The 144,179-nt window shown below is 37.7% G+C and overlaps 10 protein-coding genes, 1 long non-coding RNA gene and 2 pseudogenes across 16 annotated transcripts; 8 read left to right on the forward strand and 5 right to left on the reverse strand.

Moving 5' to 3' along the window:
* Positions 1–1,911: 1,911 nt before the first annotated feature.
* Positions 1,912–5,586, reverse strand: LOC116108561 (tRNA A64-2'-O-ribosylphosphate transferase-like). 3 transcript variants are annotated; one of them, XM_031394801.1, is made up of 7 exons: positions 5,251–5,586; positions 4,994–5,151; positions 4,042–4,741; positions 3,300–3,400; positions 3,108–3,216; positions 2,686–2,745; positions 1,912–2,258 (listed from the first exon to the last, which is right to left on the reverse strand). In XM_031394801.1, the coding sequence occupies exons 1-7, from the start codon at positions 5,531–5,533 to the stop codon at positions 2,092–2,094; spliced, it is 1,578 nt and encodes a 525-aa protein (XP_031250661.1). In that variant the 5' UTR covers positions 5,534–5,586; the 3' UTR covers positions 1,912–2,091. The 3 variants fall into 3 exon arrangements, with proteins under 3 accessions (XP_031250661.1, XP_031250660.1, XP_031250662.1); XM_031394800.1 differs by having other exon boundaries at positions 4,042–4,744; XM_031394802.1 differs by having other exon boundaries at positions 4,042–4,744; positions 4,994–5,146; positions 5,251–5,317.
* A 1,460-nt stretch (positions 5,587–7,046) lies between these two features.
* On the reverse strand, positions 7,047–8,886 carry LOC116108520 (senescence/dehydration-associated protein At4g35985, chloroplastic-like). The gene is made up of 5 exons (XM_031394757.1): positions 8,311–8,886; positions 7,810–7,940; positions 7,544–7,710; positions 7,359–7,443; positions 7,047–7,254 (listed from the first exon to the last, which is right to left on the reverse strand). Exons 1-5 carry the CDS (start codon positions 8,884–8,886, stop codon positions 7,077–7,079), a joined length of 1,137 nt encoding a protein of 378 aa, XP_031250617.1. The 3' UTR covers positions 7,047–7,076.
* Positions 8,887–26,824: 17,938 nt separating this feature from the next.
* LOC116108571 lies at positions 26,825–34,045 on the forward strand. 2 transcript variants are annotated; one of them, XM_031394811.1, is made up of 14 exons: positions 26,825–27,191; positions 28,764–28,819; positions 28,970–29,144; positions 29,688–29,789; positions 30,042–30,113; positions 30,450–30,566; positions 30,743–30,820; positions 31,383–31,445; positions 31,525–31,621; positions 31,752–31,830; positions 31,904–32,115; positions 32,663–32,808; positions 33,283–33,405; positions 33,793–34,045. In XM_031394811.1, the coding sequence occupies exons 1-14, from the start codon at positions 27,105–27,107 to the stop codon at positions 33,943–33,945; spliced, it is 1,560 nt and encodes a 519-aa protein (XP_031250671.1). In that variant the 5' UTR covers positions 26,825–27,104; the 3' UTR covers positions 33,946–34,045. The 2 variants fall into 2 exon arrangements, with proteins under 2 accessions (XP_031250671.1, XP_031250672.1); XM_031394812.1 differs by having other exon boundaries at positions 29,067–29,144.
* A 259-nt stretch (positions 34,046–34,304) lies between these two features.
* On the reverse strand, positions 34,305–36,704 carry LOC116108572 (cytochrome B5-like protein). Of its 2 annotated transcripts, none has more exons than XM_031394814.1 (6): positions 36,541–36,697; positions 36,259–36,361; positions 36,124–36,164; positions 35,707–35,784; positions 35,505–35,596; positions 34,305–34,765 (listed from the first exon to the last, which is right to left on the reverse strand). In XM_031394814.1, the coding sequence occupies exons 2-6, from the start codon at positions 36,335–36,337 to the stop codon at positions 34,699–34,701; spliced, it is 357 nt and encodes a 118-aa protein (XP_031250674.1). In that variant the 5' UTR covers positions 36,338–36,361; positions 36,541–36,697; the 3' UTR covers positions 34,305–34,698. The 2 variants fall into 2 exon arrangements, with proteins under 2 accessions (XP_031250674.1, XP_031250673.1); XM_031394813.1 differs by having other exon boundaries at positions 34,311–34,765; positions 36,259–36,359; positions 36,556–36,704.
* A 972-nt stretch (positions 36,705–37,676) lies between these two features.
* On the reverse strand, positions 37,677–40,147 carry LOC116108539. Of its 2 annotated transcripts, XR_004124646.1 has the most exons (3): positions 38,209–40,147; positions 38,009–38,089; positions 37,677–37,856 (listed from the first exon to the last, which is right to left on the reverse strand). XR_004124646.1 is itself a non-coding variant. In XM_031394779.1 (2 exons), exon 1 carries the CDS (start codon positions 39,974–39,976, stop codon positions 38,210–38,212), a length of 1,767 nt encoding a protein of 588 aa, XP_031250639.1. In that variant the 5' UTR covers positions 39,977–40,147; the 3' UTR covers positions 37,677–37,856; position 38,209. The 2 variants fall into 2 exon arrangements, 1 of the variants encoding a protein (XP_031250639.1); XM_031394779.1 differs by lacking the exon at positions 38,009–38,089.
* An 830-nt stretch (positions 40,148–40,977) lies between these two features.
* On the forward strand, positions 40,978–41,773 carry LOC116108541 (mitochondrial import inner membrane translocase subunit TIM17-2-like). Its single transcript, XM_031394780.1, has one exon. It carries the CDS (start codon positions 41,049–41,051, stop codon positions 41,709–41,711), a length of 663 nt encoding a protein of 220 aa, XP_031250640.1. The 5' UTR covers positions 40,978–41,048; the 3' UTR covers positions 41,712–41,773.
* A 3,519-nt stretch (positions 41,774–45,292) lies between these two features.
* Positions 45,293–50,020, forward strand: LOC116108540 (annotated as a pseudogene).
* Positions 50,021–51,055: 1,035 nt separating this feature from the next.
* Positions 51,056–54,554, forward strand: LOC116108538 (receptor-like protein kinase HSL1). The gene is made up of 2 exons (XM_031394777.1): positions 51,056–53,854; positions 53,968–54,554. Exons 1-2 carry the CDS (start codon positions 51,226–51,228, stop codon positions 54,327–54,329), a joined length of 2,991 nt encoding a protein of 996 aa, XP_031250637.1. The 5' UTR covers positions 51,056–51,225; the 3' UTR covers positions 54,330–54,554.
* A 10,008-nt stretch (positions 54,555–64,562) lies between these two features.
* LOC116108542 lies at positions 64,563–66,414 on the forward strand. Its single transcript, XR_004124647.1, has 2 exons — positions 64,563–64,862; positions 66,216–66,414. It is a non-coding gene; the product is annotated as an uncharacterized LOC116108542 (long non-coding RNA).
* A 29,103-nt stretch (positions 66,415–95,517) lies between these two features.
* LOC116108522 (MAP7 domain-containing protein 1-like) lies at positions 95,518–99,513 on the forward strand. The gene is made up of 4 exons (XM_031394758.1): positions 95,518–95,626; positions 98,370–98,531; positions 98,597–98,943; positions 99,163–99,513. The coding sequence occupies exons 1-4, from the start codon at positions 95,518–95,520 to the stop codon at positions 99,511–99,513; spliced, it is 969 nt and encodes a 322-aa protein (XP_031250618.1).
* An 8,135-nt stretch (positions 99,514–107,648) lies between these two features.
* On the forward strand, positions 107,649–110,719 carry LOC116108525 (receptor-like protein kinase 5). Its single transcript, XM_031394762.1, is given in 4 exon segments — positions 107,649–109,086; positions 109,089–110,177; positions 110,306–110,508; positions 110,510–110,719. Coding segments are annotated over 4 exon segments (2,940 nt in total).
* Positions 110,720–113,461: 2,742 nt separating this feature from the next.
* On the reverse strand, positions 113,462–117,541 carry LOC116108526 (hexokinase-2). Its single transcript, XM_031394763.1, is given in 8 exon segments — positions 113,462–113,528; positions 113,530–113,748; positions 113,920–114,063; positions 114,722–114,852; positions 115,549–115,647; positions 115,755–115,910; positions 116,046–116,120; positions 117,290–117,541. Coding segments are annotated over 8 exon segments (1,143 nt in total).
* Positions 117,542–122,984: 5,443 nt separating this feature from the next.
* Positions 122,985–140,158, forward strand: LOC116108527 (annotated as a pseudogene).
* Positions 140,159–144,179: the final 4,021 nt, after the last annotated feature.

Raw genomic sequence — 144,179 nt, forward strand, 5'->3', positions numbered from 1 at the left:
TAGCCAGTATTATTCTGATATTTGATGGGACATCACCAACGGAATAGATAATTAATTAAAAGAATGAAACGACGGTGAGCTTTGGCTTCACACTATGCACACATCACTCAACTGTATAACGATGACCTGAGAAAACATAATTAAATAATAAGTCTCTAGAAAAAAAAGGCGGTTTCTTTCTTTATAGATATTTTTATATGTTTGTTTGATAGAAGCAGTTTCTAAAGAAAGTTTTAAGCGATGGAGCAATCCGCCAATTATAGGGCAAAACTACTTTATTATTGTAAGTTGTTTCTTATTATGGGCATCACAAAAGGTTGAATTGAAAACGAAATGCCCAAATGGTGATTGATCAACCACCCACTGGGGCCTAAACTGGTGGGCTGCCATTGCCGATACCACCACCAAACCCCACCATCTTTTATTTTCTGGGTCTTGTGCGTAATGTAATCATCTCACTTATGCATTTATCTTACGTTATCATCTCTCTACTTTTCTTTTTCTTTTTAAAGCCTATTTCACTTCTTTTCCTTTTTTTTTTTTTTTTTTTTGTTTTATCTATCTATCAACTAGGAAAGTAAACATTCATTGATTACATAATATGAAAGCCTTATCTAAAAAGAACCCACCCTGTGACTTAAAGTTTTTTTTTTTTTTTTTATATTCTACAATCATGCAAAACGTTTTCAAAGGATATTCTCTATATGTTGATAAAATTGCCAATATAATTTTTTTTTTTTTTTTTTTTTTTTTTTGTATTCGAGGTTGTTAGACTAGTTTACACACACCTCAACTAGTCCCTTAACTCTAAGGCCCTGAAGATAAACTTTTAGTGGTTATCCATTATTAGTAGTCGTGGAAATTCAAACTCATGACTTCTAAATAATATATCAAGAATCCCAAAAAAACTACCAAACTACGTAGAGATAGTTTTGGCACTATACTTCACTATTGTCTAGTGATTTATGGTTTTTTTTTTTTTCAAAAATCTACTGTTTTTATTTTTTATTAAAAAAAAAAAACTTCTCATAAAGCACTTCAAAACCACCCCTTTGAATCTGGAGCTACTAGCTCCAACTCCAGATCCCAACACATGAGGAGAAAAAAAAAAAAAAAAAAAAATCAGTTAACAAATAATCGATTAAACCATTGAGGAGACTAATGGGCAAACAAGAAAAATTTCACCATGTACAAACGGATTTTCATTTTGTATAACTTAACAGGGGTTTTTTACTTTCGTGTTTCTTGGGGGGAGAATAATATTTTTTCACCAAGGTTTAGCGAAATGACACTTTCTCACCCCTCACTAAGTGAGGTTATATTTTCCGTTAATTTTTATTGAAAATACAAAAATACCTTTAAATATTTTACTTTAAAATTTTTTTATATTTTTTAATTAGCCAAAAAGTCAAATATTAAAAAGTCAAAAAAGAAAAATAGTTAACCCTACCTAAAAACTTAAGAGTAATACTATAAAATTGTTTAAAGTTAAATAACTTAATATTTATTATAATGTCATCAATTCCCATCACTATTATTTATAATGTTTTTCATTTTTACTAATAACATAAAAAATCAATATTCTAATTAATTAAATAACAAAAAAAAAATGTATCTTTACATTTGAGTTTGAACTAATAAATAATCAAATAAAAGACTTTGACTTAACTAAATTTTAATTATAATAAACTATTTAAGGGTATTTTCGCTTTTTAATCAAATATAATAAAAAACACTAACAAAACCTAACGAATGGTGGGAAAATGTCATTTTGAAACTTCACAGGTGGGAAAGTGACGTTGCATCAATCTTGGGTGCAAAAATGTCGTTCTCCCTTTCTTGGGTTGAGTGGATGGGCCAAGCCACAGGGCCAAAGAGGCCCTAAAGTAAGGCTATCATCAGTTCACCTCCAAGAAACTTCATCCAGTTTCCAAGAGCGGCCACCTGATTCTGAACAAAGATGCAAAACATCCAATGGAGATGGTCCAATTTCCCTATCTAGGAGACAAACTTCTCCTGTAAGCCAAGTATTAAAAATTGTTTTCCCAGTTCTGCATCACCACGATGCCAAAGTATGACAAGATGGTATCATCAAATTGAATCCATTCTTCCACCGCTTAGAAAATTAAAAACTTGCTTCAGATTTCCTCTGGATGGTCGGGCATTTGTTGCAAATTTACAGATAAATATAAGTCGGCGCCGCATCTCCAATTTAGTGATGGGCGTCTCCGAGAATGATTTCCCATTGTCAAAAAGTCCTAATAAAAAAGATTATTAGCAAGAACAGAAATCACTCCAGACACAGAAAGCAAATTGTTTAATGAATCTTGAGCTACGAATTACTAGAATTTTAATCCTAACAGCATAATGAAAACAGAAGCTGCATTAGTTCCAAACAACTAATGTGAGTTCTCTGTATGGCAAAGATCATGCTTCAGGCAGTCTTGAAAGAGGGTCCTAACAACCTACAGACTGATTGCAAAATGGTGCACAGCTACCTTACACAACAAGTGGAACAAACATTCAAGCAAACAAAAATAAATATCCACTGATACGGAATAGTGAATACTGGGGAAGGGATAAAAATATATGCATCTTACACTATATGATCTGATTGCATCCAAATAAAAGAAGTTGCAAATGTAAATATCTTTAACTCTTTATGCAATACAGGTAACTAGTTACCTTCTCCATTGAATAATGATATAAGTATTGCCAGACAAATGCAGACACTAATGTCTTCTCCTGAAAATAGAATTATACAGATATACATTAGTTGACACTGAATGCTTGCATAAAATAAAATAAATGAAAAATTACATTTTAGTTTCTACATATCTTAGAATGTACAGGTGCAAGTGCAACCATTGTTTCAGCCAGTCATTGAAACGAAAAAAAGTAAATGTATGAGTATGCACAATATTCAAAACTAAGTAATTACAGAACAAGATAATATGGAGTTCGAACCAAATAAGTGAAAAAAATAACAATGGATGATGCCCTAAAAGTTCAAATTAGTGCTATACATAAGAAGAAGCAGACACAACAGTGTATAGCATGTTCAAAAATGCAAATCCGCACACAAGGAGGCAAGTAAAAGTCCTTACCACTATGACAGCAAATTAGAAGTCTGTTCCCTTTGCCAATGTTCAACTTTGCAAAGTTAACCGCAGATGGAAGATTCCTTAATAATGAAAACCGATCCAATTTTGAGTTCTGGGCGACAAAAGACAAACAGGTGATTAGGTAGCAAAATTCCAAGGACAAAGTTAACCATTCAATTCATTTTTTATACACACCACCACGGGAAGATGCATATATGCATCAGCATCTGGAAGGCAGACAGTGATAGACTCTTGATCACAATTCAGAATGCAATCGACAGTACACACCTTTGCAACTGCATCAAACATAGTGAACTCAACAATGAGCCAAGTGGAAGTGGAGACTGCATGGTTTATGATTCAACCAATGTTACTGACAAACATTCACACACAAGATAAACGAGAACAAAACTAATAACAAGTGCAGCAGCAATGATAGATGAGCACACAACAAATATATTGCCTATAATCAGGGGATTATAGAAGTCGTTCATGACCTATTGCAACATTATCAACCAACCTTTACCTCAACCTGTGGCACCACTGGAGCCTCCACCAAATCAACAAAATTCAACATCTTCATCAAAATAACAATACATGTGTCTAAGCAATCTGGAACTCATGCATTTTGTCTGACACATAGATGGCCTCTTTATAAAATAATGATCAAGCTTTTAATAATACATAAAAGAGAATTTGCACTCAATCGTTCAGTGATATCATAGAAGGGAGCAGGGATTTGAAACAAACTATTAAGAAGTTTCAACAAGGGTACATATAGCATTTGTACCTTGTACTAAACGTTCAATTTTAAGGACAGAGAACTTTATTTCATTTTCATCAAGATTTCCTTAAAGAATAAGCTAATTTCTAACCAAAGACTCTTACTAAAGCAAACTGAACAAGGAAAGAGCACTCAACATTTCATAACAGTTACCATTTTGTGATGTTCCCACTGCAAGATTTGTTGACCCCAGCCAAGATATTGCATATCCTTCATCTGAAGACTTCAAATCAATTTTAAAGTTTGAAAGATCTGAACATATAGAAGCATTTACATCAGAAAGATCAGTTGAGTTCCCCAACAACTTTGGGTGCTTTGCAGTGACCTGGGGAGCAATCTGTCCCCTTTGAGCACGATATACTCTATCCTTTTCAACTATATCAGCTACCTTCTGGTTACAGACATCAGGACCTGAGTTAATAAGATCATAGACATGATTCCAGAAAAGATTAGGCGATAAACCCCTCGCCCAGCTTTCCTCATCATCTCCAGCTCCTGGTATGTAATTCCAGCTATACTCTGAGGTAGACCTTTGCTGAATTACTCCACTCGGGGAAGAGGCAGAAACGAGGATGATTGGTGTGAAGTCCCAAGAATCATGGTCAGGCACTTCATTTAACCAAATGACAGATTTTTGCGATATCCACAGAGGTCGTAATGGTTTTTTTAAGCATGATGCGAGAGAGGCAATATCAGCCCCACTTGCATCCAACTCTTTCACCCATTCATCTAAGCGATCATTTACAGCAGCCTTCTCCATGTCTGAAACCCAGAGAGGAAGATGCAAGGAACAATCCCAATCTACCGGAACCTGCCTTGTGTTATCCCCGTTTGCTTCAGAAGCATTTGACTCCTGCTAAATTGCAATGCAACATATTAAAATTTTTAGATACAAATTCATCAGAATTTGGGACAATATATGCACAAAATGAGATATTAAACAAATGAATGACTTGAAACATTATGTTAAATTAGCATTAAGCCTGTAAACGCCTCTCTCCATTTACAGAAGTTAATAGAATCATTACTTGTTCCAATTACTGTAAATTAAGACGAGAATCAATAAGAACAAAAACGACAATGAATGAACAATACCAGAACTCACCCCCTCCATAAGTAAACCATTACTACACATTCTGTAACGATAATTATAAACAGAACGGTTCAAAACACAGGTCCAAATTGGTATCGTTTTGGACATACTATCCGGAAACCGCTTTCCTTTCCTTGTGGAATCAACTATCATACACCCTTCCTTCTGTCCTAACCATTCAAAAACAAAATTGAATCATTAAAGTGTTTCTCTCTTCTTCTTTTTTCATTTTTAAGTTCGTAATAAATAAGATTGAGCAGTTGAAATACCAGCGAGAAGGGCGACGTGGAGGTTGAGGCGGGAGGTGTTGAAGGACCAATTGTTGGTGTGACCGTCGGTGGATTTAAAGTAACAAGTGGAGTGGAAATTGGGAGAGTACCAGAGACCGCAACGAAGGTTGACGAGAAGGGGAATTTGGGGCCATAAATGGGAGATTTCGCCAACAAAAACTGAGTCCTCGTATATTGATCTTAAAGCATTGTACAGTGAATTTTGTCTTCGCTTTATGCTCCTTGCAGCTCTGTATATGCTTAGCTTTGCTTCGTTCTCCATTCAGCAGCTTGTGATTTTCGCTAGTTTTTAGCAGGCAAGGCAAGGAAGCCCCGGCGTCCATTTGTATTTTATTGTGGGCAAAGTTACGTTTAGTTCTCTATTTGATTGTTTTTAGAATGGTAAAAAATAACAATAAAATTGAGTTGAGTTGAGTTATTTTTCCAAAAAAAATATAATTATTAGTGTTTTGAATTGAATAAAGTAGAATTAGATTTTGAGAACATTGGAATAAATGTATTTTTGGATTTTTAGGATAAAATAGTAGAATAAGATAGGATAAAAATAATGAACCAAAGGAACCCTAATCTTAAAAAAAATCATTAATCAAATCATTCCATATTCATACATTAACATTTCAATTATATGGATAAGACTATATTGTAAACTTATTTTTAGAAATGTTTTGTATTTGTTCTAGCCAAAATCTTTGTAATCACTTGTCTCTCGAGAAAAGAATAAGTGAGTTAGGCTTGATTCCTTACTTGGCTTAAGAGCATCTCCAAATAACTCTTTATACGACTCAAGAGACCAATAGACTCTTTATCTTTAAAATATAAATTAGAGAAAACTTCATTCTCTATCCTAATTTTAAATAATAAACTACAAGTTCCTATACATTTTATTTATTAATTCTCTCTCCCATTAAGTCTCTTTTTTTTTAAATAAAGTACATCTTCATTAAATGCAAAGAGTCTATTAGATTTGAATAAAAATTGTGTTCTTTATAGTTTAAAATTAATAAAGATGCTCTTTATTTATACGAAAGATGTTCTTCAAAATAAAGAGTATTATTGGAGATGCTCTAACCACTTTCAAAAACTCGACTCTCCAATTATTATCATTTGTTAATATCGCCTTCGACTTCGATCTCTCGTTCCAATGATTCGCACTCGTCTTTGTTGATTTCCCAAGATCACGCACCCATCCTACTTGGTTCCTCCCGTGGTCAATCAAGTATCTGCGATTGACGCGTGTTCACGTCTTGACATTTGTATTCCATTCATCACCGCTCTATCTATTATTTATTTATTTTTATTTTTATTTTGGTGACTGAAGGTGTTTGGATCAGTTTATATGTACTTCAACTAATCTCTTAGGGCCCTGAAGTTGACAATCGGGTAAATCCCCTTAGTTGCTATCCCTATTAGCAACCCAGGTTAATCGAACTCAGAACCTCTTGAATAATATATTCAAAAATCCTAGTTAACTATTAGACCACGCAGTGGTGGTTAAAGCTTTATTTGTTATTGTTAAAAGCTTTTAAAAGAGTATTTTTCTAATTTATGTTTTGTTTGATTCATTAAAAAATTATTACTGATTTTCAAATCTTAATCACACCATTAATAACTCCCACAGTCGGACAATTGGATAATATACATATCGTCAAACACCAGAGTAGAGGATCTTCTAATTAGGACAGCAAATCCTTTAATTTGCAACGCACAAGTATCTTACATTCAATGTGGTTGTTTTCTGGAATGCATACATGATACAACTTGATAACATGGAAACATTCGTTTTAACTTTAAATAAATAAATCCCCTCAATATCGTCCATTTCCATTTCTCCTGATTTGGTCTGTACTCTTGAGTACTCCAGTGGTAACAGATGATGCTGGATTGATGGCTTTTCTTATCTTGAAAATATTCCAAGCAGCGCAAGCACAGTGCCCTGCAGTTGCCAGCACATCTCCAGTTGCCTCCCCTGCACTTTCACCGTACCTGTAGAGAGAACAAACATGTAATTAATTAACGTATTTGGCAATGGAAATAGCCAGCTTTTGAATATGCCAAAGTAATCGAATATGGAACTTGGTTAATTATACCTCTCACTGACTGCTCTGGTTGTAGCATGGGTGGTTGCAGATAGAGCTTGTTTTTCGGCAACTTCAGCTGCATCCAGAACCTTATCTGTATGTATTGAGAGAACTCATATTTAGTTACCACATTTCTGAGCTCAAATGATTAATGTCACTAAGCACCCAGCATACATAATTCAGGCTTTACTTACTGACAGCATCAAGTGAAGCCAAGATGACCTCTCCTGGAACCGAGGCTAAAATGGCCTTGCCTGCCTGCGACTTTACCAATGGTGTCATCACTGATCCAGCGGCCACACCAACAACGTCGAGCATAGATTTGCTTAACTTTTCTGTCATCTTTGACAGCTTTCTCACACTACGCAGAAAACATACATCAATTATTTTGTTTGACTTTATGGGAAAATTGGTGCTATTTACATGATTTTATAATGACAATGTTCTTATCTTAGGATACCGTTTTAAGCTTTTGTTGACTCCGCTCTTGTTTTTGGCCCCATTGCTTCTGTTGCTACTACTTTCTCTGGCTTTGACCCCCTTTTTCTCCTCTGTAGCACGAGCTAGTATCATTTCTCCTCCTTTATGAACCTGCTTTTAACTTAAGTCTTTAGACTAAAAACTAAACCAATCTATAAAGCATATTTATTAGGACTTCTTTTCCTTTTAGCATATTATTAAGCAAAGATTTTCTGCTTCATGATGATTAGATATCTGATTTTATCCAACGAAAGAACATTTATAAATAGAGAAATTTATCTCACACACACACACACACACACACACACACACACACACATATATATATATATATATATATAAGCGCTCTAGTTACCTGTAATAAGACAGTATCATCACGTGGATATAGTTTAAATTTTGGTTAGCCGCAGATTTATTGAAGAAAAAGTATAATAAGCTGAAACGTCAATGATTATTTCATAAAATTACTTTGAAAACAAACCTGGTTAGTGTAGGCGTTGCTACATTTGAAAATCCCTTTAATAATCTGACCAGTCCCTCCCGCAATTGCCTTGGCCAAGACATTATCGTAGTCATCAATTCTGGGAGCAAACTCTTTCCAATCAACATCATTTTTCCGGGTAGATGCTGTGCTAGAAAAGCAAGAGTGCTCACTTAAAAATGAATCCAGCAACCCCAAACTGCTTCCGTACTGCTCCATAAATGTTACACCATAGCTCAGTGGATCATCATCTTTCATTGGCAACGAGAACAAATAGTGAAGAAAGTCAAGCTTCACAACCGGCTCATCTTTTGTCAAAGGCCACTGAAGATCATCACCAACTTTTATGATGGTAGCGAGAGAAACATTTTCATCCAAGATTTTGACAAGAGTGAACTCACCCTTGCCAAGTTCTATAGCTTCTCCTTCATCCATGAGATGAACTGTGCATCCTGGAATCCTCAGCAAAACCTCTTGCTTGAGGTTTCTGGGTGCTGAGTTTTGTTGTTGAGAGGGGAAGGAAGATGAAGTATTCATGTGAGAAGTAGTCTTGGAACGAGGTCTGAAACAACCCATTTTCAGTTGTTGGAGCTATCTTTGTTAGGAAGAGAAGTGATTGGGATGTTAAAAGGATAGGGAATAGAATGGTATGAAAAGGAAACTGGGTTACAAAAAGTCTTGTGATTGATTCGCTGTTTCTAACTTTATGTATTCCTAGTGAATATATCCTATCAAAAGGCACTATTGCTTTCGGTGGACGTGAAATCACTCATATATCTTATTGTACAGCTTGTTGAGATTTACCTGATATTTCCTTAATATATTATAATCTTCTAATTTTGTTAGTTTTAGGATACTCATAATTATTTGATATTTCATAATCTCCTAATTATGTCAGTATATTGTAATTGACATAATTAGAAGATTACGTAGATTGTATTCTACCTATAAATACCTGTAACTATGAGTGTAAATCAATTAATTGAATTATCCAATTCTTCCCATCAAACATGGTATCAGAGCAGACCCGATCCGTCTTTCGATATCTCATCAAATGCCCACGTAGGGGCATCTACGTGTGATTGTAGGTTCACACGAGAGTGAGGTAGACGGGTAGGCAGGAGGCCCCACCTGTGACAAGGGCATCACAAGATTGGATGCGGCAGAATGTAACGAATCCCACATCTGAAACGTATTAGGGAGGTCATAGGCTTATAAATAGGGGAAGTCTCTCCACCTAATAGGTTAGCCTTTTGGATGTGAAATTCCTAGCCTGTGACAAATAGTATCAGAGCCTTTTGGGTTTGTTTAATGAAATCTAAAGGAGAGGTCAATGTGGTATTTCAGAGATTTCACCAAATGGTTCGTACGCAATATAATGCACCAGTTCAGGTTCTTCGAAGTGACAATGGAGGAGAATATCAAAGTTCGAACCTTTAGCAATACTTGACAGCACATGGTATTATTCATCAAACTACTTGTCCCAACACACCCTAATAGAATGGTGTTGTTGAGCGTAAAAATCGGTACTTATTAGAGGTTGTTCATGCTTCCTTAATAGAAGCTCACATGCCATTGTTTTTTTGGGGAGAAGCACTCACTTCTGCAGCCTACCTAATCAATCGAATCCCTTCTAGCTCAATTGAGTTCCAAACACCATTCCAGGCTCTTAGTAAAACAGTGAATGCTCAAACAGTAACGAACTTACTCCCTCATGTTTTTGGTTGTGTCGCATTTGTACATTTCCATAAACATCAATGCAACAAGTTCTCTCCTAGAGCATTAAAATGTGTTTTCGTTAGGTATGGTGTTCGTCAAAAGGGGTATCATTGTTACCATCCTCCAACTCAAAAAATGTTTGTAACCATGGATGTTGTGTTCCATGAAAAAAAGTTGTATTTTTCTTCTGAGTCTGGACTTCAGGGGGATTATTGTCAGGAAGAAATCCAGACTCTTGACTATGCTGTTCAAGATGTGGTTCAAGATATTGGAGACTGTAAAGCATAAACTAGACCTGTTGATCGACAAGACGATGGAGTGGATAATGAAAATGTCAATGAAGTGGATAATGAAAGTGTCGATGTGGTATCTCCTGTTAGTGTATGCCCTAGGAACCAACTGTGTTGTCAGTTTCAGGACATTATATCTTGTAAATGTATTATGAATAAAAGAAAGTGTTCTTATTTCACATGTTGATTTACTGCTTCGTTTATATTATATTTAATATTGCATGTGAAATGTCAGGATAACCTGAATCTTCAAAAGATCAAATTATCAAAGAATTCCCTACTCAAGTAATGTTAATTGGGCAATAACATTACATAGTAGGCATGCTGAATGTCTCCATTGAATATCATGTGATGGTATTAGTGTGGGTGATTATAAGAGGTATGTCACTAAGGCATTAACATGGATAAACGGTTAGTGAACTGTTTATCGAATACAACCGATTACGATGAATCACATAGATGTGGTCAATGATGCATCGTAAGATCGTGCTAGTGTATCACTGATCCTTAGACCTGAGATATCACAGTTGGAATCAACATAAGATGCATATGGTTCATATGGTGTATAAGCACAAGACTAGTCATGTCTTGTCTAATAAGCCAGTTTGGTAATATGTTATTCATGTGCGAGGACAAGTGATATCAAGATGAGATCTGTTAACTCAAAATAGTCCAATCTCGAGTTCCCAGACGAATGTCAATAAACATTGGAAAAGGAAAATCTTTGGCCAGAGTACAATGAATGTGAGATGAAAAGTAGTTTCATGTTGATGAGTTCTATTGTATTGATTGACAATTCGATTAAGGGTTAAGTTAAAGGTTTTGACATACCATGAACCATTCTTAATCGGGATTAGATGACGGAGGGATTTTACTACACGATATGTACGATCAGAAATGGTTCATTGGAGTTTACACTTCATTGTGATTTAGGGGTTATGGAATATTTCTAGACGTCTACCATAATAATCAGTGGGAGTTTTGATTATAAAGAGTTATAACGAAACATATCAAAATCCGATATTGGGCCCACGGCTAGATCACAGTGAACCAAAATGGTCGCACATAAAACCAAGCTCAAAAAGAGAGAGAAATACATATCATTAATCAGATTAATGATGTTCGGACGTAAACAGTTGCATCCAAATTAATGTATTGATGAGAAATGATTTTTTATGGATAGCTAGCACTAACCAAGGGTAATAATGATTTATTAAATATTATTATTTAATCGGATTCAATAATGGGAACAAAGGTGCACTGGTTTTATTCTAAAGAGTTAGAATATTTAATGGGATTAAAATTTGAGCTAATTATGAATTAACCATAAAACCAGGGACTTGACATAAATGCTCTATTCCAAGATTAATTTTAAATTGTTTGAGGACTTCCCAAGATAATTTAAAATTACACTTTGGGCCCATGGTATATAAACCAAGTGTTATACCATTTTCAAATAATTGAAAGAAATCGAAACAAAAGCACTCTCTCGGCTCTCTCTCATCTTTGGCTTGTGTGGATCACATTTTGAGGTTCTTCAAGTTCACTTGAAGAACTAAGACTCCAAAAAAGAAGATTCAAGTGTTGAATAGCAAAGGAGTAGGTAATATTCCATCATTTCCTTGAAATTTTTTGGGCTTATGTGTTATGTTTGTGTTCTACCATGCGTCCATCGTCTTGTCCATCATTTCTACACCTTTTTCATGTCCAAAAGGCATGAATCCCAACATCTCCGTCAGAAGAAACTTCATCTTAGTCCGAGTCTCTCATTCCTGGTATGTCACAACTATTATTTGAAAATATTCTTGATTTAGAGTCTAAACCAATTAGGAAACAATTACCACCACGGAGTGTAAGAGGGATTCCTAAACCAACATACAAACATGAGCTATCTAGTAAGGTCAAATACCCCATGAGTCATTATCTGTCTAACCATAGTCTGTTAGAATCAAATTTATCATTTGTGAATCAATTATCAATTATATATTTATTCCTAACAGTGTGCAGGAAACCTTATCTGCTCCAAAATGGAAAGCTGCTATGAATGAAGAGATGAAATCATTATAGAAGAATGAGACTTGGGAACTTGTTGATCATCCACCAGGAAAGAAAACTGTTGGATGTCGATGGGTTTACACTGTGAAGTACAAAGCTGATGGTACGATCGAACGATTTAAAGCAAGACTGGTCGCAAAAGGGTACACCCAAACTCATGGGATAGACTATACAAAGACATTTGCACCCATAGCCAAAATCAATATAGTACGTGTCTTGTTATCTTTGGCTGCAAACCTAGATTAGCCGTTACAACAGTTCGATGTGAAGAACGCTTTCCTACATAGAGAATTGTCTGAAAAGATCTATATGGATCCTCCACCAGGGTGTATTTTACCAGGGAAGCATAGCCAAAAGGTATGTAAGTTAAAGAAGTCATTGTATGGGTTAAGACAATCTCTAAGGGCATGGTTTGGGAGTTCACCAAGGCTATGAAGGTTTTTGGTTACCATCAAAGCAATTCATATCACACATTGTTACTTAAAAAATAGCAAGGAAAGATCACTACACTTATTGTATATGTGGATGATATGGTGGTGACAGGAAATGATCCAGAAGAAATGAAGGCTCTGCAAAGGTACTTGTCAGAAGAATTCGAGATGAAAGACCTAGGTTCTTTGAAATATTTTTCTCGGAATTGAAGTGTCTTGATCTAATAAAGGCATATTTCTATCACAAAGAAAGTATGCCTTGGATGTATTGCAGGCAGGGCGGATCCAACCCCTTTGAGGGTAGGCCTCAAGTTTAAAAAAAAAAAATTATTAATATATAGACCCACAAAAATTGCTATTAATATATATACCCAGGCTCACCCTCGGATTTTTAAAAAATGAGAATTATGATACATATATCTAGGCCTACATAAAACTTGCTATTAATATATATATTCCAAGTCCACATTATATTAAAAATTTAATATTCTCTCCACTCTTCTTCTCTATGGCTTCACTTATTTTTTATGATTTTATCCTCAAAATTCTTTACTCTCTCATTCTCTTTTTCCCTTCCTCATGCTATTCGATCTTAAAACTTTTGAAGATTGAAATTGTTGAAGCTTTCACTACTCAAGGTGTCATAATTAGCTTTGTTTTCTGTTTTATCAGTTTTAAGTATGTGTATTGCTCATTTCAATTTAGTTTGTTTTAAGGTTGAATCTTTTTTTTTTTTTTTTTGTGGAGGTTTTTTATTCTAATTTGAGAGGAAAAGATATAAATTTTGTGAGTTTACTTTGTGTTTTGTGTCTAGGAATGAACTTGCCTTCCCAAATTAAAACCTTAACTATATTTTAAAGGACATTATTCTTCACCTTTCACCCACAATTTTCCTACATTTCAAACGTCATTGTTTTGTTACTCAAAATAATTAAAAAAATTTGAGTTACTATCTATGTTTATATCAAGAAATTTTTTTTTTTTTTTATTAATTCATATTAAAAGTCAATGCAACGTTGACTTGATTTAAATTTTGGTTGACTTTATTAGGTCTGGTCAAAGTCATTAAATTAATATTATAATCTTTGGAAGCCAAAAAAAAAAAAAAAAAGTAGGTTTTGCTCAAGGTTTACTTGACACATTTACTCAAAATTTTGCTTCTCATAGATTTATTCAAGTAAGAAAGTGTTGCGTTATTGCATTCTTTTCTCTCATGTTTTTTATATTGTATTATTTTATTTGCTTAAGATTTGGTGATTTTTTTTAAGTTTTTACTAGTTGTTTAGCAAACAATGATGGAGCTGTAGAGGGATGATGGAGCTGCAGAGGACCCCCTCGATAAAAATCCTAGATCCGCCACTGACTACAGGAGACTGGTATGTCAGCATGTCAACCAACTGATACACCAATTGAAGAAGGTTTGAAATTAGGAGTCGAAATTGATCAAATACCAATTGAAAAAGGGAGATACCAAAGACTTGTGGGAAGACTGATGTACTTATCTCACACTAGGTCAAATCTTGCTTATGCATTAAGTGTGATTAGTCAATTCATGCACAATCCTGGAGAACAACATATGAATGTAGTCACGCATATCTTGAGGTATTTAAAACATGCTTCTGGAAAGGGAATCCTATTTACAAAAAACAAGGACTACTAAAATGTGAATGCATATACTGATGTTGATTGGGCTGGAGCAGTGGATGACAGGCAGTCTACTTCTAGTTATTTCACTTTTGTAGGTGGTAATCTAGTCATGTGGAGAAGCAAAAAACAAAATGTTGTGGCACGCTCTAGCACCGAAGCAGAATTTAGAGGAATGGCACTTAGGATTTGTGAAAATTTGTGGCTAAGATTTCTCCTGCAAGATTTGGGTTATCAACCTAATCAACCAATCTAGTTATATTGTGACAATAAAACAGCATATTATATTGCTCACAATCCAGTTCAACATGATCGTACGAAGCATGTTAAAATAGATAGATTTTTCATCAAAAAAAAAAATTTGGATGAAAAGATTATTGAATTGCCCAAGATTCGATCAGAGAATCAGTTGACCGATATTCTTACCAAGGCTATCTCCAAACGTATTTTCTCACAAGTGTTATACAAGTTCGGCATGTGTGACACCTATGCACCAACTTGAGAGGGAGTGTTAAGATTTACCGAATATTTTCTGAATATATTGTAATCTCTTAATTTTGTTAGTTTTAGGATACTCATAATTATTTGATATCCTATAATCTCCTAATTATGTCGGTATATTGTAATTGACATACTTAGGAGATTACATAGATTGTATTCTACTTATAAATACTAGTAACTATGAGTGTAAATCAATGAATTGAATTATCCCATTCTTCCCATCAAACACAGCTATATATGCTACTGTTATACTTTTGTGGATACAAATTAGCTTAAGATGAGTAAACTATGACAATTGGCCCAGTTCTGTTTGGATAATCAGTCCATGTCAATAATGGAACTCGAGAGACCAGATTGACAAGTTGCAATTACTAGCCTAAAGTGAAAGATCTTGTTCTTTCTTCCGTTTCAAATTTATATATGATGCAATCTGAATCTATCAAAACAAAAATGTTAACTCACTTTGTTCGGTTATTCTTGAACTTATTTTCCATTTTTACATATTCTCTGGCTATCTCCACCTGGTTGATGACTTCTACATTGGAGATCGATCGATTTACAGCATGCATCAATTTGATACAGCCCAAATGGTTGATTGTAAACTTAATAAGAATAAATTATTCTACTCCAAAAAATCATATTGTTTGTTTTCTACCACATCCGATAAGAGTAACCATGTTTTAATATCTCATATCCATCTATTACCTTTTTCAAGACACGACTGAGTTTTTCTAAAGGTCCTTCTATTCAACTATGATTACACGATATCATTTGCCTGAGGCAGCATCATAGCTTCTCCTTTGAGATGATTGAAGAGAAAAGCTTAAGTGCTTTCCTTTGTGGGAAAATAAACAAGAACACAAATGGCCGTACCGTAACATTGTAATCATGCTTGTGCATTCACAAAATCAATGCCACTGTATAATCAAACTCTTTTAAGTTGGGTTGTCTTGTCAGGGATGGAAACAGAGTCAGCCAGTCAGGATGGGTAATTGGATCGGCTTTCGGTACATTAAAAGGTTAACTATGGGCCGGTGTCCTTAAAAATGAGTGTTGATGTATTAAAAGAGGCGGTCCAACTCATTCCTCTTGATTGTATGGGTGTGCTAAGAGAAGTGTAAAAGAGCATAACCACCTTAACTCAGCTGGGCAATTTGGGCTACATTCCTGGAGCCGGTATACTCTCCCACCCCACTTAATGAGGTGAGCTCGTATTGGAAATTTGGAATTACTCAGCAGAGCTCATACAATGGGAAGGTATAGTTGTAGTAGTAACGGACAGAAGCAATAAGTGATTCGCCAGAAAGAGCTGTTTTTCAACCAGTCCATGGCCGTCATCATCAACCTTGATATTTAATGGGACAGTCTTGTTAGAATTACTGAAAGTTTGTAATATTTGTGATAATTTATAAACTGAAATATTGAGAACCACCATGACTCTATTCTTTTGATTATAAATGTTAGAGAAATACTAGCCTTACAAAGAGAAATACAAAGAGAGGCAAACAAAGACAAATCCTACCCTTAAAAGAAGGAAAAAAGAGAGAGACACATACACACACAATCATGAAGATTAAAGGTAGGATTTGTCTTTGTATGCTTCTCTTTGTATTTCTCTTTATAACGCTAGCATTTCTCTAAATGTTATACATAAACTAGTGACGTTATAAATAATAATCAGTTATAGTATTATTACATCGTTTACTTTTAGTTTTGATTTTTGATGCGTTAACGCCATGCATTTTTCTTAATTGGCTCTCTTGATGAAGCTAAAAAGTTTATCACTTGGGACATTGTGTTTTCATTACTAAATTCATTAATGGTTTTTCAGATATCCTTTAAATTCATCAACTTGTACTCATATAACAGCATTAAATACCTAAATTCTGCTGTTTGATGATGAAAATAGTAATGGGTGATGAAATTCCAAGTCTAAAGGTTGAATTAAAAATAAGAGTAAACGACATGTTCCCACCTAAGGTTTCGTGAAATTCAAGCTTGGTACCTTTGGTTTCATAAATTTCAGATTCCCACCTGTAAATGGACGTTATTAGTGACAGATGAGTTTAGACACAATAGCAACATATGTTTTTACCAAATTGCCTTTGGACCCTCTTCTTCTTCATCTTCCCTTCTAAGTGGCTCATTTAGCAAATCACATGGGGGCAGAAGTGATAATAGAAAAAGGTTTAGGGACTTATATATAATAGGCCAAAATGTTAGTTTGCCCCACATTGCTTGGGACTGAAAAGTTGGAAACTTTTGGGGCCTATATATAAGGACCTAAATCATTGTTAGTTGTATCCCAAGATGTAATTCCATTATACTTCTTTTGTTTAGGGTTCTTTCTTTAAGGACCCTTTAGTTTGCAAGTTTTGTTGTATCTCCCCTTTGTTTTGGGTATTTGTTGTATTGCCCAAAAGTTTGTAATATTGTTTGGAGATAGTGGAGTTTTCTTTTGCAGCGCCCGAGGACGTAGGTTTCAATACCGAACCTCGTTAATTCCTGGTATTCTTTATTTTTGGCATTTTATTTTGGTTATTTATTATGTTTACTACTTGTTATTATTTATTCAATAAGCTAGCGTTAGAGTTTTTGTTTCTGTTGTATAACAGTGGTATCAGAGCCTAGGTTTAGGACAGTGAGTACTATTTGTTATGTTTATGCATGTCAGGAAATTCTTCAAAAGACGAAAAAGTCTAAGGAGACTGGATTTTAAGTGACCATTTGTGACCCCTCCATTGTTTCCTAGGAATTTCCTGGTGCGTATTTATCATTTCAGCACTTACTATACCTAGGGCTATTGTTGATTTGTTGGTTAGCTATTGAATATAATAATTTGTGGAGCTTGGTTATTGGGAACTTTGTTTACCAAGCCAGTTGAGTAAGGCATAAATGGCGTCATTGTCCGAGGATTCATCATCCGAGGCATCACCGTTCGCGGCACCACCATCCGTGCCAGTAAAGATGATAACGGTTTCAAATCAAATTGATGTTGAAAATTTGATGGCCAAAATAATTTTGGCTTGTGGTGGTGAGGTAATGGATACTTGTATCAGGATCTAGATATTATTCTGGAGGAGGAAAAACCAGAAGATATCTATGAGAAATACTGGGTGAGGTTGAATGTAAAATTCTAGAATGATTCCTCATGTCTTTGTAGAGAGCAGAAATATCCATTCATGAAATAGACTTCTACCAATAAGTTATGGAAGGCGCTGGAAAACAAATACATGAATGAGAGAAGAGGAAATCTCGTTCGAAGGGAAAACTCAATAGGGATCAATGTGCCTTTTGTCGTGAGAAGGGGCATTGGAAGAAAGATTGCTGAAGTTGAAAAGAAAGAGGGCAAAGCTGCTTCTAATGCATGCGTTGTTGAGTGTGAAGAGGATGAGTCAGATTTCGTCTAGTTAGTCTAACATCCACCTCTGGATCAATGAGTGGATTATGATTCAGTAGTACCTATCATATGTGTCCTCACCAGGACTGTTTTTATTTTGAAGAACGTGATGGAGTTGTTTATATGGGCAATGATGATGCTTGTAAAACAACTGGGATAGGTTCAATTTGGTTGAAATTGCAAGTTGTGAAATGGTTTCTACAGTATATTTATGTACTATAGATATTGGTTTGTTTTGTGTAGGATTATATTGAAATGGGAAAATGATTTTCCAGAAGATTGGCACAGAGATAATCCTACAGACATGTTGACTTCAGTGTGACGAGAGTCAAGTTCATTTATTATTTGAACTTGATCACATCCTGCGAGCTTGACTGTGTCTTTGGTGCATTGAAGGTGTTGCAAAATTTGACAGAAGAATACAAAACTTTGAAGGTTTGCTAATTCGCCAAGGTGAGATTTGTGGAAAGTGGCTCATTTAGCAAATCACATGAGGGTAGAATGATAATAAAAAAAGTTTAGGGACCTATATGTAATAGGCCAAAATGTTGTTTGTCCCACATTGCTTGGGAATGAAAAGTGGGAAACTTTTGGAGCCTATATATAAGGACCTAAATCATTGTTATTTGTATCCCAAGAGTAATTACATTATACTTCTTTTGTTAGGGTTCTTTCTTTAAGGACCCTTTAGTTTGCAAGTTTTGTTGTATCTCCCATTTGTTTTGGGTATTTGTTGTATTGCCCAAAAGTTTGTAATATTGTTTGGAGATAGTGAAGTTTTCTTTTGCAGCGCCCGAGGACGTAGGTTCAATACCGAACCTCATTAATTCCTGGTATTCTTATTTTTGCATTTAATTTTGGTTATTATTTTTTTCTTTACTACTTTATTATTATTTCAATAGCAGCGTTAGAGTTTTTGTTTCCGTTGCATAAAACCCTTCTCTTCTTCATTATTGCTGCCCTTTTGTGTAATTTTGGTGGTTGTTTGTTTCTTGATTGGAGATTGATGGTTGGGGTTATGTTTGGAGGTTGGTTGGATTTTTTTTTGGACTGTTGTTTGTCGATTTTCTGGGTTTTGGACGAATTGGAAAGATTGATTTTTTTCAGCGGCTGGCACAAGCCCACCACCCATTCGACAAATTTCTTAAGAGAACGCCTTGCCATTTGTGCACGCGCTCCGTCCAACGCTGTCCCCATTGGGCAAACTTCCAACCAGTTGCAGCCCTACCCTGACATATCCATTCCTCCCTAGCTTTTAGCTGCCACTCCCTCTTGCCCACAGTCAACAAGCACCCCCGATTCCACCATTAGCCTCACCGAAGTCCCCCCTCCAAAACCCCCAAACTCCTCCACCACAATTGCACGTTGACCGACGCCGCCAACCCCTTAGGGTTTTGCCCAATTATCGCGCTTTCCCAACAAAATTATGGTTCCTTCCTTCATTGAAAATGCGCCCCACCACCGACGTCCCAAGTCCCAGTCACCCGCCATTTGCCGGCCTCCTCTTCCCTTAGGTTTTCACGATTTTTGGTGTTCTAGATTTGATTGGTGTTTGTTTTAGAGATTTTTGAAAGGAAATTTAGATTAAAGGTTGTTTGGAAGTTGTTGTGATTGATTTATAAGTGTTTGATGCCAGAGTGGCGCCAGATCGGCGACGGCGCCGACTAGGTGAGAGAATGTTTTTTAGAAATGAAAATGTTAAATGAAATTTTAACCTTCACGGTTAAAAGAAATGAAATGCCATCCTTTAAGGCGGGAATCTGGAAACTATAACCAAGGATACCAATCTTGGATTTCGCAAAACCTTGGGTAGAACATGTTGTTTACCTAAAAATAAATAAAAAGTAAAAATAGGGCTGTCTTATTCCACGCAACCAATATAGCATAGAAAATCCCGTAAAAATATAATTGGGATAAGAAATGGGTTGTACAAATAATTGAGAATCTGAAAGTGACTGGTTTGGTTTCAAACTAGGTTAAGAATCTAAAAATATTACATTTGTGCTATAGTAGGGCATCAGCATCCAACGGATATTCTCACTCTCTCAACTCAAGTCACTATTAAATTTCAATATGAAATAGAGACCAAAGGGGGAGTAAAAATCAATGACTGGTAGTTACAAACTTGAAATTCTAACTGATTTGAAATAAATCATCCCACTGCCTTCATATGAAACCTTCCAGATGGACCTTACTATCATTTTCATATGTCTTTAGCACACAAGACAATTACCAAACAAATCAAAATCTTTGATTGTTTCCATACATATATTATACAAATTTATTAAAATTGGTTCTGTTTATATGTTATAGATAGCGTGTGGTGCATTTGGTTTATTTTTTTGATATGATTTTGGAGATAGTATTGAATAGTTGATAGGGTTATGATTACAAGATAAGATTTGTAAAATATGTGTTTGGTAGAGTATTTAACTTAAGTTATATTTAATAATCTAAATATTTTATGGTAATTTTGTCACCCGTAGATATTAAAAAACAAAAACTCATATAAGTTCAAGTACTAATCCAACTGTTTAAAAATATCACATTAATACATATATGACAAAAGTACTAATTATCAACCCTTACAATTATTATTACACGTATACTCTATTAACAACTACGATATGATCAATTGTATTACCTATAATGCTTCGTTATATTATCCCATATAGTTTCATTTGTCTATAATACCTTGTTATGGTTGACTAATCAAATCAATATTTACAAACAACCTTACCGTATAAACGTGAAAAAGGCCCTAAAAAAAAAAAAAAAAAAAAAAAAGAGGGGTGAAGAAGCGTGAAAGAAGAAAAGAGGACGCGTTAAAAAGGAAGACTGAAAAAAAAATCAAACGGTCATAAAGCTGTCAGAAAAGTATCATAATAGAGTTTTCAAGATTCTATTGTCTAAATAATGAATCAAACATTATACGAAAATCTGTCTCAAAATATGGATAAAAATAACATCCAATATTATTACTGACAGGATTGGTCTAGGTTAAGCAAAAGCTGCCTTTCAAAATGCAACTCTTTCAAATTCCATTGTATAAATGTCAAAGTCAAACTAAACCAGCCCACTGAGTCACTGACAGCCCATTGATTGCCGAAATCCTCCTTCTACATATATTTCTTGTATGGATGATCATGACAACTGGCGCTATTGACAGGTTTCAAAACAATATTCATTAATATTATAAGTCACGTTTGACTTATTATTTTGGATAAAATTAGATAATTAGATAGAGTTATAATTATAAGAATAAAATTTATAAAATATGTATTTGATTGAGTATTTTAATCTTGATATTTATGTTAAATATTTAATTAATATTTTTTTTATAAATAATTTATTAATATAATATTTTATTAAATTTTGTTGAAATAATGTATTATTATATATATAACTTATCAAGTTATATTTTAATAATACTAAATATTTTATTGATAATTTTGACACCCATAGATATTAAAAAACAAAAACTTATATTAATTTCAAGTACTAATCCAACTATTTAAAAACATCACATTAATACATATATAATAAAAGTATTAACTATTAACCCTTATAATCATTATTACACGTATACTCCATTAACAACTACGATATGGTTTACTGTATTGTCTATAGTGCATTCGTTATGTTATCCCATATAGTCGTCATGGTGAAGTAGTGACGAAAAGTGAAGAAAAATGATGAAGAATGCAGTGAAGAAAATGGTTTAATTTTCTCAGTCAGATGCAGCGCAGAAAATGGTGAAGCAGTCACGAAAAGTGAAGAAAAATGGTGCAGAAAATGGTTCACGCAGTGCAGAAAAATGAATAAAAATAAATTGAAACGGTCAAAACCTGAGAAAGCTGTGAAGATGCAGACAATTCAAACTTGTGTCAGGATTATGTTTTGGGGATAAAGTTTTGAAAAAAATGAACCAAACATTATTTTAATAATACGATCCAGAATAGGAATAAAACAATATACAGGTTGTACTTTTTCTTTTTCCGGTTTTAAGAAAAAAAAAAAAAAACAAGAAACTTGGGACCATAAGTCGAAATGGCGATGGACTATCAATCCATCATCATATAACGTATATACCCTCTACCACTCTACTGTTTCACTCATCACAAAAGAACGAGTCCCACATCTTAGATGCTGAAAAAAAGACAACTCATGCTCATCGCACATGTTCGTGCATTTATGTTCCTACACCGCAATTAACTTTGTATTTAAAATATTAAAATTAAGGTTTCAAAACCCGATCCATGGAGTGACCCAATCAGATTATCGGATTGGCCAATTAAATCGGTTCAACCATTGGGTCAAACCGTTATGTCATTATGTTGATGTCAGCGTAATAACGTTATTCAGACATATAAAAGAATATAAAAATGCAGTTTAACCATTAGGTCGAACCAGTTGGACCGACAGTTCGTAATAAAAAATCTGGTTCAATCGCGGTTCCAAATTGGGTTATTTAATATTTTCGATTTTTAATCGAACCGACCCGACTCGATCACCGACTCCCAATTTAACCAATTGAACCGGTCGGACAGGTTGAGTTTTAAAACCATGATTTAAACTACTTTTAATTAACTAGATTTAAGGTGAGAGGGAATAATGGATATCGTGTATATACTTGTTACGCCTGAGAAATCAAGGGCTGACGTGAGAAATCACGTGATGGGGTGTGACCTGCTCCCGTCAAAACGGTAAGCACACGTCAGGCCTGTCAGACGCTATGGAGCTCCAACGTGTCCATTTCCCTGCTCCAAATCGTGTGGAATCAGCTTGGAAGGTGGGCAATGTGACGTAAAGCCGGATTTAGTCCTGACATTCACACTAACCCATGGATTTAATGATGATTACTTCTACTCATCTCACTATAAAAAGAGGAAGACCCCTTCATTAAGGGTATCCGACTATTTTATACTCTGAACTAGCTTTCTCTCTCTCTTTCTTGTATGTTTGTATTTATATTTTCCTAATCATTTATAAGTCAGTCCGCTATTGCGACCTGACCCACAATACTAATACAAATTAGTGGACGTAGGACTTGCTATCTTAGCATCCGAACCACTTTAAAAAGCTCTAATTGCATCTACTCTACATTTCATCCATAATCACGTGTGTCTCTTGACCAATTAACATTATGCATATGTCAATTAGTTGGTATCAAAAATCACGCATCAATAATACTTGCTGTAATTCTTATTTTGCTTCTTGTTAAATAAAGTGAAGTGATGATATATTTGAGAAGATTTAAAAATTTCCAGATCGGGTATGTAATGTTGCATTGGCCAAAAAACAAGGTCACGACCACGTCACATATATGTGGCTGAATGAGGCTGAGCTAGGCTACAACAACGTCACATGAGGCCTCGCCAAGCCACAATGACATCACTTCTAGCTTGTGGCCACTTTTTTTTTTGTGCTTTTATTTATTATTTTTCGATCGGCGTGTGAGGTCAACTTACTTATACTTTATACTAATTCCATGTGGAATTAGGTACCTCAACTAATTCCACATGACTTTATACTTTTACTTTTGTTTTCTTGTATCTATCAATTTTTTTTTTACTATTATATTATTATTATTTTGTTTAGGTCAAAATTTTGTAAAAAATAAAAAGTTAAAAACAATAATCTCCCTCAAGCGTAATCAAATAGCAAAAATCTCTTTATGGTTAGAAAAATAACAAAAATTCCCCTATCATTATTTTGTTTGTGTTAAACTAAATGATATAGGGGTAATTAAGTAAATATTCATTCAACTATCAATCTATCATGTTATAAACCCTAAACAATACACTAACAGCAAAATTTTTTTTTTTTTGGTTATTTTTGAAATATCAAGTGGACTTTTTTCATTTTATTAAACCTCAGGGGTTGGGGAAAAACCCTCAAGAAAAAAGTATTTTAATCTTTAGACAGAATATTATTTGCTAGATGCCAATCCCATTAATAGCTGCTGTTAATTTCAATGGGATTTATGAGAGTTTTTGAAACTGTAAGACTTGAATGGTGGACCAAAAACAAGAGGGTTTAATAGAGTTCTAATCGTAGAAAGAGTAAAAAGATAGGAGGTACGGAGTTTTTTTTTTAATTTAATTTTTTTTCATATTATAATTATCTTTTTAACCTTGATATTAACGGAAAAAGTTTTAACATTTGGTAACAACAAAAATTGTAGGGTATATTGGAAAACTAATGTGGTCTAAAAGAATTAAGTTATAAATTTGAGTAAACGAAATTTTCACACCTAAGGTTTGCCTTAATGACACTTTCCCACCCAAAAAGCTTCAAAATACCACTTTTCAACCCAAAGTTAATATTCCATTACTACCCAAAGTCAATTTCAGTCGATTCTAGCAATAAAAATTTTCTTCGTCACCACCATTTGAACTTCTAGTATTCTTTCTACAAAATCTCTCTTACCTCTCTTACTCTGGCACCTGATTTCTTATCGATTATCAGCCATCGTAAAATTAGGGTTTCATGTTTTTAACTGATTTTCGACTGATTCCGATGATGAATATTCAATCGGTCACCACCATTCAATCCACCGGCCTTCACTCTACAAAACTCTTTTTATTTTAGCTTCTAGTAACTGGATGAACATCAATTGAGAAAATGAAGTATAAACATTGGGTGGATAAGTAGTATTTTGAAACTTTTGACAGTGACAAGGCAAACCTTTGGTGGGAAAAAGTCGTTTACTCTTATAAATTTTCCCTTCTAAGAAATATAAACTAAAACTTGATTGGTCCACTTTGGTGAAGTGGTCTGAGCTTGACATGACTGTTTTGAGCGGTCTCCTAATCTTAAATTTAAATGTGGTGGGATGGTTGTTATGTTAAGTACCTATAAAACAAATATTTGTTTTATATTTATTTCCCACGATTATCATGCATAGCATTACCCTTGTTTCGCTTTTCCAACCAATCATTGCCTATTGTCGCATATTTACTGCTAATTAATTTTTTTTTTTTAAATATTGATGCCAGTATTCAGCATTAACACAAACATTTTTATTCTTGCCTTGTCTAAAAATCATCACTCACTTTCTATATGACAAGGTGAATCTTTCTCAAAGGTTTAAGATTAGAGAGAGTGTTGTGTATTAAAAGAGAAGATTCCAGCATAATCCGAAGATCCACATGACCCAAATTAACATACGTAATATCAAATATTTTTTTTATATTTGTTTTCGTGCCTAATCCACAATTGATTTCTTAACCCAACGTCTAATGTTTCTTTCTTCCAAGCGTGACACACTTATATTATTGACTAATTTATACCTAAACCAAATTAATTCCTGTACACGTAACGTGGGTGATTCCTCATCTGTCTTTATCCCATGTTAATTACGTAAGCATTGTCCACTAAATATCTACTAATGCCACTCTTATTAGTTACTTTCCATGGGAGAATTCGTTTACCCAATTAAATAAGTTGTATTTAAATTATTTCGATAGTGTTGAGGCGTAATTTTGACACCAATGACGTGTAAAATGTCAAATTGTTTTTAAAAATTACACGTGAATGATTCATGAGAAATGTTTATGGTGCTGAGATGATATATATTTGATGAAACATAAATAAAAGATGGACAAAATGGATTTTTATTGTGGTTCGGATGCTTAAAGCGAATCCTATATCTACTGTTATTTTATTATTCTTTGGCTATTTTTATGATATTACATGTAAGGTGTACAAAAACGGAGAAATACTTTGTTTACAGAGAAAAATAATGAAACTTAAATCTATGTCCAACTCTCATATGTCTAACCTCTCTTTTTCATGAAGAGATGTGCCAATTTATTCTTTTAAGTTCAATGTAACGAATGTTTTTGTAAATAATCTTAATATGGACCATTCCTTAATTTTTATCTTAAAATGGGATAGGATTGATATAAAATATCTTTTAGAGACCGTTTAAGTTTTTAAGAGTTAATACCATCTTATCTTTTAAGTGTTTGTTGAACTTTGATTGATGATGTTGATATTAGTGTGTATTTTTGACACAGCAGATAATCACAGATCTTTTTTGATGTTGTTAAATATTTCTTATAAAATTTATCAAAAGCTTCTTCCCCTTGCCACAAGTAATAATTCTCCAATAAAATTTCAAACTCTGGGTTAAAGCTGCAATTCTACCTCCCAAAATAGAATTGGCGTGGCAGTAGCAATTAGACTGCCAAAAGCCCAAAACAATGGCCACCGTCCAGAAAGTACATGCATTTGAATGAAGATGATTGAAAAAAAACGCTTTAAAGGCGACAGCGAACGAAGATTCGGTTCGTAAAGTAGCATCTTCCTTCCTGACTCTTAAAAAGAGCAGAGCGAGAGTGACCAGTAAAACACCCGCACGTGCCTACCACCTCACACGCCTCCAAAATCCACTCCGTCTCCTTCTCTCTTCTTTTACCTATATATATATAACCACCCATCCAACGGTCTCTCCCTCTTCTATCTTTCTTCAATACACACAGTACCACTCTCAACAGGTCAATTTCCCCCAATCAAAAAAAATAAAAAAATTATAATAAATATAATTACGCAATCTCTCGCACTTGCCCTCTTGTCTCTTTCTCTCTCATCCTGCCTCTCTGTTTCTGTTTTTTCGGTTGCTCTAGTTCACCGTTGATGGCGATTTGTTAAATACGGCGCACAGTCTGCTTATTTTTTTTATTATTTCATCTGTCCTTAGCTAGAGGTGATCGATTAGATACCGAGGGGGAGAGAGCAAGAAGAACGATGCCTGCATTGGACTCTATCGATTCGCTTCTCTTCTCTCTCGCCAAAGCTTTTTGTAGTCCTTTTGCTATTTTCATTCAGATCCAGGTAAGTCACTTGCTACGTTTTTGTTTTCTTTTACTGTAATATAGATCCAGTTCTGTTTGGCTGCCGTAAATACGCTATAATTTTTTACTGCTTCAGCTTACCTTTTAGTTTCTGGAATTTAAATTTCATAAGGTTGCAAATTTTGATTTGGTTTGATGTATTTTCGTAGCATCTTTTCTTTTTGTTTATTGTGAATCCTTTTTTTTTTTTTTTTTTTTAAAATTTCGAATTCCCCATTTTCACGTCATTACAACTCTTTTTGGATCTAAGTTTCGAAGTTGATTGAAATGGCTACACATGAATGCTTAGAATTTTCTTCTAAATAGTTTCTGTTAACGTTTGCGGTGATATTGGTATTTTCTGCGGCATAATGGAGGTTAAGTATTTGAATTTTGGCCACAATTTTGTTGCCTTGGCATGGAATGCAAATTTATGACACAGTTTCCTAAGAACAATTTCTTCATTTTATTTTTATATTTTAGATTGTTATTGTTTGTTTGTTCGTTTTTTTATTTTTTTTTTTATTTTTTGAAGTTTTGCTTTTAGTTATGATCATCATATGTAATTGTTGAACTACCTACTAGTATAAAATATTTTAACTAATACAAAATGGCTCAATGACAATTTTTAAGCTCTAAAATGTGTCACACTACTATAATTTTCAAAAGTTTCAGATGAAGGATGGTACCTAACGCTCCAAAACTCTTGTTTTATGAGCACAATGTTTCTTGATCGTGGAGATGACTTTCTGCTTATCTTAGTCTAATGAGTGCTTTTGTAAGTAAAATGTTACTTAGGTTAACAGAAGGTTTCATTCTGCTGCTATAATTGGGTTCTGAAATAAGAGAATTTAGTTCAGAAAGTGTTTATGTGAGAATTTAGTAAAATGTTTTGCAATTTTAAAGTTTCTTTTTTATTTTTTTTTATTTTTTGGGACAACTTGTTCACTATTTTGCTTCTCACTTAACCATTAATACAAAAGTTTCTGTTACTTGTCAAGGGAAAAAGGAGGGAGAGTCTAGGAAGATGAAGAAAACTGTGACAGAGTTGTAAAATTGTTTCTCTGTGTAGCCTTTAATTTGCCTTCTATAACGAGACTTAGGTCACTTAATTTTTACTGGTCTTAAAAATGTTATTAATAGTGCACAGGTGCACATTCTAATTGAAGTATGAAGCAGAAGAATTATACCTAATGGGATAGTTGACCTGTAATGTCTGATGATGTTTCAGCAGTTATTAAAGAGCTAACTTTATAGTTAATATAATGGTTTCAATTGTTTATGTGGTACCTTAGGAGCTCTAATTACTTTCAGAATCCCATTGTTATACATGAATGACCATTTTCGCTTTTCCTTTGTGTATTGGCTTTGTTATTTTATCATCATGTGATGTTGAAGAGAATCAGAAAACTTATATGAGCTGACCCTTGCTTTGTGGCCATCATATATTTGTTGTCATTGCCCTACACTACTTGCTTGCCATTTTATCTTGCAACTTGTTTGTTTCAAAACTTAGGTTGATTCTTTTCTGTTGTCATTGCTTATCAGTCTGAATCTCTTACATTTGGTGTAGGGATGTCTAATCTGCTTAATTCTTGCAATTGGTTGGGCTTTTGCTGCCTATGTCAGGTATTAAGATTTACTGTATAGAAATAATGGTGATAGGCCTCCAAGGCTTATCTCCTGCTATCATGTTGGTATTAAAGCTTCTTGCCACTTGAGGCACTTCTTATATATGAAGTCTTTCTTTCTTTATTTATTTATTTTTTGGTCTCTCAGGAATAGGGAGATCAAGCAAATGAAAGATAGCATGAGACATGGCAATAGCTTGGCATTTCTTTGTCATGATATTAATGAACTTGAGCACTCCAATCAGGTCAATTTGCCAAGGGTGTCTGTGGTCATGCCTCTAAAAGGTTTTGGAGAACACAATCTACACAATTGGAGAAGTCAGGTGAGTCTTTTTAGCATAGAAGTTCTGCTGAGCACTGACTCTGAAAGCTTTAAATTTTTTTTCTAGCTTGCTATTGAGAAATTTGTTAACCTTTTTTGTTTCTGCTTTTTTTGGGTTGTCATGACTGCTATCATCACTATTAGCAAGATGAAAGATTGTGTAGTTGGGGGTCTTAGTATGTATTAAGGCACATACATTATACCCCTGCATATAAACAGATGTACACCTTATTTACGAGGCAAAACCTTAAACAAGTCCAGTCTGTGTCTGTTTGATGTCCAAGTTAGCTTTGGGTTAGTTTCTAAAATATTTATTCCCAACTAGAAGTTAATAATGTTAAAGATACTTCTATTTCCCCAGTAGTAGATTTAACTAGATGAGGGCTTTCAACAGCTTGAAGCTAATACCTGGGCAGATTATTTTTATTGTAATGACTAGTGTTATAGTCGAAAATTTCAAGTTTAATATGCAAGCCTTTCTCTTAGTTGCCTGAATTAATAATGTTTTTGAGATGGTTTGATTTCTGTTCATTACTGTATGCAGATTACATCACTTTATGGTGGTCCTTTAGAATTTCTTTTTGTTTTGGAAAGTGCAGAAGACCCTGCTTACCATGCTGTATCTAGGTTATTGTCAGATTTTAAGGTACACATCTAATCCACTGAATGTGATTTGCTCTTGTCATCACATGTTCTTTGTAAGTTATGCATGTTATGATTGGAAGGATAATTATTTTCTTTCTTGCTTTCTCTAACCTTGATGCTGTGGAAGTATGGATGTTAAACCCGAGTACTTGACTTTAGCTATTGTTCATGGATGTGGCAGCTTGAGGGATCATTTTGGACTTCTGTACCATGGCTTCCCTTCCTGACTTATTTGCATTATTTGTGTCCACAGGATGATATCGATGCTAAAATTGTTATAGCTGGTTTCTCAACAACTTGTAGTCAGAAAATCCATAACCAGTTGGTATGTAACAAGTTTAGAATCTATTATATTTCCACTGTATATAAAAGATATTATTAATATCTTATGACTAGTTATTTGTATTCTTCTGCAAGAAATCAAGATGTGTTGGGGATGGCTATCTGAAACTTTACTTCTTAATTGAGATTAGATGTCTGATATAATCTTGCCCTTTTTATGAATATTACTTCTAGAAAGCCTAAGAGATGTGCTGAATGTACAAGCTTGTATGGAAATTGGAGCTCATTTAGATTCTTTGCCTAAGATTTTGTTAATTTGTCTCTGTTAGAAGCATGGTTCCAGTCACCGCTTAATCATAGATATGCTTCTTTTGTGAAGGTTGGGGTAGAGAACATGCATAAGGACAGCAAGTATGTATTGTTTTTGGATGATGATGTTAGGCTTCACCCTGGGACAATAGGCGCCCTCACTGCTGAGATGGAAAAAAATCCTGAGGTACTGCATCAGAGTCACCTATATGCCTACTGTTAAGGAAATTGTATTTGTTTCAGGATAATTATCTTTTCCTGTGCATTTTTTTCCTTCAGGTGTATCCTTCTTTTATGGTTATGAGCTTTGGTTCAAAACGGGATCCTCTTATGATTTTTAACTTTCTTTGCAATGGTGTGCAGATTTTTATTCAAACTGGATACCCTCTTGATTTACCTTCTGGAAGTTTAGGAAGTTACTGTATCTATGAATATCATATGGTATGGCGCCATCTATAACTTCCTTTCTTCTTTTTCTCATGCTTACAGTTTGTGTGCGTAATGCTAATATTGTCCTGTATTACTCATGTAATGTTCCATTGATCTCCTAATATGTGCAACTAAACTGTAGATGATAAACTCACAGCTTTGGTTTCTGTGAATTAGATAAGAGAAAAGAAAATTTGTGATGGTTAATCTATGCCAAGTATTGTGTCAGAAAGAAGTTGTATTCTCTCTTGAATTTCAAATAAGAGAACGGCATGATATGCTATCAATGCAAACATCAACTCCTATTTAATGTCAAAGGAACCTATTGTTTTATGGGTGATGGTTTCTCAGTGTAGTTATTCTGAAATTGTTTGCCAAGAGCTGATCCTTATTGATTTGGAAAAGCTTTTTCGTTGGAGTCAGTTGATTTAGTTGCAAAAAGTTCTGTAAATGAATGTGGAACTGTGCATTAGTGGGCTGATTTTGTTATATGACATTATATTGGAAACCTGCCATGTCCGTTATTTTTAAGCTTTTTCCATTTTCACTCACTAACTGCTGAATTTTCTTACAGCCTTGTTCGATGGGCTTTGCTACCGGTGGGAGAACATTTTTTCTATGGGGAGGGTGCATGATGGCAAGTAGCTATACCATCTTTTCTGGTGCTACATGTACCATCTTGCAGTTTTATTCTAATTGTTCTGTATTGTTTCCAGATGCATGCTGATGATTTTAGACTTGATCGCTATGGTGTGGTCTCTGGACTCAAAGATGGTGGATACTCTGATGATATGACTCTTGCAGCTATATCTGGTAATGTACTCACCGGTAATCTCTACAAGCTGACTAGAGTAGACTGGGAAGCAACCTGTCTACTGATGGTCACAGATCACAATTTTATATTAACAAGAGCTGTCAACCTTTTTCTTTTGTAACTTCTCAGGGGCTCACAAGAAGCTCATTACATCACCTCCAGTTGCTGTTTTTCCTCATCCCCTTGCCAGTGATCTTAATTTTGGAAGGTTTGAGATATTGATTCATTTGAACTTAAGTCTATAGGAGTCATTCCATGTTAACTTTTGTTTTGTTGTGTAGGTACTGGAATTACTTGAGGAAGCAAACGTTTGTTTTGGAATCATACATATCAACGGTTAATTGGATAATGAATCGTGCATTGTTTTCTTCCCACTGTTATCTATCATGGGGATTTGTGGCACCATACTTTATGGCTCTGATGCATATAGCAGCTGCCTTGCGGACCTATATCAAAGGGTATTCACCTGAGGAAACAAACATTACTTCTGGTGGTGAGCACACTAATTATTCTTGTTAGGTAGGTTAGTGCTAATTTAGATGAAATATATTATGCCGATGCCGGATGAAGTTGTGTCTAACTTATTCTATATGCCAAGACATGACAGTATGTAATGATACAGCTTTTGTATCTTAATGAGGGATATTTGTGATAGATTTATTATCTGTAGGATTGGTAGTCTATGTAATCACATAGAAGACCATAGTAAGTAAATTGTTGATTGTAGTTATGTTGATAATTATTGGTGTTGAATGTTACAGACAAATTAAAGTCCCTCCCTCCCTCTACCTCATGTAATGTGTGCTATTATCCATTGATATCAGGGCAGGAGTTTTTCAATCTAATTTATCCACTATAAATGTTAGTAACAGTCCTCACGTCCTGTTGAGTATATATTCTTCTCACTTTCACATTTGTAGGTTGCAATTATCTGCTGATGTTTTATATGTTAGGAATGAGAAGCTTATGCCAGAGCACTCCACTTTGTTTGTATGTAATAATTCTATGTTCTTATAGCTGGGCCAACTGCTTTTGAATAGGGTTGTTACTGGTAAGCTGCCTAGCTATTTGCACCTTCACAGAACTTTTATCAATGTGGAACTTGACAAGGATAGAAGTCCAGCTGTGCAACATGCTATCCCCTGAGGCACCAAGACTTTCACTTGCTACATATAACTGGGGCCTTGTAAGTATTTTTAGCTCTCTTCGTTTGGTGGACCTTCTTTATAGTGGTCAAAATAATATTCAGTTGCCTCTGTTTATGAAAGGTATTTTTATTTTATTTTATTTTAATAAACCCCTTGCGCTGATTTGCTTCAAATCCATCTTAAGCTTTATATGAATGAGCAGATGAATCTTTACCTTTGGTGTGAGGAAGCTGAGGTTAATTTTTTGGTTTCGAAAATAATTGTCTGTTTCTTAAATCTAAAAACACATAAAAAGAACAGTACTGGAGAATAGGAATTTCTAAACAAGAAATTCATTTACTACACTGGTGATGAACTCCACAAATGACTATGATTATATAGGATTTGAAAAACACACAAAATGCTTGATTTTTAAACTAACATCTGAACATTGTTTGATTAAGAGCTGGGGCATTATAAAGATGACTAACGAGTATACTCTAATGTAATTGACGTGACTTGCTACGGAGCAGGTATTCATTGCACTGGTGGTGGATAACTTTTTATACCCTCTATCAGCATTTCGTTCTCATTTTTCTCAGTCTATCAATTGGTCTGGTATCAGATATCACTTGAGGAATGGGAAGATAAACAAGGTATGTCCTTTAAGGCCAAAGTGTTAATTTTCTCCGCATGAAATTTCATCTTTAAATTTAATGCCAGGACTATTACCGGTGCTTGAATATGACTGAAAACAATATATTTTAAGGCTCAGTGTAACAATCTGTTTGATGGTCCAAGTAAATATGTTGCTTCTACAAGGCCGTTTAATATTATTTCCGCATCTTTTAAAGAAGGATGGACCTAATAAACATTTTTTGTCTTGTAGATGTCTACGAGTTGGTGGCATTTTGTTAACCAAATGCTTGACTTATTAGTTATGAATATATATACAAGATTAACAATTAGCAATTAAGCAAATATAATAAGTTTCAGTTTTGATCTGCAACTTTCCGTAACAGCAATATTTATGCATTCTGCAGATTGAACGAAGCAAGAATATGGGTCCAACTTTTACAGATTTGGGAGGAAAGCATTTGTATGGGAAGAAAGGAGCTCCACAAAAGATCTCATTTGTCAGCTCATTGGCCAGAAGTTTGGCACAGTGGCATCAGCCTAAGAAATTTGATATCTAGAATTAAGCTTCCTCATACAAATTATTGTAATCACTCTTCTTGCATGTCGTGATCTGATGGGTGGAAAGGGTTTCAGAAGTAAATTATCATTGTTTGATTATATATGGTCTATTGTATCACTAGGCAAATTCAAATTGGTTGGTGTTAGTGATTTAGCCACTAGGAAGTTTTGGCTCATTCTTTTTTTATCCCCCATTCAATCAATTTCATTCTTCAGCATCAACCCACTGTAGTCTGGGCTGATCTTGTAATTTGTATTGATTCTTGTTCTGTAATTCTACAGATTTGTTATACAGTTGAAACTCAAAATCTTAGACACTTTTGTGAATTCCCGATTTCTGCAATCTGACAGTATGATAAGTTGTTTTGCTGGATAAACAAAATTTCTTTTTTTCCTTATCCCACACTGTCCCTTCCAATTTGAAATCCAATTCCAGGCAACGTCATTAGAATTTACAAGGAAACAGTTTGACAAACGCTTTCAATATCTTTGCGTAGCCAAAGGCCGATGAGCTATGATGCACTGAGAAAAATTTGCAATTTGGAGATTGGGCAACATCAGTTCAAACCCCAAAAATTCACGGAAAAATAATAAAAAATACATAAATGAAAAGAACATAATCATGATCATGACTCCTTAAAGTAAAAGGTAACTGGCCATAATGTGGGGAAGAACTAGCGAATCCAATAGAAGAAAAAAGTTTTCCGAGTACATTTGTTGGTTGTTTTTACAAGCCACTGGCTATCAACAAATTACTGCTCCAGGTCTCCAATGTAGAAGTCTTCAATCATGTCAAAAACTCTGGTGGCATGCTGTGGTCTGCCCCATCGAACCAAAAAAAATAATTTTTTACAACATTTAATTCAGAACTTTAACTACCTGTGCTCATCTACATGCATATAAAATTAAAATCACCAGGAAAAGATAACGAAGAAGTCAAGAAATATTTAAGTTTGAAAAATTATCCATTAAAATTGAAAGTTCTGATGGTGGTCCTGTTTTGAGTTTCAGAGAATAGAGATTCAAGCATATTTCTGGAGTTGCGGCATACAAATCAGGAACTTTAACTATCGGGGGTATAATCTATACATCTTTCTGCAATTTTAAGCTTAAGTTAATATACAGGTGATATACAATTCGTGGTTTATGTCAACCACGGAGATTTTTGACACAATCTGGTAAAACCAAGGGTAACTTTTTGATATATTGCAGGAGAGGTTTCTAACGTATTCAGAAGTTTAGAGAAAATTGTCATTTAAAAAAGCAAACTTCTGTGATGCTTCACTACTATCATTCAAAGAGTAATAGAGCCAAGGAGAGGTTAATTACAATAGCTATTGACAATAATTATTTTTCTGATTAGTAATAAATTTATAAGAGAAAAAGAGGCATACCCTTAGTTCACAGGAAATATAAGAGAGATACTCAAGAAGACATTTTTCTATACTACATATTTTATTGGACAGAACTCAAAGATGGACAGAATCACCTAGTTTGAAATTGCTAAATGAGTGGTGAAAATAAACAGAAAGTGAGGAGTCAGTTGATAGAGGCATACCCATAAAATCCTTCAGTTGAATCATCACCAGCATGTGCTAGGATGGCATCACCACCTGGGTGTTCTTCTACATATGAGGTAACATCATACACCTGCAATAATTAGAAAAAAAAGGAACCACAAAAAATGTCCAATCACATTAACACCATTTAAATAGTTCCAAGTTTAAGATGGAGAATCAAGCCAAATACAGAGATAATACCTTGTTCTTGATGATTATCCAGCAATCAGTTCTCTTATTATGCAAAGAGACTTCAGTCTTACTATAGAGTTTGGATGCCTAAGAACACAAAAGAACATTTAAAATTATAATTAAGAGTTAAGTAGCCACATTTACTATGACATATGCAACTAAGCACAAAAAGAAATATCATTAGAAATACTCTCCTAATACTACATTGTATACAGCCGTTTAGGATCATTTTGGGCAATAAAGTATGATGAAGGTGTTCATATTCCATATTCTTCTGATCAGAAAAACATTCGAACTTTCTTATCTTCTAAAAGTTCCTCAGCATCAAAATAAAGTTATGCAGGTAAAACGCTACAGAATCAGCTTCAAAATCAAACGTGTAACAGTCCAAAGGATACTTTTTAAAGTTCCCAAGATCAAAAGTACCTTATTAGTGTTAACATTTGGGTGAACCGTTTTTGAATAAGCTGCATCGAACAAACATACACAAATTAAATATGGTTCGCATACAAAATCAAACACTTGAGTCTGTCAAAATAAAGAGAGAAATCTAAAGATTACCAGATTTACGGTCTCGTGGGATCAAAAGAAATACTCCCAAAATGACAGCTAAAATTAGTGCTCCCACAACTAAAACCATATCTCAAATCCAGCTCCTTACTCTGTTTCAACAGATTCACAAAAAAGAACAAAACTAAATGGAGCTCATTTCAGTTATTTGTAAAATGCTTTTATGCTAGTTAGTTTGCCCTTTGCTTTACGTCAACATTTTAAAGAAAAAAATAGAAATACATTTAAATCATTGTTTCTGAAGAGCAAAAGAAAAGAAAAACAAGTTAAGCTTTAAAAAATAATAACCTGTAAAAATGGAAGGAATTTGGATAAGCCGAGAGATCGCGCCGGAGAGATGAGTTATGATGACACTACCCTAGTAGTGACTCTTAATTGCCAGATATTAGAGTTGGAGGTCAGGTCAGGGATGTCTATGATATAATTTTAAAAGTCCAGGGTACAACAGATAATACACAACCTAAGGGTGGTTTGAAAAACTTTCCCATTGGGCTGTAATGGGCTACTTGTTTTTGTTGACATGGTTGTATGCTTTCTGACTTCCAGTTTCAGTTTCTTTCTAATGAAATTGCCGTATTATATTAATCCTTTTCATGTTTGTTGTCGTTGTTGCGTTATTCAAAATTTCAAATATTAACGAGGGTAATTTGAATCACTTCAAGGATGTTAACTAATGCTCATAGGCACTTATCGCCATTATAATAACCCAGTATTAACTTCCTCATAAACTACATAATAATTCATCAAATTTGTCTAATAATCTTTCCTTTCCTTCGTTATGATTTTGATAAGGATGAAATTTTTAAGAAAGATAACCATTGCAGATAAATTTCCGGATCTCACTTCCCTAGATGGTTCATCAAATATATATTACCATTGGCAGTGGTTAAAGTTTTTCAACTACATATGTCAGCCTAATTTACAGTAGGCACCCATTCAATTTAACATAGTAATCTAATTAATGGCAAAAGGTAAAAGTATTACTGGTATGTTTCCCATGCAGCTGCCAAAAGAGAACATTTCACCTTTTATTTTGGAACAATACTGGTGTTTTAACATGGCTTGTTGTTAGGGGGTTACCAGAATAATAATGATATCATAAATTATAGAATTCATTGATCCCGGTAATAATCATAGGATGTTTAGCATTTCCCTTCAAGTGGTCAGTCTGTTGGTGTTGGAACCAGAGAAAACACATTCGTGAAATTATCTTGTAATACAAAGTTGGGTAACTCCCATCCGTGCACACATAACACAAGCAGTGTCACATTCGATTTGTTAAAATAATAATAATAATAATAATAATAATAAAATCAGAGTTGAGCGCAAGCTGGCCGGCCACCCCATTTACCAAAAAAAAATCAGAGTTACATTGTACTGGTATCTTAGGGACATCCACAGGTGAAGAAAAGGAAATCATATACTCTCAAATTTGATATAAGAAACCCCGCTTCACACAAAAATACCTGTTACGTTGAATTCCAATCACAAATTACTAACCAATACTTGTGAGATTCATCATTGGTTTCTTCTGTCTCTTATGCATTTCTTACATTCATTATTGTGTTGATCTTTTTATTCATGCACACCTGCAATAGATATTATTGAGCCAACAGAACTTGTAAAGCTACTAGTTATAAATAAGAGTTACTTTCCTGATGATGATCAAAACTAGTGAAGTAAATTGGAAAAAAAATTGCAAGACGATCATAGTCATGAATTGAGGAAAAACTTCGATTACCAAAAAAAATCAATTTCCAGGGCAATATATTCCCATCCAAGCGTGTTGCTTCCCTTATCATCAAGCAACCATTTACATTGTATGAATTCGAGAACACCCCACAAAATGCACAAAATTTTTACCATCAGTATATGGTTCTAAGAAAGAAAAGGGGCAGTTAAAGTGTACAAGCATACTGAGGCAAAAGTTGGGCATGGTACCTTAATCATGTGTACTAGTTGAAATATCAGCAATGTGGCGGTTATCATTGGACTGGTGCCCAATTAAGTAGTGAAGAAGCACACCTGCAGCAACACTGACATTCAAGCTCTCGACAGCCATAAATGACCGAAATTGTTCGTCAGAGGCCATATCATCTACTCCAGCAGTTACATCCACCGGAATATTTCCAGGGATCTTAACCAAATGGGTACATGATCTCTCCACCAAAGGCCTCAATCCAGTACCCTCACTGCCCAAAACAAGTATAGTCGGTGGACCGGGGGGGATCTCATTCAAGGCAATTGCTTTTGAAGAAACTGAACCTCCAAGAACTCGCCAGCCATTTTCTGCAGAGGATATTAAGAACTGCATCATATTGTTGCAATACCTCAACTCCATTAATTCAAGTGAGCCTGCACTTGCCTTGCTCACAACACCACTTAATGGAGCTGAATTTTTTGCACATAACACCACTCCTGAAGCTCCAAAGAAGTAAGCAGACCTAATGATAGCTCCCATATTCTGAGGATCTGTGACCTCATCCAATGCTACCCAGAGAGACGTTTGGTCTTCCTCAATTGAAACAGGGTCCAATTCCTTTATCTTTACCATCTCCAATGGAGAAGCATCTAGCACAAGGCCCTGATGAGGGCGATTATCAGCAACCATATTGAGGTCATGCTTTGAGGTTTCCTTTATACTTATTCCGATATTTTCTGCCATTTTCAATACCTTCTCAAACCCTTTCTTGTCCTTCCTCTTCCGATTATTACTACTCAAAGACAATCCTTCTTGAACATACAATGCATAAAATTCTCTTCTTCCAGCTGACAAAGCAGCCAAAACAGGACCTACTCCATATAACCCTTCACCGACCATCTTAGGTACAGTTGATTCGGTAGGCTCTTTCCATGTCCTTCTTTCCATATTTTCCTGCTTATTCCAACTCCGGAATTCAGGTTTCTCAGACCACACTTTCCTGTCCCCTCTGAACATATTCTTCTTCCTATCCCATCTATGCTCTTCAACAACCTCCACATCTCCTTCTACTTCTACTTCTGCTTCTTTTTCTTCCTCCTCAACATTTCCATTGCTTTTGACATGACCATTTTGGTAATTCTTTGGCTTACCTACTATTAAATTTCTGTTTTCTATATTCTGAACAGAAGATTCAGGTAATCCCTCCCAAGACGAATGGCTAATTTTCGTAGTTGTCACTTTGTCCAACCTTTTGGCGGATTCTTCCCAAGAGGGATAGCTACTACTCCCTTTTTGCAATCTCTCTGCTGATTCCTCCCAAGATGAACGAATATTCATAGTGCTCCTCACTTTCTTGAACCCTTTTGCTTCCTTAGATTTGTTTAATTTTAACCAAGGACGTGACTTTCCAACTCTTAAATCACGACCACCTTCACCAACTCTCGATAAATATGAGCTTGAAAAACTCCTACCTCTAACCAAAGCACAACATTGTACAGCACTTTTCATCCCAAAGACACTTGAGATACTCCTTGCTTTACCTAAAGTGTTCATTCCCATTGACTTGGGACAAAATTCATTTGAAAAACTAGTGGGTTCCAAAGAGCTGAAACTTTTGTGACCATTCTTGGCGAAGTTGAAGACAATGGGGTTTAAGGGCGGTTTTGGCTGAGACAGAATTGGAAAATATTGTGATTTGGGGTGGAGATGTTTAAAAAATCTGATGGGTTGTGAGGAAACTCTGATTGCCAAGGGTAGTGCCTGGCTACTTGTTAAATTAGAATACATAGTGTGCAAAAGATATAATGATATGCTTTACTTGTAAACTAATATGAATGAATGAATGAAGTTGAAACAGCAGTTTGATGAAAAGAGGAATACCTGGATGGCTGTTTTATCAGGTAAAAAATATCAATATACTTAACCACAAACCCATTAATTCTTCAGCTCTGCTCTTTCTCTGTCAAATTATCTGGAGGGTTTAGGTTTTACGAGGCAGGAAATGGACTAGCTAGTTGAAAGTTATACGACGTCGTAGTGATAAAGGGTTTCTTTCTTGGGCCCAATCGCTGCCCACGGTGGGAAGGATCCGTTGCTCCTTGAAATTTGCTTGGGTATAGATCAGTGGGTCCGAAACAAGGAGTTTGTTAAGACCTTTTTCTTAGTTGGATTTTTTCTAAATATAGTTTTAGAATCAGTTCAAGACCTCCTTGTGCCATATTAACAATAGATTAAGTTATTAAAATCAATAAAGATTAGTTTACAATCCAATCTTACAAATTTTCTCTTACAATCTTGACGTAATAGTTCATAATTAGTCGGCTCACAATTAAACAAACGAGAGCTGACCAATTGTAATTTGTCATGTCAGGATTGTAAGAAAAAATTTATAAGATTGAGTTGTAAATATAATATTGTCTTATTAAAATACATATTTTTAATATAAATTCAATTCACTAATTTAAAAATTGATGATGCACTGGCATTAAAAATAATTAGTTTATGCTTCTTTTCAAATTCATTAGATTATATGGTTAATAATAGAAAACTTCCCTAGTACAAATTCATTAGATTATAAGGATTATATTTGTAAAATTTTATATATACATATTAAAAACCTGGTTTTGATTTGTAAAAAAAGAAAACGTCTCTATCCCTTGTTTTTCCAAGGACCTTTTCGTCAAATCACCCAAGCAACTTATGGGCCCAAACCCAAGCCCAAGTCCAAACCTTTGCCACACAAAAACCTAGAGAGCGTTGTACTTATTTGCTTGAGCCAGAAGTAATAAACGAGTTAAAACTTAAAACCCCCGAAAAATCTTGCCCGTCTCGGAAACAAGAGACAACAAACAGAGCTGGGATGGGAACTCCAGAGACGTCCAGAGAACCGTGTCCAGATCGCATCCTAGACGACATCGGTGGAGCCTTCGGGATGGGTGCTGTTGGCGGCTCCGCCTTCCACTTCCTTAAAGGTGTCTATAACTCCCCAAGTAGCTCCCGTCTCATCGGCGGCACCCAAGCCGTTCGTATGAACGCGCCCCGTGTAGGCGGAAGCTTCGCCGTGTGGGGTGGGCTTTTCTCGACTTTCGATTGCTCCATGGTCTACCTCCGTCAGAAAGAGGACCCCTGGAACTCCATCTTTGCTGGCGCCGCCGCAGGCGGGTTCCTCTCCATGCGCCAGGGGCTCGGCGCCTCGGCTCGCTCCGCTCTATTCGGCGGCGTTCTCTTGGCGCTAATCGAAGGAGCTGGGATCATGCTTAATAAAGCCCTCAGTGGCCCGCAAGTCATGCCGAATTTGGTGGAGGAGGTCCCCGCTATGGTTGGTGGGCCTGGGTTTCCTGCTGGCTTACCGGGTCAGCCCGGGCAAGGGTTGGAATCAAGTTCTTCTGAGTCGGATTCAGGTTGGTTTGGAGGGTTCTTTAGTGGAGGAAAGAAGAAAGAAACCCTGGCGGCCAGTGGAAGTAAGACCGAGATTTTGGAGAGTTTCGATGCGCCTCCGGTGCCCAATTTTGAGTACAAGTGAAAAATTAGGTCTTCGATTAAAGAGATTGAACTATTCAACTTTAACTGCAGTTTGTTTCGTGATCTTGATTATTTATGTCATAACTAATGGTAGTGAGCGAAAGCAGTGTTTTTTGTTGTTTCTTGAATGATTTATTAATATATAGTTAGCATTGTAGAATAATTCAGATAGAATCCGAAATTTAATGAATATGCATTATGGCATATTTTGTTTAGATAATCTGGTTTCTATTTATTTATTTTTAAGCTTCATGAGCTGTGGGTTTCAGATTTCTGACATATAAATTTTGGATCAATATTTCTTTTGCAAATAATGTCCGCATCACTTAAGCTATTTTTTCCCCTAAAACTTCTACTTCTTTAGTTTCTTTCTTCTCTTGGTTCATCAATTGGTGCCTGTTTTTTATATGACTCTTGCTGGCTTTTTGAAGATTATGGTGGTAAGTGGTAAAGCAGCATATAGATAATCAATGAAACACAATCTGGTTGTCTGGAAAATGGAGGAAATGAAGAGTTGTTGAAATAGAGTATTACTTATAGGAAGCGCTTGCTCTTAGATAACAGCTTATATGACCATGTTTGTGGCTGATATACAGCTTATATGACTATGTTTGTGGCAGGTATACAGATTAGATGACCATGTTTCTGGATGGCTGTTTTGTAAACAAATTAATGCTACTAAAATCAATGTGTTTCAACTCGGATGATTTTTATGTTCTGTTTGGTGTCAATCTGCCTGTATGTACTCTTGTGTTGTTTTCTTTTTCAGTTTTTTTAACTTCCTGTTACTCCACATTGTATCCCTTCTGCTTGTGGACAGTAAATAAGACCTCATTTGCATGCGGTGGGCTTATGCTGCATGTAATGTCTATAATTGCTCTCTCTTTTTTTTTTTTTTGCCTTCTTTTTAACGACTCAAATGATTTTTGTTTTAATCTAGATTACATTAATTCTGTTCTTTCGATAATGTATATGGTACTTTCAGTTAGCCATATGTGGCAATACTTCAATATTCTTCACTTTGTCGTATTTGAGAATTTGAATATTTGTCTACTTCATAAGCTTATCAGTCCTGGAACTATTTTGTGGCAATAAACCTGAAACATATTGACTTATTACTAATATTTGTCATAAAATTGACACTTCTGACAAATACTTTTCTTTGTGTGTATATACTGATAATTATCATTTATTTTGCTTGTGCTACCATTCAAGCTTAGAGAAGATATCAGGGATGGGGAACCGACCAAATGTATTATCTGTTCCTATATTAGCACACGCTTTTCTGGTTCCTAATTGACATTCACAATCTTTTCTTATCGAACAGGATCCAAGCAGTCTCTTTATGGCCATTTGATAACAACTTGCATTGTTTTACTCCTAGATTTCACTCTGTAGTTTCAACATACATAGAATCAATTATGGATCCAGTTAAATACACAGCATCAGGAACATGGATTGAACCTTGCAGTATCATCAATTTTATGATTGCAAAACTATTTAGTGGTTATGAACATGTTTATCTGCAAGGTCTGTTTGCCTTGACATTTCTGTGGTGTTGGGTTCACTAAAAACAATTTCATGGATTTAATTCATGTCTTTGTCCCAGTCTTTCTTAACATTTTTAAGTAGAAACAGAAGTCTCCCTTTAAAATTTTTAGAGTTTTTGCATTCCTTTTGTCTAAATATTTGAGTTTAATGATTTGATCTCTCAAATTAAAACTTTAGGGGTGAAAATGTTGAAATGGGAATTTTTTTTTCAGGTATTATGCTTACTCATCGAGATTTTGAATAATCATTCTTATAGCACTATTATGTTCTTCACCTATTGGATTCATTCAGTTTATTGGTTTGATTTACTTGGAATGGAACTCAATTGGTCTAATGCAATGCCCATTTTGGGCTGTGATAAAGCCATAACTGGGAAGAGTAAACGATTTTTTCACACCCAATGTTTGCCTTAATGATACTTTCCCACCTACAAAGTTTCAAAATACCCTTTCCCACCTAAAGTTTATATTCCATTAATATCCAAAATACACTTCAGTGTTTCACTCGGCGTTCAGCAAGTTATCAAGAGTTAAAGTAAGAAGGTTTTTGTAAAGTGAAGACTAGTGAATGAATGGTGGTAATCGATTGAATATTTGTCGTTGGAATCAATTGAAAATCAGTGAAGAACAAGAAATCTTAAATTTACGGTGGCTAACAATTGGCGAAAAATCAGGTGTCAGAGTGAGACGGGTTTTATAGAGAGGAGAGGTTCAAATGGTGGTGATGGAGAAAATTTTTGCTGTTAGAATCGACTTAAAGTAGTAACAGAATATTGGCTTCGTTTGGCTCACATTTTAGTATTTCCAATAAAGTTAAACAGTAAAATTGCAAAAACTCACAATATTATTCAACTTTTTTCAAACCCCTTAAATTTGTTAATTTAATTAAATACCCCTAAATATTTTTTTTTGAAATTGCAAAAACACCCCAACAACCCACATTTACCAGATTCCATCCACCACTGTCGGAAGATGGCCAAAATCTGGTATAATGGCGCACTACCGGCTGAATCTGGTATAATGGCGCACTACCGACTGAATCTGGTCGGTAGTGCGTCGACTAGTCTTTTCCGGCAAGATCCACGGTGGATCTGGCCGAAAAAGGCTAGATTTAAGGCCAACGATTTGGCCGTATCCAATCGTCAACGAAGGCCAACATATGGTCATCGTTGACCATCAACGACGGCCGTATCTTTGGCCGTCGTTGACTAGCAAGATCCAACCAGTCATGCGTCGATACGGCGACTCCAACCACCCTCCGGCGGTGGTGGCCGACTGTCCGTATTTGATGGGTGGGTTGGGGGTATTTTTGTTAACTTTTAATGTTTTATTATGGGGGTAAATAAACAAACATAGGAGATATTTTTATTAATTTCCAAATCCTACATCGTAATACTTGCCAAATTCAACTTTTTTTAACTTTTTTAAAAAGTGTTAAAAAGTGAACCAAACGGAGCCTTAATTTTGGGTGAAAAAGTAGGGCTCCGTTTGGTTGCCAATTGGGAATACTACTTTTAGTATTCCCAAAAAAGTTAAACAGTAAAATACCCAAAAACTCACAATATTATTCAACTTTATTCAACATTTTTTAAACCCCCTAAATTTGTTAATTCAATTAAATACCCCTAAATATTTTTAATGTTTTTTGTTACAGCAACTCCGGCCCCCTCCGGCGTAGTGGCCGGCTGTCCGTATTTGACATTGGGTTGGGGGTGTTTTTGTTAACTTTTAAGATTTTATTATGGGGTGTTTTGTAAAGAAACAAATATAGCGGGTATTTTATTAATTTATAAATCCTACATCGTAATACCCGCCCATTCAACTTTTTTTTTACTTTTTTCAAAAAACTTTTCCCAAAAACACCCAATTGTGAACCAAACGGAGCCTAGTATTTGAAATTTTTTTCGTTTTGGGTCGTTTACTCAACTTGGAATCGTGGAAACTTAAGAGGACCTCGTGGCCTTTCGTATGATGAGTGTTGTGTCTAAAAAGTCCCTAAAATTGAAGTAAAATTCACTTCCACCCAATCTGGATCATTTGGATATTGATAACCATGCCCCTGCCACCCCTCACTCTTCCTCTCACTACGCTCGCATTTTCTCAACCTCCATCTCACCCTAAACACCCTCCGCCGATCAATACTACCGCACCCGGTCACGGAGCTCATGAGTCCATCCACACTCGCGTAGGCTGGATTGGCACAGGCGTAATGGGCCGTTCTATGTGCGGTCACTTACTCAAAGCCGGCTACACAGTCACCATCTTCAACCGCACGTCGCCAAAGCTCAACCACTCCTCGACATGGGAGCTCACCTCGCTGATTCCCCCCACGCGTCGCCTCCCAATCCGACGTCGTTTTCTCCATCGTCGGATACCCTTCCGATGTTCGCCACGTCATCCTTCACCCAGCGTCCGGCGTCCTCTCTGGCTCCGTCCTGGTGGAATCATCGTGGACATGACCACATCTGAACCTTCACTCGCCTGCGAGATATCTGTCGCGGCCTCCTCCAAAAACTGCTCCGCAATCGACGCTCCTGTCTCTGGTGAGACCGCGGTGCCAAAAACGGGACGCTTGCGATATTTGCGGGAGGGGATAATCCGTTATAACAAAGTGAATCCCCTATTTTCCCGCTTGGGGAAAGTTAATTACATGGGTGCAGTGGGAAAGGCCAATTCGCGAAGCTAGCTAATCAATTACTATTGCTTCTACAATGTTGGGATTAGTAGAGGGAAGATTTATGCTCAACAGCAGGGCTAAGGTGGAATTGTTCTTAAACGCGTATCCACGGGAGCCGCGGGTCCAAGTCGTTGGACTTGTACGGTAGTAGAAGCTTAAAGAGAGATTTTGAGCCGGGCTTTTATGTGAATCATTTTGTAAAAGATTTAGGGATTTGTTTAAAGGAGTGTCAAAGTATGGGACTTGCTTTGCCTGGGCTGGCTCTGGCGCAGCAGCTTTATTTGTCGCTCAAGGCGCATGGAGAAGGCAATTTGGGTACTCAAGCATTAATTTTGTCTCTCGAGAGGCTTAATAACGTTTCTCTTCAATCTGTAGCTTCTTCTGAGCCGTCGGCTTAAATTGGTAAAAATGTTTCATATGTATGAGCTTGTATTTTCATCAATAGTATCAACATTTTACTGCGGTTTGTGTTAAATTCCTGTGGGGTTTGTAACTGTTGAAATGTGATTTTATCTTTGCGTTGATTTAAAGATGTTGAAGATATCAGTGAACATGAATGGAAATATTGTATGGTCTATGTCAAAGTAACGTAGAATGCTCAGTGTATCAAGCTTTCGTGTCTTATGTTGGTTGATGAATTGCTTCCTGGTTTTGAGGCAAAGGATCGCATTAGTATACACGGAGGTTTCTGTTTATTTGTGTTGGTAACAAGTTGTTTTTGGCAATAGTTACTCTTGCAGTCTCTTTTACTGATAACAGAGATTGAAGATTGCGATGCTATTTTATATGATTCATTATTTATATGTAATGTCTTTGTGTTCATAAGTGGCTTTTAGATTACCTGTATGCTGGCAAACAGAATTGGTTCGTGAAAGTTTTATGTTTAAGGATGTTTGTGAGATGGCATCAAATACAGACACGGTACTTTTAAGTATTCCTCTAGTGAGTATCATTGGCTTGCTCTAGGTGAAGAGCTTTAGATATGACTTGACCCATATCTTTACAATTCAGTGCTAGAAAATTCTATATAATATAGCTGAAAGGGTGACTGCATCTTGCATGAAGTTTAGTCCTCCATAATGAAGTTATTCATCTTTACAATTCAGTGCTAAAAAAATCCTATATCTTATGGCTGAAAGGGTGGCTGCTTCTTCCAAGAAGTTTAGTCCTCCATAATGAAGTCAAGAAAGAGCGGATTTAGGGATCAATTAATAAGAAGCTTAAGGAACCTTACCTAGTCAATTTGAAGTCAATTTAGACAATGTTTTACGTACTTTTAAAAAGTTTTGCTAGTTCAAGTATATTTTTATTCAAAAGTAATAGTAGATCTATGGTATCCATGATTGGAAAGTAGTGTTTTCGCATTTGGCATCACGCTACCATGGTTTTGGCTACTATCCCATGTCACTAACCATTAGAGGCTATGAGTGTTGGGTCAATTATGTTGCTTTGCAGTTTGCTTCTTTCAAAGATCAAATACGAAACATGTATGCTAGTTCATGAAATGTTGATATGTGCCACATAGATATATGCATCTGTTTTACAAAGATTCATGTTTTCTTTGACCCTTAGACGTAGCTGATTTTCCAGATCATAAAATTTGATGTCTAAATAAATTTAATAGTAAGTCTTTTGTTAGGTTTTTTCTTGAGTAGAAAGGTACAATGCATGGTATTTTCCGAAACTGAAGCTTACACAATACACCTGTCCCTTTTACAATAATACAAGCATGTTACATTATCAGTAATAGGTTTCCACTCCGGAATCTTTTAATGAATTTAGTTATAATAAAATCATGATATATTTAGTACGTTATTCACTTTCTATTTATTATTTCATCATTAGTTTCTAGTAAATATAAAGGAAAGGAGTTCAAATGTCACCTATGAAAAATGGGAGAGTAAATGTGATGTTAGTATTTTTAGGATATTATTGCAATTATTAGTGTCAGGATTAGGATTTTATTTGTAATTATATTTTTAGGATTAGAGTTATTAGAATTTATCTTTCATTAGTATTTGTTTTGCCAAGCTTATAAATACATCTTGTATTTGTTTTGTTAAGCCTATGAATATTTGTGGGAAATGTTAAGAGTGTATAGACTAATAAAATAGCGTTAAGAGTTGTTTTCAAGTTTCTTGCTATTTCTTCTTAACTTATCTTAATTTTCTCTGTCTCCCTATTTCTTGACTTATTTCTTGTAGCTAAACTTGTCTTCTTAATTACATCTATTTTACCCTATTTGTCTAATTATTTGTATTTAAACTTGTCTTATTCTTAATTATATATATTTTATATCTATTTGTATTTTGTTTTCTCCCTCTGCTTCAATTTGGTATCAGGGTAAGTTTTGTTTTTTTCTTTTCTTAAAAGCTTCTGTATAAAGGGGGTTTATGGCCTAAAAAATTATGAATGGGAATTTTAGGGTTTTTGTTGTGTCTAGTGTTTTTGTTAAGAAAATAACAAAAAACTTGAACTTGCTCTGAAATCAAATCGATTTAGAAGAGGAATAGACATATAGATTTAAATAGATATAGTCAAGAATAAGACATATTTAGATAGAAAATTAAGAAATAAGTCATCAAGAAATAGGGAGATGAAGAAAACTAAAACAGGTTAAGAGGAGAAATCAAAGAAGAGATAGTGAGGAACAGTAGAAGAGAAAAAATAAAACAGGTAGATTAAAATAGATGTAGTCAAGAATAAGACAAATTTAGATAGAAAATCAATAAATAAGCCATATCAAGAAATAGTGAGATGGAGAAAACTAAGGTAGGTTAAGAGGAGAAATCAAAGAAAAGATAGCAAAATCCTCAAAATCAACTCTCAAGTCTCAATGGTATTTTATTGGTCAATTCACCATAATGTTTCCCACAAATACAAGATGTATTTGTAGGCTTGACAGAACAAATACTAATGAAATTCAATAATTCTAATCCTAACAAATGAAATCCTAGATAAACAATGACACATTGAAATAAAAGGTACTCTTGAAATAACCATCAAAAAATGCTAATTCTCTATCAAAATGTGAGACTTAAAGAATGTTTCTAGTTGCATATGGAGGTATATGTTCAAGCTTCCTTGTCAACTAGATATTTCCAAAAGATGTGATTAGCAACTTAGATCATTTATATTTCTGTAGTCCAGAAGAGGAAATATATGTTCAAGCTTCCTTGTCAACTAGATATTCCCAAATGGCGTGGCTAGCAACTTAGATTTTTTTTTATATATCTGGGAAATGCTAAATCACAGAGACTTCTCACCTTTAGCCTAGTTTGTTCAAACTTCCTAGCCTTGGAGAAAAAAAATTGGAGTTAAAAATCAAGAATGTCGGTGAGTTTATTGTGGCATATTCTGGGGAAGAGATTTTCTTACCTAATATCTGTATTGTTCATGAGTTTTTTCCTGTTTGCCATTGCTTAGAAGTTCCTGCTTAAAAGTACCTGCAAATCTTTCTTCAGGGACTTTCATTCAGCACTCAACTTTTGAGTGCATTAGGGTAAGTCTCTTTATTTCAGATTTGCCTCGAAGTAAACTTCCATCTCAGTCCTTTGCACATGTATTGTTAGTACATGTATAACTTGGTGATGTTCCTACCAGTTTCCGTTTTATATTTTTTGGCCATTACTCAGCTCTATTTTACTTGCAGAATAGACTCAGGGAATTGATAGCTGTTATCAAGTAACAAGTTTGGGCATTGAAAGCATAGGAAGGCCAGCCAGTAAATGTGTTTTGTATAGTTCTAAGTATTTTTTACTATTATAATTGGGAAGATATGGACGTGGCTCTAATCTGACAGCATAAAAAGATGGAATTTTGAACCCCGGAGCCTGATATAGCTTGGATTTGGATCTTCAGAAAGGACCCAAATGAGCCAGATTGAACCTCCTGGAGGTTGTCTTAACCCATATATTGTCATTATCATTAATCATGGTAGTTATGTTTCAAAATTAGCATCTTTGATGATAGATGATAAATCTGTTTTAAAACCAGTTTGCAATATGGTTATGTATGAACCGCTTGCTCCAATCTGAAATCTTGTGTGGTTCTGTTATAAGTAGGGAATAAGAATAATTTTATGAGGCCACTTCATTTTTTGAACTAGTACCATTTCAAATCTTTCTTCGATATGTAAATAAAATTTAAAAGCGTAAAGGGAGAGAAACATGTACATAGAGACCTGTTTTACAAACAAAACAACTGTTCAAACATTCGTAAGATTATAACATAAGTCTAGGAGGTTGGTCAACTAGAACTACCGAGTGGTTGCTGAGAATTTGCAAATATGAAATATGTTTCTCCAAGGGCCCAAAGCATCATCTTTGATGTCAGTAGTGACCGAGAAAGAAATGAAGGATAATGTCTCTTCGGGCTTGGATCACGTTTTATTTTATTTTATTTTTTTTTTCCTTTGGATGGAGTGAATGTTGAAAGTTCAAATTTGTTTGCAAATTGCTTTCCTTTGTTTGGCACACCAAATCTCATATTGGAGCCTGCTATGCATTTGATTGGTATTGGGTGTTTGGGTCAGTTTATGTGCACCTTAACAAACACTCTAAAAATTCAAAAGATTAGGTAAGTCATAATGTAGTTGTAATAGGTAGTCTGAACTCAAAAACTTAAAAAAGGGAATAAACTTTCTTGACCATTAGGCTAATACTTTGGATTCCTTAATCCTCTCTTCCAAAAAATAATAGTAGAAGAAAGGGGAGAAAAACGAGAATAGAGTTCCGTAAAGACCAGTTTAACTCCAGTTATGAGCAACTATTCTTCCGTGTGGAATACGAATGTAGAACTTAACGTTAAAACCTGTTGACTGCCTGTGGAATTGTTTGTATTTAAGATTTTTATAGTCTTCCATTCGAACACTTAATAAGTCGTCGTTCAACAAAGGCCTCCCTTCACTCTGAAGTCTCTTTCCTTGAAGCTTCACGGGGCCACATCAAAGCTGTCTTTCCAAACTTTTGCTTTTATTCCACGTTATACACAAAGGTGTCATGACTTCAGCCATAGAATCACAATCTTATTTTGGTTTAAAGTAAAAGTTCTTGTTTCATTGGCCAATTATTTTCGTTGCTGGAGCTTTTTTCTTTTTATAATTATTTTCTGGGGTATGGGTTGACCAACCTTTTCTCGATTTGCGAAAACCGTTACAATCCAAGTCAATATTTGTAGTCCAAAAACACGCCATTGATTTCATTGTGAATATGTGATCACACATTGCCTAAGAACAAACTGGATATTGCAGCTCCATTAACAATCTTCTGACAAAAAATTATACCAAAATGTTGAAAATCGCCACCTTCTCTCTCCCAATCCTTTTTTGCGCCCTTCTGTTCCGTGGCCATGCAGACTCCCAACTGTATGATGAAGAACATGAAGTGCTAATGAAACTGAAGCAACACTGGAGAAATCCACCATCCATCGCCCACTGGACACCATCAAACTCCTCGCACTGCAACTGGCTTGAGATCACCTGCACTAGCAATTCAATCACCGGCCTATCACTCATCAACATGAGCATCAGTGAAACTATCCCATCCTTCATTTGTGAGCTCAAGAATTTAACATATCTGGATCTACAATACAACAATATTCCGGGCAACTTTCCAATAATTCTTTACGACTGTTCTAAGCTTGAGTACCTAGACCTCTCTCAGAACTACTTTGTTGGTCCGATTCCTCAAGATATTGATAGCTTGTCTCAGCTCCGTTTCCTCAACCTAGGCGCCAATAACTTCACTGGGGACATTCCTGCAAGTGTTGGGAACTTAACGGAGCTTAAGGAGCTTCAGCTTTATCAGAATCAGTTCAATGGTTCTTTCCCACCAGAAATTGGCAATCTGCACAATCTTGAAATATTAGGATTGGCATATAATACAAACTTCATGCCATCAAAGTTGCCTTCAAATTTCTTGCAATTGAGAAACCTGAAGACTTTGTGGATGACTGAAGCAAATTTGATTGGTTCAATTCCCGAATCAATTGGCAATATGACTGCGCTTGAGACTCTGGATTTATCAAGGAATAGTTTGACTGGAATAATCCCCAGCAATTTGTTCAAGTTGAAACATTTGAGTGTTTTATATCTTTTTAAAAACACATTATATGGGGAAATTCCTCAGTTTGTTGAATCTTTAAACTTGACTGACATCGATCTCTCGTGGAACAAATTGACTGGGCCAATACCAAATGATTTTGGGAAGCTTGAGAAGTTGTCATCGTTGAGTTTAATGGTCAATCAATTATCCGGTGAAATCCCAGAAAGCATTGGACGGATTCCAACATTGAAAGATGTCAGATTGTTTACCAACAATTTATCGGGCGCTCTGCCTCCAGACTTTGGTCGATATGCAGCACTTGAAGGTTTCCAGGTTGCTTCCAATAACCTTAGAGGCAAGCTACCTGATTACTTATGTGCTGGAGGTAAGTTGGTCGGACTAGTAGCTTTTGATAACAATCTTAGTGGAGAATTACCTGAATCTCTTGGGAATTGTAACAGTTTGTTAATGATTAGCATTTACAACAATGGTTTTACTGGGAAAATTCCTGTGGGGTTATGGACGGCATCAAATTTGTCGTATGTGCAGATAAGTGATAATAAGTTTACAGGTGAGCTTCCTGATAAAATGTCAAGGGATCTCTCTCTTCTTGAGATCAGCAATAATAGGTTTTCTGGTAGAATTCCTGCTGGAGTGAGTTCTTGGACGAATCTGCAAAAATTTAAGGCCAGTCATAACCTTTTTAGTGGCACAATTCCAAGAGAATTAACAGCTCTTCCTGCTATAACTATTCTTTGGCTCGATCATAACCGACTCTCTGGCACCCTTCCATCAGATGTGATCTCGTGGAAGAGGCTTACTACTTTAAACCTTGGTGGAAATCAGCTCTCTGGAGAAATTCCAGAGGAAATCGGTTCTCTACCTGTCCTTAATGATTTGGACTTGTCAGAAAACCAATTTTCTGGACAAATTCCAAGTCAACTTGGCTTCTTGAAGCTCACCTCTCTCAACCTCTCTTCCAATCATCTCATTGGAGAAATCCCAAGTGAGTTTGGAAATGGTGCATATGCCAGCAGCTTCTTGAACAATCCTGGTCTGTGTACAAGGAGCTCATTGGTAAACCTCAAAATCTGCAGTTCTGATTCTTCTGTACCCCAAAAATCAAGCAAAATTTCATCCCAGAATCTTACTTCAATATTAAGTGCTGTCATAGCTTTCTTTCTGTTTGCCTTGCTTTGTTCATTCTTAATGTTTAGATTTTTCTTCAAGAGAAAACATGGACTGAATACAAGATTGGAGATCACCTCATTCCAAAGGTTGAATTTCACAGAAAATGACATTCTGACAAAATTGACAGAAACTAACGTGATTGGAAGCGGTGGGTCTGGAAAAGTATATCGTGTTCCTGTAAATCGTTCAGCTGACTTTGTAGCCGTGAAAAGGATTGGGAATAACAGAAAGTTAGACCAGAAGCACGAGAAACAATTTTTGGCAGAAGTTCAAGTATTAAGTAGAATCAGACATTTGAACATAGTAAAGTTGCTTTGCTGCATTTCCAATGACAATTTGAAACTTCTGGTTTACGAGTATGTGGAGAATCGTAGCCTGGATCTGTGGCTGCATAAAAGGAGTCGACCATCAATTATCTCCGGCTCAGGCTCAGTTCATCATTTTGTCCTGGACTGGCCCAAGAGGATGCAGATTGCGGTGGGGGCTGCCCAGGGACTCTGCTACATGCACCATGACTGCTCCCCACCCATTGTCCACCGCGATGTGAAATCAAGCAATATCCTGTTAGATTCGGAGTTCAATGCGAAAATAGCTGATTTTGGTCTGGCTAAAACCCTGGTCAAGAAGGGAGAACTCGAAACAATGTCATCTGTGGTTGGCTCCTTCGGGTATATTGCTCCAGGTGATACATCTTTCATATATGAAAATCACTTGTTTTTGGATCATGCCATTCATTCCCTCCTTTTCATTGAGCAAGGCTTTATCTGACTTTCTGTTGTTTACCTTGAAATGTAGAGTATGCTCATACAACGAAAGTGAATGAGAAGACAGACATCTATAGCTTTGGAGTGATCCTTTTGGAACTGACAACAGGAAGAGAAGCTAATCATGGTGACGAACATTCATGCCTCGCCAAATGGGCGTGGCGATATCTTCAAGATGACAGTCCTATAGTTGATGCTTTGGATGAGGAGATCAAGGAAGCGTGCTATTTGGATGAAATGAGTCGAGTATTCAAACTTGGGATCCTCTGTACCAGCACGCTACCTGCTAATAGGCCAAGCATGAAGTCAGTTCTGGAAATCTTAGTCAATCCCCGGGTTATTTCCCCAGACAAGAGTGCTGATGCGATTCCACTACTTGCGAATTCACGATAGGAGAGGATGTCAGATTGATGTTTAGTTTAATTTTACTTGCTTCATTTCCAGTAATTAGACAGATTGGTATTGCAGGGAAACGTTTTTCCATGTCAAGAATGGAGAGCAGTGAATGACGTATCCCATAGGCTTTACTTGTGTATAAAAATAAAAATGAAGCATTTCCACTATATACATCTGAACTGGAAAAATTGAATATTGAATGGAATCTATATACATTGTCGAGTCGTGGACGCTGGACCTGGCTTTGTCGTGCCTGGCCAAGAAATTCGGTCGCGATTTCACCCAACGACCAGCCACTTTTAAGAGCAACCCAACCACCGGTCACCTTTACAAACCATCCGACCAGCAGCACCTCCTACGAACGGATCACAACTACATACCTAACAAGCACCACATAAAACATAAAAACCAATTAATTTTGCTAGTTATATTATGAGAAAATCCCCTGTACAAGCCACCATGTTAGCTATTGTTTTCGCGTCGAGGGTTTTTGATGTGCAAAAGAGACGGGTGAAGTTTACTCTTAGTAGGGTTGTGCAAAAAAATCCGATATCCGATATTCAATCCTAATCCGCTCTGCTCCAAAAAAATCCGATATCCAAAAAATTCGGATCGGATATGGATCGTAATTTTAAAAAATCCGAATATTCGGATCGGATACCGGATCGGGATTGTTAAAAAATCAAATATCTGTATCTGATCCGGATTTTACTAAAGTACGTCGTTTTGAGTTTTAAAATAACCCTAACAGTCTAACACAATTAAGTCAACTCTCTCACTCTCTGTCTCTCTCGCTCGAACATGCACAACCTCTCACTCTCTCAGACCAGATCTCATCTCAGTCTCTCACTCAGTCTCTCTCGCTCAACTCTCTGACTCTTTCGGTCTCTCTCGCTCGAACACGCACAGACACAGACACACAGTTAGTCAGCCACTCAAACTCTCTCAGACTCAGATCTCTGTCTCTCTCGCTCAACTCTGTCGATCTCTCCCGCTCGAACACGCACATCGACACAGACACACAGTCACTCAAAACTCTCTCAGACTCAGATCCCAGTCTCTCTCGCTCAACTCTCTCGGTCTCTCACTCTCTCTCGCTCGAACACTCTCAGATCTCAGTCTCTCTCGCTCAACTCTCTCATATCTCAGTCTCTCTGACGATTGAAGCCCCAAATTGATTGTTGTCACAGCCTAGTGCGACTGCCGCCACACCGTAATAGCCTGGTGCGATTTCGTGGTGCTTATTTCTTTATTATTGTTGGTGATGGTTTGTTAATGGTACAATTTGATGGGTGTTTTTGTTTTGATATTGATTTGAGTTTGATGTTAATGGCACCGTAATATGGTGCCTTCTATCTTTGTCCTGGTTACAAACCTTCTATTGTTCATTAGTATTGATTTGCGTGTCGAACCTATTACAAGGTTGATGGAGGCTGGGTTTGATTCAAACTATGCCGATTGGGTTTGGTTTTATGTGTGTTTCCAAAGATTGTTGGTGGTTGGATTTGATTCAAACTTAGTGACTGGTTTATTTTGTTGTTAATCTTAAAAGTTGTTTATTGAAATGGTTTATTTGTTTTGTACAGTAAGATGATGACGAGTAGGAATTGGCAATGAAGATAGCATAGTCATTTAGGCTGTGACAGTGTTTAGACAACATAGGTTAAATGTTTTGTGCTGTTAATTTTTTTAGATACTTTTATCATGTAAGGGAATTATAATTTCAATTTTATTGCTTAGAATTATTTGATTTTAATAAGAAAATTTTAAAATTCGGATCAATTTAGGATATCCGATTATCTGATCCGAATAATTGGATATTCGTAAAACTGGATATCCACATGATTCGGATCAATATATAGCCTGATCCGAAAATTCAGATCGGATCAGGAAAAGCCCTATTTGGATCGGATATCCGGATTTGAACAGCCCTAACTCTCAGACGTTTAGGAAATTTAAACGGCATTAGGTATTTAGGTTAAGAGGTGGAGTTTTATTAATTTGCTTATATAAGAGGGTTTTGTAATACACAGAAAATTAAGTGCGTTTGTTTTTAATTTTATTCCCTATCATATTCCCAAAATACATGTTTGTTTAATTATTTGAGAAATATTGTTCTATTTTTTTTAATTACTTTTAAACTCCTTAAGTTTATTAATTTAATTAAACACCCTTAGAAAAAAAAGTTTAAAAATTAACAAAAACACCCCCATCCACCCATAGTTGCTAGATTCCGGAAAACACTATCGACGATTGCCGGAATCTATCACAACGGATTAGAAACAACTGGAATTGGCTGGTAATTCGTCGTTGATGGCCAAAGAAATGGCCTTCGTTGACGGTCAACGATGGCTAATACTAGATCTGGCCTTTTGTGGCATTTGATAGCCAGATCTGGCCCTAGATCTGCCCTTTTCCGGCTAGATCCATGGTGTATCTGGCTGGAAAATGCCATATCGACGCACGACCGGTCAGATCCGACCTGTTTGCGTCGTAATGCCATTTTCCGACTAAATTCTGGCGGTGGTGGTCAGAATCTGGCATTGTGGGTGGGTGGGGGTGTTTTTGTCATTTTACAAAATTTTTATATATTGGGGTGTTTAGTTAAATTAGCAAACCTAGGGGGTTTTTTTGGTTAAATTTTAAAATTTATCTCGTAATACTCACCCTATTCAACTACCCAATAGTATTCCCAAAATCTTATCCAAAATAACAAAACAAACACACCCAACATGTGATTCATAATTTTAGAAAGAGTAAACAACTTTTTCCCACCCAAGGTTTGCCTTAAAGATACCTAAAAAGTTTTAAAATATCACTTTTTCACCCAATATTTATATTCTGTTAATACCCAAAATACACTTCATTTTTTTAGTCGACATTCGGTGAGTTACCAGGAGTCAGGGTAAGAGGGTTTTTGTAGAGTAGAGGCCGGTGGATCGAATGGTGGTGAACGATTGAATATTTACGTTCGGAATCAGTCGGAGTCATCTAAGAACAAGAATCTCTAGCTTTGCAGTGGTCGACAATTAACAGGAAATCAGGTGCCAGGTTGAGAGGAGTTTTGGATAGAGGAAACCAAATGTTCAAATGGTGGTGACGAAGAGAATTTTCACAGTAAAAAACATTGGATAGTAACGAAGTATTAACTTTGGATGGGAAAGTGTCAATAAGGCAAACCTTGGGTGGGAAAAAGTCGTTTACTCTTTTTGAAAGACCTAGAAACTAAACCTTTTATTTCAATATAATGCTGTTATATTAAACCCCATCTCTAAATAAACCTCGTTAAAATTATCAAAATCATCTAAACATATAAATAAACCCTAAATATTTCCAAAGATGTCTTTTTAATTGGTATTTTAACTATAGGTATTTATCTCATATTTTATCAAATCTCACTTTTTTTTTTTTTTTTTTTTTGGTACTTCATGAGATTTTGTTTTGATATTTAATCACTTATAAGACAACATCAATCATTGAAAATTATTGTAACTAATTTGATAATGGAATGTTGTTGAATTTTTCTTATTTTTTATTTTTTTACTAATTAAAAATTGTTTTTCATTCAACACTAAATATGATTTCGGAGAAGTTTAACATAAATATTGGAGATTGAAATTGCCGCGGGTCATGAAATGTTGATCTATGATTTCAGATTATTCATTTTGCTAGTTTGTGTGATTTATTTTTAATGCGGCTGGGCTGTAATGGAGCTGGGCATTTGAGACCGGGTCCAAAAACCTAGTCCTAGGACCTAGGACCGGTCCTAGCAGGTCTGGTTCCAAAAACAGATCAGGCTTAAGGAGGAGGGCTTGGTCTCTCTAGTGGGCCCTCCTCCAAGGCCCAGGCCTAAGACCGGTCCCAAGCTTGGGTCCAAACCCTTTTGGTTTTTTTTTTTTTTTTTTTTTTGCCCCAGATAATTACATAAATCTTTATAAATTTGAAATAGACAGAAATTATAGGGGTTAAAATAAAATTTTACAAAATTTAAAGTTGCATTTAATAACTATTGGCTTAGCCATTGGGGCGAAGGGGGGGGGGGGGGGGGGGTGGGGGGGGGGGGGGGGGGGGGGGGGGGTGGGGGTGGGGGGGTGGGGGGGGGGGACCGCGCGTGGTTCAGGGCTCCCTAACGCTATACTATAAATATCCCCTAAATTTCTCATTTTTTCCGCACCACTCAATCCTCATTCTCTCAATCTGTCTGCTTTCAACTCCAAATTTCCAATCAAATTCTCACTCAATTTATATTTATAATTTATTCATATTATAATTAATTAATTTATATTATTCAATTTTTTCTATTTTTCAATATCATCTCTTATTCATATTATTATTTAATTTTTTTTCATTTTAATTATTTATTATTTTATTATAAATTCATAATGGATTTCTGAAATGATGCATTCGAAGGATCATCCCCAAATGAGTTTTACGTTCCATCTACCAAAAAAATGAAAGGGTTCAATCCATTTTCACCCTTTCCTCTAGAGGCAGCAATTGCAATTCAACCACCACATTCGGTCGGGACGAGGTGCATCCAAACACAAGCGAGCTACAACTCAATGAGCATAGGCATGACCCAACCACCCCCCACCCCCCCGACGACCGTCAAAGAGGGTCGTGTCCGATGTATGGCGACACTTCACCAAATCAAAACTGCCAAAGACAAATGGGGAGGGGGAGGAATCGTGTGGGGTATGTAATTTTTGTGGAACCATTATTAGTGTTGAGAAGGGGACTTCGACAATGCGACGACACTTGGAGAAGAAGCACCCCCAAATAATGCAGCTATCTGGTACATCTTCAACCGGATCAGGTAAGCAAATTCAAACTCAACTTAATTTTAATCCACAATCCTTAACTCTCTCAACATAGCAATACAATGCAATGTTGCACGAGAAGAAATAGCAAGATTCATAGTTACTACGGACTCTCTCATTTGTTTATCCAAAAATCCTTATTTTATTCACATGATTAAAACTATATTTTGTCCAGCATATACCCTTGTTAGTAGAATTACAAGTAGAAGAGATATACTAAAATTTTATAACAAAATAAATAATAAACTTAAAAACGAATTTCAAAATTTTAGGAATATATTTATTGCACTTACATCAGACATATGAGCTTGTAGATTAAAAACAGATTTTTTAACTATTACAATACGTTTCTTAGATCATAGTTAGGGTTTACAACAAAAATTGATAAGTTTCAAACCATTATATGAAAAACATAGTGTTGACATTGTTTATTTTATAATTCTTGAAGTTTTGCAAGAATATGTATTAATTGATAGAGTTGTAGCGCTAACGCTTGATAATGTAGCTGCTAACACCGTGACAATCTTTTTATTTGAAAAAAGATTGGATCTGCGTGGTGAAGACAATTTTTTTCACTAGAGATGTGCTTTCCATATCATCAATTTGATTGTTAAAGCATGTTTAGATGCTATACATTCGAAAATGGAGAGGGTGCGCGCAGCTATCAGATTTATCGTCGGCAGTAGCAACAAAAGATGACAGGAATACGTCAAATATTGTAGGCAAGAGGACCCACTGGTTTGACCTTTGAAGTTATGTACGGACATGCCTATCCGTTGGAACTCCAGATGTTGGAAAAAGCTTTGCGAAAGCCAACTGCCAATGATCCCATTTATGGCCTTTCTGAGCCTTCAGACGCAGGTAAAGCAACTCTAGCTGGCCTTGGAAGCTTAAAGCATTAACTAGACCAATAGAGGCGAGCTAAGGAGCCAATTCAGTGAATCAATAGCCTAAGCATCTCTTCTTTCCACCAGACTAAAAGCTTTGGAAGGAGCCAAGCTATCCATTGAAGGAAATGACTAGTAGCAACCACAAGACAAATTACAGATTTCGTCAATCGGAAGAACCATTCATAGGAAGTTGTCAGCTATGATGATTTGGCAGTTTGTGCACTTTTTTATTCACTTCTTAAAATTTTTTATGATTCCATTAATACATTAAGTGATATTTATTATCTGACTACTAATTTAGCGTTAGATATTTTACTTTAAATTTCTAAAACTTTTGCTAAATATAGATATAATGACGTTTTAATAGAAATTGTTTTAAAGATGCAAGAAAAATATGAGAAATATTGGTTAGATATTCCATTCTTATATGGATTAGGCCTTGTTGTAGATCCCAGGTTTAAATTACACATAGTTAAATGTATAATTACTGAGATATGCTAGCATTTAGGACATGATTATACGTTTCATTTAACTGACTTTAAGCAAAATTTGGAAAACTTTTTTTTTCTTTATATCAGAATATGTACAATGGAAGTGGAAGTGGAAATGGAATGTCCAAGAGAGACGATCAGAACCCTGATGAAGACCTCCATCAAGGATCGAGCATGTGGACTTATACGGAATATGGCCAAAGTAGGAACTCCAGCTCGTATATACATGGACCAAATGAGCTGAATCGCTACCTACAAATGGACATGTCCTACATGACGAAGAAGGAGAAATGTGAGATGGATGTGCTTCAATGGTGGAACCAACATCAAGGTCGATTCCCCATTGTAGCCCAAATGGCACGTGACATTTTATTTGTGTCAGTTTCTACAATTGCATCCGAGTCAGCATTTTCAACAAGTGGCCGGATTGTTGAAGACAGAAGATGCTCTTTAATCGATGAGATGATTGAAGTGATAACGTGTTTACAAGATTAGACTCATGTAGAGAGAAGACTATAACAATACCCTGAAGATCCCGAACTACTCGAACTCTTTAGAAACACATATTTTAATGATTTAAATATTGTTGACGATGAAGGTGAATAATTTAATAAAAAAAAATATTTAATTGTTTATCTGTGAAGTGTGAATGTTGATTGTGTGAATATCACATTTATGTTAAAATTAACCATTAATTAATTTATTATTTTTTAAAATTAATTAAACTTTTAAAAACTTACTAATCGACCCCTAAAATTTACATAAACCCCCCTACAGATTTCATTTCGCCCCTAAAATATAAAAAAAAAGATAGGGAAAAATGAAATTTTGCAAGCTCATAGGATCGGTCCTATGGGCCCAGGACCGGTCCTAAGGATCGTTTCGGGTCCTGAAATTGCTCATGGGTCAGGGATCGATCCCAAGCCCATAAGCAACTAGTCCTAAATGGGACCAATCCCAAAGGGGCCCAGGCTCGGGCCTGCTTGGGACTGGTCCTTGACCAGCTTTAGGCTGTAATTACTTGGTTTTGTGTTAATAGATGGGCTTGGTTGTCGCATATCTGAAATTTGTTGATAGGGGTAAGCAAATGGTAGAGTCGGTGGTAGGTCGTGCCGGCCAACGACATGACATGAAAAAAGCACGACATAAAAAAAAAGCACAACATAAAAAAAAGCACAATACGACACGGCACAAAAATATGTGGGCCGTGCCGTGAGCCTTAAAAAAGGCACGTGGGCCAGCAAAGCACAACACAACACGAAAAAAAAAAAAAAATTAAAGAATTTAGAAATTAATGAAAATGAATATGTATATTAATTCTTAATCCCAATTTCTAAGTTTGTATTTATAATTTATAATTATAACTTATAAGTAATAAAAATTGTTAAAATTCAATTAATATTTCAATGTCTCATTATTTTACTTTATTTCATAGTGATTATATATTTTTAATTAATATAAATACAAAATGTCACTAAATATAACATATAAAATATTTTTATAATAATTATTAATAATAAATCAAAATTACCATAATTTATAAATATTAAAATTAAATATTTTTACAAAACACATAGGCCGGCCTATGGCATGGCCTACGACACGAAATATTGCGGGCCATGTCGTGGTCCTTCAAATTTGGTGGGTCAACATGACACGAATTTTTGTGGGCCTTGACACGGCATGACTCACTACATGATTGACTTTGAATTTTTAGACATGGCTATGGTATGACACAACCCACCGCCACCTCTTGCAAATGGTAAGGAGACAAGTTTTGCTCAAGTCATATTTGATTATTATAAAATTTGTTCAAAGTCATTCATGTTAATTTACTTTGGAGAACGACCAAACATATGATCTCATACCTATTGTGTCAATTTTTTTTTTTTTTTTTCTCAAAAGCTTCCGAAATCCCAAGTTGATTAGACTTATGTGGCGCAAATGATTAAGGAGTTGATCAAGTTATAAAATGTTAATAATAAAAAAAACACATTATTTATGATTAAAATATGGGATACAACTTGATGTGTGACATTGTTATACGTTGTGACAAACCTAATCTCACGGATAAAATTAACGGTAAGAAAAATAGGGAAAAAATAATAACACACACAAAACATACGATAATTTACATGGTTCGACTTTTTAGCTTACGTCCACGGGCGAAGATAAAAGAAAAATTTCACTAACAAAATAAAGTATACAAAATTTGGTGAAATCTCAATCCTAAAACCCAAATATACCCAATATCTCTCACACTCTCACACACGATATATTTTTCTCTCTAACTCAAACTTTCCGTCTCTAGTGTTTGTGCTTGAGAAATGTATGTGTTGATTTTGCCCTCAAAATGCACCCATATTTATAGTGAAGGGAAGCCATTTCATTTCAAAATTTATGGGACAAAATAAGGGATTTGCAAAGACCTTGTAGCCGCCATATCGGTTTGAGAATGTTGACTTTATTTGAGAGACATAAGGCAAAAATTTTGCTTCCAATTTGTTGGTATTAAATGTCTCCATATGACCGCGACAAGTTGGTGTAACAATAAGGTTAACACTTGATTAAACCTTTAAAGTTGATAGACAATTCTCAAACACAGAAACTTAGGTCATAAAGTTTAGGTAAAATCTGAGCAATCATTGAATAATATCCAAAAATGAATAATAAGTTTATATAAGGTGACAACCAACTCTAATAAGAATCCCAATAAACAAGGATATAAAATCTAAATTAATTAAAAAAACAAAAATCCTAAATAAAATAGTGAAAAACGCATAAAAAACTAAAACGGCTCCAAAACACACCAAAAAGGTCCCCTACTAGGGAACTAGGTTGCCACGTCGTAGGCTCGGAATGAGCTTTTCGTTGATGTATTATGGGCTCCATAACTTTTCTTGGATAAAAAGTTATGACTATTTAAAGTTAACATGTCTGCGCTTGGGCTTTTAACGCTTGACCATATCCAAGAATTCATCTGCTAGACGTTTTACATCACCATAGTAGTCCAATTTGAAGTCTTTGAGCATGTGTGAATGTGAAAATATGTTCATGGCATTTATGAGCTATAGTCCAAAAACATGTGAACACAACTTTGCAATATTTAAGTCACTTTTCTACATTATATTACTTGGTCTTCTTACCAATATAAAGATTCGGGTAATACTACATGTATAAAGACCTTTACAAAGATTTATTATATAAAGCGATATGATAGAAGATGATTGAAAGAGTAAATATGATGAGTTTGACTTTTTATATTCTTTCATTCAACTCCAACCACCTCTTTTTGCATAAAAAATCTTTGTACGTCTAGTATTATTGATAAAGGCTCATGGGAAACCCTAGTTATTATTAGGCAAGTCCATGTGTTTTTACATTCTCTCATAAAATTTGTTGAAGTCTTTCATATGATTTAGACGCTCTTTACTGTTCTTGTCTAAAGTTTTTTTTTTTTTTTTTTTCCAAAATTTATGATAAATTTGTCTTTCAAACTTTTTGTGGTACTCGTTTTCAAAAAGCTTGATAGATTGTCTTTCAAACTTTTGTTTTGGGTTAAATTATTATAAAAGCTTCATAGACTTGTAATAGTACACATTCTAAGTAGTATTTCAATTTCAATAATAGTAAGGTAATGAAAATCTCTTACAAACCCCTCTCATTAACTCTATGTGAGAGTTTATGATTGGTTTGGTTAGATGAAATCTATTATTGGATAGACGAGATCCATGTAAATTGATAAATTGTGAACTAACATATGATGTTTGTGAGAAAAAATTAGTTAGAAGTGTTCGTGAGGGTGGTGTTACTCTTTTAATTTTTAATTTAAAAGTACAACAATGCTATCTTTACAAACGGGTTTTACTAGGGTTTTACTACTATTCGGATCGTGGCAGCTTACTACTATTCGGACGTGGCAGTTGACATGGCATAGTCTCCTCATCTGCCACGTTACCAACATATCACGTCACTTCCTACCACTTAAGGAAAAAAAAAAAAAAAATTCAAAATCCCAAAATTTGAAATCTTCCCTAAAACAAATCCTACGCATACATTTCCATTTTCAATTTCCCTACAATACAAACCCAAAAAAATTCTCTCCAAATTTCCTTTAAATTTTGAAAACCCTAGCCACCGCACTCTCCAATCACAGCCTGTTCCCACGGCAGCCACCACAGCCACACCAGGTTGCCTACGTCCACTCATCACTTTCTCCCATCTCAGCCGCACCACCACCACTAGCACCATCAATCTCAACGGCGCCCCAACCGACCACCACCCTAAACGGCCGTCACTTTCCTCCCGACTTTGACTTCTGCTTATCAGGTTTTCGTTTTTTTCTTTTTTTTTTACACATCTTGGAAATTCTCTCCTGGGTTTGTATTTTTTTTTTTTTTTGGGAAAAGATCGGAGCGAGAGAAAATATAGAGACTGCAATTTGGGGAAAACTAGCTTTTTCACCCAATACCATCTTCAATTCCAAACCAAGTTCTTCCAACGCTCTATATTTTTGGCTTTGATTTTTGTTGGATAAATTTATTGGCTCTGAGTTGATTTTAGTAACAGTTACTTTTAAGTCTGTTGTTATGTTGCATGTTCAATTTTGAGTTTAACAGGAAGGATTGTGTATGGCCAACTTGTTTTTAAGATGATGATGTGTTTTTATTAGAGTTTCGGGTTATTTTTGTGTTTTTTCATTTGCTGAAATGAATTTGGAGTAATTTAATATCTTGTTTTTGAGTGTTTACTTGTTAATCAAGCTGTAGTTGGTATTTGAATAGCATAGTAGTCTGTAGATTTTCTTAAATTGCCTTTTTTGAGAAAAAAAAAAAAATAGTTGATATTTTGAGAGAAATGGAAAGAGGTGATGTGAAGTGAAGTGAGGTGGGAGAAATTTTAGATTTTGTTTGGATACTTAAGTGAGAAGAGAAGAGGAGAGCAAAAGAAGATAAATAAATATTGGTAATTTCCCCTCGAAGTCCAGGCTAGATAGATAGATTTTAGAGAGACCTTTCAAAATACAGATTCCTAGTGTCTCTTATATTGATAAATGAAAGTATTAAGTTATCACTAATTATTGTGTCATTATCATGTTTCACTGACATAACTGCCAATTCAGCTAGCTACAATTGGTTTGGCTGCGAATGTGAACCCATTTGTAATATCTCAAAATTTTAGTACGAAGTAATATAGACTTATAGAACGTTTAGAGTGTAAATATGGTGCTGTTTTAGTAAATAAATGATGATAACCATGTAAGTATAACTCATCATTTGTGCTTAAAAATTATAGATCCTACTTGATTTTTAAAATTCTGTTACTTTTGGTTTTTATGAATTTGAAACTTCTATTAACTGCATGTTTCAATCTTTAAGTGCAGTTGTTTAATATTATCCCTTTACAAGTCTATAAAAATGAATCGAATGTAAGAATGTAATATGACTTATTTTGGAGAATTATATGAATAAAGTTATCTTTTACCACATAAGTTCATCTTTATGAAATTAGAAGCCAGAGACTTTATTTTCTTGGCTTCTAATTTCCAACAAATTTGTTTAAAGTCTTTCATGTTAGGCGCTCATTACTATTCTTTGTATAGTGTATTATTAAAAACATGAAAAACTCAGAGTCAAATTAAGCTATCTTCTAATATATATTTTTGTGTTAAATTACTTCCAGGAGCAACCTAACATGTTATCTCTATTGGAGTTATCGACTATTTCAGCATTACTGGGTTACGCAGACGCATTCCGAGGTTTCGTTGTAGGATTTTTTTTAAGTCATTAATTCTTTATTAGGTTTGAGCTTAGGAATATGAATCCTTGTAAAACTTAGTTTTTGTCACTTTAAACCTAATATATAAACATATTTTTTCTCTTGTTATGAGGTTGATAGCAATCATAGGGCAATTCATTCACTGTAAACGAGAGAGGTGAGGAAGTATTGCAATAATATTGACTCAGCTGGACGTAGTATATATTGGATGAATCAGGGTAAATTGCGTGTGTTATTTTCTTTTTGTTTATTGTCTGTGATTTGTTTTATTGTTCTATTGGTTTCGTCTGGCAATATGACGCTTGAGATTTTGGATTTATCATGGAATAGTTTGACTGGAAAAATCCCCAGCAGTTTGTTCAAGTTGAAACATTTGAGTGTTTTATATCTTTACAATAACATGTTGTTGGGGGAGATTCCACAGGTTGTTCAGTCATTGAACTTGACTGTCATTGATCTCTCATACAACAATTTGACTGAGACAATACTAACTGATTTTGGGAAGCTTGGAAAAATTGTCAGGCTCGATTTTGATGTTCAATCAATTATCTGGTGAAATTCCAGAAAGCATTGGGCGGATTCCAACTTTGAAAGATGTCAGATTGTTTAAAAACAATTTATCAGGTGTTCTTCCTCCAGACTTTGGTCGATATTCAGCCCTTGAAGATTTCGAGGTTGCATCCAATAACCTTTCAGGCAAGCTGCCTGAACACTTACGTGCTGGAGGTAAGTTGGTCGGACTAGTTGCTTTTCATAACAATCTTAGCGCCTTAGCGGAGAATTACCCGAATCTCTTGGGAATTGTGATAGTCTGCTAATGATTAATATTTCCGGGAACGGTTTTACTGGGAGAATTCCTTATTTTATTGGCAAAATGACTGCGCCTGAGTATCTGGATTTATCAAATAATAGTTTGACTGGAAAATTTCCTTATTCTATTGGCAAAATGACTGCGCTTGAGTTTCTGGATTTATCAAGGAATAGTTTGACTGGAAAAATCCTCGGCAGTTTGCTCAAGTTGAAACATTTGCTTGTTTTACGTCTTCATAAAAACACATTATGTGGGGAATTTCCTTGGTTGATTGAATCTTTAAACTTTCCTGTCATCAATCTCTCGTGGAACAAATTCACTGCGCCAATACCATATCTTTGGGAAGCTTGAGAAGTTGTCATTGTGTTACGGGCCTTTAGCTGGTGGTTCTATTTATTTTAATTTTGTTATTATTTATTAAATAATTATATGCTATATTAGTTTGTTGGCGGCATAAGATCTTAATCATTAAGTCTAGTCTAGTGGGATATTTCCTTTATTTTAGTAGTGGGAGTAAGTGTAATTCCTTTCCTGTTACCTTGTTTATGAACGTTGTAAATGGGTTATTTAAGCCAAGTTCTGTTGGAATAAAGATATGGAATTATTCACCCAGTAACTCAGTTTTACTGTAAGGTTCCAGGCTCCTCAATCAGTATGTTATTTCCTTACGCTTTCTAACACTATAGGTTCCGGCAAGCAAAACAAAGGCAAGCCTCAGTGCTGGCCACATTGTTGAGTTTAATGTTCAGTAAATTATCCAGCGAAATCCAAAAGCATTGGACGGATTCCAACACTGAAAGATGTTAAACTGTTGCTCTGCCTCCAGACTTTGGTCGATATGCAGCACTTGAACGGTTGAGGTTGCTGCCAATAACCTTACAGGCAAGCTGCCTAAATACTTATGTGCTGGAGGTAAGTTGGTCGGTCTAGTAGCTTTTAATAACAATCTTAGTGGAGAATTACCTGAATCTCTTGGGAATTGTAACAGTTTGTTAATGATTAGCATTTACAACAATGGTTTTACTGGGAAAATTCCTGTGGGGTTATGGACGGCATCAAATTTGTCGTATGTGCAGATACGTGATAATAAGTTTACAGGTGAGCTTCCTGATAAAATTTCAAGGAATCTCTCTCTTTGTGAGATCAGCAACAATAGGTTTTCTGGTAGAATTCCTACTGGAGTGAGTTCTTGGAGGAATCTGCACAAATTTAAGGCCAGTTATAACCTCTTTAGTGGCACAGTTCAAAGAGAATTAACAGCTCTTCCTGCTTTAAGTACTCTTTGGCTCGATCAGAACCAACTCTCTGGCACCCCTCCATCAGATTTGATCTCATGAAAGAGGCTTACTACTTTAAACCTTAGAGGAAATCAGCTCTCTGGAGAAATTCCAGAGGAACTTGGATCTCTACCTGTCAATAATTTGGACTCGGCATAAAACCAATTTTGCGGACAAATCTTATTCGATCTTATTTCAGAGAAGAGAAGAGAACATCATTTTTGTTTAATTCAGCTCAGCAAAAAGTAAAGTTACAAACTATATAACACACTTATTACATTTCCAGTACCCATGGTAATTAACCATAGTTGATAGTAACTAACTCAACCAACTAAACTAAACTCTTAACTATACCCAGCTATATTAACTACAACCCAACTACTAACAAATACAAGCATTATACATCAAGAACAAAAAATAATAATAAACCAAGACCGATCAAAACCCAACACACACCCCCCACCCCCCCAAAACCCCAAGTTGGCGGGTAATGAATGTCAAGCACTCCAAACTTGGATAATAAATGGCGATGGAGAGGGCCAACAACAGCCTTAGTAAACAAATCAGCAGGCTATTCCTGAGTAGGAATGTGAATAGGATGTACCATGCCTTCCTTGATTTTAGTACGAACTATATGACATTCAATGTTGATATGTTTTGTACGCTCATGAAACATAGGATTCGAAGCAATATGGGTGACTGATTGACTGTCACAACTGAGAAAAATGGGCTGGTGAACTGGAATGCCAAGATCAGTCAAAAATTGAGCAAGCCATACAATCTCACAAACTGTAGAAGCCATGGCACGATATTCTACTTCAGAGGATGACCTGGAAACTATAACTTGACGCTTAGATTTTTATGATAGTAAAGAACCTCCCAAGAAGATGTAGAAACCAGTAATGGACTTACGCGTCATAAGGCAAGAAGCCCAATTAGAATCACAAAATGTTTAAAGATGGAAAGAACCATGTGCTAGGAAAACCAAGCCTAAACCAGGAGACCCTTTGATATATCTGACCACTTTAGGAGCTGCATTGAGATGGGACTGTTTTGGTTGATGCATAAACTGACTAAGCAGATTTACAAAATAACTCAAATCTTGTATGGTATGACACAAATACATCAACTTCCCAATCAATTTATGATAAACAGAGGGATCCTTTAAGGTAGGTTATGGTGCACCAGGAAATGAAGCATCATACTCCACTATTGTAAACTTTTACTGAGGATCAAGGGGTATCAATGCTGGTTTAGCAATAGCCAAACCTGAGGTGGCTGTCAACTCTAATGCATATTTCAGTTGGCACAAACTAGTGCCCTTGGATGATCTAGCAACTTCAAAACCTAAAAAATATCTAAGAGAATCAAGATCTTTTAACTTGAAGTTAGAGTGCAACAAATCTTTAATAGCTTGAATAAGAGAGTGAATCATTACCTGTGATAACCAAATCATCAACATATACAAGCAAAATCACAATATTAGAATTGTTTTTCTTAAAGAAGGAAGAATGATCGGAGGGTGATTGTTGGAAGCCACCCGATAATAACGCAACAGTAAGCTTTGTATTCCATGCCCTGGAAGCTTGCTTCAAACCATATAATGACTTATGGAGCTTACATACTAAGTAATTATCATGCTGTTTAGAGAAACCCTGTGGTATATTCATATAAATTTCCTCTTGGAGGTCCCCTTGCAAGAAGGCGTTATCAACATCTAAATGGTAAAGAGGTCAATCCTTCATAGATGCTATGACTAAGACTAATCTAACTGTTACCATCTTAACCATAGGAGAAAAGGTCTCCTCATAATCAACTCCAGCTTGTTGGGTAAATCCTTTGGCAACTATTCTTGCCTTATACCGTTCTAGAGTGTCATCTACCTTGTACTTGAGTTTATAAACCCATTTATACCCTATTGGAGATTTACCAGGTGGTAAGGGAACTAAAGACCATGTCCCATTTCTTTCCAAAGCCTGAATTTCCTATTGCATAGCCATAACCTAGTGGGGATCTTTGGATGCTTGGGTAAACGTAGTGGGTTCAGTAATTGCTGATATACTAGACAAACACGTTTGATAAGATGGTGAAAGATGTGTGTAGGAAATGTAATTCTGAATAGGATATTGGACAGTAGTTGTTAAATTAGTTTTGGGTAATGTAGGACATGTTAGGAAACGATCCATTGATGCAGCGGAAAACAAAAATTTAATAACAACACGGATCGTTCTATAGAGCCAAGATCAGGGCACAAATTTACAGTTTATATCAAAATAAGAATCTGCAGAAAATTAGTTTAGAGTTTAAGAAATCATACGCACGTTTGGAGACTCCTCCAACTTTGTCTCTGAATGTATTTTGCTATCGACCCAAGTGTAGGATCGAACCAATATAGTCCACACAAAGATAATCGCAAGGAACTAAAGAGGGATTTGCTAGATCCTCTTTAGCCTTAAGAACAAAGAAGAAATGAAGTGTATTTGATTTAAAACCAAAACCCAAATCTAGCGTGAGAGAATTTTCAGGGGGCTGTAGCTTTTTCTTTTCAATGAAATGAAAAATAATGAAAATATTTTTCTCTCTTAATTAAACCTTTTCTTTTATAGTGCAAGTTTAATTGCCCCGTTCCCTATTCCCTTATGGAATAGGCTTGGGCTCCAACCCAAACACCCCTTGTTTCCAAACACTCCCATTTAGATATCTTAATTTTGTTTATCATTATCTCAATTAAAATCAATTAATATATATTGAATATATTAACATTTAACAATAATGATAATTTATTTAAATATATGCGAACACATATTTAAACGTAATCTCACTTATTTAATTTTTTCTAACAAATTAAATAAAGGCTACGACCTCAGCAAATTTAATTGTATTGTGAAATTACCAAAATACCATTTCGCCTAAAAAGATGAAAACGCCCTTTTTTCTTTCTGGCTCTTAAATTATCTTCTATGTGTGTGACCCATAGGCTCCTCATCTTACCGGCAGTGTGTAGTATCGCGATTAACACCAATTAATTGTCTCACTAAACACAGACCAAAATTGGCCCCTAGCAAGGCATCATGGCCACTCTATAGATTCAGATTCAGCAAAGTATCTACTTGTTAATGATATGGTTACCGTACAATTCGATCATTTCATCATCCGTTATCTCGACGAGACCGAGGCATAGAAATAGTGTCAACCTTCGGTTACTCTCGATATTGTGTATTCAGTTACTGGACCAATGATCTGTATTATAAACTGGATAGAGCAATAACTCAATCCCACTGTGGCCACAGTTTTAGTGTCATTGCCATTTACTGAATTGCGTCGTGAGATAACTTCTCCCGTACGCGGGAGTGATGAATCCTCTGTCTATCCACCATAGTCTTGATACACTCCTTGATGCAACCAATCACCATCGTATTGACAACTCTAAATAGAACTGCGTTAGGCTAGTGTCAAACTACACTAATCGATGCACAAGGTGCTCCGATGATCTCAAGTCTAAGGATCACATGCACCACCATTCATTAGAGGATTTGTTCCATAGACACTGGGGTTACCATCCATATTGAATCCTCTGGTGGGTCAGTCCAGTGAGCTTGCCTACAGCAAGCACCCATGTGTTGCACCAGATTGTTACCAAACAACCTTGACAAGTGAGATCAGTCACTACCTTTCGATAGAGTCGTTCAACACTATGATAGCCTTACCGTATTATCTGTGCCCTTACTTCAGAATAATACTGGGGCTACTGACGTTTCTAGAATGACCACCATATGTGCTCATAGGGTTCTCACTATCAAGATTTGAAACACTTGATACCCTAGTCACGGTTCTACCATTCTAAGGACAAATATCAATACATACAATGATAATTTACGCGATATAGTATAAAACACCTTTTATTGATCAATGAACATTATTACAAAGAGTCAATTCTACAATAATTGATTGGCTTTAGGACATCTACTCTAACAGGACATATAAAATCAGTGGCCCAAATTGGTGGTTTAGTGACTCTACCAGATTTTCTAAGAGGGCCAGGTTGTTGTAAAGAGGTACTAGGCATATTAAGTGAAGTATGTGGAGCTGGAGAACTAGGGTCTGTTGGTTCTGTTTCATGAAGATCATTTGTATTTTCATGCAAATAAAAAATAATGGAAGATTCAGTCTCAAGGTCCTGTTCCAGAAATGTTTCTAGGAGAAAAAATGGTTGACTAGATTTATGCCAAGTAAAAGGAAAAATATATTCATGGAAAACCACATCATGCTTAATATGAGCAGATTTGGAATGTAAATCATACAAAATATAGTCCTTTTTTGTAGTAGAGTAACCAAGAAACACATAAGGAGTAGATCTAGGAGTGAACTTGTCATGGGGAATCAGATTGGTAGCATATGCCAGACATCCAAAAACTTTCAAGTGATTCAACTTAGGCTTATGACCAAAGAACTTCTCATAAGGTGAGAGACCATCCATGACTTTAGTGGGCAATCGATTAATGATGTAAACTGCAGTTTTGACTGCATAACCCCATAAATAGTCTAAAATATTTTATTGAAACTTAAGGGCTCTAGCTATGTTAAGTATATGCCTGTGCTTACACACTACAACTCCATTTTGTTGTGGAGTGTACACACATGTGCTTTGATGTATGATAGCCAAACCAACCAATAAGTCATGACATTGGTGATTGAAAAATTCTAAACTGTTGTCAGTTCTAATGCATTTAGGGGTCTGATTATACTAATTTTTGACCATGTGAAGGAAATCTTTCAAGTTTTGATACACATCAGATTTGTATTGTATAAGGAAAAGCCATGTAGTCCTAGAGAAGTCATCCACTATGGTAAGAAAAAACCTAGCATTTCCTTGGGTTGGGATCTTATAAGGTCCCCAAACATCTAAGTGTAACAACTCAAAAATATGTGATGTATTTGTTTCACTTAAGGCAAATGGTAACCTGGTTTGCTTTGCTAAAGGGCAAATGCTGCAGTGAAAATTAGAATGTGCAGGGAATTCATGATGTAATTTTTGTAGAACTGGTAAGGATGCATGACCTAATCTCTTATGCCAAAGTATAATGTCCTTACTACATAGTTCTGTGGACATTACTAAAGGCTCTTTTATTGATGCATAAGAGGTTACATCACAAGAATTACGAACATAATTCTTTATTCCTAAAACTGGAAGACAATGTTTTATTTGTGAAAAAGGTATAAAATGGTATAGCCCTTGATATTGCTTACCAATCCCCTTGAGTTTGCCACTCCAAAGATCCTAGATAACACAAAAATCTGGATAAAATGTGATGGAACAGTGACTTGATGCAGTTAATTTGGATACCGATATCAAATTATACTTAAAATCTGGTAAATGTAAAACATTTTCAAGAGACAAATTTTCTTGCAATCTTACAGAACCAACATGAGTAATTGGTGTTTTAGTTTCATTAGGAAGTCCTACATAACTTTTTATGGGTGGACTACTAGCTACAAAAGATTCAAGGTTTTGGAAATTATGAGTCATATGGTCAGTGGCCCCAGAATCTAGAATCCAATCAGAATTACTAAAATTTGAGTATAGAGACACGATTGTACTTACCAAATTAGCAAATGGTGTACCCATGTTCTCTTTCCCCAGTAATTGAAGCAGTTGTGCATACTACTCTGAAGTTAACACATTGCAGAGATTAGCTCCTCCTCTAGTATTGTCACCTACTGATTCAGAGTTCACCAACTAATCCTGACTCGAATAGACTTGATTAGCCTTAGCTTTTGTTCCTGACTTGCCCTTGGTGAACCCAAAATTAGCTGGATAACCCAAAATCAGCTGGATAACCGTGTAGTTTATAACATGTTTCCCTTTTATGCCCTAGAGCATGATAGTAGTCACACTCTACGTAGGGTTTCTTACCCTTGTATTTTGAGCTTTGATTCTAATTCCTCTGATTGCCTTGTGAATATAGTTCTGTAGTAACCTAAGTGTTTTGAACCAGTCAAGACCTTCTGGCTTTCATCTTGACTTAGTATGGAATACACTTGCTTGACTGAAGGCAGAGAGACCATCAACAAGATTTGACTCCTTACCAAGGCGTACGATTCATTAAGTCCCATTAGAAACTGCAAAAGCTTCTGCTGATTGAGATGAGCCAAATATGCCTTGGCCGAATCACTGTCTGGAGCTGGTAGACTCACCAACGAACTTAGTTCATCCCACAAAGTTTTCAATCTGTTATAATAAACTGCAACTGAACTCATACCTTGTACTAGATTAGCTATTTCCCTGTGAATCCAAAAAACTCTTGTACCATTCACATTATTGTACTGTTCTTGGAGATCCTGCCAAACTTGATATGCACTATTTGAATACACAATACTGTTGAAAATGTCTTTTGAAACAGTATTGAAAATCCACGTCAAAACCAGAGAATTGCAGCGTTCCCACTGTGCATGCAATCCTTGATTGAACTTCGATTTCTCACAAGATTTGTCGACAAATCCTAACTCATTTTTTGCCCTTAGCGAAACTGTCATGGCACGACTCCATATCCCATAGTTCTCAGTTCCGGTAAGTTGCTCCAAAATCAGAACTGAACCAGGGGTGTCCGATGGGTGAATATAAAGAGGGGAACCTGAATCTATGATATTCAACATCTGCCTTTAACGAAATCTGATTGATTTGGAACAAAATTAGCTTGATTCAGATAAAAAATAGTGAAGTAGGAAAAATCGATCTTGAAAGATTACTATTCGATCTTGAAAAATTTTAGACACAGCTTCGAACTTGAGCTTGATTCTTTAGTCAAAGTTGTTGATTTCGCAGCTTTAATCACTGCTCTAATACCATATTCGATCTTATTTCAGAGAAGAGAAGAGAACATCATTTTTGTTTAATTCAGCTCAACAAAAAGTAAAGTTACAAACTGTATAACACACTTATTACATTTCCAGTAACCATCGTTAATTAACCATAGTTGATAGTAACCATAGTAACTAACTCAACCAACTAAACTAAACTCTTAACTATACCCAACTATATTAACTACAACCCAACTACTAACAAATACACGCATTATACATCAAGAACAAAAAATAATAATAAACCAAGAAATCCCACGTCAATTTGGTCTATGTTGAAGAATGAACACGTTTTGGTAAATGCAAGTTATGCCACGACGGAGAAAAGAGAATGTCGCGGCATGAAGAAAAAAGACTTTAATTTCATAATTCCAGAGAGCTTAATGTCATCGCGGAGTTATGTTATTATGTGTTTAATTCTATGTGTGAATTTAGGATAATAAATCTTATAAGTGGTATCAAAACCAAACACACAATCAATTAAAAGCTTATTACTATTAATATAAATCAGCATGACATGATTTTGAGTTATTCTGATTTGGCTGTATGAACGACTGTGTTAATTGTAATTGATTATTTATTTCAATTTGCGCATTATGGCTGGCTGCATATTTGTTTCAGATTTGCGTGGCCGTCTTGAACTTCGACTATGATCTGGATTAGTGTTTGATTTTATCATAATGCCCATTGATTATTAATATTAGATGGCTTGAGTTGCTTTTCTTGGGTGGGTGCATGTTATTTAGTTTGTTGGGCTCATTACCTTGTGCTTAGTTGTGGGCGTGCGTTCTCTTAGAGAGTCTCATGGCTGCTGTTGTGCCTAACTGCCTATATGAAATATGATGATCATACGATTTAATTTTGAGATTATATTATACTTAATCATGCGACTATATTTGATCCATGATTCAATTTGAAATTTGTGGCTGTTATATGATCTTGACTATATTAACTTTTCAAAATTCTAAAGTCTTGATAAGAGTAGGATATCGTTAAAATTCTGAAGTCTTGATAGGGGTAGGATATTCGTTAGAATTCTTAAGTCTTGTCAGGGGTAAGCAAATGGTAGGGAGACAAGTTTTGCTCAAATCGTAGTTGATTATTATAAAATTTGTTTAAGTCTTTCATGTTAGGCCCTCATTACTATTCTTTGTATAGAGTATAATTAGAGAACATGAAAAACTCAGAATCAAAGCTATCTTTTAATATTTATTTATTTTTGTGTTAAATTACTTCCAAGAACAACCTAGCATGTTATCTCAAACTTTTTATACCCAATCCCATCTTCTAAATATAAGAGGGTTTCTAAAATACTTCTAAAAAACTAACCCTTTATTTGTTATAATATTTTGCAAGATGATAAAATCAGAAAATTAGAATAAATACTGCCATTTTCTATTTTCAAAGAAGGATTTTTTTTTTTTTTTTCGTGACTTGCCATTCAGATATAATACACCTGAAATATGTGTATCAAAATTCTTACGCCTTGACAGGGTAAGCAAATGGTATGTAGACGAATTTTACTCAAATCGTTTTTCACACTCTCAACAGAACCGTGTTTCACACTCTGAACAAAATGAAAAAGCCTTTGCTTTCAGTCTTTTAGAGCGTCTTGCACGGCGTCTTAAAGAACAAATTAACCTCATATTATTGCATCACCACTGTATTATAAATGCCAAAACAACATACGCCCCCACCAAAAATGTCAAAGGCCCCCACCAAAAATGTCAAAGTTTACCAGGATTTCACTAACAATCCTACTCTGCAACCTTCTCTTCCTCTTCCATGGCCATGTTAGACAATTTTCAACCACAAACACTAAACTAGTGTAACTTTCGCACCAAATTGGTGTAACTTTCTGTTATGCCTAAAAAATCAAGGCCTACGTAAGCTCACATCAGCAAACACTAATAAGAATTCAGGAAGACTTTGCGCCGTCCAAAGCCTACCACGTCGCCCAAGGATAGAGAGAATACGACTGTCACCAACCTAGCAGATTCAAGTTTTGTCTATAAGTGAATGGGGACCACACACATGTCTAAGCCCCAGATAATTTGAGGATATCTTTTAAGTTATCAACCAATGAGAGGCAAAAAAGAATTTGCACGATACCTACACACTTGCAGACCTGTAATCATTACCTTGAATTCATAGAGAACCCTCCCTCTCAAATTTGGGATCTTTACTTTCATAATATTCATTAGCAAAGACAACATACAAGAAAGAGACTGACTTGATATTCTCTCTGAATACTCAGTTATTGTACCTCTGCTGGCTATTCGCTACACGCGACCTCTTGTAACACTCAGTTATATAAAAGAAATAATGGATGTAAGATTCGCATTAAGTATCCGAACCATTATAAAAATCTTTATCTCTCTTATTTATTATACAGTCTTTGCATTCAATTGTGTTATTAACTTTGTCCTAAATCTAAAATTAATTAATCATGTATAACTTCTAATACCAACTTAGCACTTTGCACCTGTAGGGTCGTTGGTGTCAAAATCACGCATCAACATTTTCATACCATTTTACTGTTGCATCTTCAACCTATTGCATCAAATATAACACCAAAAAGAATATTCTTTAGAATATTCTTTTTTTAATTAATTCTTAACAATTAATTTATTTCACTAATTATTTTTGTATATATTAATTAAATATTGAGAATAATATTTTTATTAATTAATAATAATTTTGAAAATATACAAATTTAATCAAATTAAGCATTTATTAAATCAAATAAACTTTATATTTAATATAAAAAAACATTAAATCCAATATGAAATGCCACAAAAAATAAAAGAAAAAAAACACAAAAGTAAAATTCCGTATTGATAGTAATTTATTTTTTAATTATATAATTATAATCAATTTTATTATTATAAATATATATAAATAATAACCAAATTAATATAAATAAGATTAAAAAAAATTAAATAACAAAAAATAAGGAAATAAAATATGCTTTGTGGTGGATGAATAGTGTCACACCAAATTGGTGTGGATGAATAGTGTTGCACCAAATTTGAGGTGATACTATTCATCCACACCAATTTGGTGTGGTTTTTGGTGTATGGTTGGAGCAAAATTTGAACACCATTTTGGTGTTTTGCACCAAAATAGTGTCTCATTGGAGATGCCCTTAACTATTGTTTTTATGTCTAGGGTTTTTGATGTGCAAAGAGACGGGTGAGGGAGAAGCAAAAAAGAGAAAAGTAAGAAGTTTACTCTCGGACATTTAGGAAATTTAAACGGCATTAGGTTAAGAGGTGGAATTTGATTAATTTTCTTATATAAGAGGCTAAAATTAACATGTGATTCATGATTTTAGAAAGACTATTAAACTAAACACTTTATTTTAATATAGTACTGTTATATTAAACCCCATTTCTAGATAAACCTCGTTAAAATTATTAAAATTATCTAAATAAATATATATAAACCCTACAAATTTCCAAAGATATCTTTTTAATTTGTTTTTTTAACTATAGGTATTTATCTCATATTTTATCAAATCTCACATTTTTTTTTTGTACTTCATGAATTAGCTTTTGTTTTGATATTTAATCACTTATGAGACCAGGGCGGATCCAGCCCATGGCACACCCTCAATTTTTTTTTTTTTAAATACTGATATATATAATTTTTGGATTTTGGCCTACCCTAATAAAAATATTAATGGACAAAAATATTAATATGTAATTAGTTTTTATTTTGGTCCACCCTAAACAAATTTTTTGGATCCACTACTGTATGAGACAACTATCAATCATTAAAAATTATTGTAACTAATTTGATAATGGAATGTTGTTGAATTTCTTTTTACTTTTTTAGTAATTAAAAATTATTTTTCATCAAACACTACATATGATTTCGGAGAAGTTTAACATAAATATTGGACATTGAAATTGCCGCGGGTCATGAAATGTTGATCTATGATTTCAGATTATTCATTTTGGTAGACGGTTTTATTTGTGTGATTTATCTTTAATGCAGTTGGGCTGTAATTACTTGGTTTTGTGCTAATTGATAGGCCTGTTTCTCGCATATATGAAATATGTGTATCAAAATTCTTAAGTCTTGATAACGGTATGATATTCGTTAGAATTCTTAAGTCTTGATAGGGGTAAGCAAGTGGTAGGGAGACATGTTTTGCTCAAATCGTATTCAATTATCATAAAATTTGTTTAAGTCCTTCATGTTAATCTACTTTGGAGAACAACCAAACATATGCTTTCACACTTATGGTATTTTAAAAGTGTGACAGTGAGAAAGTGTCAATGAGCTATTTTTTGGGTGGAAAAAAGTTGTTAACTAAAAAAAACACACTATTTATGATTAAGATTTGGGATACAACTTGATGTGTGACATTGTTATATGTTGTGACAAAACCAATCCCACGGATAAAATTAACGACAAGAAAAATAGGGAAAAAATAATAACACACTATAATTTACGTAGTTCAAATTTTTAGTGTACGTCCACAGGCGTAGATAAAAGAAGAATTTCACTAACAAAATAGAGTATACAAAATTTGATGAAACTTTCAATCCCAAAACCCATATACACCCAATATCTCTCACACTCTCACAGACTCAGTATTTTGCTCTCTAACTACTTTCCGTCTCTAGTGTTTGTATTGCTTGAGAAATGTGTGTTGATTTTGCCCTCAAAATGCATTCATATTTATAGTGAAGGGAAGCCATTTCATGTCAAAATTTACGGGACAAAAGAGCTAAAATTTTGCTTCCAATTCAGTAGCATTAAATGTCTCCATAAGTGCTCCAATTTGAAATCTTTGAACATGTGTGAATGTGAGAAAAAATGTTCATGGCATTTATGAGCTATAGACCAAAAACATGTGAACACAACTTTGCAATATTAAAGCCACTTTTTCTGCATTATATGACTTCATCTTCTTACCGATATAAAGGCTCAAGTAAAACCCTTGTTATTATTAGGCAAGTCCATGTGTTTTTACTTTCTCTACATATTCATGACCCTTTTATCAATATTCTTGAATCTTGATAGAGAAAGGCAATAAAAGATTCTTGACTTCTGATGCGGGAAGAAATTCATCAAAATTCTTAAAATGTCTTGACCGGGATAGGCAAATGAGACAAGGCACAAATAAGCCTTTTCGTACGTTCTGGATGCCTCTTACGGGTCTTGTCTAAAGTTGTTTTTCCAAAATTTATGATGCAATTGTCTTTCAAACTTTTTGTGGTAATTTTTTTCAAAAGCTTGACAGACTGTCTTTCAAACTTTTGTTTTAATATTCTTTCCACAAACCTAATATACTCATAGCTATCTGTTATGTCTAAAAAGTTACACTTATGTTAGTTCAATAAATATCTTTTCGTACTAGCTGTTAAGCCTATATTTGCTTAAAGATATTCATACAAACCCTATCTCATTTCAAGAGATGAATGGACGAGAGTCTTGTATGTGTCATGACAACTTGCAAAATACTTATTACATTGAGTTCAAAGGTGTATAAATTGACACTTCTCTTCCTGAAAAGGGGGTTGGGCATATGAGAGCTAAACATAGATTTGAGCTCAATTCTTTATCTCTATAAACACTGTATTTCTTCATCTTTGTATGCCTTACGGGCAATATCATAAAAATAGTTAGAGATCAATAAAATAACAGTGGATGCAGAAGTCGCTTGTTTGAGCATCCGAACCACTATAAAAATCTCTCTTGTTAGCCTATTATTTATGTTTTTTTACAACATATATAACCTCAGTACTGTATTCAAATCTCATAGATCAATCACATGTAATTTTTAAGGCTCTCTTAGCACTTTGCACGTGCAAGTCGTTCACGTCTTAAATCAAGCGTCAAAACTATCTCTTATAACTTTCTAGGTTAAATTATTTATAAAAGCTTCACAGACTTGTAATAGTACACATTCTAAGTAGTATTTCAATTTTTAATTTAAAAGTACTATCTGAAATTGTGAGTAGGAAGTAATATAGACTTGTAGAACGTTTAGAGTGTAAATATGCTGCTGATTTAGTAAATAAATGATGATAATCATATAACATGAAAATGCCTTTAGAAACGGAGTAGGCCAGAACAACATTCGCAACTCTCCAAAAATGTCAAAATTTACGACGATTTCACTAGCAATCTTACTCTCCACCCATCTGTTCCACTTCCACGGCCATGCAGGCTCCCAACTGTATAATGAAGAACATGCAGTCAGGCCCGGCTTAACCCCTAGGCAGGTGAGGCCCCTGCCTAGGGCCCCCCAAAAAAGGGGTAAAAAAAAGGGCCTCAAATTATTTTTAAAAATATTTTTAATATATTTATAATTTTTTAATTCTCATCAATCCCATCAGACTCGCCTATCTGTCTTTACCCAAGATTATTTTTTTAAGAGTATTTTAATTTAATCATAATTTATCAATTCCTATCAATGTCACCATGTCCAATCAGCCATGCCTACTTAAAACACAATTGGCGGCTATTTTTCCGTTGAAAATTGATACAATTTCACGTAATCTTCAACTCTCAAATGCCAAATCACATCTCCTCTCTCCCCCAAATCTCTTATATAAACCTCATTTTACTTTAACGTTTTNTGAACTTAGTAAAGTTGCTTTGCTGCATTTCCAATGACAATTTGAAACTTCTGGTTTACGAGTATGTGGAGAATCGTAGCCTGGACCTGTGGCTGCATAAAAGGAGTCGACCATCAATTCTCTCCGGCTCAGGCTCAGTCCATCATTTTGTCCTGGACTGGCCCAAGAGGATGCAGATCGCGGTGGGGGCTGCCCAGGGACTCTGCTACATGCACCATGACTGTTCCCCACCCATTGCCCACCGCAATGTGAAATCAAGTAATATCCTGTTAGATTCGGAGTTCAATGCGAAAATAGCTGATTTTGGTCTGGCTAGAACCCTGGTCAAGAAGGGAGAACTCGAAAAAATGTCATCTGTAATTGGCTCCTTCGGGTACATTGCTCCAGGTGATACATCTTTCTTTTATGAAAATCACCTGTTTTTGGATCATGCCATTCGTTCCCTCCTTTTCATTGAGCAAGGCTTTATCTGACTTTTTGTTGTTTTGACTTGAAATGTAGAGTATGCTCGTACAACGAAAGTGAATGAGAAGACAGACATCTATAGCTTTGGAGTGATCCTTTTGGAACTGACAACAGGAAGAGAAGCTAATCATGGTGATGAACATACGTGCCTCGCCAAATGGGCGTGGCGATATCTTCAAGATGACGGTTCTATAGTTGATGCTTTGGATGAGGAGATCAAGGAAGCGTGCTATTTGGATGAAATGAGTCGAGTATTCAAACTTGGGATCCTTTGTAGCAGCACGCTACCTGCTAATAGGCCAAGCATGAAGTCAGTTCTGGAAATCTTAATCAATCCCCGGGTTATTTCCCCAGAGAAGAGTGCTGATGCGATTCCACTACTTGCGAATTCACGATGGGAGAGGATGTCAGAATGATGTTTAGTTTAATTTTACTTGCCTCATTTCTAGTAATTAGACAGATTGGTACTGCATGGAAACGTTTTTCCATGTCAAGAATGGAGAGCAGTTAATGACGTATTCCATAGGCTTTAATTATGTATAAAAATAAAAATGAAGCATTTCCACTTTATACATCTGATTCTGAAATGGTAAAATTGAATATTAAATGGAATCTATACGCATCGTCGAGTCGTGGACGCTGGGCCTGGCTGTGTCGCGCCTGGCCACGAAGTTCGGTCGCCACTTCACCCAACCACCGGTCACCTTTACAAACCATCCAGCCAGCGGCACCTCCTACCAAGTGATCACAATTACATACCTAACAAGCACCACATAAAACATAAAAAGCAATCAATTTTGCTAGTTCTATTATGAGAAAGTCCCCTGTACAAGCCTTCATGTTAGCTATTGTTTTTACGTCTAGGGTTGTTGATGGGCAAGGAGACGGGTGAGGGGCAAGAAAAGAGAGAGAAAAGTAAGAAGTTTACTCTTCAAACGTTTAGGAAATTTAAACGGCATTAGGTTAAGAGGTAGAATTTGATTAAATTTTCTTATATAAAAGGGTTTTGTAATACTCCTAAAATTAACATGTGATTCATAATTTTAGAAAGAGTAAGCGATTTTTCCCACCCAAGGTGCCTTAATGACGCTTTCCCACAAAAAAAAAAAAAAAAAAAAAAAATTCTAAAATACCACTTTTCCACTCAACATTTATATCCATTAATACCTAAAATATACTTTACTTTTTCAGCCGGCGTTCAGCGAGTTACAAAGAGTCAGGGTAAGAAGGTTTTTGTAAAATAGAGATCAGTGGATCGAATGATGGTGATCGATTGAATATTCAATATCAGAATCCGTCAGAGTTAGCTAAAAACAAGAAACCCTAACTTTGTAGTAGTCGACAATCGACGAGAAATCAAGTGTCGAAGTGAGAGTGATTTTATAAAGAGGAGACCGAAAGTTCAAATGGTGGTGATAGAGAAAATTTTCGCTAGCAAAATTGGCCGGAATCGGCTTTGGTTAGTAACAAAGTATTAACTTTGGATAGAAAAGTGGTATTTTGAAACTTTTTGGGTGAAAAAGTGTTAATAAGGCAAACCTTGGGTGGGCAAAAGTCGTTTACTCTTTTAGAAAGACAAAGAAATTAAACCTTTTATTTCCGTATAGTGCTCTTATATTAAACCCCATTTCTAAATAAACCTCGTTAAAATTATTAAAATCATCTAAATATATAAATAAACCCTATATATTTCCAAATATATATTTTTAATTGGTACTTTAACCAATGTTCATTTTCGGTTTTCACGGTTGGGCTGGTCCGTCCGGCAAGTCAGACCGATGATGTTAGCAAAAAAATGCCCAGATTTTATATTATGTAGAAACCATTAAGCCAACCCTGCAGCAATAATAAAACCATCAAAGTTTGATAGTTTTTAACAGTTAAAGTTTACAAATTCAATACTCAGGTTCAAAGTTTCAGAGTTCAAGCATCAGCAGCAGCCAACAACATACAAAATTATACAATATCAATCAATTCCACCAACCAAACCACCCTCCATCAACAGCAGCAAGCGAAAACCCAACCCAGCCACAAAAAAATTCAGAAGCAACTCATAGCAAGTGAAGGGGAAAAGGCCAAACCAAACAGTTGCCATCTGCCAGCAGCCATGGAACGCATCACCCACCACAACAGAAATAGAAAATAGACCCCAAAAAACCAAAACCACTTTTAGAATTTTAGAAATTCAATTGACAGATTCACTATGAGAAATCACTTTTAAGAGTTTCAAAAATTCAATTGACAGATTCACTTCACAATAATGCAATATTATGATATGAAATAGAAGAAAGAGAAAGATAGGATGACTCTTACAGTTTGTTACTTGGTCGACGCAGCTCGCAGATGGTAGCGGCAAGGCAGATGTGAAGGTTGAAGTTGAAGGAAGTCACAAATCTATGGCAAATCTTTAGAGGCAAAAGGCAAGGAAGAAGCAGATCTTTAAATGACGACGATTGAAGAAGTTGAAGTTGAAGACCTGAAGTTAAAGGATATCACGAATGGAGGAAGAGGAGGAGGCGGCAAATACAATCGCAAAAATGGGTTTAAAAATTCGGTTTAGGTTAGGGTTTTGTACTTTTGTTGGTGGACCGGATTTGGCTGTATAGTATTCCGGTCTAATAGCAGTTTAAAGTGGTCCAATGCTGAATTTCAGTTTTTTACCTTCTTTGAACTGGTAAGCTCAACAAAATCCGGTCAAACTGGTTCGACCACCCAACCGGTCTGGTTTTCAGAACATTGATTTTAATTATAGGTATTTATCTCGTATTTTATCAAATCTCACATTTATTTTTTAATTTTTTGTACTTCATGAGCTTTTGTTTTGATATTTAATCACTTATAAGACAACTATAAATCATTAGAAATTATTATAACTAATTAGAGCTGAATTTTTCTTATTTTTTTACTAATTAAATATTGTTTTTCATTCAACACTATATATGATTTCGGAGGAGTTTAACATATAAATATTGGAAATTGAAATTGCCGCGTGTCATGAAATGTTGATCTATGATTTCAGATTATTCATTTTGCTAGATTGTGTGATTTATTTTAAATTCGGTTGGGTTGTAATTACTTGGTTTTGTGTTAATTGATGGGCCTGGTTCCCGCATATCTGAAATATATGTATCAAAATTCTTAAGTCTTGATAAGGGTAGGTAGGAATAGGATATTCGTTAGAATTCTTCAAGTCTTGACTGGGGCAAGCAAATGGTAGGGAGACAGGTTTTGCTCAAATAGTATTCCATTATTAAAAAATTTGTTCAAGTCTTTTATGTTAATCTACTTTGGAGAACGACCGAACATGTGACCTCAAACCTATTGCGTCAATTTTTTTTTTTTTTTTCTCAAAAGCTTCCAAATCCCAAATTGATTAGACTTATGTGGCACCAAAGTGCAAATGATTAAGGAGTTGATCTAGTTATAAAATGTTAATGTCTTATAAAAAAATATATATATATTATTTATGATTAAAATTTGGGATACAACTTGATGTGTGATATTGTTATATGTTATGATAGACCCAATCTCACAAATAAAATTAACGGTAAAAATAATAATAATAATAATATATACAAAATACACATTTTAACTTATATCCACGGGCAAAGATAAAAGAAGAACTTCACTAACAAAACAGAATATACAAAATTTGGTAAAATTGTCAATCCCAAAACCTAATACACCCAATATCTTTCACACTCTCACACACTATATTTTTCTCTCTAACTCAATCTTTCAGTCTCTAGTGTTTGTATTGCTTGAGAAATGTGTGTTGATTTTGCCCTCAAAATCACCCATATTTATACTGAAAGGAAGCCATTTCATGTCAAAATTTACAGAACAAAATAGCTAAAATTTTGCTTCCAATTTGGTAGCATTAAATGTCTCCATAAGTACTCCAATTTGAAATCTTTGAACATGTGTGAATGTGAGAAAAAATGTTCATGACTTTTATGAGCTATAGACCAAAAACATGTGAACACAACTTTGTACGTTCTGGATGCCTTTTACGGGTCTTGTCTAAAGTTTTTTTTTCCAAAATTTATGATACAATTGTCTTTCAAACTTTTTGTGGTAATTTTTTTCAAAAGCTTGACAGACTTGTCTTTCAAACTTTTGTTTTAATATTCTTTCCACAAACCTAATATACTCATAGCTATCTCTCATAACTTTCTAGGTTAAATTATTTATAAAAGCTTCACAGACTTGTAATAGTACACATTCTAAGTAGTATTTCAATTTTTAATTTAATCTCAAATTGTGAGTACGAAGTAATATAGACTTGTAGAATGTTTAGAGTGTAAATATGCTGCTGATTTAGTAAATAAACTTTGATAATCATATAACATGAAAATGCCTTTAGAAACGGAGTAGGCCAGAACAACATTCGCAACTCTCCAAAAATGTCAAAATTTACGACGATTTCACAAGCAATCTTACTCTCCACCCATCTGTTCCACTGCCACGGCCATGCAGGCTCCCAACTGTATAATGAAGAACATGCAGATCAGCCCGGCTAACCCCTAGGCAGGTGAGGCCCCTGCCTAGGGCCCCCCAAAAAAGGGGTAAAAAAAAGGGCCTCAAATTATTTTAAAAATATTTTTAATATTTTATAATTTTTTAATTTCTCAATCCCATCAGACCGCCTATCTGTCTACCAAGTATTTTTTTAAGAGTATTTTAATTTAATCATAATTTATCAATTCCTATCAATGCACCATGTCCAATCAGCCATGCCTACTTAAACACATTGGCGGCTATTTTTCCGTTGAAAATTGATACAATTTCACGTAATCTTCAACTCTCAAATGCCAAATCACATCTCCTTCTCCCCCAAATCTCTTATATCCTCATTTTACTTAACGTTTTTTCATTTTTAACTCTCATTATTCTACTCTCTTGTCTCTCCTTTCTCATTTCTCTCTGTCTTTCCTTCCTCATCTCTTGTCTCTCATTTCTCAACTTTATAGGTAAATTTATCAAGTGAATGTGATTTACATTATTATTATTTTTATGCAAGGTAATATTAAGAGTTTTAAATCATTTTACTCTTAGCATTCTCAACTGATTTTACTTTATATTTGATCAAGTGAATAATTGATTTACATTATATTTTATGCAAGGTAATAATATAATTTTTGAGTATCAGCACAGCAAAAAGCAAAATCGGGAGCATAAATCAGGTGCTAAAGTTCTTTCTTAATTTTTATAATTATTTTTATTTAACAAAATAATATTAAGAGCTTTATTATTTATTCTTTGAATATAGATGTCTACTAGGAAGTATGAATCTGGATTTGAAAAACGTAAGAAAAAAAAAAGAATAGAAGAACTAATTCAATCCCAAAAGTGCACTTGATAAATTTGTTATTATACAAAACATCAAATGCTAGAAAAACCAAATGAAGATTTAAATGAAAAACAATTGAAAATTGTGACGAAATTTATAAAGATAAAAATTCAAATTCATCAATACTAGTGAAGAGTCTCATGAAAATTTAGAAGAAGAAATTTCATTTGACAAAAATGAAATATATAATAAAGATGAAACAACTATTAAAAATATTTATGACTGGTACACTGGAATAATTTAAGACACAAACTTATGTGATTTATTAGTTGAGAAAGGTCCAATTAGACAAGTTTTAGATTTTCCAAGAGATGAAAATTCTAGACATTTTTCTACAATTCATTACATTCGAAAATTACCAAATGGAGAAAAACATGATAGAAAATGGCTAATATATTCAAAAGAATTAAATAAAGTATTTTTTTTTTTGTTGTAAATTATTTAGTTTAAAAGCAAATACAATTCAATTAGCAAATGAAAGGTGTGGAGATTGGAAAAATCTTAGTGCCAAGCTTAAAAGTCATGAAACAAGCAATGAACATGCTATAAATATAACATTTTGTTGATGTTGAGATGAGATTGCTTAAAAACAAAAAAATTGATAAATATTTACAAGAGAAAATAAATAAAAGAAAGAGCATTGGAAGAATGTACTATTAAGAATTATAGCGGTTGTAAAAAAGTCTTTCAAAAAATAATTTGGCATTTCGTGGTACAAATGAGAAGATTTATCAAGAAAATAATGAAAATTTTTTGAGTTTAATTGAAATGATTGCTAAGTTTGATCCAATAATGCAAGAACACCTTAGACGTATTCAAAATGGAGAAATTCATACTCATTATCTTGGTCATAATATACAAAATGAGTTGATAAATATTTAGCATTAGAAATAAGAAATACCATTATTAAAAAAGTCAAAGAATCAAATATTTTTCAGTTATACTGTTGTACCCCAGATACAAGTTCATCAAGAACAAATGTCACTTTATTAAGATGTGTGTAATTTCAATAAGTCTAATAAAAATAGAAGAGTACTTTATAGATTTAAAAGTGGATGATATTCTGGTCAAGGCCTTTTTAATGTTCTCAAGTATATTAAAAAATCTTCAACTTGATGTAAATAATGTGAGAGGACAAGGATATAATAATGGTCTAATATGAAAGGTAAACATCAAGGTGTGCAAAAAAAGATTATTAGATATATTCTAGAGTATTTTATACACCATGTGGTTGTCACATCTTATTTAGTTCTTGTGATAGGCTAATTCATGTACTAATGCTTACATTTTTTGGAGTGACACAACGTATATACTCATTATTTTCTTCTTCTACAAAACGATGGAAAATTTGCAAGATCTGTTCTAATTTGACACTTAAGCCATTATCACAACATGTTGGGAAAGTCAGTGTTGAAAGTGTTAAAGCAATAAAATTTCAAGCTCCACAATAAGAGATGCTTATATCAATTAGCAGAAACTAGTGAAGATCCTAAAACAAAAAGTGAAGCTATTTCTTTAGTAACACATGAGATTGAAAATTTTGAATTTCTATTAGGCTGAATATTTGGTATGAAATGTTATTTGCTGTTAATACGGTTAGTAAATATTACAATCTGAAAATATGGACATTGTTGTGCAACAGATCAGTTGAAAGGTCTTGTTTCATTTTTAAAAAAATATAGAGAAAATGGGTTTACATCTTCTATGATTTCTACTAAAGATTGCAGAGCAAATAATATAAACCAAAATTTCATGAAAAACATATAATAAAGAGAAAAAACAATTTGACGAGGATGAAAACGAAGAGAAGAAATTGTCTGCTGAAGAATCTTTTAGAATAAATTATTTCACATATTAGTTGATCATGCCATTTCCTCACTTCAGTAGGTTTGAACAATTTGAAATATATAGTAATAATTTTGGTTTCATTTATAATATAGAAAAGTTAAATTGCTTGATGATGATAGTTTGCAGAAACATTGTTTAAATCTTGAAAACTTTTTAAAACATGACATGCTCTCTGATATTTATGGTTTAGATTTATATTCAGAATTAAAAATTTTAAAAGAAATTATAAACGTGGGAATAAAACACCACTTGAGATACTAGATTTTATAAAAAGGTGAATTCTTTTCCAGCATGGATAGCTTATGAATATCTGTTAACTATTCCTGTTCTGTAGCTTCAGCAGAAAGTAAGTTGTTTTTCAAAATTAAAGTTAATAAAATCTTATTTGCGTTCAACTATGTCACAAGAAAGATTAGGTAATTTGGCTATATTATCAATTGAAAAAGATTTGGTTTCTAAACTTGAATATAAAAATTTAATTAGTGATTTTGCATCTCAAAAGGCAAGAAAAATTATTTTTAAATAATTTTTTAATATATGCTTATATTATTAGAAGGCCCCTAAAATAAATCTTGCCTAGGGTCACAAATGTTCTGGAGATGGCCCTGCATGCAGTGCTGATGAAAATAAAGCAACATTGGCAAAATCCACCACCCATCACTCACTGGACCACATCCAACACCAATCACTGCTCCTGGCCTGAAATCACCTGCACCAGGAATTCCATCACCCGACTATCCCTCTACAACACCAGCATCTCCCAGACAGTCCCATCCTTCATTTGTGACTTTAAAAATCTAACCCAGCTGGACCTGCATTACAACTATATTTCGGGCCTATTTCCAAGAGTTCTCTAGAACTGTTCTAAGCTTCAGTGTCTAGACCTCTCTCAGAACTTCTTTGTTGGTCCCATTCCTGGAGATATTGATAGCTTGTCTCGGCTCTGTACCTCAGTCTGGGCTCGTAATGACTTTTCATTCGAAATTCCTGCAAGCAAGTGTTGGGAACTTAACGGAGCATAAGGTGAATATGCCAAATGAGTTTGAAAATGGTAAATATGCCAGTAGCTTCTTGAACAATCCTGGTCTCTGCATACAGAGCTCATTCGTACACCTTAAAATCTGCAGTTTTCAACCACGAAAATCAAGCGAAAGTTCTGACTACTATGATTTCGCTTTGAAACTAAGTGCATTCATTGGCGTCTTTTTTTGGTCTTGGTACTTGAATTCATCATTTCAGAGATTACTGTTATAGTTTTTTTCTGATATGGATGGCATATATTCAAGTTACGGGCTCTGTGATGGGTGGAGGGTATGTAAAAACTAGAGAAAAATGATAAGCAATCTACTGTGTAATATTTTGTGTGTCTATATTCAACAGGAATAGCACAAATATATACAGAGGTTGGTGTTCTGAAATAGGAAGATAAATATATTACAATCTTCTACCTATTATAAAGTAGGAAGATAAATATATTACACATAATGAGATTGATCACAAGAATATTTCTCAATACTCCCCCTCAAGTTGGTGAGTGAATATTATGAAGTCCCAACTTGCCACTTAAGTAATGGAATTGTTCACTTCCCAAAGGTTTGGTGAAGATGTCTGCAATTTGTGAACGTGATGAAACGTATGAAGGTGCTATTACTCTGTCTTGTATTTTCTCTCATACAATATGACAATCTATTTCAATAAGCTTTGTGCGTTCATGAAAAATGGGATTTTTGGCAATGTGAAGAGCTCCTTGGTTGTCGCAAAATAAAAAGGCTGGCAGATTTTGTGGTACTCTGAGATCTTGCAAGATATATCGTATCCACATAATTTCCAAACATGTTGCAGCCATAGCTTGACACTCTGCGTCAGCAAAAGATCGAGCTACATTAGGTTGTTTCTTTGATTTCCAAGAAATTAAGGAATTTCCTAGAAAGACACAAAATCCTGTAATAGAACGTCGAGTCTTCATACAACCAGCCCAATCTGAATCATAGTAAGCCCTTAATGTGAGATCATTAGAGGAAGGAAAAAAATAATCCTTGACCAGGATTAACTTTAACAAATCGTAAAACTCTCAGGGTAGCTTCCCAATGCGGTTTTCGTGGATTTTGCATGAATTGACTTAGGATCTGTACAAAATAAATTATAACTGGCCTTGTCATCGTGAGGTAAATCAATCGCCCTACCAACCTTCTATATTTGATGGGATCTTGCAATAAATCGCCTTCAACCAGATTTAATTTTAAATGCTCCTCCATTGGAAAAGAATTGGGACGAGATCCAAGTAATCTTGTATCTTTCAAAGTATCTAATGCATATTTTTGTTGAGAGACAAAAATTCCTTTTATGGATCGAGAAACTTCAATGCCAAGAAAGTATTTTAGATTACCAAGATCTTTGATACGGAATTGTTGCAAAAGATAATCCTTGAGGGACTTATTTGCTTTTTCATTGTTGCCTGTCACAATAATGTCATCTACATAAATAAGCACTGTAGTAAATGAGTTCCTTACGTATTTGGTGAATAAGGAGTAATTGGCCTTTGACTGGGTGAAACTTGCCTTTTGAATGGTGTGAGAGAATTTTGCGAACCAATTGCGGAAGCTTGCTTTAAACCATATAAGGATTTATTGAGCCGACATACCATATTCTCCCCCTGTCGGTGAAGACCAAGGGGAACCTCCATATAAACAACCTCATCAAGATCGTCGTGAAGAAAGACATTTTGAACATCCAGTTGATGGAGGAACTAATGACGTGAAGCGGCAATGGATATAAGAAAACGAACAGTGGTGATTTTGGCAGTAGGGGAAAAGGTTTCGAGATAATCAACTCCTTCAATCTGGGTGTAGCCCTTAGCAACAAGACGGGCTTTGTACCGCTCTATAGAACCGCCAGAATTATATTTAATTTTTTTAGACCCACTTGCATCCAATGGGCCTATGATTGGTAGGTAGAGGAACCAAGGTCCAAGTGTTATTGTGTATAAGGGCATCAAGTTCAGCTTGCATAGCATCTCTCCATTTGGGATCAAGGACTGTCTGAGAATAGTTAGTGGGCTCACAGAAACCAGAAATATTAGCAAGAAAAGAAAAATGAGAAGGGGAAAGACGTGAATAAGATAAAAAATGAGAAAGAGGGTGTCTTGTACCTTGAGTAGAACTAGACAACGGGGTTAATGAATGATTGGTGCCAGTGTGAGCAAAGTTCATATAGTAGTCAGCATGCCAGGCTAGGGGTTTATTAGGGCGTTGTGAACGGCGGGTAAGTGGAAGGGAACTATCTGATGGAAGTGGAGTTCTTGGTGGATTGGTGTTGACAATTAAGGGGTGTAAATCATGAGTGGAATTTGTGGGGGATAGAGTAGAAGTGGGATTGGGTTCGATGGATTTTGGTGGTGAGGAGGGTGTTGGTGATATGGATGGGGAGTTGTCAACAAAAGGGCTTTGGTTGTGAGATGGGTCTAATGTGGAAAAGTCAAAATCAGAGGCATTGGTGAGTGGAAGTTGTGGGGATACAGTTTCTAATGACTGGTGGGTGGGTATTGTACTATAAGGAAAAGTTTGTTCATGAAAGCACACATCTCGACTGACAAAAAATTTGCTGGTTTCTAAATCAAATAATTTGTATCCTTTTTGTCCTGTAGGATAGCCCAAAAAAAAAAAAAAAAAAATGCAATGACAAGCACGGGGGGTAAATTTGGGAATAGGATGAATAATAGTGACATAACACAAACAGCCAAAAACACGGAGATGATCATAAGATGGTGGATGATGGTATAACTGTTCAAAAGGTGTAATATTAGAAAGTAATGGTATGGGCAAACGGTTAATTAAATAAACCGTGGTTAATATACATTCACCCCAAAAACAAATTGGAACATTAGATTGAAAAAGTAAAGCACAGACGACCTGTAAAATGTGACGATGCTTGCGTTCAACAACTCCATTTTGTTGTGAAGTATAAACACAAGACCGTTGAAATTCGACTCTATTTTGAAAAAAAAAAAGAATGCAAAGAAAGAAATTCACCACCATTATCACTGCGAACAATTTTAATGCGAGAATGAAATTGAGTGGAAACAAAATTTAAAAAGGTCATGAGCAATTTTGGAGCATTAGATTTATGTGAAATAAGAAATTACCATGTGCAATGACTGAAATCATCAACGATGGTCAGGAAATAACGTGCAACTGAATGTGTTGTATGTTTATGAGGTCCCCAAATGTCGCAATGTATTAATTGAAATGGCAAAGTAGAAGAAATTGTACTAGATTGAAAAGGTAGACGAGTTTGTTTTGCTAGCAGACAAATATTACCATTATTTGAAAATTGATTGTCAGTAATAGAAACAAACTTAGAGATGGAGCGTAGCAAATAGGACATGGATGACCAAGACGATAGTGCCAGGTGGTATTGGTGGTGGTGGTAGAACATGTTGTAGGTGACTTGCGGGCTGGTGACATGAAATAAAGACCACCACTTTGCTTACCCCAACCAATCATCTTCCCCATAGCCAAGTCCTTCAAAACGCAAAAGTTAGGGAACAAAATCACACCACAATGTTTAGACTTGGTGATTTTACTGGCAGATAAAATGATTAGACGAAAAGAAGGCATATGAAGAACATCATGTAAAACAATATCTTTATTGAAAAGTATTGTGCCAGTAGAATCAATGGGACATTAGAATTGTTAGGTAAATTGACAACTGGTGTGTTAGGTGGATGTGAGTGGGCAAATGAGGTGGGGTCTGAAGTAATATGGTATGTGACACCACTATCTAAAATTCAACAATTTGAAAAAATAGAGTGAGTAGAAGGATGTTTGTGTAGACTTGCTATATTGGTATAATCATCAATATTACCCTTGGATATGTGTGCCATATTGGCCATGGCAATGGTCAATTGTTGGTATTGCTCGGTTGAAAGGCCTGGAACTATCTCCTGCAAATAAGTGTTGTTGGTGACATGGGAAGCAGGTGCATTCTGATTGTTGTGGAAAGATTTGTGAGAATTGGCATCAATGCTGACTTGAGACTTAGCTGGTGTGATAGATGCTGCATGTGCAGCGTGAAACTGGTTAGATTGTGAGCTTTGACAGCTGCTGGTCATTTGGTATGGTTGACGGATTTTAGGCTTGAAATGGTGATCATGGCATGGATGTCCATGTGGGAATCCATGTAATTTGTAGCATTCTGCAATGTTATGGTTGTCTTTCTTGCAATATCTGCAAAACAGTCCACTTGTGTTAACATTAGAAGAAGGGTGAGAAGTCGAGTTACCAGAGAATTTGTGGTTCTTGATATTTTGTACAACTATTGCGATCGAAAAATTTCCCATAAGAGAATTGTTTCCTATTTCTCTTTGTCTCTCTTCTTGAGTAACTAAGTTGTATGCTTCGTACACATTGGGAGGAAGCTTCATAAGAAGAAGTTGTCCTCAAACAGAATTGTATGAGTTATTGAGACCCATAAGGAATCGCATTAACCGATCTTGTTCTTTTTGTTTCTCTATCTCTTGCACATCTGGGTGTGTGCTACTTGAAGGAGGGCGATAAATAGAGAGTTCATCCCAATATGATTTTAATTTGGTGAAATGAACAACAATACTAGAAGTACCTTGCTCATGTGAGGCAATTGATTTTTGGATTTGATAAATTCTAGGTGCATTTCCTTGAGCAAAGCGCTGACGAAAATCTTCCCATACTTCATGGACTATGGATGCAAAGACAATGCTGCATGTAAGATCAGAGGCTACAGAGTGAGTGAGCCATGAGAGAATCATATCATTGCATTGTTCCCATAATTCATAGTCATTGGCCTGCTCAGTTGGTGACGGGCCTTGAATTTACCATTGATGAAACCAAGTTTTTTCTTGGCAATGACAGCTATTTTGACAAATCGACTCTAGGTAGCATAGTTTTCTCCATTGAGCAATTCAGTGACAAGAGATTGGTTGGGATTTTCTCCATGGTGGAGGAAATAATGACTATTGATAATGGCAGAGGAAGTGGGGATTGGTGTGGAAGAGTTTGATTCAGTTAAGGAGATCGGAGTTTCCACCATATTGAAGATGAAGGTGGATCAGGAGGATTTTTATTGGAAAGGTATGTGAAAAAATTGTTAGGCAATCAAGAGCTGGTGCTCTGATACCATGTAAAAACCAAAGAAAAATGATAAGCAATATGTTGTGTAATATTTTGTGTGTCTATATTCAACGGGAATAACACAAATATATACAGAGGTTGGTGTTCTAAAATAGGAAGATAAATATATTACAATATTCTACCTATTCTAAAGTAGGAAGATAAATATATTACACATTATGAGATTGATCACAAGAATATTTCTCAATAAAGCATTTAGTTTGTATTTAGTTTCTGATATGGATGGCATATTTTCACTTGACATTCCTGCAAGTCTAGGCTCCAATAATTTTACTACTAATTATTTAGTTTGTATTTGGTTTGTTGGGCTCATTACCTTGTGCTTAGTTCTGGGCGTGCGTTCTCTTAGAGAGTCTCATGGCTGCTGCTGTACCGATATGAAATATGATGATCGTACAATTTAATTTTGTGATAATATTATCTATCATGTTGTATTATATTGATCATGCGACTATATTTGATCCATGATTCAATTTGAAATTTGTGGCTGTTATATGATCTTGACTATATTAACTTTTCAAAATTCTTAAAGTCTTGACGAGGGTAGGATATCGATAAAATTTTGAAATCTTGATAGGGGTAGGATATTCGTTAGAATTCTTAAGTCCTGTTGGGGGTAAGCAAATGGTAGAGGTAGGTTTTGTTCAGATCGTAGTCGATTATTATAAAATTTGTTTCAAGTTGTTGATGCGTGATTTAGACACCAACTAATTGACATGTGCGCAGCGTTGATTGGGCTAGGAACACACGTGAATATGGATTGTCAATATGAAATAAATGCAATGAGAGTTTTTATAGTGGTTCGGATGCTAAGGTAGCAGATCCTACATCCACTGATTTGTATTAATATGGTGGGTCAGGTCACTAAAGCGGGCTGACTTACAAATGATTGAAAAGTAAATACAAAGCTTTGTTTAGTGAGAGAGAGAATACAAATGTAAAATGATCGAATCCCTTTAATGAAGGGGTCTTCCTCTTCTTATACCAAGCTAAATGTGTGTAATGATCATTAAATCCTTGGGTTGGTGTGTGTGTCAGGATGTAATCTGGCTTTACGTCCTATTACCCATTTTCCAAGCCGATTTCACGCGATTTGGAGCAGGTTAGCGGACACGTGGGAGCACCAGGGCGTTTGGCAGGCCTGACGTGTGCTTACCGTTCTGACGGGAGCAGGCCACGTTTCGTGACGCAACTCCACGTCAGCCTTTGATTTCTCAGGCATAACAGAAGCCCCCTAGTTTGTAAGGTTTGAGGGTCGAACCTTGGAAACTAAGTCATGCCGCGATTGGAGGTTTTGGTTGTTTCGACCTGAATGGAAGAAGATCGGGACACGCCCTTCGGCGAACACGACCTCGTACAATTCTCGCCCAAACGACCTGACAATCGTCATTTTAACGACCTGGATTCGTCGGGCACTCTTTTACGTGCCTTGGAGAGATTCAATGAACCTGCATCCATGCTGTCAGGCGCTCTGCACGCGCTGCAGTGTCTGCCAGAAGCATTAAATGCACTGTGCTGACTTGACATCGTTTTGACAGCTTTAACTGCACGACGCATTTGAAACGACGCATTTGAAATGACGACTCCTATCACGGCATTTAATGCGACGTGGGGCGCATTAAATGAGGGGAGAGAGAGAGAAGTCCGTCGTTTCGGTTCCGAGAGGTAGTAACCGTTGATTCGCAGTCCATATAAAAACTCACATTTTTCAGATAAGGTCACGAAAACCCCTTTTGCTTCGAGTGACAAGCCTTTGCAAACATAAATTATTCTTTTCCGATCGGCGCTTCTTAGGCAACTGAAACGAGTTTCGGCCTCGGTTACGCATCCCATAAGGTAAGATTCTCTTTTTTTTTTTTTTTTTTTTTTTTTTGCATTTGTTTGATTGGTGGGCAATGGTGTTGGGTCTCTTGGTGTTCCACCAGAGATGCGCCACTATTGCCGGACTCAAGCCGTGGGTGGCGGCTCGAGTTACTGTTAGGGTTTTAGGAATTTGTCCCCTGCCATCGCACGGGACAAAATACGAAGGCCTAAATGACCGTGTCTGTCAGTGTTCTAGACTCTGGAATGGAACTGTCAACATCCAGACCCGAGGAAGGAGCCAGCTCGTCCTCGCGGGAAGTTCCCGAGGACCCATCCCTTGACGTCTTCTCGGTTCTCACCCGAGAAGAGAGCTGGATAGGATTAAGAAACAGTTCAATGTCCAAGCAGAGGTGTCCCTCGACCACACCCGGTCGTCACGGCATCCTACTGACGGCCTTGCTACGATCTCCGAGGAGATCTTCAAGGGTGGAGGGATGATTCCCTTCCATCCTTTCATCAGGTCTGTCCTGGATCACTTCGGGATCGCACCGATACAGCTCACACCAAATGCGTATGTCATCGCCGTTGCGATGTACATCGCGTGCTGCGAAAGCGACTTGGGTGAGCCAACGGCGGTGGAGCTCAGCGTCGCCTATTACCTTAAAAAGAATAGGGACAAGGATTCATATTACTTGTCCCGGCGACCTATCATTGCCGAGGGGATACATAGCTATCCGAGCAACGCGGGGGCTTACGAGACGAAATTCTTCTTTTTCAGCTATGACGGCTACTGCCGCTTCCAGACACCAAGTAGGTTCTTCCTTGCTAGGTATATAACCTGTTCGCATGCTTTATGATAACGACCTGTATTCTTTGGCAGTTAACAGAACGACCAGCCAAGACTTACTTGACGACTCGGACAGGCTCGTATCTTTTGGAGTTCTTCCTGAGGAAAGCCAGGACGCGAGAAAGCTCGTGACAACTGCGAACTTGCGGAAGTACAGTTTCATCAATAGCAAAGCGTCTTTAGAGCCCCTAGAAGGTAAGTTACATTGATTTCCTTCCTGGTCGCGGAGTAGTTTTGTTTACTAACGCACTTGCATGCAGAAACCATGCCCTCGAAGGAGTCCGAGCAGCCTCGTCCAGCACCGTTCGTCTTTCCTCGATCGAGGAGGGAGAGAGCGGCCGAAGATGCTCGTCCCATTCCTACACAACCGATGCGAGCTGCCGCACCTTCACAGCCCCCTGTGCATGAAGCGACCAGGGCAGAACAAGTCGCTCAGGCACCACCGGCGCGCCCAAGGCGTAAGGCTCCAGCCCAAAGGTCGAAGAAGAGGAAACAGGTTCAGGCCGAAGAGTCTGAGACCGAATCCGAGGAGGGGCCCTTGAGGTCGCGAAGGGATTCAAGGAGGTCGCGCAAGGAACCCGCAAGTGAGGCGATCATCGCCGACAAGGCAAAGGACATACCAGTGCTGGACTCGCTGGGGAGCCTGCCCGAGTACCTGTAGCCGATAGTCTATTCTCTGCTTGAGTGCGGACTATCGGAGTCTTACGATGAGTTCGCTGACACGGGCGACGACCTGATGACCACGTCGTTCTAGCATCTAAGCAAGGTAAACGAGCTGCTCTTAAAATTTTGTTCTGGTTCATTTCTAACCATTTCTTGCTCGCAGGCTCTACTTGCGATGAGGATGTCTATGGAGAGGACTCGGCTAGGAGCCGCGAAGGGGTCTAGCGACCTACAGGCGGAGGTCGCGAAGCTCAAGAAAAGCCTGGAGTCCGTCGAAGCTAAAAGAACACAAGCATTCGATGCGGCGAACAGGTATCTGAGCCAAAAGGATGTTGCTTTACGAACGGTGGACTTCCAAAAGGCAGAGCTTGAGCGACGTGCGGAGGATGTGAAGGAACTCCAAAGGACAACCGCCAGGCTCTCCAAAGTGGTCGGGGAGAAGGACCAGGAGATCCAGACGACCTCCATATGGGCCCAGCGAGTTGAACGGGAAAGAGAGGCCTCCAAACAGTAGAGGCAAGCTCTTGAGGCCGAACTTCAGGAGAGTCAGGAAAAGATTGCTTCACTGACTGAAGAAATGTGGATTCAGTCAGAGGAGACGGTGGAAAAGGCCGCCGACTGGGCGATCGGGTGTATTTATTCCCTCCGATTAAGAAACCCAGATATGGACATTTCCGACCTCCCGGAGGGGTGGCAAGAGACTTTGCGGATCATGGCTGAGGAAGACGATCAGGCAGCAGCAGCCACCCAACGACCCGACCAGGCAGCCGCGGCCACCCAACGACCCGACCAGGCAGGGGGTTCTGGTTAGAAGGATCCCCCCGACCAGCCGTAGTGTAATGAGTCGACTCCATTGTAATTGGGTCTAACTTTTGTTTGTACATAAATGAAGATACATTTTCTTTTCAATTACAGTTCTCTTTTTCATAAATAAGTTCAATTTACAATTCAGTTTACATAAGCAATACTATATGCGAATTCTTACACGCGAACAGAACACATACGAACTGTTTCCAGCGAACAAAATTAAGCTTTACATTAAAAATGAAATTAACATAAACTGATTGAGAGCTGAGTTCGGGATTACTGATAGTATGGCCGGAGGTGTTCGACATTCCAACCTTGGGGTACTTTGGAACCGTTCAGTCTTTTGAGATGGTAAGTCCCCGGTCTGATCACCTTGTCGACCCGGTACAGCCCTTCCCAGTTAGGTCCTAGTACCCCTGCACTCGGCTTTCTGGTCCCAAGGAGAACTTCCTTTAGCACAAGGTCCCCGACCTGGAAGTCTCTTAGCTTGACCTTTGAATCGAAAAACCTCTTTGCTCGCTGTTGGTAGGCTGCTATCCTTAGCGAAGCCTTGCTGCGATGCTCTTCAACGAGATCCAAACTTGCCCTCATAAGTGCTTCGTTTTCAACCTCATCGTACAAGTCCCTCCGAAGAGAACCAGTTCCCACCTCTACAGGGATCATCGCTTCGCAGCCATAGGCTAGCGAAAAAGGGGTCTCTGAGGTGGAAGTTCTTGGAGTTGTCCTGTACGCCCATAAGACTTCAGGGAGATCGTCAGCCCAATTTCCTTTGGCCGCCCCGAGCTTGGCCTTTAGAGTGTGCTTGATGGTCTTGTTGACTGCCTCAACTTGGCCATTTGCTTGCGGTCTGGCGACTGAGGTGAATTTTTTATGGATGCCCAGCTCGTCGCAGAACTGTTTGAACTCCTCGTTGTCAAATTGCTTTCCATTGTCCGAGATGAGGGTGTGGGGAATTCCGTAGCGGCACACTATGCTCTTGAAAACGAAGTCCTTCAGCTTTCTGATTGTGATCGCGGCCAGTGGTTCGGCTTCCACCCATTTCGTGAAATAATCTACCGCGACCACAGCATACTTGACCCCGCCCTTTCCAACTGGCATGGGACCAATAAGGTCGATCCCCTACATGAAAAATGGCCAGGGGCTAGACATGGTTATCAGCTCGTGCGAGGGGGCTCGCGGAATGTTCGCGAACCGCTGGCACTTGTCACATTTTTTGACAAAATTGTGCATATCTTCCTGGATCCGGGGCCAATAATATCCTTGACGAACAACCTTGTTCGCAAGAGATCGAGCAGTCGTATGGTTACCGCAGATCCCTTCATGAATCTCCCTCATGATGTAGTCTATTTCTTCACTGGTTACACATCGGAGGAGAGGGGCACTGAATCCTCTCCTGTAGAGTTGGTCCCCAATGAGTGTGTAACGAGCAGATCTTACTCGCAGGACCGTTGCCTCGACCTTGTCACTTGGCAAGGTCCCATCCTTGAGGTATTGAATAATGGGAGTCATCCAGGAATCTGGTTGGGTCACGTTTACGGCTTGTTCGATCGAGCTGGTAGTTGGAGCATCGACGAAACAAACAGGAATGTTGTCTGGAGCCTCTGAGTCCTACGACGAGGCTATCTTTGCCAAGATGTCCGCTATAGAGTTGCTATCTCTAGGGATCTGAGTGATTTCAAAGTGCTTAAACGACCCCAAAGCGGTCTTAGCCTCTTTCAGGTAGCGGACCATGTTCTCTTCCTTGGCTTGGTATTCCCCTAGAATTTGGTTGACGACCAGCATAGAGTCGCTGTAAATGCTGATCGCGGTTGCACCCATTTCTTTGGCAAGTCGCAACCCGGCGAGTAGGGCCTCATATTCTGCCTTATTATTGGTCGCCTTAAACCCGAACCGGAGAATACCATGAATTCGAGCCCCTTCGGGGCTTACAAGGAGGAGACCCGCACCGGCTCTTTTCCTGTTCGATGATTGGTCGATGTAGAGGTTCCAGGTCAACAGGTTCTGCATACTTTCTTGCACGACCTCGCTGGGCTGTTGCTCGCTCGGGAGATAGGAAAATTCTGAGATGAAGTCTGCAACAGCTTGGCCTTTGATGGTTGACCTGAGCTTGTACTTCAGGTCGAATTGGCTCAGTTCCATGGCCCATTTGAGCAGCTTACCCGAGGCTTCTAGTTTCTGGAGGATCTATCTGAGGGGGTAATTAGTCATAACGTTGATTGTATGGGCATGGAAGTAAGGTCGCAGCTTTCTGGACGCGATCAGCAGAGCAAAGGCTAGTCTCTCCATTTCTGGATAGCGCATTTCGGCATTCGATAAACGCTTGCTTGCATAATAGACTGGCCACTGCACCTTTTCCTCTTCCCACACTAAAGCTGCACTGACCGCGAACTGAGAGACGGACAGATAGATGAGCAGGATTTCCTGTGGAAGAGGCTTAGAGAGGAGAGGTGGCTTCCCTAGGTGTTCTTTTATACTATGGAATGCCTGTTCGCATTCGGGAGTCCATTCGAATTTCTTGTTCGCCTTCAGAACATTGAAGAATGGTAAGCAGCGGTCTGTCATCCTTGATATGAAGCGACTAGGTGCCGCTATCTGCCCATTTAGACTCATGATCTGCTTCTTGCTGGTCGGGCTCTCCATATCGAGCAGGGCCTGGATCTTCTCGGGGTTTATTTCTATGCCTCGCTGATTAACCATATACCCTAGGAACTTTCCCGACGACACTCCGAACGAACACTTGAGAGGATTTAGCTTCATTCTGTAGAGTCGGAGAATGTCAAACATCTCAGCGAGATGCGCAATGTGTTCTAAGGCGACCTGGGATTTGACCAGCATATCGTCCATATAGACTTCCATTGTCTTCCCGATCTGGTCGGAGAACATTCGGTTGACCAACCTCTGATAGGTCGCGCCCGCATTCTTGAGACCGAAAGGCATAACTTTGTAACAATATAGCCCCCGATCCGTAATGAAGGACATATGCTCCTCATCCAGCCCATACATCAGGATTTGATTGCTCAGCAGCTCGTGCCCTGAGGTGGCATCAACGAGCTGGTCGATCCTCGGCAGAGGGAAGCTGTCTTTCGGGCAAGCTTTGTTGAGGTCGCTGAAATCAACGCAGGTCCGCCACTTGCCGTTCGGCTTCTTTACCAGGACCGGGTTGGCGACCCAGGTCGGATAGAGCGCCTCTTGGATGGACCCATTTCGGAGGAGGTTTTCCACTTCCGATTTTAGTGCGACGTACCGCTCTGGGTCCATCGCTCTTCTTTTTTGGCGAACTGGTCTGGCTTCACTACTAATGTTTAATGAATGGCAAATAATGTCCGGGCTGACCCCGACCATATCTGCATGCGACCAGGCAAACGCGTCAATGTTTTCCTTTAAGAAGTCTTGCAGCTCGGAAGCGAGCTGAGGGTTGAGACAGCTCCCAATCCCTAATACTCTGCTTGGCTCTTTTGGATCAACCGAAACTTCGGTCAAATCCTCAACCAGGCCACTAGGAGGAATTTCCTGAACTCATGGATCTATGTTATCTCCGCTGGACCGGGCTGTGGCTTGACCCGACTGATCGCCATAGTCTGGCGGGGCACACATCGCGAAATGCCCTTTCCCTTGTCTGCCATTTGTACCGCTTTTATATAGCATTCACGAGATGCGCTTTGCGATCCGCTTACTTCCCCTATCCCTGTTGGAGTGGGGAATTTCATCTTGAGGTGGTAAATGGAAGTGACTGCCTTGAAGCTTCTCAACAGAGGTCGCCCCAAGATTCCATTAAAGGCCGATGGGCAGTCTACGACCAGAAATTCGGTAACCCTAGTCACCTCGTCGTAGTCGTCGAGCGTGACTGGTAGCTGGATTGTTCCTTTGGGGATCAGGTGGTCCCCTGTAAATCCGTAGAGAGGTATCGAGGCGGGCTTTAGGTCGGCCTCGTCTAGGTTCATTCTATCAAAAGCGGTCTTGAACAGGATGTTCACAGCGCTTCCGTTGTCTACAAGCATTCTGCAGACATTATGGCACCCTATTAGGGGCGTGATCACCAGAGCGTCCTCATGAGGATGGTGCAAGCGAGCTGCTTTCTTCTCGCAGAAGGTGATCGGTTCCTCCTCTCTAGCCTTTTGAGGTCGCTGCGAAGTGTTCATTACCCTGATCGGGTCGTGATATGCTTCGCGAGCGTACCTTTCCTACGCTCCCCACATGTTTCCAGCGAGGTGCAGACCTCTGAAGATTATGTTAACACTGCTGTATCCACTGCGATCACGACGCTTTTTCTTTTACTCCCCTTGGCTCTCTTTTGGAGAGTCATCAATGTACTCCTTGAAGTGCCCTTTCTTGATGAGCTCTTCGATAGCCTGCTTTAGAACTCGGCATTCATCGGTGTGATGCCTGTTATCCCAATGGTAATGGCAGTATTTTTTGCTATTTCTGGCCGTAGCAGGAGTTTTCATTGGTTCCGGCTCACCGAGCAGGCTGGCCTCCTCGGATTTGTCAAGAATGGCAGATATGGACACGTTCAGCGGAGTGTATTGAGCTCTGTCACGGTCGCGACAAGGAACGGGAGCATAGGACTTTTTGTGCTCGTAACGGGGTTTCTTCCCTTTTCGCTGATCATCAATATCTCCTTTGCGATCAGCTTTCCTATTTTCTCCCCGACTAGACATACTGCTGGAAGTGCCGTGATCGCGACGGCGAAGTGCCGCCAACGAATTCTGTATTCGGAGATACTTTTATGCAAGGTTGTAAAACCCGATGAGGGAAACATCGTCCTCAGCCTGCAGTTCTTTCCACAGGTCGGTTTGCGGCCAAACTCCAGCTATTATGAGTGTTCGGATGGACTTTTCTGGAGCGTGAGCGACCTTGTTGAGTTCCCTGTGGAAACGGTCGATGTAAGATTGTAGGGATTCGTCTCTTTCTTGCCTTATGTTGCTGAGGTAGCTCAAAGGCATCGAAAACTTCTGATTAGCTTGGAAGTGCCGTAGGAATGTCGTGCTCATCTGAGGCCACGAACTGATCGATCCCGCTGGGAGCGACCTCAACCACCGCTTGGCGTGAGAAGTCAGCGTCACGGCCAAACAACGACATTTTGCAAGATCCGAAACCTGGTGGAGCTCCATCAGGTCGTTGAACTCATATAAATGATCCGCAGGATCATGGTTCCCATCAAATGGCCGCATATCGGGCATTCTGAACCCCGGTGGGAGCGGAGCAGCTAGCACTTCGGGAGAGAAAGGGGATGCAGAGGCGACCTGAGCCTGTTCGTTTTGCTGCTCCCTTAACCTGTCCAGAGCTCGCTGTAGCTCCTCAATTTGTGGTAACGGAGCCAATTGGGGGTTGCTTTCACCCATGCGAGTCCGGCCTTCGCGATTACAGTTTAGGAGGGTCTGTAGGTCGGATTCCTCTTCGCCTTGATCGACATTTCCGGCCATACTCGACACACGCTGGCTAGAGGTGTGTGAAGGCGATGGATCGTGCGGGGCATTTTCACGACCCTCGCGGTGGTACGAACCGCCCCGCGAGGTATGGGGACCACCCGCATGATAACGATCGGGGGATCGTTTTGCTGGCGGCGATAAGAATCATCGCGCGCGGCATTTTTGCTTGGGTTCGCCTGCGACATGGCATGGGACTGCTTGGGATTCACTTTTTTGCCGAGTCTCAGCTTTACCGGCACCCTGCTCGGGGCACGATTTGTGCTCGCTGGTCCCTGGGGGCCCGTAGGCTGACCTTTTGCCACTTGCTTGCCCTTACGTTTACGCGCTGCAGTGCTCGCGGCACAGGCTATTGCCCTTTGCCGCGCTTTCGCGCGACCTGCAGACGTCTTTGGCGGTTGCACCGCCCTAGCTATTGTAGATGACATGCCTTGGTCCAAATGGTCCAACCTTTGGTTGACCGTCTGGAGAGTATTGTCGAACCTCTCCAGGTAGTTTCTGATGGCAGGGTCGAGTTGTGAAGCTGCCGGGATATCCCCCGCAGCATTTTGCGAAACTGGAACTTCTTCAGTACGCTGATTAGCTTGCTCTGGCTAAGATTGGCGGGCCATTTGCTGTTGTAGGACCAGTAGGTCAAAGATTCTCCTGATGAAGGGTAGACACTAAATCAGACTCTCCTTCTAACGCCAAACTGTTGATGCGTGATTTAGACACCAACTAATTGACACGTGCGCAGCGTTGATTGGGCTAGGAACACACGTGAATATGGATTGTCAATATGAAATAAATGCAATGAGAGTTTTTATAGTGGTTCGGATGCTAAGGTAGCAGATCCTACATCCACTGATTTGTATTAATATGGTGGGTCAGGTCGCTAAAGCGGGCTGACTTACAAATGATTGAAAAGTCAATACAAAGCTTTGTTTAGTGAGAGAGAGAATACAAATGTAAAATGATCCAATCCCTTTAATGAAGGGGTCTTCCTCTTCTTATACCAAGCTAAATGCGTGTAATGATCATTAAATCCTTGGGTTGGTGTGTGTGTCAGGATGTAATCTGGCTTTACGTCCCATTACCCATTTTCCAAGCCGATTTCACGCGATTTGGAGCAGGTTAGCGGACACGTGGGAGCACCAGGGTGTTTGACAGGCCTGACGTGCGCTTACCGTTCTGACGAGAGCAGGCCACGTTTCGTCACGCAACTCCACGTCAGCCTTTGATTTCTCAGGCATAACACAAGTCTTTCATGTTAGGCGCTCATTACTATTCTTTGTATAGCGTACAATTGAAAACATAAATTTGTGGCTGTTATATGATCTTGACTATATTAAGTTTTCAAAATTCTTAAGTTTTGATAAGGGTAGGATATCGTTAAAATTCTGAAGTCTTGATAGGGGTAGGATATTTGTTAGAATTCTTAAGTCTTGTCGGGGATAAGCAAATGGTAGAGAGACAAGTTTTGCTCATATCGAAGTTGATTATTATAAAATTCGTTTTAAGTCTTTCATGTTAGGCACTCATTACTACTCTTTGTATAGCGTATTATTAAAAACATAAATTTGTGGCCTTGACTATATTAAGTTTTTCAAAATTCTTTAGTCTTGATAAGGGTATGTAGGATATCGTTAAAATTCTGAAGTCTTGATAGGGGTAGGATATTCGTTAGAATTCTTAAGTCCTATCGGGGGTAAGCAAATGATAGGGAGACAGGTTGTGCTCAATCGTAGTCGATTATTATAAAATTTATTTTAAGTCTTTCATGTTAGGTGCTCATTTTAAAAACATGAAAAACTCAAGAGTCAAAAGCTATATGTATGTTAAATTACTCCCAAGAACAACTTAACATGTTATCTCAAACTTTTTATACCCAATCCATATCTTCTAAATATAAGAGGGTTTCTAAAATACTCCTAAAAATTAACATTTGATTAATAATTTTAGAAAACCTAAGAAACTAACCCTTTATTTGTTTTAATATTTTGCAAGATGATAAAATCAGAAAATTAGAATAAATATTGTCGTTTTCTATTTTAATGGAGGTTTTCATATAATATACCTGAAATATGTGTATCAAAATTCTTACGTCTTGAGAGGGTAAGAAATGGTAGGTGGACGAATTTTGCTCAAATTTTTTTTCACACTCTCAACAAAACCGTGTTTCACACTCTGAAGACTGAACAAAATGAAAAAGCCTTTGCTTTCAGTCTTTTAGAGCGTCTTGCACGGCGTCTAAAGAACAAATTGACCTCATATTATTGCATCACCACTGTATTATCAATGCCAAAACATCATACGCCCCTCAAACAAAATGTCAAAGTTTACCACGATTTCACTAACAATCCTACTCTGCAACCTTCTCTTCCTCTTCCATGGCCATGCAAACTCCCAACTGTATAATGAAGAACGTGCAGTGCTAATGAAACTAAAGCAACATTGGAAAAATCCACTACCCATCACTCACTGGACCCCATCCAACACCAATCACTGCTCCTGGCCTGAAATCATCTGCACTCGCAATTCCATCACCCGACTTTACCTCAACAACACCAGCATCTCCCAAACAGTCCCATCCTTCATTTGTGACCTTAAAAATCTAACCGTGCTGGACCTGCATTACAACGATATTTCGGGAGAATTTCCAAGAGTTCTCTACAGCTGTTCTAAGCTTGAGTATCTAGACCTCTCTCAGAACTACTTTGTTGGTCCCATACCTGATGATATTGACAGCTTGTCTCAGCTCCGTCACTTCAGTCTAGGCTCCAATAACTTTTCACTCGACATTCCTGCAAGTGTTGGGAACTTAACGGAGCTTCGGGTGCTTCAGCTTTATCGGAATCAGTTCAATGGTTCTTTCCCACCTGAAATTGGCAGTCTGCACAACCTTGAAATATTAGAATTGGCATATAATACAAAATTTGTGCCATCAAAGTTGCCTTCAAATTTCTCGCAACTGAGAAACCTGAAGACTTTGTGGATGACTGAATCAAATTTGATTGGTGAAATTCCTGAATCTATTGGCAATATGACTGCGCTTGAGTGGCTGGATATATCACAAAATCGTTTGAGCGGGAAAATTCCCAGCGGTGTTTTCATGCTGAAGAATTTAAGAATTTTATATCTTTACAGAAACATGTTGTCGGGGCAGATTCCACAGGTTGTTCAGTCATTGAACTTGACTGCCATTGATCTCTCAGAGAGCAATTTGACTGGGACAATACCAACTGATTTTGGGAAGCTTGAAAATTTGTCAGGCTTGATTTTGATGTTCAATAAATTATCTGGCGCAATTCCAGAAAGCATTGGGCGGATTCCAACTTTGAAAGATGTCAGATTGTTTAAAAACAATTTATCAGGTGCTCTTCCTCCAGACTTTGGTCGATATTCAGCACTTGAAGATTTCGAGGTTTCATCCAATAACATTTCAGGAAAGCTGCCTGAACACTTATGTGCTGGAGGTAAGTTGGTCGGACTAGTAGCTTTTGATAACAATCTTAGTGGAGAATTACCTGAATCTCTTGGGAATTGTAACAGTTTGTTAATGATTAGCATTTACAACAATGGTTTTACTGGGAAAATTCCCGTGAGGTTATGGACGGCATCGAATTTGTCGCATGTGCAGATAAGTGATAATAAGTTTACAGGTGAGCTTCCTGATAAAATGTCAAGGAATCTCTCCCTTCTTCAGATGAGCAACAATATGTTTTCTGGTAGAATTCCGGCTGGAGTGAGTTCTTGGACGAATCTGCAAAAATTTAATGCCAGTCATAACCTTTTTAGCGGCACAGTTCCAAGAGAATTAACTGCTCTTCCTGCTTTAACTATTCTTTGGCTCGATCAAAACCAACTCTCTGGCACCCTCCATCAGATGTGATCTCATGGAAGAGGCTTACTACTTTAAACCTTGGTGGAAATCAGCTCTCTGGAGAAATTCCAGAGGAAATCCGTTCTTTACCTGTCCTTAATGATTTGGACTTGTCAGAAAACCAATTTTCTGGACAAATCCCACGTCAACTTGGTCTCTTGAGGCTCACCTCCCTCAACCTCTCTTCCAATCATCTCATTGGAGAAATCCCAAGTGAGTTCGAAAATGGTGCATATGCCAGTAGCTTCTTGAACAATCCTGGTCTCTGCGCACGGAGCTCATTCATAAACCTCAAAATCTGCAGGTTTCCACCCCAAAAATCAAGAAATTTTTTATCCAAAGAATTCGTGTCGATACTAAGTGCAGTCGTTGCCGTCTTTTTGTTGGCCTTGGTACTGTTATCCTTCATGTTCAGAGCTTACGGCAAGAGAGAAAATCGACTGAATACTACATCGGATATGAAGATGACTAAATTCCAGGATTTGAATTTCACAGAAAATGATATTCTGACTAAAGTGAAAGAAGAAAACGTGATTGGAAGTGGTGGTTCTGGAGAAGTGTACCGTGTTCCTGTAAATAGTTCTGGTGATGTTGTTGCCGTGAAAAGAATTTGTAATAACCAAAAGTTAGATCAAAAACAGGAGAAACAATTTTTAGCAGAAGTTGAGATACTAAGTAATATTAAGCATTCGAACATAGTAAAACTGCTTTGCTTCATTTGCAATGAGAATTTAAAATTTCTGGTGTATGAGTATCTGGAAAATCATAGCCTGGATTTTTGGCTGCATCAAAAGAATCTGTCATCAATTCTTTCTGGCTCTGGCTCTGGCTCAGTGCATCATCCTGTCCTGGACTGGCCCAGGAGGATACAGATTGCAGTGGGGGCTGCCCAGGGACTCTGCTACATGCACCATGACTGCTCCCCGCCCATCGTCCATCGAGATGTGAAATCAAGCAATATCCTGCTGGATTCGGAGTTCAATGCAAAAATAGGAGATTTTGGTCTAGCTAAGACCTTGATGAAGGATGGAGAACTTGCCACAATGTCATCTGTGGCTGGCTCATGTGGTTACATTGCTCCAGGTGCATGATATGTCTTTCAAATATTAGAGCTACTCGTTTGTAGATAAAGTGAAATTTCATCCCTTTACATTAAGCAAAAATTCCAGTTGATCATTTTAACTATTACTTTTTGTGTTTCTAACATGTAGAGTATGCTTATACAACGAAAGTGAACGAGAAGACAGACATTTATAGCTTCGGGGTCATCCTTTTGGAACTGACAACAGGAAGAAAAGCTAATGGTGATGAGGATACGTGCCTCGCCAAATGGGCGTGGCGTTACCTTCAAGAAGGTAATCCTGTAATTGACGCTTTGGATGAGGCGATGAGGAAACATTGCTACTTGGATGAAAATGAGTCGAGTATTTGAACTTGGCATCCATTGTACAAGCAACCAACCTTCTGATAGGCCCAACATGAGGACTGTTTTGCAAATCTTATTCAACTGTCATTCTGAGTCCAGAAAGAAGAATGCAGCAAGTAAACACGATACGTTTTCAGTCCTGACAAATTCAGAACAGGGGACGATGTCAAAATGTGATGATGCTGTTGTGAGTCTTTAATGTGATTTTAATGGCTTGATTTTCTGAATAATGAGTTGTGTCAGTTTGGTTCCATATAAAATCTATGTCAATAATGGGGGTAGTTAATGATGTATTTATAAGCTTAGTTACTATTTGTATATGTCAAGGTCAATGGTATTTACACCCTATGGTGCGTTTGGTTCGCAGTCATATGAGATTACGTCGGTAATCTTCGTTTAATTTTCAAGATTCCCTTGTTTGGTTTACAAGTAATAAAATATTAAAGTACTTTTTTGTTGCAAATAGTATTTACTGTTGGTAATATAAGGGGCAATCAGATTACCTTGCTAGAGAGTATTACTAAAAGATTATCGAGGTAATATGATTTTTATATCTATTTTGCCCTTAATTAAATACAATTTCGAACATAATTGCCCTTAAATGTCTACCAAATAACCATTATCTAGACTCCTTACATTTGAGAATTTAGCTAAAACACCGCAGCCACAAAAATATTTAAAAGTTAACAAAATACCCCTAACCACCCAAGACCACCGTCGATTTGGCTGTTTCCGACATTCAATCTGGTAAAAAATAACCAGATCATGGCCACATCTTTGGTCGTGAAACAACCTTATCAGTACACGATCGGCCAGATTTAATCGGTTGTGCGCCATTCGGGCGACTATCAATGGCATCGGTGGTGGTGTCTGGCTGACGACAGTGGCTTGGGGTAGGTGGGGGTAATTTTGCTATAAATTAAAGTTTTATATAACTGTGGTATTTTAGCAAAATTTCAAATGTTGGGTTTTAAAAGAAATGGTTCAATAAATAATAATAAAAATAATATTATATTAATACTTTAAAAGGAGGGCAATTTAGTAATTCACATAACATACTCACTCATTTACCTCCCAACCAAACATATCAATATATCATATCCTCCAATTTATTCCAACCTAAGCAAACACATTTCCCTAAACACTCTCAGTAATCTATCTTTCCATTAATATAATATTTCCAGTAATACAACATTCCCTGAACCAAATGCACCCCTAAAGTTAAGGATTTTCATTTTAGAGGCTTCTCAACCTTTTAGAACATAGTACAATCAGTACCGCTCATCGGTAAGAATTAAGAAATGAATATTTAATGACTTTTGTAAGCATTCGAGTGACAATTTGACATTCTTAGTTGAGATATTCATACTTCAACCCTCTGCAATACCCTAACAGAAGCACTGTTTTAAAACCTAGACCAGACTGATCGGTCGGACCGGTTGAACCGGGACCCGATAGGTTCTCTAGTCCGGTTCAGGTTTCAGGGGTTTTTTGTAATATTTCAAATTTATAGGGATTACTTCTAATTTTCCAGGGCTGTTTTAGAGATATGTCAAAAGTTTAGGGATAAATTGGTAATTTTAGGGAGTAATTTATTTTTTTTTAGGATTATTTGTAATATATTAAAATTTAATGGATTTATTATAATATTTTAAAAATAAAATTATTGCTGACGTCATTGGTGGCCTGTCCAACCAATTGAACCGGTCGACCCATGACCCGATAACCTTATCGGGTCTCACAATGGGTTGGGTTTTATAACAATGAACAAAAGTTAAAAGAGTTTGAAACGATGGATGAAAACTACATCAGTAATTTAGGCTGTGTATGTTTTATTATTTTGAGTAGTATTTTTGAAAAAGTTGAGTTGGATTATTATTACGAGGATATGATTTGAATTTGAAAATGTGTTTGGTAAGATTATTTTTTAATTCCCTACATTTGTTAATTTAGTTAAACACCCCTTACAATAAAAGTTTTAAAATTAACAAAAATACCCCCGTCTACGCATTGAATGCTGGCAGCCGGTCACCACCATCGAACAATGGCCGAAAGTTACTGAAATGATGCACAACAGGCTGAATGTGGCCGGTTCAAGGTGTTTAGTTAAATTAATAAATCTAGGGGATTAAAAAAATATAATTATTTTGAGTTGAATAGAATAAGATTGGATTTTAAGAATAAGAAAACAAATATGTATTTTGGATAGGATGGAAATAAGATAAGAAAAAATAACAAAACAAACTCAACCTAATCTTTTTATGCTCAGCTCAGGTAGAATTAGGACCTCAAAAGTTGTAATCACAGCGCTGGCCAGAGCCTTGATGAACGTACCTTAGTTTGTGAGAAAGGAACTCACATCTAAATTCGGCCAGGTGGGGTTCGGGGTTCCTCATAATCAGTAGGCACAAATGACCAGCAAAAAAGAGTCGGTTTAGAGAAATAGAACAGTAACATTCGCAATTCTCAAATAATTTTTATTACCCTGAAAAGAGAACAAAGAGTTTTTGCTGCATGCCGCGAACCCCTTGCCCCAAAAGGAAAAAAGAAAAAAAATCAGTTCTTAGATTGCACAAAAGTCAAAACACGCTGCAACTGCCAAAAGAATCCTGTTCAAAGAGAGAATGTTCCGCCAAAAGTAACAACTCAAAAAGAAGAGTTTACATCTCCCATTTTATTCTTTAATTGGGGAGAAATTATCTTATACACTTGTTCCCAGCCATTGGAGGAGATTAAAAAAAAAAAAAAAAAGGGATATAAAAGCAGAATGACAGGCCACAGCCCGAAGCTAGCAGCCAACGACTGGGTACCTTGATTGCACAATCGATCCATTACTCATTAGACACGCCATATGACCATAAATTAGGGCGTCTAGCGTGATGGGTGTAAAGAAGCTCAAAATAAAGCCCAGAGAGATAAAATAAACCGCAAATGTACAAAGTTAAATTGTTGAAAATGACTCATCGACACCAAGGCATTGGGAGTGAGAGGCTGCAAGGAGTGCAGCTGCCAGAACCGTCATTTGAGTGCTCAATTGTGATGGTCTCAGAGACTTCCTCTCCCAGCATCTCCTTGACCGTGCTTTTCATGCAACCACTGAATTTCGTGTAGTGCTCATACAACCCGCCATCTAAAGCTATTACTGACTTCTGCTTTTCCCCATCTTTCACTGTGTCTCTGCCCAATTTTTGCTGCTAATAGTAATAGTTAAGTTCTAAATGGTGATCACTGTGCTCTTGGGTGAATCTTGTTTGAAGCAATATTTTTCTTACATAAAAATAAGACAATAAAAACAGATATGGGAAGCTTTCACTTGAAACCGAGAGTTTTTAAGTTCTTTGGCTTATTTATCTGATCCAAACAAAAAAGTTTTCCTGAGAAGAGAAATATAAAAATAACCAATAGGCTAGAAAAATAATTTTCCTGGGCTTTCGTCCAACATTATTGACCAGGTATAATACCTCTAATATATCCTTTAATTTTGTCCCAACCACTCTCAAATCTGAAGATGTATCATGATGCATTGCGGACATGTCTGGAGTCCTGCATGTTCCATAATAACAATGTAACAGCTACAGAAGCACAAATATAAATGACAAATCAATGGGTGTATACTATTTCTAACGGGAAAAAATTAATTCTACAATACATATACCTGAATAAAAGGCATGCTAAAGATCACGCATTCCTACAAACATGATTAAACATGTAGCTGAAAATACATTCATTAACAGCCACAAATTGAGTATAAATGCAACATCATAATAAATTGTAACCTATTTAATTCTAAGAATAATATGTTTAATCTAGAATATTCTGAATGCCAAGAGGCCATAGAACAAGTTTGTTTGCAGTTAGAGGTTACATATCAATGTAGTGATGTCTTTCTTATATGGATTGCAGTGGACTTTCTTCATAAAAATGAACAACTTATTATGAAAATGAAAAGATAAGTTTTGACTGTTAAGTAACCATTAATTCTAAAAAATTAAGCTTCTAAGAAATGACAACATTAGTATCTAAGCCTGATCAAGTTATTCCATACTCAGAACTGAATTTAATTAATGGACTCATCATGCAGATCCTAACATGCACAAACACAAGTAAATCCAAATAGAGGAAATACATGACCAAAAAGAAGGTATATAAATTTGAATAGAAAGAGATATGATAGCAGATAACCCACAAACAAATGGCACACCTCAGTATGAATGGAATTTTCAGTTTTGGTGGAACAGTATCACCAAAAAAAGCAGCTTCTTCAGCCATCTGGCACAAAACTCTGCGCACAATTTCTCCCAAATACATACCAGAGATCACTTTTTCAAAAATCTGCAAGTAACAGTCAATGATGTTATGAGTCCATTACCACTATGGCACACTATGGCACTATATATACATGAACATCTCTTATGCCTAAAAAAATCAGAGCTGATGCAAGCTTACGTCAACAAGGACCAATCAGAGTTCAGAAAGGCTTTATGCCGCCCAAGCGCTACCACGTCGTCCAAGGACAGAAGGAGTAAGGCTGCCATCAACTTAGCAGGTAAAGCTTTGGCTAGTCAGTGGCTGGGAGTCACCCACCTGCCCAAGCCCTGTGCGATTTAAGGATATCTCATGTGCAATCAGCCAATAAGAAGCAGGGTATGAATTGTATAGCACCTGCCTGTTTACGAACTTGTAATCATTACCCAGAAACCTCTTACTATAAATAGAGGGCTCTCCTCTCATTTTCGGGATTCTTATAATATTCTGATAACCAAAAAACACTTACTCTCCCTCTCTGTATTTCTATTCTCTAATCACTATACGCGACCTGATTGTAATCTCCCATTTATAAAAAATAGTGGATGTAGGATTTGCTGAGAGCATCCGAACCACTTTAAAAATCATCTCTCATTTTATTTATTTCATTTCCAGTTCAAGTGTAGTTCCTAAGTTACCTTAGCGCTTTGCACGTGCGAATAGTTGGTTTCAAAATCCAACATCGACAATCTCAAACTAGAATAGGGAAGAAAATATAGCTACCTGTTCTCTAGGGTTCTAGCTTTCGACATCCAATGCTTGATCATATTCTGTTAGCGGAAGGTACGATGACCAGAAGTTACCCCACTCCATGTTGATAACCTATAGCTATCAACATTCTTTTAGAAACAGAACATAGTTCACCATGAAATGATGATATTAGTTCACAACACATGAAAATTTACAACAAACATTTGAGAAGTACTAACCATTTCCCCTGATTTAGGTAGAAGGCCATGCCACTTAGAAATAGCATGTGCTCGTTCTACATATGCTGCATTAGTTCCTGTACCCAAGATTACGGCAGCAACCACATCCTGATTTGAGTATCTACCTCCAGCTAATGTTCCAATAGTATCATTCACCTGCATCTCACAGTATGTAAAGAAACCCACACAACCAAGGAGACATTTGAAATAAGAAAATATCTACATGCAATATTATAAAGAACATTACTCAGAGAAGAGAAGAAACGAAGAACTGAACCAAACTGGACTTACCAAAGTTACAACACGCATATCAAGACTAGCTCTTTCCATTGCTTTAGTCAATTCTCCAACTACATCTTGTCCAACCTACAACAGCCAAGATGGACCACAAAAAATAACTAAGTTCAAATATTATATTAGACACATTGAAAAGGTGATAAATTATTTAATACAGCCATACATACAATAGAAACTATATACTATCATATCATGTTGAAATTTAACTGATGCATTTTAGACTAGCAATATCAGGATTATCATTGCACAGATATTATGAAGACATTGCCTACCTACGAAACCTGAGCATACTTCAAACATTCAAGAATATGTATTAGAAATAAAACAAACAACCGCCGTGCAGCCATTATTACCCAGATACCCAAAACCTCTCTCTCAAGTCAACACATTAATTGCATGGCTACTAACATACATTTCCATGTGAGGCCCACTATCTACAACTTGCATGAGGGTCCAAAACTCAACCAGCACAAATAGTTTTTATTAACTTCCTTCTGCAGCTCCACATTGTATCCCTTCAGCTTTTGGACAATAGAATTATACCTCATCTGCATGTGGATGGGCATTATACTACATGTAATGTCTATAATTTTTTTTTTTTTTGTTTTTCCCCTTCTTTTTCACGACTCAAATGATTTTTGTTTTATCTAGATTACAACTTAATTCTGTTCTTTCGATAATGGATATGTTTTAGAGAGCAAAAGAAACAGAGGAAAGCTGAAAATTGGGGCAGAATATCGACGGACTTTATTGAATAAAAATGGTTTCTTATATTCAAGCTTAGGAACTCTAGTTACATTTGAGCTAAGCTGAAGTAAGCAAAACTAACTACTAACCAACTCTAACAACTAACCAATCCGATTAACCAAAATAACTTACAACCTGCTTTGACTAAACTACCCTTATATTTGTAATACCCCCCCTCAAGTTGGAGGGTGGTAAAGATCCAGCACCCCCAACTTGTACAACAGATGATAATGAAGATGCTTGCCGAGGGCTTTAGTCAAAATGTCAGCAGGCTATTCAGAGGAAGAGATATGGGCAGTGCTGATGAGTCCCTTCTTAAGCTGCTCCTTGACTATATGACAATCAATGTCAATGTGCTTGGTTCTTTCATGGAACATGGGGTTGGAAGCAATGTGGTTGGCTGCTTGATTGTCACAATGTAGAGTAATAGGAAGCAAACTGGACAGACCAAGTTTGTTGAGTAGCTGAACAATCTAAAGAATTTCACAAACCGTAGATGTCATAGCCCTATACTCAGCCTCTAAAGAAGATTTGGAGATGGTAGCTTGGCGTTTGGATTTCCAAGAAATCAATGCAGAACCGAGAAACACGCAGAATCCAATAATGGATTTTCTAGTCATCAAACAAGACCCCCAATCAAAGTCACTATAAGCTGACAGATTCAAGGTGTTGGCAGCAGGGAAAAATAAGCCTAAACTTGGAGCCGATTTCACATACTTTATCACCTTGAGAGTTGCTGTCATATGTGATTGCTTGGGTTGGTGCATGAACTGACTTAAAATGCTGACTGAATAGCTTAGATCAGGCATGGTCATGCACAAATATAAAAGCTTTCCAACCAATCTCTAATAAACAAAGGGGTCAGCAAGCAAAGGATCAGTACCAAAAGGAAATTGACTATCATATGCTGCCGAAGTAAGTTTCAAATTGGACTTCATTGGAAGAGCAGAGGGTTTGGAGCCAGACAAGCCAGAGTCAGAGATTAATTCAAGTGCATACTTGCTCTGACATAGGCTGATTCCTTTAGAAGATTAAGCCACTTAAAGGCCTAAGAAATATCTGAATCCTCCCAAGTCTTTTAGCTTAAATTTGGACTTGAGCAACTCCTTAGTTTGATCAATCATGGCCTGATTATCTCCAATTATTACAATGTCATCTACATACACTAATAATATGACAATATGAGATTGATCTCGTCTAAAAAACAATGAATAATCTGACTTGGACTGTTGGAATCCTCCATCCAAAAGGGCTATGGTTAGTTTATAATTCTAGACTCTAGAGGCCTGTTTCAAACCATATAAAGACTTATGAAGCTTGCATACCATGTCTTGCTCCCCTGCTTTGTAAAACCCTGTGGCAATGTCATATAAATCTCTTCTTGCAAATCACCTTGCAAGAATGCACTGTCAACAACTAATTGGAAAAGTGGCCAATTATTCATGGAAGCCAAGGCCAAGATGGTCCTAATTGTAACCATTTTCACAACTGGAGAGAAAGTTTTGGCATAATCAATACTGATCTGCTGTGTATATCCCTTAGCAACCAAACGTGCCTTGTATCTTTCCAATGTACCATCAGTCTTGTATTTGAGTTTATAAACCCATTTACAACCAATAGGGACCTTGCCATGAGGCAAAGGTACTAAAGACCAGGTTCAATTATGCTCTAAGGCCTGGATTTCTTTATCCATGGTTGCTATCCAATTCGGGTCCTTGGAAGCTTGGGAAAAGCTTGTGGGTTCAAACAAGGATAGTTTGGATAAAAAAAGCCTTATAAGAGGGTGATACATGATTATAAAAAACAAAATCAGCAACGGGATATTTGGAAAGATGTGTTGAAGTATTTTGAGGTAATGTAGGACAAATAAAATCATTAGTCCAAATACGAGGATGAGATTGTTAGCTAGACCTTCTTGGAACAGAAGAAATTGGAGGTTCAACATGATGGGATAGTTCTAAATGTGAAGGATCAGACCCTAAACAAGGAGCTGAAGGAGATACACGGGAAACAATAGGAGTTGGAGGAGTTGATCCTTGATCAACAGGGGAATAAGTGTCTGAAGAAGAGGACATATTAGGCTCTAGAACAAAGAAATCAGATTCAGGAGGACAAGGAACTTGGGAAGACTTAGGTAAGGCAAAAGGAAAAATGTGTTCATAGAACACTGCATCTCGGGTGACAAAGATAGTATGAGAGGATAAATTGTAGAGAATATATCCTTTTTGTGTAAGAGAGTAAATAAGAAAACAGTAGGAACAACTGATCTAGGGGATAATTTGTCCTTAGAAGAAAGGATTGATGCATAGTCCAAAGATCCAAAAACCCTTAAATGATCCAATGTGGGAGGTTTTGAAAAAAAAAAAAGGCTTTAAAAGGAGACAAACCTTTAAGAACAAGTGTTGGCAATCTATTAATAATATAGACTGTAGTTTGAACACAATAACCCCAAAAATGAGTAGGAATGTGAGACTGAACTTTCAATGCCCTAGCAACCTCTAGAATGTGTCTATGCTTTCTCTCAACAATGCCATTTTGTTGAGGAGAATATGGACAAGAGCTTTGATGTATAATTCCCTTACTACTTAAAAGGTCATGACAATCCTTATTGAAGAATTCTAAACCATTATCACTTCTAATGCATTTAGGAACCAAGTGGTATTGTGTTTGAACCATTGAAGGAAGTGTTTAAGAGTGATAAAGGTATCGGATTTGAATTGCATGAGAAACAACCAAGTGACCCTATAATGATCATCAATGATTGTGAGAAAGTATCGGGCATTCCCATGAGTAGGTGTTTTATATGGCCCCCACACATCCATATGTAACAAATCAAAATTATGCTTAGAATGTGAAGTGCTATGAGGAAAGGGTAACCTGGTTTGTTTAGCTAGAGGACACACAGGACCATGAAATGAGGGTAATGCAGTGTGTTCAATAGACTTAGACAATCTAGGATGAACAAGTGGCAAGGTTGAATAAGACAAATGTCCTAACCTTTGATGCCATAATACAAATTTGTGAGATAAAGATGTAGTCATTAGTGAAACAGGAAAAACATGCCTTTTATTCAATTGTAAATCATGAGGTACAGCTTGTGATGAATGTAAAATATTACAAGCAGATTTATTCAACTTTCCTAAAGACATAAGGGACGAAAATGAGAATTTTGGATCATAAAGGTAAAGGCCTTGACTATGCTTACCAATCCCCTTCAACTTGCCTTTGCAAAGATCTTGAATGAGGCAAAAATCAGGATAGAAAGTAACGAAACCATTGTTAGAAACAGCAAGTTTTGAAACAAAAGTAAATTGTGATGAAAATCCGAGACATGTAAGACATTTGATAAGTGTAGGTTATCATCTAGAACAACATATCCTACATTTCTAACATATGTTTTTGTTCCATTCGGTAAACCTACAAGGTATTTGGAAAAAGGTTCTACGGTAGTGGAATATTTCAACATAGACTGATTAAAAGTCATGTGATCAGTTGCTCTAGTATCAATTATCCAGTTATTTTCATCAAAATAGAATAGCAAGGCCACAAAATTACCTGCAAGATTTGCAGCTGAAGGCGATACATTCTCCTTTCCTAGCAATTGAAGAATTTGAGTATACTATTCAGTAGTCAGAATTGGTCCAATTGTTGCATCAGTGTTTCCAATATCAGATTTTCCAGCATCTAACGACTCAAAGCTCTGCACTTGATAAGCCAAAGCTTTTGATTTAGAAGTCTTTCCCTTTGTGAATTGATAGTCAGGTGGATATCCATTCAGCTTATAGCAGGTTTCGCACTTATGTCTAGGGATGTGACAAAACTCACACTCGATATATGGTTTTTTTTTCCCTTATACTTCTATCCCTGACTTTGCCCTTTATCATCTCCATTATTATGTGCATAAATTGTAGTAGACACTTCTGAATTCAAATTCATTCCAACCATAATTTTTTGTCTCTTATCTTGATTAACAATAGAATAAGCTTGTTTCACTGTCGGTAAAGGGTTCATAAGCCAGATTTGACTTCGAACCATGGAGTATGAATCATTCAGCCCCATAAAAAATTGTAACACTTTTTGTTGATTCAAATGCTCCAAATAGGCCTTTGTCGAAGCACTATCAGGTGTAGGTAAGTTCACCAAAGAATCAAGCTCATCCCAAAGTGACTTGAGCTTATTATAGTAAATGGCTACTGTAGTGGTTCCTTGGGTTAAATTCACAATTTCCCGATGAAGAGCAAACACTCTAGTTCCGTTCACTTTGTGGTATTGTTCTTTCAAATCTTGCCAAACTTGTGCAGCGCTTGTTGAATAGACTATTCCATTAAAGATTTCCTTTGACACTAAATTAAAAATCTAAGCAAGGACCAATGAATTACACCTCTCCCATTGTGGAATCAAGTTAGAGTGTACAGATGACTTAGTGCATGTGCCATTAACAAACCCTAGCTTGTTCTTAGCACACAGAGAGACTGTCATTGCTCTACTCCAGATGCCGTAGTTTTCAGAACCAATCAACTGTTCTGAAACCAATACAGATCTTGGTGTGTCTGATGGATGTATGTAAAGCGGTGAGGTGGAGTCAATTGAGGGAATATTTACCCCTTCTGTCAAATTCGCTATAATATCTCTTAAACTTCAAAACCCAAGTCGGATCAACTAAAGACTATGAAATATGAAATTTAAGAACGAGAAGAGAAATTGACAAACTCAAAGCTTCTTCAAATTTGTCTAAGATGCAAGAATGGGCTTTAATTGACCTGGGTTTTGATTTGAAAAGCGGAAGTTTGGTGCTCTAATACCATGTTGAGAGAGCAAAAGAAACAGAGGAAAGCTGAAAATTGGGCAAAATATCGACTGACTTTATTGAATAAAAAATGGTTTCTTATATACAAGCTTAGTAACTCTAGTTACATTTGAGCTGAGCTGAAGTAAGCAAAACTAACAACCAAGCAACTCTAACAACTAACCAATCTGATTAACCAAAATAACTTATAACATGTTTTGACTAAACTACCCTTATATTTGCAATAGTATATGGTACTTTTAGCCATATGTGGAAATATTTCAATGTTCTTCACTTTGTCATATTTGGTGAGAATTTGAATATGAATGCTTCATAAGCTTTCCAGTCCTGGAACTATTTTGTGGCAATAAACCTGAAAGATGTTTTGACTTATTATTATTATTTGTCATAAAATTGTACACTTCTGACAAATACTTTTCTTTGTGTGTATATATATGAATAATTATCATTTATTTTGCTTGTGCTACCATTCAAAGCTTAGGAGAAGATATCAGGGATGTGTTTATCGGACAGGATCCAAGCAGTCTCTTTTATGGCCCATTTGAAAAAAACTTTGCATTGTTTTGCTCCTAGATTTCACTCTGTAGTTTCAGCATCCATAGAATCAGTTATGGAGTCCAGTTGAATACGTAGTATTAGGATCATGCATTGAACCTTGCAATATCATCAATTTTTTTATTGCAAAACTATTTAGTGGTTATGAAGATTGTTATCTGCAAGGTCTGTTTGCCTTGACATTTCTATGGATTGATTCTTTCATGTCCCTGTTGGGTTCATTAAAAACAATTTCATGGATTTAATTCATGCCTTTGTCTCGGTCTTTCTTAACATTTTTAAGCAGAAACCGATGTCTCCCTTCAAATTTTTTTACAGTTATTGCACTCTTTTCCTTTTGTCTAAATATTTGAGTTTAATGACCTGAGTCTCTCAAATTAAAACTTTAGGGGAAGATGTTGAAATGGGAAAAAATTTCAGGTATTATGCTGGCTCGTCGAGATTTTGAATAATCATTCTTATAGCACTATATTTTCTTACCTATTGGATTCATTCAGTTTATTGGTTTTATTTACTTGGAATGGAAACTCAATTGTTCTAATGCAATGCAACCATTTGGGTTGTGATAAAGCCAAATTATGTATAACTTGGAAGAGTAAACGACTTTTTCACACCCAAGTTTGCGTTAATGACACTTCCCACCCAAATTATATTCCGTTATATCTAAAAAATACTTAGTATCTTAACGGCGTTCAGCGAGTATTCAAAGCCAGGGTAAGAGTTTTTGTAGAGTGGAGGCGATAGATTGAATGGTGGTAACCGATGAATATTTATTGTTGGAATCAGTTGAAAATCAGTAAAGAATAAGAAATCCTAGGTTTGCGATGGTTGACAAATTGGCGAGAAATAGTGTCAAAGTGAAAGGGGTTTGTAGAGAAGAGAAGACCGAAGGTGTGAAAATTCACCGCCGGAATCGGCTTTGAGTGTAAGAAATATTAACTTTGGGTGAAAAAGTGGTATTCTAAAACTTTTTGGGTGATTAAGGCAAATCTTGGGGGGAAAAGTCCGTTTACTCAATTTGGAATCGTGGAAACTAAAGAGGACCTCGTGGCCGATGTATAACGAGTGTTGTGTCTAAAAAGTCCCTAAAATTAAAGTAAAATACAACTTCTACCCAATCTGATCATTTTGATATTGATAAATGAAACCATGCCATGCCACTACCACTCCTACGCTCTTACTCTCAACACGTCGCATTTTCTCAACCCCATTCAATCCTAAACACCCCACCGATCAATGACTACCGCACGGTCACAGAGCTCATGAGTCCATCCAACACTGCGTGGGCGGATTGGCACAAGCATAATGGAGCGTTTAGTGCGGTCACTTACTCAAACGCGGCTATACAGTCACCATCTTCAACGCACCATCGCCAAAGCTCAACCACTCCTCGACATGGGAGCTCACCTCATTGATTCCCCCAGGCCGTGCCTCTGAATCCGACGTCGTCTTCTCCATCGTCGGATACCCTCCGATTTCGCCACGTCATCCTTCACCCCGCCTCCGGCGTCCTTTCTGGCCTCCGTCTGGCGGATTATGGTGGACATGACCACATCTGAACCTTACCGCCTGCGAGATATCCGTCGCAGCCTCCTCCAAAAACTGCTCCGCAATCAAGCCCCTGTCTCTGGCAGATATCGCGGTGCCAAAAACGGGGCTGTTGGGGGGGGTATTGATTTATGCCCATGTGGAAGTCAAAGTTTAATTTGGGCGTCAAAGTCATTTTGCTAAAGCTAAGGGGCAGTTCTATCAAAACCAGTTTTATAAACCTAAATCAAATTAGGTTTTTGCTCATTTTCATTTCTCTCGAGTTTTCTCTCTTGGTTAAAAGAGAGAGAAAAGGTGTTATGAATGTGGGATGCGCTGGAGTTTCGAAGAGCGTTGATGGAATCAACGGTCGTGGTAGGTCTTAGCTGGATTGTTTTTCTGTTTTCTCTTCTGTATAAATAGAATCTAATGCGGTTATTTGGTGTGTGGTTATGAGAGGTGTTGAGATCTGGGTTACAGGGGTGTGTGCACTATGTAAAGGGAGGCGTATCTCTGTAGATCTTCTTATTCTCATAGTGAAAATCTGCTTATTGCCCTACAGAGTGTGTAGGTAATCTATAAGATTACCGAACCTATAAATCTCTGTCCCTTTACATTTATGTTTATCTGCTGCATATATGTGGATTTTATCTGCTGCTTATATGTTGAATTTTATCTACTGTTGAATGTTGTTTTTCTTGCTTTTTGGTTTGCGGTTTGGTCTCTTAGTTTTAAAAGTTGTATCAGAGCTAGGTTATCATTCTAACACCTAGGGTCTCTAGGTTAAGAGATCTTTTGCGAATCTGAAGCATCTAGGCTTAGATTTGGGTTCCTTTTAAAACAGTTGCAAGTTAGGGTTTCTGTTAAGTCTTGGGTAAATTGGGGCTTTTTACTCTAGGCATCTGTGAAGGATAGGAACCAAGAAAATGTCTAAGTTTGAGGTGGAGAAATCACAGGGATAATGATTACGGATTGTGGAAGATGAAAATAAGGGCTACTTAGTTAAGGATGGTTTGGCTGACACTTTAGAAGGTGAGGATAGTTTACCAGACTCCCTGTCTGAGAAGAGAAGAAAAATCTTTTGATAAAGCCTATAGACCCTAATTTTGGTTAGGGGATAAGGTCTTAAGGGAAGTTAAGAAAATGGAATCACCAGTTGAAATTTGGGAAAAACTAGACTCTTTATACCTATCAAAGTCCTCTCTAATAGGTTAGTTTTAAAACAGAAGCTATTCAGTTTTAAAATGGATGAAAACAAGTATTAGGAGAAATATGAATGACTTTATGAAACTAGTACAGGATGGAAGGGCTTAGTGTTAAGGTTGAGGATGAAGATCAAGTAGTAATCCTATAACTCACTTCCAAAAAATTTCTCTAACTTTGTGGACACCTTAAGTATGGCAGGCAAACCCTTAAACTAGATGAGTAGTGGTAGCAATTATCACTAAGGATGCTGAATTTAAAAAGGAAGGTAAACTAGATGGTGAGGGTTTTATGTAAGAGGAAGACTGATAAGGAGGGCCACAAGAAGGGGAATTTCAGGGGTAGATCAAAGTCTAAGTCTAAGTTCACTAGGAAATGTTTCATCATAAGGAGGTCATTTAATAGGGACTGTCCTGATAGGAAGAAAAAGTCAGGGGAAAAGGATGCTAGTGGAAGTGTAGACATAGCTTCTGAGGTTATGAGAGTTCTGATGTGTTGTTGTTTCTGAAAATGAAACTGATGCTGAATGGGTACTTTGTTGGGTTCTTTCCACATGACTCTAAACAGGAGTTTTCTGTCAAACTTTAAGAAACTTGAGTCTGGAAAGGTGTTGATGGAAAATATACAGCTTGTAGAGTCTTAGGAATAGGAGATGTAAGGTTGAATCTGCATGATGGAAGTTCAAAATGGCTCACTGAGTGAGATACATACCAGAGCTAAAAAGAAACTTAGTTCTTAGGAAGTCTAGATTCAATTGGCTATTGTTATAAAGCTCAGGTGGAGTTTTTAAAGTAATAAAGGGTCCTTAGTTGTGATGAAGGGTGAGATGAGGAATGGGTTGTATATTTTAATGGTTCAACCATCACTGGAAAGGTAGTAATCCTTATCCCAGAAGTTAATAAGACAACTTTATGGATAGGAGATTAGGGCACATTAGTGAAAAGATTAGTTGAGTTGGGTAAGCAAAAGGTTCTTGGAGGAGATAAAAAGAGAAGTTGGTTTCTGTGATCATCGCATTTATGGGAAGATGAACAGAATCAGATTTAGTGTGGGAAACCACTGTTCTAAGTCTATTTTAGACTATATCCATTCAGATGTTTGGGGACCTACTAAATACCCATCCTTGGAGGTTGTAGATATTTCATCCGCATAATAGATGACTATTCTAGGAGGGTCTGGGTTTATTTCTTGAAAACTAAGGGAGAAGCTTTTAGGAAATTCAGAGATTGGAAGTCATGATTGAAAACCAAACTGGGAAGAAAATTAGGAAACTTAGAACTGATAATGGTTTAGAATATAAATGAAGATTTTGAATCTATGTAGGAAAAGTGGAATTCTGAGGCATAGGACTGTAAGGCACACACCCAGTAGAATGGTTTAGCTGAAAGAATGAATAGGACCATTCTAGAAAAGGTTAGAAGCTATTATCCTGTTCTAAGTTACCCCACCAGTTTGGGCAGAGGCTGCCCACACGGCGTTTACCTAATTAACAGAATACCCCATCTCATATTAGTTTAAAAACACCCATGGAAAAATGGTGGGCATCCTGCAAACTATAGTAACCTTAGGGTTTTGGTTGCACTATTTGTTCATGAAAAAAACTGAAATACAACCAAGGGCTATTAGGTGCATTTTTTTAGGATATCCTGATGGCATTAAGGGTTATAAATGTTGGAATATAGAGGGAAAAAGTGTATCATTAGTAGAGATGTAGATTTGATGAAGATGATTGGGTATTGGGTCAGGAGAGAGGAGTAACAATGCAGATAGGACAGAGGTCTTAAATCTGGATCTAGGTGGGATTTTTCAAGTTTGAACAATCTTATTTCAGATACTGTTTCAGATTCCCATACCCAGGAGGAAGAATCTAGCTTAGGTGAAAATGGTGATAAGATGATGAGGACATGACTTGCCAAATTCATATTAGCTAGAGATAGGGAAAGAAGGGAAATAGACCACCTAAGAGGTACTCACATGTGACATGGTAGCATTTGCTCTTCAAATTGCTGAAGAGATGAGATGAGCCTAGGACTATTAAGGAAGCCATGATTAGTAAAGATTCAGGAATGGAAACTTGCCATGCAGGAAGATATGAGTCTTTAATCAAAATCAGACCTGGACTCTGTGTAACAAACCTGAAGGCAGTAGGGTAGTTAAGTGTAAAAGGGTTTTCAAAAGGAAAGAGGTATACCAGGGGTAGAAGCACCTAGGTTTAAAGCTAGGTTGGTAGCCAAAGTTCACACAGGTTGAAGGGTGATTATAATGAAATTTCTCACTAGTTGAGACATACCACTATCAGAATTCTTTTAGCCTTAGTAGCTAGTTTGATTTAGAATTAGAACAATAGATATCAAAACTGCCTTCTTGGATGGTGATTTAGAAGAAAGAATTTTAATGGAGCAGCCTGAATGTGAAAAGGAGTCTACAAACCAGGTTTGTTTGTTGAAAAATCACTGTATGGATTAAAGCAGTCACCTAGGCAGTGGTATAGAAAATTTGACTGGTTTATGGTGAATGCTGGATTTATTCGAAGTAGCTTTGATGGTTGCTTTATTTTAAGTGTTTGTATGGTGAGTGCTTATTTATCTGGTTTGGATGTAGATGATATGCGTAGCTTGTAAAGATCTTTTTGAAATGCAGGTTTAAGGAAGAGATGGTACACAATTTGAAATAAAGACTTAGGGCAAGCTAAGAAAATCCTAGGAATGAATATTGAAAGGGATAGAAAAATTGGAAAATTGATCTTGTCACAAAAGGAATATGTGGAAAAGTTATCAGGAAGTTATAGAGTAATTCCAAACCTGTCAAAACACCTTAGGACAGCACTTTAAACCAGTTCAGTTCAATGCCCAGAAACAGAAGAAGAAAGGAAGGAAATGAACTGCATTCCGTAGCAAATGCAATAGGGAGCTTGATGTATTTGAGGTGTGTATAGACTTGATTTAGCCTTTGCAGTTAGTTCGTTAAGTAGGTTTATGAGTAATCCTGGGAAGAATCATTGGGAAGCTGTAAATGGGTGCTTAGGTATGTGAGGGGTACAATGCTACTTGGTATTGTTTACAGTAGGGAGCAAAATCAGGGAAATATCATGTAGGATATGTGGATGTTGATTATGCGAGGAAATGTAGGCAATAGGAATCCATGACTGGTTTTTGTTTCTCTTTTTGGAATAATCTGGTTTCTTGGAAAGCTAATCTGCAGGCAATTTACTTTGTCAACTACAGAAGCAAATACGTTGCCATTACGGAGGCTGTTAAAGAAGCAATGTGGCTCAAAGGAATGCTTGAAGAAATGGGTTTGAACCAGCAGCAGGTTCCAATCAAGAGTGACAGCCAAAGTGCAATTTTTCTATGTAAAAATCAAGTGTTTCATGAGAGATCAAAACACATTGATGTCAGGCTACATTTTATAAGGAATTTGATTGAAGATAAAGCCATCAAGGTGGAGAAAGTTCCTGGTTGTGAAAACCCAGCAGACATGTTCACCAAGTCTGTTGTCTTGGACAAGTTAAGGCTCTTTAAGAGCCTTCTTCACATTGAAGAAAAGTAGAAGGAATTTCCAGGGCAGTAAGTGAGGGCAATAATCAAGTGCCAAGGTGGAGATTTGTTGTGAGGTGGCAATTGATTTATGCCCATATGGAAGTCAAAGTTTAATTTGGGCAGTCAAAGTCATTTTGCTAAAGCTAAGGGGCAGTTCTGTCAAAACCAGTTTTCAATAAACCTAATTCAAATTAGGTTTTTGTTCATTTTCATTTCTCTCGAGTTTTCTCTCTTGGTTAATAGAGAGAGAAAAGTTTGTTACGAAATGTGGGATGCGCTGGAGTTTCGAAGAGCGTTGATGGAATCAACGGTAGTGGTAAGTCTTAGCTGGATTGTTTTTCTGTTTTCTTCTTCTGTATAAATCGAATCTAATCTTGGTTATTTGGTGTGTGGTGTATGAGAGGTGTTGAGATCTGGGTTTACAGAGGGGTGTGTGCACTGTGTAAAGGGTGAGCGTATCTCTGTAAGATTCTCTTATTCTTATAGTGAAAATCTGTTTATTGCCCTAGAGAGTGGATGTAGGTAATCTATAAGATTACCGAACCACTATAAATCTCTGTCCCCTTTACATTTCATGTTTATCTGCTGCATATATGTGGATTTTATCTGTTGCTTATATGTTGAATTTTATCTGCTGTTGAATGTTGTTTTTCTTGCTTTTTGGTTTTGCGGTTTGGTCTCTTAAGTTTTAACAGGGACGCTTGCGATATTTGCGGGAGGGGATGAATCCGTTATAAACAAAGTGAATCCCCTATTTGCCCGCTTGGGGAAAGTTAATTACATGGGTGGCAGTGGGAAAGGCCAATTCGCGAAGCTAGCTAATCAAATTACGATTGCTTCTACAATGTTGGGATTAGTAGAGGGAATGATTTATGCTCACAAAGCAGGGCTAAATGTGGAATTGTTCTTAAACGCGATATCCACGGGAGCCGCCGGGTCTAAGTTGTTGGATTCGCACGGTAGTAGAATATTAAAGAGAGATTTTGAGCCGGGCTTTTATGTGAATCATTTTGTGAAAGATTTAGGGATTTGTTTAAAGGAGTGTCAAAGTATGGGACTTGCTTTGCCTGGGCTGGCTCTGGCGCAGCAGCTTTATTTGTCGCTCAAGGCGCATGGAGAAGGCAATTTGGGTACTCAAGCATTAATTTTGTCTCTCGAGAGGCTTAATAACGTTTCTCTTCAATCTATAGCTTCTTTTGAGCCGTCGGCTTAAATTGATAAATGTTTCATATGTATGAGCTTGTATTTTCATTAATAGTATTGTTATGCCTGGGAAATCAAGGGCTGACGTGGAGTCACGTGGCGAAACGTGGCCTGCTCCCGTCAGAACGGTAAGCGCACGTCAGGCCTGCCAAGCGCCCTAGAGCTCCCACGTGTCTGCTCCCCTGCTCCAAATCGCGTGAAATCAGCTTGGGAAATGGGCGATGGAACGTAAGGTCAGATTATGTCCTGACATTCACACCAACCCAAGGATTTAATGATGATTACACGCATTCAACTGGGTATAAGAAGAAGAAGACCCCTTCATTAGGGGGATTCGATCATTTTGACATAAAAACTCTCTCTCCAAAAAGTTTTGTATTTACTTTTCAATCATTTGTAAGTCAGTCTGCTTTAGCGACCTGACCCACCATATCAATACAAATCAGTGGATGTAGGACTTGCTACCTTAGCATCCGAACCACTCTAAAAGCTCTCATTGCATTTATTTCATATTCATAATCCATATTCACGTGTGTTCCTTGTCCAATCAACGTTCTACACGTGTCAATTAGTTGGTGCCTAAATCATGCATCAATAGTTTGGCGCTAGAAGGAGGGGCCTGATTTAGTGTCTACCCTTCATCAGGAGAATCTTTGACCTACTGGTCCTACAGCAGCAAATGGCCTGCCAATCTGAGCCAGAGCAAACTAATCAGTGCGCTGAAGAAGTCCCCTCCAAGGTACTTCCAGTTTCGCAAAATGCTGCAGGGGATATCCCGGCAGCTTCACAACTCGACCCCGCCATCAGAAGCTACTTGGAGAGGTTCGACAATACTCTCCAGACGGTCAACCAAAGGTTGGACCGTTTGGACCAAGGCATGTCATCTACAACAGTTAGGGCAGTGCAACCGCCAAAGACGCCTGCAGGTCGCGCGAAAGCGCGACAAAGAGCAATAGCCCGTGCTGCGAGCACTGCAGCGTGTAGACGTAAGGGTAAGCAAGTGGCAAAAGGTCAGCCTACGGGTTCCCAGGGACCAGCGAGCACGAATCGTGCCCCAAGCAAGGTGCCGGCTAAGCTGAGACTCGGAGAAAAAGTGAATCCCGAGCTGTCCCATGCTACGTTACAGGCGAACCCATGCAAAAATGCTGCGCACGATGATTCCTATCGCCGCCAGTAGAACAATCCTGATCGTTATCATGCGGGTGGTCCCCATACCTCGCGGGGCGGTTCGTACCACCGCGAGGGTCATGAAAACGCCCTACACAATCCATCGCCTTCACACGCCTCTAGCCAGTATGTGTCGAGTGCGACCGGAAATGCCGGCCGAGGCAAAGAGGAATCTGACCTTCAGACTCTCCTGAACCGTAATCGCGAAGGTCGGACTCGCATGGGTGAAAGCAACCCCCAATTGGCTCCGTTACCACAAATTGAGGAGCTACAGCGAGCTCTGGACAGGTTAAGGGAGCAGCAAAACGAGCAAGCGCAGGTCGCCTCTACATCCCCTTTCTCTCCCGAAGTGCTGGCTGCTCCACCCCCACCGGGGTTCAGAATGTCTGATATACGGCAATTTGATGGGAACCATGATCTGCAGGATCATTTATATGAGTTCAATAACCTGATGGAGCTCCACCAGGTTTCGGACCTTGCAAAATGCCGGTGTTTGGCTGTGACGCTGACTTCTCACGCCAAGCGGTGGTTGAGGTCTCTCCCAGCGGGATCGATCAGTTCGTGGCCTCAGATGAGCACGACGTTCCTACGGCATTTCCAAGCTAATAGGAAGTTTTCGATGCCTTTAAGCTACCTCAGCAACATAAGGCAAGAAAGAGATGAATCCCTGCAATCTTACATCGACCGTTTCCACAGGGAACTCAACAAGGTCGCCCACGCGCCAGAAGAGTCCATCCGAACACTCATAATAGCTGGAGTTTGACCGCAAACCGACCTGTGGAAAGAACTGCAAGCTGAGGACGATGTTTCCCTCATCGGATTTTACAACCTTGCAGAAAAGTACCTCCGAATAGAGAATTCGTTGGCGGCACTTCACCGTCATGATCACGGCACTTCCAGCAATATGTCTGGTCGGGGAGAAAATAGGAGAGCTGATCGCAAAGGAGACATTGATGATCAGCGAAAAGGGAAGAAACCCCGCTACGAGCACAAAAAGTCCTATGCTCATGTTTCTCGTCGCGACTGCGACAGAGCTCAATACACTCCGCTAAACGTGTCCATATCTGCAATCCTTAACAAATCCGAGGAGGCCATCCTGCTTGGTGAACCGGAACCCATGAAAACCCATGCTACAGCTAGAAACAGCAAAAAATATTGTCGTTACCATCGGGATAATTGGCATCACACTGATGAATGCCGAGCTCTAAAACAGGCTATCGAAGAGCTCATCAAGAAAGGTCACTTCAAGGAGTACATTGACGACTCTCCAAAAGAGAACCAAGGGAAGCAAAAGAAAAAGCATCGTGATCACAGCGGATACAGCAGTGTTAACATAATCTTTGGAGGTCCGCACCACGCGGGAAACACCCGAGGAGTGCAGGAAAGGTACGCTCGCGAAGCACATCACGACCCGATCAGGGTAATGAACACTTCGCAGCGACCTCAAAAAGCTAGAAAGGAGGAACCAATCACCTTCTGCGAGAGGGAAGCAACTCGCTTGCACCATCCTCATGAGGACGCTCTGGTGATCACGCCCCTAATAGGGTGCCATAATGTTTACAGAATGCTTGTAGACAACGGAAGCGCTGTGAACATCTTATTCAAGACCGCTTTCGATAGAATGAACCTAGACGAGGCCGACCTGAAGCCAGCCTCGATGCCTCTTTACGATTTTACAAGGGATCACCTGATCCCCAAAGGAACGATCCAACTACCAGTCACGCTCAGCGACTACAACGAGGTGACTAGGGTTACCAAATTTTTGGTCGTGGACTGCCTATTAGCCTTTAATGGAATCTTGGGGCGACCTCTGCTGAGAACCTTCAAGGCAGTCACTTCCATTTATCACCTCAAGATGAAGTTCCCCACTCCAACGGGGATAGGGGAAGTAAGCGGATCGCAAAGCGCATCTCGCAAATGCTATGTAAAAGCGGTACAGATGGCAGACAAGAGAAAGGGCATTTCGCGATGTGTGCCCCGCCAGGCTATGGCGATCAGTCGGATCGAGCCACAGCCTGGTCCAACGAAGGATAACATAGACCCGCGAATCCAAGAAATCCCCCCTAGCGGCTCGGTTGAGGATCTGTCTGAAATTTCGGTCGATCCAAAAGAGCCGAGCCGAGCCGAGCCGAGCCGAGTGTTAAGGATTGGAAGCTGTCTCAACCCTCAGCTCGCTTCCGAACTGGTAAGCTTCTTAAAGGAAAACATTGACGTGTTTGCCTGGTCGCATGCAGATATGGTCGGGATCAGCCCGGACATTATTTGCCATGCATTAAACGTCAGCAGTGAAGCCAAACCTGTTCGCCAGAAAAGAAGGGCGATAGATCCGGAGCGGTATGCCACACTAAAATCAGAAGTGGAGAACCTCCTCCAAAATGGATCCATTCGTGAAGCTCTCTACCCAACCTGGGTTGCCAACCCGGTCCTGGTAAAGAAGCCAAATGGTAAGTGGCGGACCTACGTTGACTTCAGTGACTTAAACAAGGCTTGCCCAAAAGACAGCTTCCCTCTGCCGAGAATCGATCAGCTTGTTGATGCCACCTCGGGGCACGAGCTATTAAGCTTCATGGATGCATACTCGGGATACAATCAAATCCCAATGTATGGGCCAGACGAGGAGCATACGTCCTTCATTATGGACCGGGGGCTATACTGTTACAAAGTCATGCCCTTCGGCCTAAAGAATGCGGGCGTGACCTATCAGAGGTTGGTCAACCGAATGTTCTCCGACCAAATCGGAAAGAGAATGGAGGTCTATGTGGACGACATGCTGGTCAAATCTCAGGTCGCCTCGGAACATATTGCGCATCTCGCTGAGATGTTTGACATACTCCGACTCTACAGAATGAAGCTGAACCCTCTCAAGTGTTCGTTCGGGGTATCATCAGGAAAGTTCCTGGGGCATATGGTTAATCAGCGAGGCATGGGGCATAGAAATAAACCCCAAGAAGATTCAAGCTCTGCTCGATATGGAGAGTCCGACCAGCAAGAAGCAGGTCATGAGACTAAACGGGCGGATAGCGGCGCTTAGTCGCTTCATATCAAGGCTAACAGACCGCTGCTTGCCATTTTTCAATGTCCTGAAGGCCAATAAGAAATTCGAATGGACTCCCGAATGCAAACAGGCATTCCAGAGTATAAAAGAACACCTTGGGAAGCCACCTCTCCTCTCTAAGCCTCTTCCACAGGAAATCCTGCTCATCTCCCTGTCCATATCTTCGTTCGCGGTCAGTGCAGCTCTGATACGGAAGAGGAAAAGGTGCAATGGCCAGTGTACTATGCAAGCAAGTGCCTGTCGGATGCCGAGACGCGGTATCCGAAAATGGAGCGACTAGCCCTTGCTCTGCTGATCGCATCCAGAAAGCTGCGATCTTATTTCCATGCCCATACAATCAACGTAATGACTAATTACCCCCTCAGGCAGGTCCTCCAGAAACCAGAAGCCTCGGGTAAGCTGCTCAAATGGGCCATGGAATTGAGCTAGTTTGACCTGAAGTACAAGCCCAGGTCAACCATTAAAGGGCAGGCTGTTGCAGACTTCATCTCGAAATTTTCCTATCTCCCAAGCGAGCAACAGCCTAGCGAAGTCGTGCAAGAAAGTATTCAGAACCTGTCAACCTAGAACCTCTATGTCGACGGGTCATCAAACAGGAAAAGAGCCGGTGCGGGTCTTCTCCTTGTAAGCCCCGAAGGGGCTCGAATTCATGGTATTCTACGGTTCGGGTTTAAGGCGACCAACAATAAGGCAAAGTATGAAGCCCTGCTCGCTGGGTTGCGACTTGCCAAAGAAATGGGTGCAACCGCGATCAGCATTAACAGCGACTCTATGCTGGTCGTCAACCAGATTCTAGGGGAATACCAAGCCAAGGAAGAGAACATGGTCCGCTACCTGAAAGAGGCTAAGACCGCTCTGGGGTCGTTTAAGCACTTTGAAATCACTCAGATCCCTAGAGATAGCAATTCTATAGCGGACGCCTTGGCAAAGATAGCCTCGTCGTTGGACTCAGAGGCTCCAGACAATATTCCTGTTCGTTTCGTCGATGCTCTAACTATCAGCTCGACCGAACAGGCCGTAAACGTGGCTTAACCAGATTCCTGGATGACTCCCATTGTCCAATACCTCAAAGATGGGACCTTGCCGAGCGACAAGGTCGAGGCAAGGGTCGTGCGAGCAAGAGCTGCTCGTTACACACTCATCGGGGACCAGCTATACAAGAGAGGATTCAGTGCCCCTCTCCTCCGATGTGTAACCAGTGAAGAAGCAGACTACATCATGAGGGAAATTCATGAAGGGATCTGCGGTAACCACGCGGCTGCTCGGTCTCTCGCGAATAAGGTTGTTCGTCAGGGATATTATTGGCCTCGGATCCAAGAAGATGCGCACAGTTTTGTTAGGAAATGTGACAAGTGCCAGCGGTTCGTGAACAGTCCGCGAGCCCCCTTGCACGAGCTGATAACGATGTCTAGCCCCTGGCCATTTTTCATGTGGGGGATCGACCTTATCGGTCCCATACCAGTTGGAAAGGGAGGGGTCAAATATGTCGTAGTCGTGGTAGATTATTTCACAAAATGGGTGGAAGCTGAACCGCTAGCTGCGATCACGACCAGAAAGCAGAAAGACTTCGTTTTCAAGAACATAGTGTGCCGCTACGGAATTCCTCACACCCTTATCTCGGATAATGTTAAGCAATTCGATAATGATGAGTTCAAGCATTTCTGTCACGAGCTGGGCATCCATAAAAAATTCGCCTCAGTCGCCAGACCGCAAGCGAATGGCCAAGTTGAAGCAGTCAACAAGACCATCAAGCACACTCTAAAGGCCAAACTTGGGGCAACCAAAGGAAATTGGCCTGACGATCTCCCCGAAGTCTTATGGGCATACAGGACAACTCCAAGAACTTCCACCTCGGAAACCCCTTTTTCGCTAGCCTATGGCTGCGAAGCAATGATCCTTGTAGAGGTGGGGACTGGTTCTCTTCGGAGAGACTTGTATAATGAGGTCGAAAACGAAGCACTTATAAGGGCAAGTTTGGATCTCGTTGAGGAGCACCGCAACAAGGCTTCGCTAAGAATAGCAGCCTACCAGCAGCGTGCAAAGAGGTTTTTCGACTCAAAGGTCAAGCGAAGAGACTTCGAGGTCGGGGACCTTGTGCTAAAGGAAGTTCTTCTCGGAAACAGGGAGCCAAGTGCGAGGGTATTAGGACCTAACTGGGAAGGTCCATACCGGGTCGACAAGGTGATCAGACCGGGGACTTACCATCTCAAAAGATTGAACGGTTCCAAAGTACCCCGAGCTTGGAATGCCGAGCACCTCCGGCCATACTATCAGTAATCCCGAACTCAGCTCTCAGTTTTTGTTAGTTTCTTCTTTAATGTAAAAGTATTACTTTGTTCGCTTGAAACAGTTCGCATGTGTTCTGTTCGCATATAAGAATTTGTATGTAATTGTCTATGTAAATCTGAATTGTAAACTGTACATATGTATAAAAGAGCGAGTAGCAATTGAAAGCAAAATGTATTTTCATTTATGTACAAAAAAAGTTTAAGGCCCAATCTCTATGGAGTCAAAGACTCATTACACTATGGCTGGTCGGGGGAATCCTTCGAAGCAGGACCAGAACTCCCTTCCTGGTCGGATCGTCGGGTAGCCGCAGCTGCCTGGTCATCCTCCTCCGCCAGAACCCGCAAAGTCTCTTGCCACCCCTCTGGGAGGTCGAAAATATCCAGATTTGGGTTCTTTGGTCGCAGGGAATAGATGGACCCGATTGCCCAGTCGGTAGCCTTGTCCTCGACCTCCTCTAACTGGATTCGTATCTCTTCAGTCAGCAAAGCGATTCTTTCCCGACTCTCCTGAAGCTCGACCTCGAGAGCTAACCTTTCCTTTTCGGAAGCCTCCCTTTCTTGTTCAGCTCGCTGAGCCCATGCGGAGGTCGTCTTGAGCTACTGGTCCTTCTCTCTGACCTCCTTGGAGAGCCTAGCAGTTGTCCTTTGGAGCTCCCTCACTTCCTCCACACGTCGTTCGAGCTCCGCCTTTTGGAAGTCCAATGTTCGCAAAGCAGTATCCTTTTGGTTTAAATACCTATTCGCCGCTTCGAATGCTTATGTTTTTTCCGCTTCGACGGACTCCAGGCTCTACTTCAGCTTCGCGACCTCCTCCTTTAGGTCGCTCGCCCCCTTTGCGGCCCCCAGCCGAGTCTTCTCCATAGACATCCTCGTCGCAAGCAAAGCCTGCGAGCAAGGAGTGACGTTAGAATAAAGAATAAAGAAATAGACGGCAGCCAAACTTTAGGAGCAGCTCGTTTACCTTGCTTAGATGCTGGAACGATGTGGTCATCAGGTCGTCGCCCGTATCAGCAAACTCATCATACGACTCCGATAGCCCACACTCGAGCAGAGAATAGACTATCGGCTGCAGGTATTCGGGCAGACTCCCCAATGAGTCCAGCACTGGTGTGTCCTTCGCCTTGTCGGCAGCGATCGCCTCGGTCACGGGTTCCTTACCCGACCTCCTTGAGTCTCGTCGCGACCTCAAAGGTTCTTCCTCAGATTCGGTCTCCAACTCGTCGACCTGAATCTGCTTCCTCTTCTTTGACCTTTGGGCCGGAGCCTTCCGCCTTGGACGAGTAGGTGGTGCTTGAGCGACCTATTCTGTCCTGGTCGCTTCTGGCACAGGACGAGGCTAGGAAGGCGCGACTGTTAGCATCGATTGTGCTGAAATGGGACGAGCAGCTTCGGTTGCTCTCTCCCTCCTCGATTGAGGGAAGACGAATGGTGCTCGGCGAGGCTGCTCAGACTCCTTCGGAGGCATAGTTGCTGCATGCAAGTACGTTAGTAAACAAAATTATTCTGCGACCAGAAGGAAATTAATGCGACTTACCTTCCAAGGGTTCTAAAGATGCGCTGTTGCTGATAAAACCGTACTTCCGCAAGTTTGCGGTTGTCACGAGCTTCCTCGCGTCCCGGCTTAACTCGTCAAGGACTCCAAAAGACAAGAGCCTATTCGGGTCGTCGAGCAGGTCTTGGCTGGTCGTTCTATTAACTGCAAAAGAAGAAAGCAGGTCATTATTATAAAGCATGCGAACAGACAATAAATCTAGCGAAGAAGAACCTACTTGGTTTCTGAAAGCGGCAGTGGCCGTCATAGCAGAAAAAGAACAATTTTGTTTCGTAGGCCCCCGCATTGCTGGGATAGCTATGTATCCCCTCGGCGATGGTAGGTCACCGGGACAAGTAGTACGAATCCTTGTCCCTACTCTTTTTAAGATAATAGGCGATACTGAGCTCCACCGCTGTTGGCTCGCCCAAGCCACTCTCGGAACACGCGATGTACATCACGACAGTGATGACATACGCATTCGGTGTCAATTGCATTGATGCGATCCCGAAGTGATCCAGGACCGACCTGATGAAAGGATGGAAGGGAATCATCCCTCCACCCTTGAAGATCTCTTCGGAGATCGCGGCAAGGCCATCGGAAGGGCGCCGTGACAACTTGGTGTGGTCGAGGAACACCTCTGCATGGACGTCAAACTGCTTTTTTATCCTATTAAACTCTTCTTGGGTGAGAACCGAGAAGACATCAAGGGATGCGTCCTCGAAAACATCCCGCAAGGACGAGCTGGCCGCTTCCTCGGGTCTGGACGTTGACGGTTCCATTCCAGAGTCTGCAACACCGACAGACACGGTCATTTTAGCCTTCGCATTTTGTCCCGTGCGGCGGCATAGGACAAATTCCTTAACCCTAACAGTAACTCGAGCCGCCACCCACGGCTTGAGTCCGGCAACAGTGGCGTGCCTCTGGTGAAACACCAGGAGACCCAACGCCGTTGCCCGCCAGCCAAACAAAAAAAAAAAAAAAGGAAAAGAAAGAGGAAGAAGGAAAAGGATCCTACCTTCTGGGATGCGTGACCAAGGCTGAATCTTGTTTCAGATGTCTAAGAAGCGCCAATCGGAAAAGAAGAACTTCCGGTTTGCAAAGGCTTGTCACTCGAAACAAAAGGGATTTTGATGGCCTCATCTGAAAAATGTGAGCTTTTATATGGATTGCGAATCGACGGTTACTACCTCTCGGAACTGAAACGACAGCCTTCTCTCTCTCCCTGCATTTAATGCGCCCCGCATCGCATTAAATGCCGTGATGAGGGTCGTCGTTTCAAATGCGTCGTGCAGTTAAGGGTGTCAAAACGACGTCGGGTCAGCACACCATGCATTTAATGCACCTGACAAACACTGCAGCGCATGCAGAGCGTCTGACAGTATGGATGCAGGTTCATTGAATCTCTCCAAGGCACGGAAAAGAGCGTCCGACGAATCCAGGTCACTAAAATGATGATTGTCAGGTCGTTTCGGTAAGAATTGTGCGAGGTCGTGTTCGCAAAAGGTCCTGTCCCGAGCTCCTTCCATTCAAGTCGAAACTACTAGAACCTCAAATCGCGGCATGACTTAGTTTCCAAGGTTCGATCCTCAAACCTTAAAAACTAGGAGACTTCTGTTATGCCTGGGAAATCAAGGGCTGACGTGGAGTCACGTGGTGAAATATGGCCTGCTCCCGTCAGAACGGTAAGCGCAAGTCAGGCCTGCCAAGCGCCCTAGAGCTCCCATGTGTCTGCTCCCCTTCTCCAAATAGCGTGAAATCAGCTTGAGAAATGGGCGATGGGACGTAAGGTCAGATTATGTCCTGACATTCACACCAACCCAAGGATTTAATGATGATTACACGCATTCAACTGGGTATAAGAAGAGGAAGACCCCTTTATTAGGGGGATTCGATCATTTTGACATAAAAACTCTCTCTCCAAAAAGCTTTGTATTTACTTTTCAATCATTTGTAAGTCAGTCCGCTTTAGCGACCTGACCCACCATATCAATACAAATCAGTGGATGTAGGACTTGCTACCTTAGCATCCGAACCACTCTAAAAGCTCTCATTGCATTTATTTCATATTCATAATCCATATTCACGTGTGTTCCTTGTCCAAATCAACGCTGCGCACGTGTCAATTAGTTGGTGCCTAAATCATGCATCAACAAGTATCAACATTTTACCGCTTTTTGTGTTAAATTCCTGTTGGGTTTGTTACTGTTGAAATGTGATTTTATTTTTGCGTTGATTTATGGATGTTGAAGAAATCAGTAAACAGGAATGGAAATATTGTATGGTCTATGTCAAAGTAACGTAAGATGCTCAGTGTATCAAGCTTTTGTGTCATATGTTGGTTAATGAATTGCTTCCTGGTTTTGAGGCAAAAGGATCGCATTATTATACACGGAGGTTTCTGTTTATTTGTCTTGGTAACGAGTTGTTTTTGGCAATAGTTACTCTTGCACTCTCTTTTGCTGATAACAGAGATTGAAGATTGCGATGCTATTTTATATGATTCATTCTTTATTTGTAATGTCTTTGTGTTACAACATAAGTGGCTTTTTGATTACCTATATGCTAGCAAACAGATTGGTTCGTGAAATTTTTATGTTTTAGGATGTTTGTGAGATGGCATCAAATACAGACACGGTACTTTTAAGTATTCCTCTCGTGAGTATCATTGGCTTGCTCTAGGTGAAGAGCTTTAGATATGACTTGATCCATATCTTTACAATTCAGTGCTAGAAAATCCTATATGATAAGGGTGACTGCATCTTGCAAGAAGTTTAGTCCTCCATAATGAAGTCATTCATCTTCACAATTCAGTGCTAAAAAATCCTATATCATGTGGCTGAAAGGGTGACTGCTTCTTCCAAGAAGTTTAGTCCTCCATAATGAAGTCAAGAAATAGTGGATTTAGGGATCAAATAATAAGGAGCTTAAGGAACCTTACCTAGTCAATTCGAAGTCAATTTAGACAATGTTTTATGTACTTTTGAAAAGTTTTGCTAGTTCAAGTATATTTTTACTAAGTTCAAAAGTAATGGTGGATCTATGGTATCCATGATTGGAAAGTAGTGTTTCCGCATTTGGCATCACACTACCATGGTTTTGGCTACTATCCTATGTCACTAACCATTAGAGGCTGTGAGTGTTGGGTCAATTAAATTGCTTTGCAGTTTGCTTCTTTCAAAGATGAAATATGAAACATGCATGCTAGCTAGTTCATGAAATGTTGATATATGCCACATAGATATAGGCATCTGTTTTAGAAAGATTCATGTTTTCTTTGACCCTTAGCCCTAGCTCACTTTCTAGATCATAAAATTTGATGTCTAAATAAATATAATAGTAAGTCTTTTGTTAGGTTTTTTCTTGACTACAAAGGTACAATGCATGGTTATTTTTCGAAACTGAAGCTTACACAATACACTTGTCCCTCTTGCAATAATACAAGCATGTTACATTATGAGTTATATTTGGTCCCTAACAATTGTCTTGCTTTGTATATCTCTCATGTAATAGGTTTCCATTCCTCAATCTTTTAATAAATTTAGTTATGATAAAATCATGACTTATTTAGTACGTTATTCACTTTTGACGAAATATGAAATGCACAAATTACAGCTTTTCCTTGATCCCTGCTGGCTATGATCAAGGAGTAATTTTGTCATTCAATCAATCCCTAATTTATGAGATTGATTGAATAATTACATTTATTTGTATTCATTATTTTCCATTTTTACATTTACAAAAAGTGTATAAATTAACCATTGTACAGGTTTATACAAAATGAAAAATACAGAAAATTTTCTCCCTTCTCTCTTCTCTTTGGCATACTTTGGCAGTATCAATATCTTGAACTGCTGCTATTTGCCTCTTCATATCAATTCCTGACATGGTATCAGAGCATGGTCTTTAAGCTTCTGCTCAAACGAGCCTCTCTTTTCTATCCCTGAAATCAAACAGAAAACTCGGTTTAGTTTTTCTTTCTTTCTTTCTTGTGCAAATGGCAGATAATCCAAACCTAGCACAAACTCAATCAAATACAACAAACCAAACAAATGCAAACCCAAATCCAACCGGCCCAAAACAAAACCAAACCGATACACTCCCAACCAGCTCAATCGCAATCGGCCCAAACACACAAACCAGGCCTAACCCAACCCGTTACCCATATGGAATGTTGGGTTATGACCTGGATTCTTTTACCTGCACTAACCTCGACCCAACTTCTCTTGGAATACCGGGTCATAACTCGGACTCTTTTCCTCAAACGGGTACAGATTCAAATATCTACCCGTACCCATTTCGCATCATCCCAACCATCGACAACAGTTGCCCTGAACCAGGCGATGTTCTTTTCTCACCGGTTTCTGATGGACTAGAATTGGTCCTCATCAAACAAACCCTTACGAGTTCTGACAATTATGCATCCTGGGCTTGCGATTTCTGTCAAGCCTTCATCACAAAAAACAAAGAACTCTTCCTCGACAAAACCTTCCAACAGCCACCACAGCCACACCTCCAATGCCACTGGAACCAATACAATACACTGGTCCGCTCATGGATCAGTAACTGCATCTCTACAATCGTATTGGCAGGACTCCTACCGACAGAGATGGTCGTCAATATCTGGGCATACATCAAGGAGATGTATGGGAAGCTCGATCTTGCCAAAACATACACTTTCTGGCAGCCGCTGATTGAACTCAAACAGGGGAACACTTCGGTAACAACGTATTTCAATCGGCTCTCCGCCGTTTGGAATAAGTTAGATGCCACTGAGGAAACACTTGAAGGGTCGCACGAAACCCTCCACCAGTACCAAAGGATCCGAGATCGTGATCATTGTCACAATTTTTGCTCAGGTTGAAAGAAAGCTTTTATGCTTTTCGTACCCAAATCTCGGCCACGTCTCCACCACCCACTCTTCGTTGGAGCTTTCAACTGGCGATGCAGGATGAAAGCCAATGCCAGTTACACTCCAATTGGCCATCTAGTGACCCACTGGTTTTTGCAAGAGTCCAAGAAAATGGAGATGAGCACTCGTGGTTAGGGCAACCTGCAAAAGAAAAGGGGATTAATTTATATGCAGAGATGAACAGCCTAGATTTCATCTCACGATCTGACGGCCAGAAGCTCATTGCGTTTTTAAACGCATCTAACGGCTCAAATCAAAGCACATCACAGCAAGGGTCAAACTGGTCAACAAACTGGTCAAATAGGCTCAATTCTTGGTCAAATGGATCCAAAAACGGGTCCAATAGGTCTGGAAATTCATGATCTAATCAGGGGCAATTATATTGTGAATATTGCAAGAGAAAAAATCATGATCGAGACCATTGCTGAAAATTACATGGCCGTCCTGATTCCTACAACAAAGAGAAAAATAATAATTCTTCTTCTTTCCAGGTTGACTCCATTTCTTCTGGAAATCAGCAAGCACTTGTTCTCAATTCGGATCAATATAATCAATTGATTCAGTTTCTGAATAATGCTCCCACTGCACCTACAGCATCTTATGTAGGTACTTCTTACTGCTTCAATTTAATTACTGCTTAAATGTGGATTATTGATTCAGGGGCTAATGATCACATCACTTGTCACCCTAAATTTTTCAACACATTTGCACTACCTCATCCACCTCTGTTCGCATGCCGAACGGGAACATAAGCCCAGCCACTCACATAGGGACCGTCCAATTATTCGAAAATTTATTCTTTAAAAATGTACTTTGTGTTCCTACTTTTCATTTTAACCTCATCTCAGTATCCAAACTCTGTGAAGACAATAATTGCACTGTAAAATTTCGTCTTAACACATGTGAATTTCAAGACCCTTCGACTGGGAACCTGATGGGCTTGGGTAAGGTCCATAGAGGTCTATACTACTAGACACTCGCTAAGTCTTCTAGAATTTTTCATCCTTGTATTATAACCAATAAAATTACCATTTGTAATGCAATGATTAATAAAAACTCTTTTATTCTTCATCAAAGATTAGGTCATAGTGTCACAATTCCTCAACCTCATTGTCACATATGTCCATTAGCTAAGCAAGCCTGAATTACTTTTCCACACAACACTTTCACTACAACACAACCTTTTGCCCTAATCGATCTTGATATTTGGGGCTCTTATCACATTTCAAATCATGATAGATCCAGATTTTTCCTCACCATTGTTGATGACTTTTCCTAGGGTACATGGACTTTCCTCATGCAATCTAAAACCCAAACACTTACCTACATCACACACTTCTTAGCCATGGTCCACACACAATTTCATACTTCTGTCCAAATGATTAGAACATACAATGCTAGAGATTTCTTTAATCATAATTGTTCCTCCCTTTTTTCATCCCTCGGCATACTGCATGAAAACTCTTGCACATATACTCCACAACAAAATGGGGTTGTCGAATGAAAACACCGTCATCTCCTAGAAGTAACCCGTGCCCTTAAACACCAAGCCCACTTACCCATTTCCTTTTGGGGCGAATGTGTGATCACTGCT

The sequence above is a fragment of the Pistacia vera genome, unplaced genomic scaffold, assembly GCF_008641045.1.
Source record: "Pistacia vera cultivar Batoury unplaced genomic scaffold, PisVer_v2 Contig566, whole genome shotgun sequence".
Classification (NCBI taxonomy): Eukaryota; Viridiplantae; Streptophyta; class Magnoliopsida; order Sapindales; family Anacardiaceae; genus Pistacia; species Pistacia vera.

Bases quoted from the DNA above. Each gene is read 5' to 3' on its own strand.
- LOC116108561 (XM_031394800.1), bottom strand. From the start codon at position 5,533: ATGGAGAACGAAGCAAAGCTAAGCATATACAGAGCTGCAAGGAGCATA. The intron at 3,401-4,041 runs GTAACTGTTATG...TGTTTGATGCAG, and splicing joins AGTGGGAACATCACAAAATG to TTGCAAAGGTGTGTACTGTC. The intron at 2,746-3,107 runs GTAAGGACTTTT...TTCTATTTTCAG, and splicing joins TCTAATTTGCTGTCATAGTG to GAGAAGACATTAGTGTCTGC.
- LOC116108538 (XM_031394777.1), top strand. From the start codon at position 51,226: ATGTTGAAAATCGCCACCTTCTCTCTCCCAATCCTTTTTTGCGCCCTT. The intron at 53,855-53,967 runs GTGATACATCTT...CTTGAAATGTAG, and splicing joins CTTCGGGTATATTGCTCCAG to AGTATGCTCATACAACGAAA.
- LOC116108571 (XM_031394811.1), top strand. From the start codon at position 27,105: ATGCCTGCATTGGACTCTATCGATTCGCTTCTCTTCTCTCTCGCCAAA. The intron at 27,192-28,763 runs GTAAGTCACTTG...CATTTGGTGTAG, and splicing joins CTATTTTCATTCAGATCCAG to GGATGTCTAATCTGCTTAAT. The intron at 31,446-31,524 runs GCAAGTAGCTAT...TATTGTTTCCAG, and splicing joins TATGGGGAGGGTGCATGATG to ATGCATGCTGATGATTTTAG.
- LOC116108520 (XM_031394757.1), bottom strand. From the start codon at position 8,886: ATGGGTTGTTTCAGACCTCGTTCCAAGACTACTTCTCACATGAATACT. The intron at 7,941-8,310 runs GTTTGTTTTCAA...AGTTAAAAGCAG, and splicing joins GCAACGCCTACACTAACCAG to GTTCATAAAGGAGGAGAAAT. The intron at 7,444-7,543 runs GTAAGTAAAGCC...CAATACATACAG, and splicing joins GGCTTCACTTGATGCTGTCA to ATAAGGTTCTGGATGCAGCT.
- LOC116108572 (XM_031394814.1), bottom strand. From the start codon at position 36,337: ATGGTTTTAGTTGTGGGAGCACTAATTTTAGCTGTCATTTTGGGAGTA. The intron at 35,785-36,123 runs GTACTTTTGATC...TTGTGTTCTTAG, and splicing joins CAAATGTTAACACTAATAAG to GCATCCAAACTCTATAGTAA. The intron at 35,597-35,706 runs GTATTATCTCTG...TAATTATTGCAG, and splicing joins GGATAATCATCAAGAACAAG to GTGTATGATGTTACCTCATA.
- LOC116108522 (XM_031394758.1), top strand. From the start codon at position 95,518: ATGGCAGAGGAAGTGGGGATTGGTGTGGAAGAGTTTGATTCAGTTAAG. The intron at 95,627-98,369 runs GTATGTGAAAAA...ATTCTTTGGCAG, and splicing joins GGAGGATTTTTATTGGAAAG to TTAACAGAACGACCAGCCAA. The intron at 98,944-99,162 runs GCAAAGGACATA...TCTTGCTCGCAG, and splicing joins AGGCGATCATCGCCGACAAG to GCTCTACTTGCGATGAGGAT.
- LOC116108539 (XM_031394779.1), bottom strand. From the start codon at position 39,976: ATGTATTCTAATTTAACAAGTAGCCAGGCACTACCCTTGGCAATCAGA.
- LOC116108541 (XM_031394780.1), top strand. From the start codon at position 41,049: ATGGGAACTCCAGAGACGTCCAGAGAACCGTGTCCAGATCGCATCCTA.